We start from the raw sequence: 144,179 nt of genomic DNA on the forward strand, positions 1-144,179 counted from the left end.
AGATCTCGAAATGAATCTAAACTGGTTATTATACACACTATCTCTATCCAATATAACCAATAATACAATAATTAAATATATACACTATTCCTATCCAATATAAGCAATTATACAATAATTAAAGATATACACACCCATTAAACGAATAAAAAATATATAGTGTAACAATAAGAAAACACTAACCAAATAATTTTTAATTAAATGTAACGATTCAAACATCTTGATTATCAATATAGTTGTTTATAATGTTATCATCCCTAAATAATGTGACTATTTTGGATTTTCATGAAGAGGTTTACCGCTAGTTATGGTAGTGGAGAGGTATGTTAAATTTTTGTCATGAAAAAGTGTGAAAACTTATATTAACATTGACATACTTATAAATTAACGGTCAGATCTCAGAACTAAAAACTGAAAATAGATTTAACTCTTTAAATTTTATATGAATTCGAATTCTAGAAAATTTAGACAAACTGATACAAATGGTCGAATATTTAGACCACTCTTCACATTGAATGAATAAAAATTAAACAAAACGAATAAACCTGATCAGAGATCAGCAAAGGCATGGTATGTTTTGGAATCAATAACAATGGAGCGGAGAGCAGCCACAGCTGCTGCTGGTGCCAGGACGCCGAAAAACAATACATTCGCCCAATGCCATGTCTTGCTTAATACACTCAATTCCTTTCCCTTCACCTTAATGGACATATGGTTAGCGAACACAAATGTCAATGGAATCATGCTGACAGCACCTGTCAAATTTACAAAATCCCCCAGAAATGGAAGTAACGCTGCCAGAAATGTGGTTGCCGTCAGGTAAGTTCCTCTGGCCACCAACCTAACTATCCAATTACGTGCAGAATATGCGCTTTCATTTATTCTTCCAAACTTTGTATCCAAAAATTCGTACATAGGGCTTGCAAATACCTACAACCATCGTTACCATAACATTTGTTATAATGTATTCTAGATTTTTGGAAAATTTGATACAATTTTTTTTTTTGTAAAGCTTACATGAAATGATATCACACTTTGCAGAAAAGCAGCAACGTTTCCCAGAGTTTTCATCCACTTTGGGCCATCTACACTTTCGAGGAGATAAGATGAAGATGATGACCCATATGCCCAGTATCCTGCAAAGGTAACGGCGTATACGGGCACAAATCCCACACCGAATTGGAGGTATAGGGCTTTATGCATGTTCCTTACATATGGACGTTTTACTGTAGCCTGGAAAAAAACCATGTCAGTGGATTGCACGGAAAGAACAAGAGCAAACATTTCAGATAACAATTGAAATCAAGTTGGGCAATTACAGAATTCAAATTCATATTATCATGGTGCTTTGTTCCAAAAGACTATCGAGGCAGATTAACCAGCTAGATAATATAAGTTTTTTTTGGTCATGTGACTCTTTTAGAAAAGGGGGTTTTACTTTTTATTGAAATTTATGTGGTAGGATTGCCTTTAAATTAAATTTATAGGTGTTAGTTAACGAGGTCACAGATAAGAATTCACAAGAGGTAGTTAGTCTATATCACGAAATACATGAGATTTTTTCTAATGCTAGTGCGGTGTATATCAAATTTGTGACCTACACTCTGATACTATTTATTGGGAATCACTATTGACATTCGACCAAACTCACAAATATTAGTCAATAATCACATCGCAAGAGATAAAGATCCACAAAAAACAATTAGTCCATGTCACCAAACACATGAAAAACGTTGATTTATCTAATATCTAACCATCCAAATTTTGAATCTAAATTTTGAAAAAAAATAACTCCAAATTAGCTAATAGCCAAATAGCCAACTACTAGCCAAATTCAATCACTGGGACATGCACGCACTTAAGAAACTACTACGATTAAAAGTAGGAAAGTTTTAAATTTTTGTAATATCGGTGTAAATCAAAGGTCTCCCCATACACTTTTATAAATGAAGAGAAGGGTCAGATCACGAAGGGAGAAAGTGGAGTTCATGTAACATGGTATGCTTTACTTTTGTTGATATATGTCAATGATGTGGTCTTGCTCTCAAAGGATAAATCAAATGCTTAAAAACACCTTGATATAAGATGGTACTTTCCCAGTTTGTAGGAAATGAGGGCTTACAATGGCGATAGGTAATGGAGACCAGGCCATTAATATAAATATTACATACAATATTCATTGTTTCAGACGAAGACTTACAATGGCCATAGGTAATGGAGACAAGGCCATTAATATAAATATTACATACCATATTCATTGCTTGGACGTGATTATTTTGTGTAAGCACTAGGTATTATGGCCTTCGTTTTTTACATTATGATGAGCATTCTTGTGTTAAAAAAAATATTTTTAAATGTAAGAAAAAGTATCTCAATGAGTAGAATATATGAAAAATTACGTATAAATAATTAATTTATTTGATTGTCTAGCCTAAGGATTATAACTGTTAAAAGAATTTTGAAAATAAATAAACAGTACCAAAAAAGGCTATGAGAAAAATAAAAAGTAAAAAGTAAAGATGCAAATTGTAAAAGCCTTATGAAGTTAACAAAAACATGTAAGCTACCTTCAAAACACAACGTTTTTTTCAATTTATGACACATTTTTTTCAATTTAAGACACATCGGTGCAAAAAGATTACCTATGAAGCTATGATTGCGATGATTGTGAGTAAGGAAAAGCGATGGTAGGATAATAAAGTGGTTTAAAAATTAAGGTCTTGAAAAGACTATTATGTTTGATAAATTATTCAGTATTAAGGACTTGTGCAAATAAATGTAATAGAGAAATCTAAAAAGACATGATATTATATCAAAGTGAAATTAAATCCATGATTATAAATATATGTAAGATAATTTTTTCACAAGATGAATTATGTTTAAATTATATCATTTTTCATTAGGTATAGAATAGATAATGATGGAGGTTGGAAGTTAAACTCAAATAATTTGACAAACAAACAAAAAAATGTGACATAATTATGAAAAATAAAATTCTACAATAATAAAATAATAATCACAATAATTATACATAATGTGTAATCATAGAAAAATACAAAATGTGGCATAGTTTATGCTTTATTATCCAAAAAATGAACAAATAGTATCAACATACTTAATAAAGGGAAAAAACAAAATATACCACTGTTTATGCTCTATTAAAAATTATATATATATATATATATATATATATATATATATATATATATATATATATATATATATATAATATATCAAAGCACTTAATAAAGGGAGAAAAAACTAAAGAGTATATATAAATTGATGAGTTTGCTTGCTAAGCAATAGGTAACTATATTAAAGATGCTTTATAATATCAAAAAATGTATTTAGATAATTATATATGGTATAATTATTGGAATATTATAACTAGTGTAATCATATAAATGAGATGTTTGATAAACACTAATAGACATTTATCCATTATAAACATCAAAACACATATAATATGATACAATCATATTGTTAAAATTATAAAAATTAACTAAATTATAATTTTTTTTAAAATTATTAGTACTATTAATTATAAAAATGATTAATATATTAATTAAACACACATATATTTTAATTTATATATTAATTAATAATGATAATAATAATTTAAAATAAAAAGTTATAATTTAATTCTAGAGTTTCACACATGTTTTATTTTGAGATTCCTAAATTATAAATAGATTTTGTTAAAAAATTAAGGGTTAATATTATGGTTTATCAATATCACATGCTCGAAAAACCATAATTCATTTTTCCCTAAAATATTTTATTTTTCCATTATTCAATTCAATTAAAAAAACAATATAATTACTTTGAAAAATTATTCATATTAACTATAAATAATTATAAATATATTTAATATATATATATATATATATATATATATATATATATATATATATATATATATATATATATATATATATATATATATATATATATATGATTGACGGTGAAGCACTCCTTGTGATAGGTCACTAGTTCAAATCCCCTCTGGGTGTTTACCTACCAAAAAAAATAAAAAATCAAAATCATTTTAATATTTATTATAAAAACAGTAATATCTCAATTTTATGGAAGATCTCTTTTGAAAATAAATAAATAAATATTGTATATTTATATCACTCTTGTCGTCCAATTCAAGCACTATAATTTTGAAGTAGAAAACCAAAGTAAAGATGAAGTTATTTAAAAGGGAAAATAGAAAAAATATATAGAATATAAAATTTGGAGCAAAAGGAAGAAAAACACTTATAGAACAAAGAGAAATATTATAATTACTATGATTATCTACACATGTAAATAAATGTACTATATGCATATAGAGATTCTTGATTAATTTTAGAGAAGTGTATTTGTATGCATGTAAAAGATAAGCTAATCTCAATGTTTATTATTAAGAACCTAAGATCTAAAAATATATTTTCTAGATTTTTTTTTGATGTCTAGAAAAATTGTTATTTATTTAAATATGTTTTCTCAACCAATTTAAAAACTCAAATTTCAGGGAACATAATCCTCTTAGGTAAGTTGTGTGATTATTTGTGAATTTTATTTACATATTGTATTTCCATTATTCATAAATAATCATGATATATTAACTATATTTTAATAATTACATAAATTATAAATTTTAGTGTCTATATAATTATAATCAAAAAAAAAAAAAAAAAAACTTGGATCCGGGTGGGAAAGGAGCCTGGATCTGGACGGGGTCAATCTCATGATTAAAGGACGAAGGTGGGCTGCCCATCCAAGGATCCCACATGAATGAGGTAGAAGGAGTAGGTGGGTGAACATTCAAGGCAGACGGGTGTTGAGAAAGATTAATGAATGCATGCAAGGTGGGAGAAGAGAACCAGAGCTAGGCAACTAGGTTGGTAGTCGAGATGAGGTTGATAGTCGAGAGGAGAACCACACCAACAAGAGAAGGGGTTGTTGCTGGCACTTGGATTCCACCTTCATAGACCTGGAAAGAGACTAGTATGTCAACCGAGCTTTCCTAAGTCTAGATTTGGGATCAATGTTGCAAAATTGGAAGAGAGTTTGGCATAGATTGAGGGTGGTGTCAAAAGTTTCCGGAAAATGTTGGTCTTGTCATAAGTTGTTGATGTCTGGTTTCTTAATTGTTGTAAGAAATGAAAGAATACGAGAATTTTGGCTCAGTTGTCTCTTGTTAATGTATGGATATATATTGGTTGCATTTCATGGAAGGCTGGGGAAGAAGGATCTGTGGAGGGTTAGGAGGGACTCTCAGATCCTGAGGTAAGAAATTGGAAATTGCCATAGTGAAAATCAATAGCCTGGGATTGAGAAGAGGCCATGGCTTCTCTGACAGCCTGAGGGGGTCTGGTAGCTTCTAGAACTAGAGGGGGGAGTGAAGGGGGTATGTGAAATGGAAGACAGGCTCAGCCTGACCACTAATGGGGGGCATTCAAACCCCAAAGGGAAGGAAGAGATATTGTGAAATAGTAATGGGGCGAAGCTTGACCAACATGTCTCAATAGGTGCCAGGGTCAAGTGCTAAGGACCTGACACCTATTGAGTCTTTTGAGGATTGATGTAGAGTACTAGAAAGTAAATTTTGTTTTTATGACTAATAGTATTTACTTTACAAGTGAAAGGATTAAGCATATAGTAGATACAGTAGTCAACTTAGCATGTATGATAGTGCCCGAGTCAAGTGCCAAGGACCTGACACCTATTGAGTCTTATGAGGATTCATGTAGAGTAGTAGAAAGTAATTTTATTTATTTATTTATTTATTTTATTTCATTTTATTTTATTTATTTATTTATTTTATGACGAATACTTTACAAGTCAAAGGATTAAGCATATAGTAGATACAATAGCCAACTTAGTATGTATGATAATGATTAGACTATTTAAATTTTGGACAGCTTATGATGCTGATCGTGGCAAAGAAGTGGTTTCCCTCAGGCAAGTTGAGGCCACCAAACATATTTTTGTTACCTGCTTATAGATAATTAATTGAAAAAAAAAGTACTACCAAAAATAAAAAAACAAAATGTCTACATAAAAAATATTCAATTTAAAATACAATCTATTAATAAAAAATATTCAATTTAAAATATACTCTATTAAGAATTATTAACAAACAAACAAAAACCAAATAAAATCCATAGAATAGAGCATCCACTATTTTAATAATGACCAAATATTATACAGTTAAACTCACTTAACAATTTAGTTGATGCATTGCATCTCAACAAATAAATTGTTTATATTTTTGAATAATATAGATATTTTTACATAACATAAATAAATATGTGCCAGTAGAAAATAATAAATATATGTATTCAAATTTACATATTATTAGTGTATATATTTTTGAAGTTAAATAAATTTTATACATTAATTTAGTATCTAATTTAATTATAATTCTAAAATTTAATTTGAATGTTAATATTATTATTATGAAACTAATTTATAAAATAAATCATATATTTGAAATTAATATTTTTGAAAACTGTAAATAATATTTCTTAATTTTTTTTTAAATATACTACCATTAATTTTAATTTTTAACTACTTCATCACTCATAAATTTATACAAATTAGGTGTTTTTATATTGTCTATTCCGAACATCCACAAATCCATACATACATCAGAACATGAGAGCTTTTAGTACTAATAGGAGATGGAGGAATGAGTTGGGCCTTAATATGGTTTAAATACATATTGTTTATGTTCTCTAATTCTTAATAAGTAAAAACAATTTAATATGCATGTGTTAAAATTACTATGCACAACTATTTATATGTTACATTGAGGTTTCAATGTGTAATGAGAATTTAATATGAATAACTCACACAATTACCATGCACAATTAATTATTTATATGTTATATTGAGGTTATAATGTTGTGCAAGTTGTATAATTATTTCTTTTATTTTGAAATTATTATTTATTTTATTTTGAAATTATTATGGTAAAATTGATGTTTATTTTTTAATAAAGTTTTTGGAATTTTAATTTAATTATTAATAATTATTTTTTTAGATAAGTTTGACAGGATTACATTTTCATCATGTCCAATATATCACTTGGATTGGGGTGGAGAATCATTTTCATCATGTCCAATATATCACTTGGATTGGGGTGGAGAATTGAATCTGTGACTTCACTTCAAGCACTACTTTAAGAGAGCACCAGATCACCATCTAGCATCAGATCACCATCTATCCAAGACCTCGTAAACTAATTATCAATAAAATGATAACTTAAAAAATGTTATATAAACAAGTATCCTATAAAATAAATTATAATTTTTTTGAACATGTGATATTAATAAGCCATAATATTATTAGAAAGACAATTTACAAATTATAAATTTTCACCATTTATAATCATATTATATGATTTTTAAATATCATTATATTTAACTCATATATTATTTTTTATAATTTAATTAACCTTTATGAATATTTTAAAGTTTAGTAATATAAAATCATAAAACTTTAGTAATATAAAATGCCTTAGAAAATAGATATTTTGATACTAATAATAAAGTAACATATTATATTATATTATATTATATTATATGTAATGAAAAAATAAGCATTTGAATGACAAGTTAGTGATGTAGCCCGTAGGAAACAAATTCACGAAGATGGGTAGAATTCGTACAAATATAGATGTCTGTTCAGACTGCTTTAAAAATATGATCTGCAAAGGAAAGCCGTCATATGAATGGATAAGTTTAATTCTATACAAATATAGATGTCTGTTATACTGGTTTAAAAATATGATCTGAACAGGTAAGCAGGTCATATGAATGGATGACGTTTAATTCTATGGGATTGATCTTACAGCACAAACTTGGAAAGCATGATTGCCAAAAAAAAGTGGATACACATTCCAGGGAAGTGCAGGAACAAAAGCCAATATCTTCAGAGTGGAATTTAGTATAGGGTGCAAGTGACACTTGGATGATTTGGCTTACGTTAATTTAAATGTTGTTCAGAACTTTGCATTAACAAATCAGTCTGAACCTAAGCAGAGACCACCACCGTATTAATAACTTTGACATTCTAATTAAAACCGTCAAAACTTAAAAAAGAAGAAGAAATGAACTGGGGTTGTCATGCTGAATGTACGTACAGAAAGGTATCAGAAAAAAGTAACAAAGAACTGCAATGCTTATTATCAAGGGTGGAATTTTAAAATAGTTTTATTTATTAAATTCGACTGTTTTCACACCTTTTTAAATTTGTTAAAAACAATTTCAAAGAAATTAATGTTTTTACAATTTTTAAACTTTATTTTACAAATAAATCACTTCATAACAAATAATTTACTCATCAAATTCCATCCCTAGTAATCATATAATTCAAATAAAACCAAAGCCCGTTTTAAAAAGCAAAAACAAACCCTCATTATTACAGGAAGCAACCCATCCCCACTTACCTGAATTTCTGGAAGCATCCCGGTATTATATGAGAAAGCAAGATTGGCTACAGCACCAATTGTGTTAAAAACTTTGCTGGTCGTTGAACCTGAAATTCCGTAGTCCCTTGCCGGCTTATTTTGACCTGCACATCCAAAGTGACATAAATTTGTAGAAAACCAAACTTGTGCTTCATTGTTTCACTCTCTCACTCTCTAGCAGGTCATTCAGTAGGAGAAACGCAAACATTATGAGAACAATATTGTCAATACCCAACACATGCAAACATTATGAGGACAAGATTGTCAGTACCCAACACCCGCAATATGCAGGTGAAGTATAACAATTAGGCACACATTCATTGACAAAAAAAACTGCTATTTGGATAATTGAGGAGGGAGAAAAAATACCATCTTTTATGCATAACCCAATAGCAATAATGATATAGGTGAGACTAAAGATTGTTGAAACACCAAGCCAGAACCTCAAAGCCGACATGTGTGGGACGCCAAATGCAAAAATACTACAAATAATTCCTGTAATTAGAATGCAGTAAGGTAGCTTCAATATGCCCTGATTGCTGTATAATGTATATATTGCCTGTACACAAATCAACCCGATATATATAAGCACTCATGATCTGTTATTTGAAAATCATTTCAGTGCTGCCATTCACTCCACAGAGAATCTAATCTATGGAAATTTCTCTTTCTTATTTTCTACTTCCCTAGAATGCTTGTCATTAATCTTAGAACCTTTTCTTCATTTAATACGACGTGTAATCTTATTTTGAACCACGTAAAGGGAGTCTTTTAACCATAGGCAATACCCTTATAGCTTTTAATGGAATTCATACCGTCGGCATAATTAAGAATAAATCGAAAATTGAATGCCTTCTATTTGGGAAATTGCATGTTATTTCCCTCCTACCTTCAGAGCTTGTCCAGCCAGAATGATAAAGCCAGTGTTAACCATGAAAAGGTTGATATATTGTAGAGCCCATGTCGTATAATACATTTTTTGACCTGCAATCATAGCAAAGAGAATTTACTTACAGTATAATATTTCAAGCAGAAGTTGCCCATGTTATACATGTTGGGTCTTGAAGCAGAGGCATATATTTAGACGGTATCAAGGGGCAAGACTTTAGCCACACATCGGAAACGTGTCTTTTACTGTCATGCTTTAGAATTTCTTTTCATGATAAACCTTCCCTAGAATTTTAAATTTTATTTATAAGGAAAAGCAATATAAGACAATAATTCCAAGACTTTTGTGTTATCACTTGTAAATGGTGGAGAAGAGTACGTTTCGAGAGTTCAATCCAACTTCGCAGATCAGGAAATGGTTGTATGTTTTAAATTTTAAAATGGCTTTATATTTTAAATTTTAAAGTAACAAACAATATATTTAAAAAGAATTAAATTTTGCTTTCTCAAAATATAATATAATATATATAGAATTAAGATAGATTTATGTTGGTTTTTAAATGTAAGTGTTAATTTAATATTGGGCTTTTTAAAGAATTGCACATTTCCCTAACAATAAGCAACAAGATAAAATGTGAACATAATTGAAAAGAAGGAGATGTAGCGCACAGGTGTGCCCTGCACCTGGAGACTACACTCACAAAACAGAGAGATCACTCTCGTACACTCTATTACCATCAATGAAAAGATTACATCATTAATTACAACTCTGGAAATCAGGAAGTTGCAACCACATTCCTAAACTCTAGGAACAAATCCTAAACTAAGGAGATACATTACAACTATGTAACCATTTCTCCATTAATATAAAATAATATTAATTATTTTCAACTTCACCCCCTTAATGGAGAAAGGGTTGTCCTGAATTCCTAACATCCCTCTAAACAATTCAAATTTCACTCGTGCAAGAGGCTTTGTAAAAATATCAGCCACATTGTCACAAGTTTTACAATATTCAATAACAATTTCTTTTGACTGTACTTTCTCTCTGATAAAATGGAGCTGAGTGTCTATATGTTTGGTGTTTTTATTGAACACTGGATTGTGTGCCAATTTAATGGTGCTCTGGTTGTCGCTTTTGATGGAAGTAGAGTTTTTCTGTTCTTTTCCTGCATCATTAAGAAGCCTTCTCAACCAAATCGCTGCACACGTCGCTGCACACAATGCTTGATACTCAGCTTGACACGATGACAAGGCTACAGTACTTTGCTTCTTACTGCTCCATGCTATGACCCCGGATCCTATGTTGAATGCGTAACCTGTGATGGACCTCCGATCATCCAAGTTACCTGCCCAGTCTAAGTCTGAAAAACCTACTAGAGTAACATCAAATGCATTAGTGTATAAAATACCATAATTAACAGTACCACAAAGATACCTCAACACGCTTTTTGCTGCTACCCAGTGACTTTCAAGCGGTTTCGACATGAATTGGCTCAACACACTAACAGAGTATGCCAAGTCAGGTCTAGTTGTTGTAAAATATATCAAGCTGCCAACCAGTTGTCTGTACATTGTAGCATCAACCTCTTTAGTGCCATCGTCACTGCTCAACTTCAGATTCTGCTGCAAATGTGTCACTACTGATCTACACTGATCCATACCAAACTTTTCCAACAGATTTCTGGCATACTTCCCTTGGGTAAGAAAAGTTTGCCCAGTATCTCTGCATACTTCTAATCCCAGACAGTAATGAAGGCTTCCGAGATCTTTCATCTCAAAAACTTGTGCCATAAGCCTTTTGATTCCTTTGATTAAATCATCTGCATCTCCTGTTATAATCATGTCATCCACATACAAAGAAATCAAAATAATCCGCCCCTAATTATTGTACTTGGCATACAAATTTGGGTCATTTAAACTTCTATGAAAGCCATGCTCTAAAAAGAAAGAATCAACCTTTTTGTACCAAGACCTGGGTGCTTGCTTTAAACCATATAAAGCATTTTTCAATCTGCAAACAAGATGTTCCTGCCCCTGCTTTGCAAATCCTTCTGGTTGTACTAAGTAAATTTCCTCTTTTAAATCACCATTTAAAAATGCAGATTTAACATCAAGCTGGTGTAATTCCCAATTACATTTAGTAGCCAAAGCAATAACCATTCTGATTATATTTAACTTTGCTACAGGTGCAAAAGTATCATCAAAATCTATACCTTCCTGCTGTGAATATCCTTTTGCAACCAGCCTAGCTTTTAATTTCTCTATACTTTCGTCTGCATTCATTTTTTGTTTAAACATCCATTTACATCCTATGGGTGTTTTATTCTTAGGCAGCTCAACTAAATCCCAAGTATCATTTCTAAGAATTGATTCCATCTCTTCATTCATTGCAGCCCTCCACTCCTTAAATTGACTAGCTTCTTTGTAATTAGAGGGCTCTACAATGTTCAAAACATTTGACATCAAAGCATAGTCTCTCAATTTTAATGGTAATTGAGTCTTCCTACCTGATCTCCTTGGTAGGGGACTTACCTCAAATTTGTTTTCTTCTGCTATAACTGGGCTTGCATTATCACCTTCTTGTTGTTCTTCTTTTTGCTCTTCTTTCTGCTCCTACTCTCTTTCATCCTCGCAACTTTCCTCCAACAACAATGGAATGTGCCAATCATCACCAACATCATCTTTCCCTTCCTGTACCTATTCATGAAACACTACATCCCTGCTTGCAAATGTCTTACGAGACTCAGGATTGAATAATTTATATGCTTTAAATTCTGTGCCATAACCAACAAAGATGCATCTAACTGCTTTAGGGTCTAATTTCTTCTTATCAGCTTTAGGTATATGGGCAAATTCTTTTGACCCAAATATTCTTAGATGGTTTACTGCTAGTTTAAATCCATATAGAGCTTCAAAAGGGGTTTTGAAGCCAAGATACCTGGTAGGAATTTTGTTCTTCAAATATACAGCAGTGTTAATAGCCTCTGCCCAAAAACTATTAGACAGACCCTTACCTTGTAACATGCTCCTTGCGTACTCCACCAAGGTTCGGTTTTTGCGCTCTACAACTCCATTCTGCTGTGGTGTGTGTGCCACTGTATATTGCTGAACAATCCCTGAGATTTACAGAATTTCATGAATTCCCTTAGCTTGTATTCTCCCTCTTGATCAGATCGGAGAATTTTTATACTCTTACCAAACTGTTTTTCCACCAAGGTTTTAAATTCTATAAAGCACTGGAAAGTCTGACTTTTCTTATTCAAAAAATAAACCCATGAATATCTAGTGCAGTCATCAGTAAATAATAGAAAATAATATGCTCCTCCTAACGACCTTGTCTACATAGGTCCGCATACATCAGTGTGCACTAGTTCTAAAATATTTGTTTCCTTCCTCCTATCATGCACAGGAAACTGTTCTCTATGCATTTTTCCTAAGGCACAACCATCACAATTTAACTGAATATTACGAAAGATAGGGAGCCCCTCAACCATACCTTTCTTTTGCAATAACATGAGGTCCTGCAAATTCAAGTGACCGAACCTCTGATGCCAGAGTTGTTCGGCTGTTGATCCTCCTGCAACCATGGCTTGCTTTGGTATACTTTTTGCATCCAGTCTGTATAGGCTTCCAACTCGCATGCCTGTTGCAACTATTTCATTCCTGCAATCCTTTACCACACAATGAGTCTTGAAGAACTCGACTTGTATATCTTGATCAGCCATCATGGATACAGATATCAGATTTTTCTTAATTCCAGGTACATATAAAACATTTGTAAGGTGACTAATTTTTCCATTTGGTAACTTGACTGAAATCACCCCATAGCCTTTAATCTCGTATCCACTATCATCTCCTAGGTATATTTTTTATCCATTTATACTTTCTTCAAGACTATCAAAAAATTCCTTTTTACCTGTCATGTGAGAGGATGCTCCAGAATCGACATACCAAATATCGTCCTCATTAGATGCTGAAAGGGCACACTCGACTGTGAATAGTCAAAATTCATGACTGAAGTCTTTATCTTCTTCTTCAACAAAGTATCCTCTATGCTTTGCATTTGCCTGCTTCCTCTTTGCATCATCTGCCTGCTTCTTATAACATTCACTCTGTATATGACCCTTCTTTCCACAACAATAACATTTCTTTTCAGAATGATTTGCAAGCATACCTTTATGTGAATGTGAATTCTTATGTGATGTTCCTCTTTTATGCTTTGATTGCTACTATGATTTCTTTCCTCTGAATGATCGTCGTTTTGCTATCAGTGCAAGATCATCATTCTGGGGGTTCAGGTTCTACCACCGCTCCTCCTCTTGCAGCAAGATCCCTGTCAAATCTTCAAATGTGGATGCTTTCTCCCTTGCCGCCAATCCAGTAACAAAAATTTGAAATTCATCACGCATCCTGCTCAGTGTGATTGAGATGAGATCAGAGTTAGACACTGTCTCTCCGATGACCCCCAATCCATCTTTCACATCTTTAATTCGTGCAACAAATGCAGTAATAGTCTCCCTTTCGTCCATCCTCATTGAAAATAGCTTGCTTTTAAGCGCCATAATTCGACTGGTGTTCTGGGTCTGATACAGGGTTTTGATGGTCGTCCAGATCTCCGCGGACGTTTTACAATCTCTGATGTGGGGGATAACATTGTCCTTCAGGGAAATCTTCAACAAGACTTTGGCCTTGTTCTCTTGTTTTTCCCAATCTTGCTCCTGTGGCCCTGCGTTCGGCTTCTGCTCATCGCATGTAACTATGGACCAAGCATTTGCACCCTCAAGCAAGGTCTGGATCTTAAACTTCCAATTCGTGAAGTTAGATCCATCAAGTTTACCTGACTCGTGAAGGTAAGATTCCATTGTATTACTCATTCTGATCAGATCTACAAAATGAATCTACCCAACAACAAAAAACGATACCTGTCAAATCGATCTCACCTCTGCCACCAATCTACAGTGTCTGGCAATCCCGCTCCAATGAGAAAATTCGGCGTTTTCAATACAGTCGAAGAATTGATCTGATCAAAATTGATCCGATCTGCCTCTCCCGGATAGATCTGCAACTTCGCCGATCTGCACCCCTCGCAAATCACCAAACGAAGATGAGGCTTCCCGCAGATCCCCTTGAAGGTGAGTTGGCACTCTCTTGAGCGAAAATCCCGCGCCAAGATAAAATCGGTGCGAGTTAAAATGTTTGGCGCGATTTCCCCCTTAAATTCCGCGCCAATCCAGTATTCTGGCACGGTGGCACGCTTAATAACCGAACAGACGCGCCAATCTAGAATTCTGGCGCGCTCTCGAGCCAGAAACCCGCGCCAACCCCCTTCTACTCAGGAAAAAAAAAATCCGAGTCTGAGCCAGGTGTTCTGCAGTCCACCTGCTCAATTGAGCATAGAGCTCTTGTGTACACGTGGCCACAAAGGCACTTCAAGCCACACAGGCAATTCTACCACATAGGTAAGCTAGCTACAAAGGCACTTCAGCCACAAAGGTGATAAAAGATCAAGCTCACCCAATCTGAGCTCTGATACCAAGAAAAAATGTAAACAGAATTGAAAATAAGGAGATGTAGCTCACAGGTGTGGCTTGTTCCTAGAGACTACACTCACAAAATAGAGAGATCACTCTCGTACACTCTATTACCATCAATGAAAAGATTACATCATTAAATACAACTCTGGAAATCAGGAAGTTGCAACCACACTCCTAAACTCTAGGAACAAATCCTAAACTAAGGAGATATGTTACAACTATGTAACCATTTCTCCATTAATACAAAATAATATTAATTATTTTCAACTCAACATACTACTTAAATTGTTGAATTGAGGCTTCTGTGATCCATATCGGGTTTATGAGAGATTTTTCGGCGTAAATTACAAGATCTATCATTTGTTGACGCATTTCGAAACAACCAATGTGGTTCATCATCAGGACAAGTTGAAGAACCAGATCCAGCTTTGCATGTTAAATAGCATGAGCAGAGTCTCCAACAGCTAGCTAGGCCAACAGCTAGAATGGACTAGGGTCCTAACCTCCAAAATAAATATATAAATAATATAATTTAATATGAAGTTAGTTGAAATATGGGACTAAATAAATATACAAATAATTTAATTTAATTGATTGTTAAAAGGGATTAACAATTAAATAAATACATAGAAACTATAACTATAAGAATAGAATGTATAATTAACTATAAATAGAGTCATTAACAAAAATAAATAAGGAATAAAACCCATGAATAACTCTTTAAAGAGTTTAAAATTGGTTTTAAAAAAAAAAAATAGATAAAAATAAGCATTAAAATAAAATAAAATGCATTAGAATAAAATTATATAAATGCAAATAAATAAATAAAAACCTAACTTAAAAATAAATAAATAAATATTAGGTTAAAAATAATAATAATAAATAAATAAATATTTGGTTAAAAAAAAAATTAACTAATTATAAACAGAAGAGACCAGAAACGTGGAGAGGGGAGGATGAGGGGCGGAAAAGAAGGAAGCGACTAGGAAGAGAGAGCAGGGACCCAACATCTACTGATTTTCCAACCATCCTCTCTATTGAGATTGCTCGGCCTCTTTTCAATTTCCAGAGCTTCCCTAAATTTCCGATGATGGAACTGAGAAACCCTAGCAATGACACTAGCCTCTTCAATACAAACATGATGATTGGTTTTTTCTACATGCTCAGCTAAAGCCGAAGACTTTGATCTCCTATGCTTAAGGTCAGCTGCGTGTTCACTAATCCTTTGATTGATGGAGTGGCCCGTCTCACCAATATAGGGGGTCCCACAGGAACAAGGGATAATATATACCCCTTTCATATCTTTAGGGTCGATAGGATCCTTTGCTGATCTGAGGGACATATGAATGGTGTTAAGGGGCCTAAAGGTTACAGGGATACTACGCATCTTGAGAATCCTTGCAATCTTATTAGTGGTCCCTTGAACAAACGGAAGATGGACACCTAGAATACGCTCCTTCAGTTCCCTTTTAGTAAGAGAATTCTTGGCAACTTTTATGAAAGCCTTCTATCCCATGTATCTACTATAACCATTCTCAACAAAGACATCAAGGAGATGGGATTTTTCTTTCTCAAAGCTCTTTTTATTCGAGATCCTAAGGGCTCTGGTAACAAGGGTATTGAAAACCCCCATCTTCTGAGCAGGGAAATGGTGGGAATTTGCATGAAGATACTGCTCCGTATGCGTTTTCTTTCGAAAAACTTGGTGGGAGAGGGAACCATCACTATTCTTATAAATAAAAATATTAAGAAAAGGGAGGCATCCATCAACTTCTTGCTCTTTAGTGAACTTAATGGCCGAGGATTGACTGTTGAGATGATTGAATAAGAGATCTAATTCCTCTTGGCCATGAGACCAAATAACATTGGTGTCATCCACATACCTTTTCCAAAGCTTGGGCAGAAGGCAGGATGAGTTAAGAGCCTTGGACTCAAAATCTTCCATAAATAGATTAGCAACGACAGGGGATAGGGGTGAGCCCATTGCAACCCCACAGGTTTGCTCAAAGAACTCTCCCTCAAAACAGAAAAAGGTGGAAGTGAGGAAGATCTCAACTAACCGAGCCATGTCAGGATCTGTAAGGCGGTTGATAACCTCCAAGGCCTCACTAATAGGGATGCAAGTGTACAATGAAACAACATTGAAACTAACAAGAATGTCCCCACGGTCAAGCTTAATGTCCTTGAGTTCATTAATAAAGGAAGCAGAGTCTTTTACAAAGGACTCCGTACGACCAACTAAGGGCTTAAGCCTTAACGCAAGGAACTTAGCAAGAAGGTAGGTAGGACCTCCAATGGTGTTGACAATGGGCCTTAATGGAGCTCATTCCTTGTGAATTTTGGGGAGACCATAGATCCTGGGAGTGATAGGGTTGCCCTCAATGAGTTTGTAGTGCAGGGAACTCACTGAGCTAATGGACTTAATGGCAAGAGCCACATTCCTAGCAACCTTTTTTAAGGGGTTTTTGGGAAGCTTTTTATAGCTACCGCTATTATGAAGATGATCTAACATCTTATTGCGGTAATCGACCCTGTTAAGAATGACAGCAGCTCCACCATTGTCTGTCTTAAGAACAATGATATCTTTGTTCTGGTTTAAGGATCTGAGGGCTATAGATTCTTCCTTGCTCAGGTTGCTCTTGGGGGGCTTAGCATTTCTCAAGACAACAACACTATCTTGCCTAATAGTGTCTTTGATTTTATCAGGTAAACCTCTGATCCCAAACTCAATGTCACAAATGATATCATCAACAGGAATTTTCTTAGGAGCTAAGGCAAACTTTAATCCCTTACTTGAAACTTTAAAAACCGAAGAGGGAAAGGAGAGGCTAGAAAGATTAATACTCTTGTTATTAAAATGAAAAAGAGGGGGAAGATTATTTGAACTATGATTTAAATTATTATTATTAATACTCAATATCTTATTACATACTGTGATAGAATCATTAGTATTATTAAATAATGTCTCATTTTTATTAATATTAACATTAATATTATCATTATTGTCACTCTTATTATTATTAAGAAATAATATAATAATAATATTATTATTATATAAGAAGATTATTATTATTATAGTTATTAAATAAATAATTATTATTATTATTATCATCAAATAAATTATTACTGTTCATAAATAATAATTTAAATTATTACTGTTCATAAATAATTTATTATTATTAAGAATATTACTATTATTATTATTATTATCATTATTAAATAAATTATTATTAATAATAAATAAATTATTATTATTAAATGAATCATTATTAATAATATCACTATCATTACAACAGTTAAATAAATTATTAATATCATTGTTAATAATAATATTATTATTAATATTCTTAAACCAAACCCTTATTTGAATTAACGCGCTGAATCTTAATGAATGACGGGTTACCTCTGAAGGGCAAGGGCTAACCAGCCATATATTGAGTCTTAAATGCTGGCCCAGCTATGTATGTGGTGCACGTCAGTGGGATGGCATACATAACCATGGATCGGGACTCCGGCGGCCAGCTTGTGTTTCCGGTGGAGTATGCGGGACCCACCAACCGCGGCACATCATAAACTCCGGCGGGCGACCACGGAGACCTTTCTGGCAGCCGATGCGGGACCCACCATACAGCCCAAAACATAATAACATAATTCCAAAACTGCATTTCGTGCGCCAGAACGAAATCGTGACCCAGCCGAAACTCTGCAACCCAGAACCACTGTGCTCTGCAACCCACAACCCGCCGGACTGAAGCGCTGCAACCCGCAATCACTGTGCTCTGCAACCCGCAACCCGCCGGACTGAAGCGCTGCAACCCGCCGGACTGAAGCTCTGTTCAACCGAGGACATACATCTTCCCCTCAGCAGGCTGGTTCATACACATAAACTTTGGTAGGTATGTAATATAGGTTTACGGATTTACAGTTTCTTGCAGAGTAAATGCACAGGAATTAAAATGCTGCAGCCTCGGCGGCCAAATGCCTTTATTAACATGCCAAGGATTGCAATGCATGGTTTCTTTTCTTCTGGCAGTGTACAGAAATTCGAAAATTTAATTTCAGAATTCTCTTCGACTTCTGGCTTATATATTTTATCTACTGTGTTTTCTTGATTCAAAAGAAATGTTTAGCCAAAAATTTACAGCGTTAAATTATACTTGGTTTCAGCGTTAAATTATATTTTCCTGGAACTTGGTTTGTTCATGAGGATTGTTGCTAAGTTCTCTAAGTTCATTCTCAGTGGCTGCCCTGTTTCAGACTCCACATGCTGAAACCTGAGTCTGAAAATAATTTCATTCTCAAATGCCTTATTAATTATGGGACCGATGGTCGACTCTTGTTTGCTTTTTGCATGGCTCCTTGAGGACATTTGTATGCTGAAAGGACCAAAGAAGTCTAGCCTTGTCGCCAACAGCAAAGGACAGAATACATCCATCAAGATATATAGAAACTAAAGAAGCTCAGCATTTGAAGTGCCAGGAAGCTAAGGCACCAACTGGCAAGAAGGGAAATATCAATCAATAAAAGTTTGCAAAAGGAAGGGAAATGTTTCATTATAGTCCAAGAACTGCAATTGCACAGAGAGAGAGAAGGGGACTGCAAAAAGCTGAGGAAAGCTGAGGAAAGTCTTGTTGGTCTGTTTGGAAAAACAAGTGTTCTTTCAAATCACAAGTGATAGGGCAGATGATTAATCACCATCTGGAAATTAATCCTAAGATACATCAATCAGGGATAACATAGGGATTATGTGTAGTTTGTCATAAAAAAGGAAACTATCAAGCATACATTGCAATATAAAGTGTCTCAAGTCATCTAGAGGTTGATTAAATAAATAAATAAATCCACTCCTCTTCCTGGATTCTTTGAGGTGGAAGGCCGCTAGTGGCTATCCTTGGATATAGTATGATGATAACAAACCATGGCAAAATTTATGAAATATTATTTGTTAGATGAGCCTTTCATTTCTGTGGATAATGACAGTGATTTATGGATTACCATTTGTTGGACGAGCCTTTCCTTTGTATGGAGAAAGAGATGCAAAACTACTTACGGTAGCAGCATTTCCAAGTTCAGTATAGAATAATGTTGGCATTCAAAGCTAATTTAGCTGATCACAGGTCATCTAGACAAGTTGTTTTTCATACAAAGCCTGATATATTAGAGTACAGTGGTAGGCCTAGTATGGTAGTGCCTCTCCTTTAAGATGGTAAAGAAGGCCATGTAGACTTTTAGCCCAGGGATGTTCAGCTAGATGCATTTTTTATTCGTTTAATTAATAAGAAATGCATTTTTCTAAGTCTCAAGGGTTCCCAAGGCAACCAAACACCCAACACCCCAGTAGATAGATAAAAGCCTATCCAGGCACAGATACATGCTCGCAAAGAAGGCATGTCTTTCGATCTTAATGAATATGGGTGGAAATAGAGATTGGTGTAGTATTCAACCATCTGCCCAAGGTCACAGGTTCAAATGAGACCATACCATAGGTTAGAGGTTCAAATCCAATCAAGTCCTTTCAAGTTACCTGTCACTATTCTCTATCCAATTATTCTGAGGATGCATTTTCCTAGATAACTGGTTTTTTATTGCAAAAATACACCATATTTAAATGTAAATCCAACCATATCACAAATGAAAAATAATCTTAAAAATTAAAAATTAAAAACAAAGAAATTATAGGTTTTAATAAATACTGCAATTCAATAACCTGTCAAAATAACATAGAATACACAACCAGGCATATCAATCCAACGTTTTTGCAGTGTTTTTGTTATGGGTATAATACTTGTAAACTACTAAAAAGCCTACTACAAACAACAAGGAAATAACCCTATTTTCATTGTGCATATGACCAATAAGAAAATAAAGGTCTACTAGCATAGAAGTCAATACTCAACAAGGACTTAGTAGAAAATAGACAAACATCCACAAGAATTTTTCCAATGATAATAATAGAAAATTTAAAATGAATGTTCAAAAAAGAATATTGATTTTAATCTACATTACCTCAATTCAAAGGTGGTTTCTATTTTCCATTTCCCAACATTCCAACAATCACATGTTGCATCATAATAATGAGCAACCTCAAGTATGTAACCATAATAATAAGTAACTTTTTAAGTCTTTAATATTTGTAATTACTTCATCTTAGTTGAAAAGTTCTCAATGATCCACATTGGATTCAGCTCATATTTCCTCTCCCAATTCAAATGAAATGTGAACTTTATTATAAATGTTGCAATTTAGTTGTATGCCCAACTAAATTTCTGGTGAAAAAAAATATTATTTGAAAAAACACAACTGCTTTTCTCTCAGAATCCCTTGCAGAGTTGTTCACTGAGATCTCAAGACAGTTTACAGCAGATCGGTGAGCAGCGCTACTCTACCACCTCCTGGTAATGATTCACCTCAGCTAAACAGAGAGACATCCCCAGGGCCAGATCCAGCTCTTCTGGCCACTAATCTATGCAGATAGAATTTCCTTCGGCCTCAGATGGTAGGAGAATTACAGAGTATAACAACCCTCTCCTTTTGGATACAGGCATTTGAAGCCTTTGTGACTTATTTCCTTTTCTATCTACCACATTGCAGAGCATTGTATCTCCTTGGTGTCAAGATAGTTGAAGCTTGGATCTTATAGATTAACTTTGCCTTTCATAGCGGCGTTGACACTCCCACTTCGTATGACCACTTATGTACTGAGCAGTCCCATTGCCCTAAAACATTAGTTAACCTGAAATGGCTCCGGGTTACAAAGATTTACCCTCTTCCTCAGTCCCCTACATATTCTCTTTCTTCACATTACACTTCGGATGATAGAAGCAGCAGAGAATTTGTGTTGTAATGGAGAGACGCAAAATGGCATTGGTTTATCCCTATACATATTTTTTGGAATTTATATTGAAACCTACCATGCCTCAGCTAGCGGAGCAAAATGAAGGATATTTCTGTTATTTGAGAGGTAAATCCAACATCACCGAGGATTATTTGCTTTGGGGATTTTCACCTACCAAAGTTTCTATTTTGAAAAGTTTTGGGAGCCTTAAAAATATTTCAAGGATTTGAATATAGATGTAGATTGTGATTTCTTAGAAATCCATACTGTTGAATATAGATGTAGATTGTGATTTCTTAGAAATCCATACTGTTGATTATGGGCAAATCCTTGAATCTGGCCCTGGAAGGTTATGATTTCATATTACTATGGTTTCGAATTGCAGTACACATTTTGCTTCTTATTCTGTTTGGATTCTTTTTAACTGCAAAATCCCTTTTGGATCTGTAAATTTTTGGCTAAACATTTCTTTTGAATCAAGAAAACACAGTAGATAAAATATATAAGCCGGAAGTCGAAGAGAACTCTGAAATTAAATTTTCGAATTTCTGTACACTGCCAGAAGAAAAGAAACCATGCATTGCAATCCTCGGCATGTTAATAAAGGCATTTGGCCGCCGAGGCTGCAGCATTTTAATTCCTGTGCATTTTAATTCCTGTGCATTTACTCTGCAAGAAACTGTAAATCCGTAAACCTATACTGCATACCTACCAAAGTTTATGTGTATGAACCAGCCTGCTGAGGGGAAGATGTATGTCCTCGGTTGAACAGAGCTTCAGTCCGGCGGGTTGTGGGTTGCAGAGCACAGTGATTGCGGGTTGCAGCGCTTCAGTCCGGCGGGTTGTGGGTTGCAGAGCACAGTGGTTCTGGGTTGCAGAGTTTCGGCTGGGTCACGATTTCGTTCTGGCGCGCGAAATGCAGTTTTGGAATTATGTTATTATGTTTTGGGCCGTATGGTGGGTCCCACACTGGCTGCCGGAAAGGTCTCCATGGTCGCCCGCCGGAGTTTATGATGTGCCGCGGTTGGTGGGTCCCGCATACTCCACCGGAAACACAAGCTGGCCACCGGAGTCCCGATCCATGGTTATGTATGCCATCCCACTTACGTGCACCACATACATAGCTGGGCCAGCATTTAAAACTCAATATATGGCTGGTTAGCCCTTGCCCCTCTGAAGTGGCGTTCGCTGTCCTTCCAACTCCAGCCAGCGAACCCGTCAACCGTCCCACGCAGCTACTCGGTAGCAAAGACGAGGAACTCCGGCCAGCCAACCCGTCAATCGTCTCCACGTAGCTACTCGGCAGCAGAGATGAGGAGCATTCCCCTTGCGAAAACCGTGAGACCGCCACCGGACTTTGAACCGTTCGATGAAGGACTGGAATGCGAAAATTCCAAACTAATCTTCCGCCCAGAGAGAGAGCAACCCTCGGCACATTCTCTGTCACTCATCTTCACGCCGGGAACAGCAATGCCATCAGGAAACCTGGTAACCGCAGCAAGATCAGCGTTGACAGTCACAGGAAAAGAAACGCTCGACGAAGAATTTGAACGCGAAACTCCCAAACCGATCTCACGCCCAGAAAGAGAACTACCTTTGGCACTTTTTCTGTCACTCAACGTCACGCCGGGAGCAACGCTGCCAACTGGAACCTTGGAAACTGCATCGAGATCACCCTCAATGTCGGTATCAGGGCGAGCGAGTTCATGAACAGCGGGAGAGAATTTGGAAATGCAGGGCGTGAGGGCAGCGGGAACGCCTTCTGCGCAGAGATGCAGCGCGTGGAAGGGACGCTCGGGAAAGGAACCAACGGAGGGCGCGGGGGGAGCTGGGTTATAATATAAATAATATATTATTTATATATTTAATTTCGAGGTTAGGATACTAGTTCATTTCAGCAGTTGGCCTAGTTAGTCGTTGGAGACTCTGCTCATGCTATTTAACCTGCAAAGCTGGATCTGGTTCTTCAACTTGCCCTGACGATGAACCACATTGGCTGCTTCGAAACGCATCGACAAATGATAGATCTTGTGATTTACGCTGAAAAATCTCTCATACTACTTAAATGTTTTTACCTCCATGTACTAAGAGGGATGAAATGTCTAAAGGTGCAAACCATTTCTCAAATCTTAATCCCTTTTAACACATGATAGATCCCTAGTTAAAACAAATTTGCGTTGGTTCCTAATATGCCATGTGTCAACTTCATGTTGACCGCCATAAAAAAAATTACACATCACCCTTTAACAATTTTAATAACTAACCAAAATCCATCTCAATTCTAAATCTATCATATGCCAAGAAAGATCAAATCCATAAAAATACAAACTTTTCCCACATATCAACTCCATATTGAAAACAGTAAAAATTACACTAGAAGAACGTAGCCCCCGCCACTATAGTTCGGTCGTCACAAGGAAAACACCCCAGAACAACGTTAAGAAAGAGGATATTAAATTCTTGCAACCCGGATAGGGTACAAACTCAGTGCAAAACCTTCCCAATAAATTCTCCGTAACGTATTCTTCTCTTCATTAATTTATCTCTGTAGATCAAAAGGAGTTTTTCTCAGGTTATCAATCGTTGCGTTAATTTATGAATTGAATGTTTCTTTGCTTTTTCGATTTCTGTGTCCAATGAGCTCGTTTGCAAAGATTTTTGAAACTATGATCATGTTCCAGTAGTCCACCTTGGCATGGGATAAGGGTCCAATTCTCAACACAGGAATTCGTAGTTCTAGCAGTCTTTCTTCCCACACATGAAGGGAATTCGCAGTTCTAGCAGTCTTTCTTCCCACACATGAAGGGTCCTGCATGCCCTTCCCTTTCTATGAACCTAAATTGGTTTCACCCTCGCAGTGTTAAAAAGCAACATACAGTTCTGAGTACCGCATTGATGTTTAAGAAATCTTAGGGTCAAATGAGAAAGGCAACTTACTCTGTTACTGTTTTATCTAGCATGAACTGCATATGCCAATGGTTCTGCCCTGTTCCGGGCATTCATTTATATCAGGTCTAGGAGACTGATTTCCTGTTACAACTATTGTATTAACAATACTTGGTTGTAGTGCCTGTTATGTTGGTAATACAACTGCTGCTGCCTGTTTATGGCCATTCTCACATGGTTAACTGATTAAGTTATTGTTGTTAATCTCTGTATCTGGGCAGGAATTCCCAAAATAGGTCACCTCATTGCTACAAGTCTCGACAATAAATCCTGCTGGAGTTGAAAGAACAATGTTTCAGTTGCCTATACATATCAACTTGGTATCAGAGCAGTTATTTCATTGGTGGTAGAGCTGACGTCTTTTATTTGTGTTTTTGTCTTCATTCTTTGTTTCAATGGAAAGAAAGTACGGCTCCACAGTTAGTGTACAAAGGTCGTGGGAAACGAAAATAGAAAAAAACAACTTAAAGAGAAGAATTCAAGATCTAAAAGTGTTGGAGAAAGAGTGCAATTCCAAGAAATAGTGAAATTGAAGAAAAAGCACGAAAACCTGCAGTCCAGGGTCCAATCTCAAAGCGAGTTCCCTTCCATTAGGATGGGAAAACTTGCAGCGATACACAGCCAGTTTGCTCAAGTCATAATGAAAAAGATCTGCTACAAAGGCCAAGGTCTTGACAAGGACTGCCAGGGAAGAAACCGCCCCATTGAAGTTGAATTAAGGCCCGCCTCAATAAGCTAGACTTGGGTAGCTTGGTGGAGTTTAAGGATAAAGCGAGACTTCTACAAGGAAATGACTTTATGAAGTCCATTTCCCCAAAGCATGCAGAAAGGAGGAAGTGAGAAAATCAAGCCGAGGAGAAAAGATGAGTGTAAGTAACGTCTGCAGAGTTGGCAGCACTTTCAGAAAAGACTTCACAATCCCAAGTAAGAAAGGAGCTTAAGGAAAGTGCAACGAAGCAGCTCAATATAGAGAGGACTCATCCAAAGAGGAGTTGTAGAAGATACACCATCCTTTAAACAATTTCGTAATGTTTAAGATGATAACGCTGTAAAGGAAGGTTTGTGTTAAAGTCTGAGTTAATTTATGTTGAAGTCTGGGTTAATGAATTGTTCCTAGTTAAGGACTGGTTAATTCCAGAACAAATGTTAACAAGTATGCAGACATTGCAGAAGCCCTAAACCTCAGGTCGTGAATTGCAGTTTTAGCAGTTCAAATGTAAACAGGGCATGGAAATATAGGTTCAGCACCGTGCACCACCATAACATAAGCTGTCCATATACCTTCAATTGAGGCATGTGAGGGTTGTTTGGGAATTATATCAGAAATCAGTGCAGAGGATGCTCAGACCATGAATTGCAGTTTTATAGGTCAAATATAGAGATGGGATGGAAATATAGGTTGGGTATCATGCACCACCAATGGCATAACACGAGCTTTCCATACACTTTCAATTCAGGCATGTGAGAGTTCTTTGCAAAGTCTAGCAGAAATCAGAGCACACGAAGGAGGTGGTCTCCAACGTACCTTTGCAACAACCAAGTTCGACCGCATTGGGAAAGCTAGGGTCAAACCCTGTGCGAAAGCCAAAGTCAGTAGAAGAGCAAGAGACAGTTTGAATCACAGCTGGAGTTACAGCTAAAGCACCAAGGTCCAATACCAACAGGTCCCGAGCTAAAGCCTGTGGAGGATGAAGATAGAAACTGTTGATACTTTCCATTAACCTAAAGGGGAAGGTCTGATCTGCAATTACAATATAGCCATATAGGCATTGAGGCCATGATGGCAAAATGAGTTATGGGAAGAAAACATTTATGAAGGAAACAACAATTATGAAGGAGTCTGTTGGAAGTTTTCGCTTTTGTGAGTTTACTCTTGGTTCTTTTCCATCAGTCACTGGGAAGGAGAAGTGCAGAAAGAAAGGAGAGGTGTCCGTCAAGACAGGATGTAGACTAGTTGAAGGGGAAGAAACTGGCAGAGAGAGGAAATAGGAGGCTGCGATTAGAAAAAGGTATCCCAAACTGAAAGAGGTTGGTTGTCATATCAAGACACCGACAGAATGGTGATAAGAACAGAGGATGTTAAACCCTTGCAGCTGAGTTAGGGCGCAAGCTGAGTGCAAATCCTTGCTGCTCAACTGTGTAATCTATTCTTCTTCCCGTTAATTTAGTAGTAGTTCAACCATTAGATGTTTTTATCCTTTTGGCTGGAATCCAGCATTATTGTTAGTTTTCACTATTTAAAATGTGTGAGTGTATAAGTGGATTCAGCATCTTCGACAATTTTTGGGTATTCAGATTGTACAAATTACAGAGTTCAAACCTACCCTTCCAAAAATGGACAATATCTACAAGAAAATATATCCAAAAAAAAATGTCAAAAATGTCTAATAATTAGATTACAAGGCTAATTTATCCCTGTAGTTTTTACTAAAAGGGGTTTTTCTTCGGCGATCAATCATTGCAATGATTTATGGTATGAATGTTTGTTTGCTCTTTTAATTCGAGTGTATCGTTGGGATTGTTTGCATGGATTTTTGAAACAATGATTATATTCCAGTAGTAGAACTTGGTGACAGGAATTCCTAGTTTTACCAAATGACTTTTCAGATAGATGAAGGGTCCAGCATGCCCTTTATATAGACATGTATTGGTTTTCCCCAGCAGCGAAAGGAAGTTGGCTGCAGTTTTGAGTACCGCATTGATGTTTGCAAAACTGTTGGGATCAGCTGAGAATCAAGATATTCTGTAACTTATCTGAATGGTTCTGCCAAATTCTGGGCTTCTTTGAATGCAAGTTTAGCAGACCGAATTCCTGTTACAACTATTGGAATGGCAAAACATGGTTGTATTGCCTGGTGTGTCAGTGACACAACTGCAGCTCCCTGCTTGTGGCCATTGTCACAATGTTGGTTAGCTGTTTGAGTTATTGTTCTTAATGTCTGCATCTCGCAGGTATTCCCAATATAGCTCCAGATTCAGTAATAAACCCTACTGGAGTTGAAAAAAGAGTGCTTCAATTGCCTAAACGGATCATGTCCTATCCTCGCTAGGAAGAGATAGGTTCCGGAGACATGGAAACCAAAAAAGGGCGTTGCTAATGAAACTGAATTGTTTACGACAACGATACCTAATTGTCTATATTATCAGGGATACCTGGTCTTAAAGAACCTTTTGTGAAGTGGGTACTCTCATGGACTATGTTTAGCGCTTCCCACTCAGCTGGGCCTTTGCTGGTAATGCTAAATCACCTCCAGCTAACATGAACTCAAGCGACCAGTCCAAACACATAAGGATGTATATGTATATGAAAAATTGAAAATAAACATGTACTATAAATTGGTTTTTTAGGAAATTTGAGGAAATGATTTATATTTATAGATATATATGAATTTATTTATTTTTATTTTTTATTAGAGAAATTGAAGAAACAGTAAATGGTGAAGAGTGATGCATCTTTAGAGTGCAAAGTAGTGTTTTTCATAAATTTTATTTAAATATTATTTTTTTTTACCGGTGAGAAAATCTATCATAATTTGGTTGTCAAACTAGTAGTGAGGACAACCATCTTTGCTAACCATGAATGCACGCTGACTCATCACCATTATCACCGTTATTCAAAGAAAACCACGCCACCAGGAATATCCATCTATCATAATTTGGTTGTCAAACAAGTAGTGAGGACAACCATCTTTGCTAACCATGAATGCAAGCTGACTCATCACTGTTATTCAAAGAAAAGCACGCCACCAGGAATATCCCGCCTGTGGATGATCTGTAAGGGGGCTTTCGCTCCTGCCAGATGCCTCTGAATCTTGGGTTGTTAACTTGTTTTCTTACTTCATAAGAAGACTAACTTTTAACCAAACAAAAACAACTTTAGAACATACTCTAATTGACTTTAATTACTCTAATATTGATATTTCAAACATTTAACTATTAATATTAATAATAAAATAAACCATAATAATAAAGTAAACAAAATCAACGTTATTGTTATCTTGATGGTAGATTTTAAAATATTTAAAAATTAAAGTAAACAAAATCAACGTTATTGTTATCTTGATGGTAGATTTTAAAATATTTAAAAATTTCAGCTACCAATACTAAAGTAAACAAAATCAACTGTTTGACTCAAAACCAACCATTCAACTTCATTATTGTCGGACAAATTTCTGACTGTGAATTACTCTCAAGTCTCATCCACTGGTCTACAAATAGTCAAATGCTTTAGGATTAATCAAATTCTAATAATAACATATCACAATGGAATTAGTCAAATAGTCCATAACATTAACGTTCAACAATATCGACAACAACAGAAACCAATCGAAGTGACCTGTACTGTAAGCCAATTTTATAAGATTCTAACTGGAACAAATTAGCAACAGCAACCAATCTAAGAGACCTGTACCGTAACACAATTTTATAATGTTCTAACTGGTATAAATTGTTCTAAAATAACAGTGACTGCAAGTACTGATGGGAGAGCTGGTGAATACATACCGTAAATATGACCAGTAATGTCTCGGTATCGAATATGCCGCACTCCATCAATTTGGTTGAGGCGCGCAAGGAGGAGATTTGCATAAAGAGATAACAAGCCTATTGCCACAAACCCTAAAATACCCGCTACCCATCCCAAGGGAACCATGATGATTCCGGAATAGCCTAATATATACGCGCTGTTCGTCGTCGTTATCAGAACGAAACTTACCTGATACCATGGATCTGCAAAAATTTCACCAATAATAAATTTTCAGTGCAAGTTTAGAGAGTTGTGATGGAGATTTCCGCAATTAAACTGTGTAATGATTTTGACTGGCCTAATTTGTCTGATAGTTACTCCATTCATTATCAAAAATCTAATAACTTTGTGACGAATGGTATTTGTCTGATAGTTACTCCATTCATTATCAAAAATCTAATAACTTTGTGACGAATGGTTATTTCATTCATCATCAAGAACCAGAGAACCATTGAATAGTTACTTCATTCATCATAAGAAATTAAATAACTTTGTGACAAATGATTACTTCATCCATCATCAAAAACTAAATAGCTTTGTGAATTTAAAACATATAACATAAAGTTTAAAACAAAATTAGTTTAAAAGGAAAAAGATTATATACCCCGACTTATAAGATGAGCTGTGCTCTTGGATTCATGTGTGCTCTGTATGTCGTCTGTGAGATTCTCTTGAAGGAGTGATCTTTCAGCTGAATTCTCCATTGCGTCTACCAGAAGACCAATGGGATCTTCCCAAAATAGTGGAATTTGAGCAGGGTACCCTTATGGCCTGCTTCTATAATTGGTACACTTCAATTATACATGTTACCAGTAACCATGCACAGTAGCTGGACTTACCCACTTTAAAAATCCCCACATGATACAAACCCCAAAACGTTTTTTCAACATGTATTTAGTAGCCATAACGACAGTGATTTATATCTAAACGTTTTTCAGCATGTGTTTATCAACCATCTAACAACCGTTCCTCAATCATGGCACTTTCAATCTGTCATTCAAACCAGAATAACTAATAAAATATTTTCTTGTCACAGCTCCCAAAAAATTCATCTATAAACATGTGGAACGCACAGCGGAGACAACTGTGATCTTCATACCTGCACGTGTTTTAACAAATAGTTGTGAATCACCAGCACCAGCCAACCGCCATTCTTCAATCGTAGCACTATAACCTGTCATTCAAACCCTAATAAGGTGGAAGCTAATTATTCCCCAATCTCTCTACTTCAAAGTTCAAACAAAGTCTGAAACCACATGTGATGTGAAACTGACAACAGAATAAAATAATAAGAAGCAGCCAAGAACCGCTGTTCAATCATAGTATTGTAAATCTGTCCAACAAACCATAAGAAATATGCAGATACTTAGGCCCTACTCATACGACCAAATAAACGTGAATGCATCTTTCAAGAATCCAACCGATCATGCCATCTGTTTCTCTGCTTTTATTTATGATAACCTTTCCAAATTGGTAAAATTTTTGTTATTGGCTTCTGAACCCGTTCTTTCTATGCCTTTATTATACCGGACAAAAGGCAACTATATTATTCAATAATCCAACCTATCACTCAATCTGTTTCTTTGTTTTTATGTGTGGTGAAGTTTTCGAGGTTGATGCAAAATTAATAGAGGCCTTTGAATCCCTCACCTTTTGAGGCCTTTTGAGTTGTTTTTAATGAAATTTTTTCAAAGATTTTTTATTGGGTTTTTTCCGTTTAATTTATTTAAATTTATTGAAATCACAAATTTAATAAGTAATTTCCGCACAATTGAAAGGTTTTAAAAAATTTCAGAGTGCTGAATCTATATAGTCAAAAAATCAATTTAAATAACACAAATCAAAATTTAACCTCAAATTTTCCATTTGATTCTGACACTAAAAAGTCTAAAAATCACACTACAAACAACTCCCCTTCTATACATCATCATACCCGCCTAAAAAAACATCTTTTATTTCCAACTATAAGATAAAACTGCAAGTCAACTTTTCTTTCAATATTGATAAAGTTTGGGCATATTCTGAAATAGTTTGTGTTCTTTCCTCTTTAATTAGTTTGTTTGATGTTCAGCGTCCTTTTTTAATAAATGGTTTGAATTTCACACGGGATGGCAACAAAACTGGAAACAAACTAATTAATTTCATTTTAAATTTATTTTTTTTCAATTATTATTATTTTTTAAATTTTATATATATATATATATAATATATAATTAATTAAATAATAATTTTTTATTTTTAAATTATAAATTTTATTATATAATTAATTGATGAGTGATTGGAGATTTCCATAGTTTTTCATATTGATAGAGATTTCCTCAATAATATTATATAATGTATGTGATCCGTCCAAGGTTTCAGATGGGATCTTCATCTATCATCAAGGACCAAAGAGAACCTTGTGATGATGGATGGAGATCCCATACGAATCACATACTTTACATAGTGCTATTCCGGAAATCTCTATCAATAATTAATTGATTTTTATAAATCTATTGATTTACATGAAATTATTAAATTTTAAAAAATATAAATATTTTCATTAATCCACTCTTTAATATTATATTTGCATCTGTTTAATATTATATCTTATTCATCAAAGATCATGTCAATTCTTTGAATGTTAGCGCAATTGTCAACGCTTATGATATTATTCATCAAAGATTTTGTAAGTTCTTTCAATGTTAAGGACAATTCTTTCAATGTTAAGGACAATTCTTGATGTCGCAGTCTAATCAAATTGCTTTTTTGCCTTGAAAATCATGGAAATTATGGCAATATTTTGATATTCGGCAAGGTAAATTTAGGTTACAACTGTCAAACTTCAAAATTTTGGGTGCTCTAGAGGTTTTTGATGGCGTTGAATCCATTTCCACCATAAAAAACATGATTCAAACACAGCGAAATTTCTAGAATTTTTTTCCCCAAATTCAGGCCACTTTTGGGGCAATTCCTCCCTCTCTATAGACGACACCCTAGTCAAATTTGTGAATTGTGAAGGGTAGTAGATAAGGGAGCCCTTCTATTTATGAATATATTGTTTTGGGATTATGAACATTAAAACTAGCAATTGCCCCAAAAAGTGCAAAGAGAAGCAGATAGGTTTTTTAAATTGAAAAATAGTATGATAAACGCATTTTTAAATATGTATGCCATATACTATATATATTGACAAATTTAAATTTTATATAGATATTATAAAAGATGATATTTTAGTTTTATGGATCTTTATTATATATAATAAGTTGTACATATTTATATATAATTGTTTAAATTATATATATATATATATATATATATATATGTGTGTGTGTGTGTGTGTGTGTGTGTGTGTTCAAATTAAAAACACCAATTTGATATACTTGTAATAAAATATTTCAATTAAAATGATTAGATTATAAAATCTACTTTCTAAATTATATTATTAATTAATACTTTTTTTTTCTAAAAATTAATTAAAATTTATTTACAATGTATTTTAATTTACATATAAATGCTCATATATAATCCAAATAAAAATACAGAATAATGAAATTTTGTAAGGAAGATTAAGCCTTGGATGAACAAAGGCATAAAAAGGTCATAAAAAGGCAAGGTCGAGGAATAAATACATAGAGAGTGAGAAGTGGAGAGAGAGGGGAAGTGACAAGGGAGAGATGGAGAGAGTGTGTGTATGTTTGAGGGTGAGATAAAGAGACAAAGAAGGAGAGAAGGGGGGAGAAAATTAGAGAGAAGGAGAGAGGGAGGGATATAGTAACATAGTCGAAGGGTGAAGAGAGAGAGAGAGAGAGGTGGGAGAGAAAGGAAGAGAGAGGATGTGAGAGAGTGGAGAGAAGGACGGAAATAGAGATGATATTGGAGGGGGAGAGAGAGGGAGGTAAGAATAAATACATAGAGAGAGAGGGAGTGATAAGGAAGATGGAGAGAGAACAACAGGAGGAAATCGAGAGAAGCGGGGGAGAGGGAGGGAAGGTGAAGAAAGAGAGAGAGGGAGAGGAAGAGGGATGGATAGATAGATAGATTAGAAAAAGAGAGCGTATGTCTTGGGGGTGATATAGAGAGACAAAGGGAGATATATATATTGATGGAAGGTGAAGAGAGGGAAGAAGAGAGTGATGGAGAGAGGGAGGGAGGGACAAAGAGATTGATAAATATGGAGTGAGAGAGTGTGTGTGTTTGGGGGGGTGAGATAGAGAGACAAAGAAGGAGAGATGGAGGGAGATATAGATATATATGGAGGGCGGAGAGAGGGAATAAGATTGATTGCACTAAATGCATTGATTTCAATGTAGATGAAAATTTCTAATCTTATTTGATTGCTTGCACTAGATGCATTGATTTTAGTGTAGATGGTGATTTCTAATGATATTTGATTGTTTGCACTAGATGCATTTATTTCAATCTAGATGACTTCTAATCTTATTTAATTGCTTGCACTAAATGCATAGATAGCAGTGTAGATGGTGATTTCTAATCCTATTTGATTGCTTGCACTGGATGCATTGATTTCAATGTAGATGTTGATTTCTAATTATATTTGATTGTTTGCACGAGATGCATTTATTTCAATGTAAATGATTTCTAATCCTATTTGATTGCTTGCACTAAATGCATTTATTTCAGTGCAGATGGTGATTTCTAATCCTATTTGATTGCTTGCACTAAATGCATTAATTTCAGTGTAGAAGTTGGTTTCTAATTCTATTTTCTTACTTGCACTAGATGCATTTATTTGAGTGTAGATGTTGATTTCTAATCCTATTTGATTTTTTGCATTAGATGCATTGATTTCAGTGTAGAAGTTGTTTTCTAATCTTATTTGATTGTTTGCATTAGATACATTGATTTCAGTGTAGATGTTGATATATGATTTTATGTAATTGGATGTATGATGGTATATTAATTTTAAAGTGATTGGATTAACAATGTGCATTGATTTCAGTGTAAGCGCAATTTTTTTTTGGCATTGCACAATGATTTTTGTGTTATAATGATTCAACTTATTAATATTGGAGAGCAAGAGAGAGAAGGTATGATGTTTACTACAACAACTCGAGCTAAATATTTAAATGGTTTATGATTTTAATTGTCATTTTCATATAATGTCACGCCCCTACACCTACGATAGTCTTCCAACCGCTTGTAGCAAGGTGCGGCACCACCGAACGCTTTCTTTTTAACAATACTAACATTCGTGGACTACGCCTACTCCAACATTAACATACTTAGTTTGTGTTTCGCAACCAAGTAAAAGCATTATCCTTTATACTTTAATGAAGCCCATACTCATTCATTATCCATATGCAATTAACCGAGAACAACAATTGCAAACAAGTATAAAGGGAGGGGCAACTCCCGAAAAGTCTGCCCAACAATATATTATAACAGTTTCTTCAATAATACATCATCAAGTATACTTGGCAAAACTCCAAGTCTATACTTAGAATAATTACAACACAGGCTTAAACTGCCTTTACAACATCCATGCCAACCTTACACGGTAGGAGGGTGCTCACCCGAGACACCTAGAACTCCCCCTTAAGTCTTGCACGATTCTGCACTTATTCCGCACCTTGAACACACCTTGTCCACCCTACGACTGACTCACGGTAATCTGGAGCACACCTCACAAGTGGAGCGCATGAGATATGCGCACTCCTCTTTATTTCTGCGCACTTCCTTTACCCCTGCGTCCTTTGCGTAGAAGATGATGCGAAGTTCATTGTTTTCAAATGAGCTTTCATGCTCCCTTACTTATATGCATCCATCGTATGTTTTGGAGGGGGTGTGCCACCCCATGGCCGACCCCACAATCTACCACGCATGCCCACAAGCCACTCCATAAGTCGGCCTTGCAAGCATCGTTCACCATTGCTTATAAGTGTACGCTCAACACTTAGTCGTTTTAGTGTTATCCCATAACGTCGCATTATTTCCGCACACCGTCGCATTGTCGTTTCGTCCGCCGTTCAGCGCGCCCGCGCGCCCGTCCGCGCGCCTGCCCGCACCCGCGTGCACGACCTTGCCCGGCGCCCGTCGCACTTCAGCTCGGAGGCCTTACATCCTCCTCCACCTGAAATCGTTGTCGTCCTCGACAACATATCATCCCGGTAGCTCTCCACCAAGATCATCATCATCCAGGATGTCGACCTTTCTACACAAGGCAAACATCCTTGCAACATATGTAGAGACTCTTTCTCCACTATGTCTCGGCCTAGTGACCACTGCCACCAAGCTCACCATACCAAAGTATGTATCTCCATAATCCATGCTCAGGTCCATGGAAACTCCATCCATCTCATCTGCAACATGTTGTCCATGTGTGTGTCTCCTCCATATGAAGAGATCATCTCATCAACCAACTCTCGATGTGCCCCATTCAGGTCCATGAAGCCTCTTCATCATCTGCAATGTGCCATCCTCAAGTCTCCATAGAAACAAGTATGCACTTGTCTCATCTATCCATGTGTAAAAAGTAGTTGAGTCTCGGCTCAACCCATGCCCAAGTCAAGGCATCATCATCATCGTAACTTCATCACTTCAAAGTGCCTCATACTGATCCTCTACATCAAGTCACTCTTCCAAGCCATGCCCATACATGTACTTTGAAAGTATGCATCCCATACTGCATCAAAGTCACCTGACCTCAACTCCTCAATGCATTAGATCCTCTAAGTCCACCATGTATGAAGTCCCTAAAAGTCACAACAATCTCATGTCATCATGAGCTCCATGAGTCATCTCCAACCAACATCTCCATGTAGTAGGAATGCTCCATAATCTGCTCACAACTCCATCCAAGTCCATGGCCTCGTTGTACAAGAGTGTACAACCTCTCCATCACCTCATAAGTAATAAGTCTCCATGTCACACCAGCAAATCCATCTGCACAACATCCTTGTCTTGGCACTCCTCATTGGATGTCCATGACACCTCTACAAGTGCTCCCACATAATGTCCCTGCATAAGACTGCCATGCTCCATGCCTCCAACCTGATGTCCATGACTAAGTTGCCCATGTAGTCCAACCAAGTAGACTCATCACAACCATCAGCCATCCTCATCCAAGCTGCTACAATCTTCGGTTTAGTGAACTCGGTCACCCAACCATATCATCATCATCACGAGTCCCTTCCATCATAGCTCCTCCACCAAAGTGTCCACCAAGACTACCTCTTGGTCTCGGCCATGAGAAGTCCACCCAAGCATCATCACATGTGTGCCCTCCTCAACCGTCCATGAGTCATGCCGGGCACTTAGCCAAATCTCCATGTGGCTAAAGCATGACCCAATCCTCCACAACGATCATCAAGTTCCACCCTTGTCTCGAGTCCTTGCACCTTTCATCACAAGGTCACAAGCAACCCCAACAAGCCCTGCAACAATCGACAATCCCTGCTTCTCCATACAAGGTTCCATCATAGTCATCCATGGTAAGATGTCCTCTTGCCTTGGCAAACTGGCTTTGCCCTTCCCTGCACATGATCCATCTCTCAAATGCCCAAATGAAACACAAGTATCATCACTTACTTCATCATCATGAGGCTCCTCCATGTGAGTGACCTCATCCATACATGTTGACAAACTGCACGATCCTGGTTCAACTTGATTAGCCTCAAGTTCATCCTTCATCGTAGTCATGTCTGCAACATCTTCATCTACCACGGCTTCCTCTTCCTTGTTAGCACAATCTGCAACTTCATCTTGCTCTATTGTCCAACCAAGTTGAAGAAGTTCTTCCTCAGCTTCAGCCTTCCTCTTCAAGGCTAGGAGATGCCTCACTTCCTTTTGGTTCAATTTTCGTCTTATCTTGAGCTCCTTGAGTTCTGCTTCAATCAAGTCTGCTTCCTCTGCAAGTCGAAGAGCTTCCTTTCTATTCTCATCAGAAATCCCTTCCTTAACCAAGGCACGAAGGGCATCCCTTGTTTCAAACAACCTTTTGCCACATTCTACAAATCCTTGTTTTACTCTTTCTGACTCTTCAAGTAGACTCCCTTCGAATTCTTTGAAGGATGCATAACCCAATTTCTGCAAGATAGACATCTTTACCAAGTCACCTGCAACCTGAACCAGCCCTTGTTCCACTTCGTGTGAAACGGTTTCCTTCACCTGCAAGTACCCTTGTTACTGTCACGAGCAACCTTTGCTCACCAGCTCCAACCGAGCTCTGATACCAACTGTCACGCCCCTACACCTGCAGTAGTCTTCCAACCGCTTGTAGCGAGGTGCGGCACCACCAAACGCTTTCTTTTTAACAATATTAACATTCGTGGACTACGCCTACTCCAACATTAACATACTTAGTTTGTGTTTCGCAACCAAGTAAAAGCATTATCCTTTATACTTTAATGAAGCCCATACTCATTCATTATCCATATGCAATTAACCGAGAACAACAATTACAAACAAGTATAAAGGGAGGGGCAACTCCCGAAAAGTCTGCCCAACAATATATTATAATAGTTTCTTCAATAATACATCATCAAGTATACTTGGCAAAACTCCAAGTCTATACTTAGAATAATTACAACACAGGCTTAAACTGCCTTTACAACATCCATGCCAACCTTACACGGTAGGAGGGTGCTCACCCGAGACACCTAGAACTCCCCCTTAAGTCTTGCACGATTCTGCACTTATTCCGCACCTTGAACACACCTTGTCCACCCTACGACTGACTCACGGTAATCTGGAGCACACCTCACAAGTGGAGCGCATGAGATATGCGCACTCCTCTTTATTTCTGCGCACTTCCTTTACCCTGCGTCCTTCGCGTAGAAGATGATGCGAAGTTCGTTGTTTTCAAATGAGCTTTCATGCTCCCTTACTTATATGCATCCATCGTATGTTTTGGAGGCGGTGTGCCACCCCATGGCCGACCCCACAATCTACCATGCATGCCCACAAGCCACTCCATAAGTCGGCCTTGCAAGCATCGTTCACCATTGCTTATAAGTGTACGCTCAACACTTAGTCGTTTTAGTGTTATCCCATAACGTCGCATTATTTTGTCGCATTATTTCCGCACACCGTCGCATTGTCGTTTCGTCTGCCGTTCAGCGCGCCCGTGCGCCCGCCCGCGCCTGTGTGCACGACCTTGCCCGGCGCCCGTCGCACTTCAGCTCGGAGGCCTTACATAATCGATATGAAAAGATGACAAAACTAATAAGGGTGACAATAAGAATAGTAGAAAAAAATAGTTTGAGATTGATCACAATGAATGCTATTTGTAATTGACTACATTCTTATTATTCACATTTTGTATCACTCAATGCTTTGCATTGTCACTTAGCATTCAAAAATTTTATTTCATCATTAAAGTTATTAACAATATTTATCATCTCAACAAACTGAGATAACTATTAAAATTAAAATCACCATATTAATCTCAGACATTTTTAACATATGTAAAATGATTATATTAATATTAGATGTATTTACATATTGTTGATAAAATTAATCATATCTTCCATAGATTTTCCTTGGCCACACACATTGAAACCAACCTAGATCCATTTTAACTCCCGATATATCAAAGGCTGAGAAGGATCAAATCTCTCGAGGTGCAAACCTTTCCTCAAGTTTTTCAATAAAAAAAAAAGGTTACACTTGCGAGAGATTTGATCCTCTCGACGCTTAATAAATCTCAAAATAAATCTACACTGGTTATTATATACACTATCTCTATCCAATATAACCAATAATACAATAATTAAATATATACACTATTCCTATCCAATATAACCAATTTTACAATAATTAAACATATACACACCCATTAAAAGAATAAAAAATATACAGTGTAACAATAAGAAAACACCAACCAAATAATTTTTAATTAAATGTAACGATTCAAACATCTTGATTATCAATATAATTGTTTATAACGTTATCATCCCTAAATAATGTGAGTATTTTGGATTTTTCATGAAGAGGTTTACCGCCAATTATGGTAGTGGAGAGGTATGTTAAATTTTTGTCATGAAAAAGTGTGAAAACTTATATTAACATTGACATACTTATAAACTAACGGTCAGATCTCAGAACTAAAAACTGAAATTAGTTTCTAAATAATGCATGATTTCTACTTAGGATTTAACCCATTTAAATTTTATATGAATTCGAATTCTAGAAAATTTAGACAAACTGATATAAATGGTCGAACATTTAGACCACTCTTCACATTGAATGGGTAAAAATTAAATAAAACGAATAATCTTGATCAGAGATCAGCAAATGCATGGTATGTTTTGGAATCAATAACAATGGAGCGGAGAGCAGCCACAGCTGCTGCTGGTGCCAGGACGCCAAAAAACAATACATTCGCCCAATGCCATGTCTTCCTTAATGCACTCAATTCCTTTCCCCTCACCTTAATGTACATATGGTTAGCGAACACAAATGTCAATGGAATGATGCTGACAGCACCTGTCAAATTTACAAAATCCCCCAGAAATGGAAGTAACGCCGCCAGAAATGTGGTTGCAGTCAGGTAAGTTCCTCTGGCCATCAACCTAATTATCCAATTACGTGCAGAATATGCGCTTTCATTTATTCTTCCAAACTTTGTATCCAAAAATTCGTACATAGGGCTTGCATATACCTACAAACATCGTTACCATAACATTTGTTATAATGTATTCTGGATTTTTGGAAAATTTGATACAGATTTGTTTTTGGGTAAAGCTTACATGAAATGATATTACAGTTTGCAGAAAAGCAGCTGCGTTTCCTAGAGTTTTCATCCACTTTGGGCCATCTACACTTTTGAGAAGATAAGATGAAGATGATGACCCATATGCCCAGTATCCTGCAAAGGTAACGGCGTATACGGGCACAAATCCCACACCGAATTGGAGGTATAGGGCTTTATGCATGTTCCTTACATATGGACGTTTTACTGTAGCCTGGGACAAAAACCATGTCAGTTGGTTGCATGGAAAGAACAAGAGCAAACACTTCAGACAATAATTGAAATCAAGTTGGGCAATTACAGAATTCAAATTCATGTCATCATGGTGCTTTGTTCCAAAACACTATCCAGAGAATATTATATAAAAGTGAAATAAAATCAATGATTATAAATATAGGTAAGATAAATTAAAATAAAAATAAAAAATTAAATAAAAATTAAATCATATAATTGTCTAGTGGGCATAGAATAGATAAGGATGGAAGCTTGAAGTCTGGGCTTCAAACAATTTGACCAATAAAATAAAAAATATTTACCTCATATAATTATGAAAATAAGATTCTAAAATAATAAGATAACACTTACTATAATTGTACATAATGTGTCATTATAAAAAAAATACAAAATGTGCCATGTTTTATGTTTTATTATTTAAAATATAAACAAATAATATCAAAGCACTTTAAAGAAAAAAAAAAAATTGAAGAGTATATATAACTTGATGAGCGAGCTTGCTAAGCCATAGTTAACTATTAATTAAAGATGTTTTATAATACCAAAGAATGTGTTTAGATAATTAGACATGGTATAATTATTGGAATATTATATCTAGTGTAATTATATAAATTAGATGCTAACAAACACTAATAAGAATTTATCCATAATAAACATCAAAACACATACTATATAATACATTTCATATGGTTAAAGATTATAAAATTAACTAAATTATAATTTTGTTTTAAATTATTAGTATTATTAATTATAAAAAGAATTAATAAATGAATTAAACACACATATATTTTAATTTTTATATTAATTAATAATAATAATTTCAAAAATGTTATAATTTAGTTAATCTTTATAATTTTATTATAGAGATTCATACATGTTTTATTGTGAGATTCCTTATTTATAAATAGGTTTTGTTAAAAAATTATAGGTGAATATTATGGTTTATCAATATCACATACTCAAAAAACCATAATTCATTTTTCTCTAAAATATTTTATTTCTCCATTATTCAATTTAATTAAAAAAGAAAAAATGACATAATTACTTTGAAAATAAATCTCAATTTATTCTAAAATAGACATACCCATTAATATAATTATTCAAATTAACTATATATAAATATAGATGTATCTAGAAAATCTCAATATTTTTAGAAAATAATTTAAATATAAATATATAAAAAAAGAGAATCAAAATTATTTAAATATTTATTATAAAAACACTAATATCTTTAAATTTTAGAAAAAACTCCTCCAAAACAAATATTAAATAGTATTGTATATTTATATCACTTTTTATCAGACATTCTAATTTCCAAAATCACAACTTTTTTCCCTGATTTACAGATTTTTTATATAATTTATTTGTGTTTATTTACTATATCTTATTACTATGTTCAAGAATTTTGGATTTTCCTACTTTCCATTATAAAAAAAATATGTTTAATTTACTATGGAAAATTATAAACAATATTATATATTTATATCACTTTTATCAAGCATTCTAAAGTCGCAACTTTCTTCCCTAATCCGCAGATTGTTTATATAATTTGTTTGTGTATTTATTTACTATATCTTATTACTATGTTCATGAATTTTGGATTTTCCTACTTTCCATTATAAATAATAATTATGTTTAATTTACGATGGAAAATTATAAATAATATTATATATTTATATCACTTTTATTAAGCATTTTAATTTTCAGAGTTACAACTTTCTTCCCTTAATTTGTAGATTGTTTATATAATTTATTTATGTTTAGTTACTATATCTTCCTCGTAATGTGGGATAGAAAGAAGTCCCTTTTTGAAACTTTAGTCATTCCAGTTATCTTATATGGATGTGAGGTTTGGAGATCCAGAAGTGTTTTATAACGTATAACCTCAAAATTAAAAGCAACACACCCTATCCGATTCTCCTTATAGAAGTGGGTCTTTCCCCTATCGAGAGCCTAGCTATGACTAGGCTTATATTGTACAAGCACAAACTCAATAACATAGGAGACCATAGACTTCCTAAGTTAGCTTTAAATTCCAGCCAAAACCACCTAAGGCTCAAACGAGGTTGGTATAAAGACACCAGGGCCTAGTTAAACCATTGGGAGATCGACCAGAATGTTGCATTGTGAAACATTAATAACATTAAAAATATTGTTACTTCTAAGTTCAAAGAAAAAATGTGGTGTGAGAAAGATTTAACAGGTAAAAGAAAATTAAGATATTATAAGGAGGTCATCAACCCCACCCTAAAAGATCAAAAGTATATCTCTGTTTTAACTAGCTCAAAGAAGAAAATTAATATAGCCAAGATTAGAACTAACTCTCATGAGCTCCATAGTGAAACGAGTAGTTGGGCAGTTCCTAAAACACCATGGATGGAAAGGTTCTACCATCTTTGTGATAATACGAACATCGAAGATGAAAATCACTTCCTCTTAGAGTGCCCTGCATACAACCACATTAGATCTTAGTTTCAAAATCTTTGTTGCAATACTGACCGTCCTAGCCTTTTACGTTGTCAAAATTACAGTGAGCTTGGGAGGCTTCTCTCCAAGCTTTTTGAGCATAGGAATAAAATATTAAATCAAACTAAATAATTCGTTTCTTTAGGTCCGATAGAGCTCAATGGACATTAACCATCATCATCATCATCAGTATGTTCATGAATTTCGGATTTTCCTACTTTCTATTGTTAAAAAAAATTATATTTAATTTACGAAGGAAAATTAATGAGAAATAATATTTATTTTAAAAATTAGTTTTACAATGGAAAATTGATTAGGAATAATGTTTATTTTAAAAATTAATTTAAGAATCGTTGAAATTTGTTTAAATTTTTTATCGACAACATTCTTTTAAATCAGAATTTGTTACATTTCATATATACCATACTCTCTCTGTAATACTTTGAGTTTCTACAATAAAAAGACTACAACATATTTCCACAATCGAGTATCTCTGTAATTTAAAAAAAAAAAAAAATCTGCTGTGATAGTAGTTCTATTGAGCTTTCGTCCGAAGTTCGGAGGAATTTCGCCAAAGGATCGAAGGGACACCAAGGCTATTGTTAGGCGTGGAAGCCGTTGTGTAAGCCAGAAGAGTGTGAAAGATCTGAGTAGGTTCACCACTGGTTCATCAGGAGTTGGCCATCAACACTAACGAAGAGGCACAGCAAGTTGCAAGCTCGTGACAGGAGCCCCTGCATAAAATTGGTATCAGAGCCAGTAACGTCTGGTTCTTGAGGTTGGTACTCTAAAATCTAAAAGTACTCTTATTTCAGAATGGAATCGTTCAGGAAATCTGTTTCTTTCCGAGAACTTGAAGAGAGAGATTCTCAAGCTGAGGAAAATCCCCTTAGAGAAATGTTTGCTAGTAGTTCCAGTAGAACCCTCAACTCTGCTGAACTTACTTATGAAGAAACTCAGCCCTTTGACCGGTGGGAATTGCCCACAATAACCCCCTCAGAAGTTTATAGCGACTTAGCTCCTTTCCATTTAATTGCTGCTTCTAGAATAAGTATTAAAGAATCTGTCAGTCAAGTTCAAGAAAACTCTGATAGTATCTAGACTATACCTCTTCTTAATCCTAAAGCTTTACAAGACGAAGCAAAGAAGTTAAAGACAAATTATTTTCATTTAGGGTGCATTCGGGTTGGATCAATCCTTTAATCCATAAAGGATTTCATATTTTTGTACTTGCTACTGTAAGAGACATGACGCACAATAAGTATACGGATTCCATTATTGGCGGAATTGTGGCCCCACTGTCTGATGGTCTAGTCTATTTCGACTGCTTCCCAAATTTCTCTGTGTATGTCTATGATGAAACCATTGAGGAAATCCTACAATTGCAGATCCAAACAATGGGGTTTGATATGAAGAAGAAGAGAAATAATATAGCCATACAGACTAAAGCTTGTTTCCGATATACAATACTTTGTGGCCAGCCATCCGTCATACACCTAGTAGGGACTCCAAAGTCTAGTGTTGTGGTAAAAACAGATCCCAAGAACCAAAAGGTTGAACATCTGTTAATCAAATGGGAAGACTTGCAGTTTCTGGAACATTGGGTCGTAAACCATTATAGGCCTCATACTCCTAGAAATATCACCTCTGCAAATATTTCTGAAAATTCTTCCGGTGCAATCATTTCTTTTCCCCGAAGATCCACCATTGACCGCCGTAGAATTGATGCTACTTGTAAGTCTTCAAAATACTACAGAGATCCTTCCACTGTGGATACCGCCTGCTCATCTTCATCTTCTTGTAGACATAACCAATTATATGAATTAGCCCAGCTTGTAAATTACTCTTCTTTAGAAGTAAAATGCCCAGACTATGAAGATGCCATAAATTTGCTTACATTGGCCGAACAAAATGTTCATCTGCATCATAATCCACGAACTGGTATTGCTCCACCTTCTACTTCTATAAATTCATGTCCGAATCCCAAATGCTCTGACATTCCCTTCCCACATGAGCCAGAGCCAGATTCAGACCATGTCCTTATGATACATACAGTTGAAGAAGAAGATCCTAGACTTACTGAAATGATTTGCTTGATGAGACCATCAAAACCAAGATATGGGCTAGGAAAACTTGAGCAATCACAATTGATTCCAGAATGCAGATTTAAACAAATTCCTTCTGACTGTAAAAAGCCTGCAGTTATGGAAATGCATAAGTTCTTTTCACTCATGGAAGGATGCTTGAAGTCAGAAATTAGTGCCAAATGGATGAAAGATATGCTGAATTGGGATTTGTATACAAATCCTCAGGCAGAAGAGTTTGACCAAGCATACACCCCTGAACAAAAGAAATAGTTGGAAACTGTTTGGAAACATTATATGGAAGCAAATAACACTTGCATATCTTTCTATTCATGGAAGGATAAGGTTGCTCCTATAAATGTTTTCACTGGAACCACTTCTAGCAGTACAGTTGATAAACATGGATGGACTGCACTTGATGGATCAAAAGTAGAGACTCCTACTACATTTCCTCCTTATAAAGGAATTATTTTAGGAGAAAATACAAATGCAGCCAAAGCCATTCCTCTGGTCCAAAAAGATGACAATGCCTTGGGCATTGATGGAAGAATCCAAAAAGCCAGCGAACAATTGAATTGGACCAATACTGCTATCAAAGGCCTAGAGATGAATGTAGCAAAAACTGAAGATGTAAAAAAGCAGATAGATGTTGTACAGTCTTCATTGAATAGTGTGAATAGTTGCTTGAATAATTTGCAGTTTGATTCCAACATGACTCGCTCTTATACCAGAGAATCAATAAGCAAGATAGAAGAAGTAGGAGAAAGCTTAGTTGGACACATACGTGTAACTAAGACTCTCCTTACTGGCCTGACAGCAAAAGTTGAAAGGATGCAATTGTCAAAGATTGAAAAGCCAGTTCCAAATGCTTTTTTGGTAAAGAGAAATATTAAAATTGAAAATCCTGTGAGAAATATCCAGAAATTCCCTCTATTGTTTCCTAAAGAGATTGCCTCATCATCAAAAATTGATGAATCAGAACATATCAGTATTGCTTCCTTATTTAAGGAAACAGAGGCAGAAGCAGAAACAAAATAAATAGACCAAAAATCATCAGAGACACAGATTCTTCCAATCTATGAACCTCTGGAACATAGATTTTCTAGATATTCTGCTCCTGATATTGAGGGAAAAGGGAAAATGCCTGAAGCTCATACTTTCTTCCATGACTCTCACAGAGAATGGAACATTGATAACATGAGTATTGGCCAAATACGCCAAATGATAGATTTGTTGTACACTGAATATAAGCTCATGTGTCTCAGAGGCAAATATGAAATAGATGCTTGCAGAAATATCATTCAATGTTTTACAGGTACTCTCCTCAGGTGGTGGGAGACTGAATCCTCTCCTAAATTCATTGAAACCATGGAAGCAGAAGTTCTTAAAGATGAGAAAGGATATGTTATTCACAATCCAGATGGCACTGTCATTAGCAACATGATTGGCGCATTAACATCAATGATTCTGGAGCATTGGTGCGGAAGTGAGACAGAGATAGCCAATAAACATGAGGTTATTCTTATGAACCTCAAGTGCCATAAAATGTCACAGTTTGATGATTTCCATAGAGACTGGATGCAGCGGATCTATGAGGTCAAAGACTCCAAGAACTTGTTATGGAAATAGGTATACCTTGCTGCTCTACCTTCTAGGTTTGTTGATTATATCAAAATGCAAGAAATATTCCAGTTACCATTTGAATCTTACACATGGGGAGAGATATACTCTCATATTACAAAGACATTGGTGAGTCTTTGTACTAGTTCAAAGGTTAACAAGTCTTTGGAAAAATTATCAAGATTACCAGATAAAAAGTCCATCTGCAGCAAGTATGGACTCACAATAGATGATCCTTTGGTTAAAAAGAGAAAGTCCAGAAAGAGAGCCAAAAGAGAATTTAAAGAGACTTTCTACAGAAATAAAAGAAATTACCCAAAGGATAGAAGAAGATATCTCACAAAAGATAAAAATAAGAGATATAAGAAGAAGGGTTATTACAAATATGTCCCAAAGACTCATTATTACAATCCCTCTGATATTCATCTGCACTCTACCAAACAAGAAAAATGGAATAAAATCACTTGTTGGTTGTGCAGTCAGAATGGGCATACAACTTCCATATGTCCCCAAGGAGAAGAATCAAAACTCAATAAAGGAAAGAAAACAGTTGTTTATGCTCAGAAGTCCAAGCAAGTCAAGCAAGAACATTCAAGACATATTTTTTGTCTTAGATGCAAATCCAAGACACATGTTACAGAAATATGCCCAAATCTATCCATCAGAGATACAGCCCAACAGAATCAACTAGAAGAATCTTCTCTTGACTCTTTTCGTTCTACATCAGAAGAAGAATTGCAGGCTAATATGGGCCAATACTATGAATCAGACTCATCAGAATGTTCATGCTCAAATTCAGAAGAGTGTGCTTGTCATGCCTTATATGAAGATGATTCTGAATATTACACCAGCTCCATTGAAGAAGAAAAGCCTAAACCTCCAAAAGAAAAGGTTCTCATGGCATCTACTGAAGAAAAAGCAGAACTGAAGATTTTATCTCAAATAAGGGCAATGGAGGAAGGAGACATGAAGAATCGCCTGATTGAAGCATTCACTGACCAACTGAAAACCAAAGCTTCCAAAGAATCAGGTAAGAAGCCTTTATTCATTGATGCATCTTATGAAAGAAATACTAAATCGTTCCAAATGCACCATCAAAAGCCACGAAAAGTAAGGTCACTGACTCTGGGGGAAGTAAGTGGTGAAATACATCATCTCAAAGCAGAAATCTCTGCAATTAAAGTCCAAATTGCAGAAATACAAAAAGGAAAACAAATTACAATAAAGGAAAAAGAAAAAGATGAGTCCTAGAATCCTACTGCATATCACCAAGAAATACAAATTGCTAAAGGAATGCAAGACCCACATTTTGGATTTAAAGATATGAGGTTATTCACAATCACTTATCAGCAACACCATGTCAAGGTAAATATTTGCATCCAAGGGAAAATTGTTCAAATGATTGCATTATTAGATTCTGGTGCTGATATTAATATCCTTAACATCAAGAATGTTCCAGCCAAGTATTGGGTTTCAGCCGAAAGGGAGGTAGTAGGCCTAGGAAACAAAAAAATCCAACATGAAATTCCCAGAGCTTCATTATGTTTCAATACTCATTGTGTATATATGAAATTTGTTGTAGCCGACATTCCTGTGGATTGTATATTAGGAAATGTCTTTCTAGCTATAGTAGAACCCCATGGCTCAATCAGGCTAAAAGGAGGAAGAGCCGGCTATTTTATTTCTATTCCTACATCAAAAGGCAAAAGAAAGAAAATTGAACTTCCTTATGTTTCAAGCCCAAGGATTTCAACAATGGTCCAAGCCATGCAAAAATTGGATAAAGCAGAATCTTTATTGTCAGATCTCAAAGATTTGAAAGGCACATTAAGGATTGAAGAACAGCTAAAATTGCCCCAAATTAAAAGAAAGATCCAGGATCTGAAAGAAAAATTGGAAGAAACATGCTGTTCAGAAGAGCCAAATGCCTTCTGGCATAGGAAGCAACATACTATCAAGTTGCCTTACAAAGAAGGATATACTGGAAAACCCTGTAAAAGCAGAGCCATCCCAATGAGCAAAGAATATAGAGATATTTGCCAAAAAGAAATCCAGCAATTGATTGAAAGAAGACTGATCAGAGAATCCAATAGCCCCTGGAATTGCTACGGATTCTACATGAATAAAAGAGCTGAGCAAATTAGAGGAATTCCTAGACTTGTTATAAATTAAAAACCTCTAAATTCAGTTCTGGCTTATGACACTTACCCTATTCCGCACAAGGGAGATTTAATCAGAAGGATTGCAGGCGCCAAGGTATTTTCAAAGTTTGATCTAAAAGCAGGATTTTGGCAGGTTTCCATTGATGAAACAGATAAATTTAAGATTGCTTTTATTATTCCAGCAGGGCATTATGAATGGAATGTCATGCCATTCGGCCTCAAGAATGCTCCCTCAAAGTTTCAGAAAGTAATGGATGACATCTTCAAGCCATACTTTGATTGGCTTATTGTTTATATTGATGATGTTTTAATTTTCTCCAAGAATATAGATGACCATTTCAAACATGTAAATATTTTCTTGAAATTGGTTCAAAAGAATGGGTTGGTACTGAGCAAGAAAAAGATAGAAGTGTTCCAAACTTCTATAAAATTTTTGGGACACACAATTTGCAATGGGCAAATTTCTCTGCAACAGCATGCCATAGAATTTGCAGATAAGTTCCCAGATGTGCTTAAAGACAAAACACAACGACAAAGGTTTTTGGGGTGCCTAAATTATGTCAGTAATTTCTACCAATATTGTGCCAGTGACAGGAACGTGCTTAATAAATGACTTGGTAAGAACCCCCCTGAATGATCAGATCTCCACACCAGAGCAGTCCAAGAAATTAAAGCCAAGGTAAAATCTTTACCTATATTATATGTAGCAGATGACCTTAAGATAGTTGAATCTGATGCAAGCAATGTTGGGTGGGGGGGAATCTTGAAACAAAAAATTGGAAAAGAAGAACAGGTTGTTCAATTTGCTTCAGGGGTCTGGAATTCAGCAAAACAGAACTACTCTGTCATTGAAAAGGAGGTGAAAGCAGCATGGAGTTGTATTAGCAAATTTGAAGTCTATTTGATAAACAAGCCTTTTCATCTTTGGACAGACGCCTCAGCTATGCAGAAAGTTTTATCTAAAGATATTAAGAAGGCTGGAGAAGCAAAGTTTGCTAGATGGCAAGCACTCTTTGCAAATTTTGATTTCTCAGTGGAGCATATCAAAGGAAAAGACAATAGTCTTCCCGACTTCCTTAGCCAGGAATAGATTGAACAAAAAGAAGCTCATGTTATGATTATTATCACTGAATGGGATAATAACCAGAAACAAGAAGTTTTGAAGACGGTACCAGATGAATTAGAATGGGAGACTTATAGGAGAAACTGGAAACCGACATGGCAGCTCTGTAATACCAAAGTATTGGATGCTAATCTACAGCCTCATACAGATCTCCAGTATTATGTACAAGAAAGAAAAGTCTACCCAAAAGGAAGAAAATGGATACACGACATGGTCTATGATAAAGCAAAAAGAAATGCTGAAATAGCAAGAGTGGCATTAGAACAAAATTTTCATGATATTGCTACTATCTGGTATCATGGAGGGAAAAACACAAGATTATATGAAAGACATGTCTGTATTTATAGAACCAGAGATTTATGGAGAGAGCCCGGTCATGGCAAAGTTCACCGTGCAGCTCGTTGGCCCAGAAATGATCCACATATCATGTTTCCTGATACTGTTTATGATTTTGCAGATTACAAGAAACTCTGGTGGCAATTTTTAAATATTGATGATCAAACAAAGATGCATTATACCAGGATCAAGTTCAGCACAGTTGGCCACTACCAAGTTTACCAGCAATGTCAATGGTTCAGGGATTGGTGGAAAGACTATGGGATGAACATGACAGCCATGGATCCTGTAGAACATGAAAAATATTGTAAAAATATGGGTAAAACCTGTATTATGCAATGTAACAAATAATGTAATCACCCAATCTATCATACTGTAAAAGAGATGGCTAGTACTGAATGGACAACTTATCAAACTGCCCAATATAATAATTCCCTTGAAGAATACATGAGAGAGCACATGGAATGGCTTGTCCTTACTAAAGTACAACATCAAATCGTGCTAGGGAAGCCCATCATTATTCGGAGGATCTACACCAAAGCATGGGACACTATGCAATACAAGCGGGACCGATTTCTGGATCTCAAAATCTTTTAATGTGAACCAGTCACAAGGGCTAAATTGTGACCAGTTTTCCCATGAAAGATCCAAGTAGGTTCACCACTGGTTCATCAGGAGTTGGCCATCAACACTAACGAAGAGGCAGAGCAAGTTGCAAGCTCGTGACAGGAGCCCCTGCATAAAATTGGTATCAGAGGCAGTAACGTCTGGTTCTTGAGGTTGGTACTCTAAAATCTAAAAGTACTCTTATTTAAGAATGGAATCGTTCAGGAAATCTGTTTCCTTCTGAGAACTTGAAGAGAGAGATTCTCAAGCTGAGGAAAATCCACTTAGAGATATGTTTGCTAGTAGTTCCAGTAGAACCCTCAACTTTGTTGAACTTACTTATGAAGAAACTCAGCCCTCTGCCCAGTGGGAATTGCCTGCAATAACCCCCTTAGAATTTTATAGCGACTTAGCTCCTTTCCATTTAATTGCTGCTTCTAGAATAAGTAGTAAAGAATCTGTCAGTCAATTTCAAGAAAACTCTGATAGTATCCAGACTATACCTCTTCTTAATCCTAAAGTTTTACAAGCAGAAGCAAAGAAGTTAAAGACAAATTATTTGCATTTAGGGTGCATTCGGGTTGGAATCAATCCTTTAATCCATAAAGGATTACACACTTTTGTGCTTGCTACTGTAAGAGACATGACGCACAATAAGTATACAGATTCCATTATTGGCGGAATTGTGGCCCCACTGTCTGATGGTCTAGTCTATTTCGACTGCTTCCCAAATTCCTCTGTGTATGTCTATGATGAAACCATTGAGGAAATCCTGCAATTGCAGATCCAAACAATGGGGTTTGATATGAAGAAGAAGAGAAATAATATAGCCATACAGACTAAAGCTTGTTTCCAATATACAAATACTTTGTGGCCAGCCATCCGTCACACACCTAGTAGGCACTCCAAGTCTAGTGTTGTGGTAAAAACAGATCCCAAGAACTAAAAGGTTGAACATTCATTAATCAAATGGGAAGACTTGCAGTTTCCGAAACATTGGGTCGTAAACCATTCTAGGCTTCATACTCCTAGAAATATCACCTCTGCAAATATTTCTGAAAATTCTTCCGGTGCAATCATTTCTTTTCCCCGAAGATCCACCATTAACCGTCGTAGAATTGATATTGCTTGTAAGTCTTCAAAATACTACAGAGATCCTTCCACTGTGGATACCGCCTACTCATCTTCATCTTCTTGTAGATATAACCAATTATATGAACTAGCCCAGCTTGTAAATTAGTCTTCTTTAGAAGTAAAATGCCCAGACTGTGAAGATACCATAAATATGCTTACATTGGCCGAACAAAATGTTCACCTGCATCATAATCCACGAACCGGTATTGCTCCACCTTCTACTTCTATAAATTCATGTCTGAATCCCAAATGCTCTAACATTCCCTTCCCACATGAGCCAGAGCCAGATTCAGACCATGTCCTTATGATACATATAGTTGAGGAAGAAGATCCTAGACTTACTGAAATGATTTTCTTGATGAGACCATCAAAACCAAGATATGGGCTAGGAAAACTTGAGCAATCACAATTGATTCCAGAATGCAGATTTAAACAAATTCCTCCTGGCTGTAAAAAGCCTGCAGTTATGGAAATGCATAAGTTCTTTTCACACATGGAAGGATGCTTGAAGTTAGAAATTAGTGCCAAATGCATGAAAGATATGCTGAAATGGGATTTGTATACAAATCCTCAGGCAGAAGAGTTTGACCAAGCATACACCCCTGAACAAAAGAAATAGTTGGCAACTGATTGGAAACATTATATGGAAGCATAAAACACTTGGATATCTTTCTATTCATGGAAGGATAAGGTTGCTCCTATAAATGTTTTCACTGGAACCACTTCTAGCAGTACAGTTGATAAACATGGATGGACTGCACTTGATGGATCAAAAGTAGAGACTCCTACTACATTTCCTCCTTATAAAAGAATTATTTTAGGAGAAAATATAAATGTAGCCAAAGCCATTCCTCTGGTCCAAAAAGATGACAATGCCTTGGGCATTGATGGAAGAATCCAAAAAGCCAGCGAACAATTGAATTGGACCAATACTGCTATCAAAGGCCTAGAGATGAATGTAGCAAAAACTAAAGATGTAAAAAAGCAGATAGATGTTGTATAGTCTTCATTGAATAGTGTGAATAGTTGCTTGAATAATTTGCAGTTTGATTCCAACATGACTCGCTCTTATACCAGAGAATCAATAAGCAAGATAGAAGAAGTAGGAGAAAGCTTAGTTGGACACATTGGTGTACCTAAGACTCTCCTTACTGGCCTGACAGCAAAAATTGAAAGGATGCAATTGTCAAAGATTGAAAAGCCAGTTCCAAATTCTTTTCTGGTAAAGAGAAATATTAAAATTGAAAATCCTGTGAGAAATATCCAGAAATTCCCTCTATTGTTTCCTAAAGAGATTGCCTCATCATCAAAAATTGATGAATCAGAACATATGAGTATTGCTTCCTTATTTAAGGAAACAGAGGCAGAAGCAGAAACAAAAGAAATAGAGCAGAAATCATCAGAGACACAGATTCTTCCAATCTATGAACCTCTGGAACATAGATTTTCTAGATATTATGCTCCTGATATTGAGGGAAAATGGAAAATGCCTGAAGCTCATACTTTCTTCCCTGACTCTAACAGAGAATGGAACATTTATAACATGAGTATTGGCCAAATACGCCAAATTATAGATTTGATGTACACTGAATATAAGCTCATGTGTCTCAGAGGCAAATCTGAAATAGATGCTTGCAGAACTATCATTCAATGTTTTACAGGTACTCTCCTCATGTGGTGGGAGACTGAATCCTCTCCTAAACTCATTGAAACCATGGAAGCAGAAGTTCTTAAAGATGAGAAAGGAGATGTTATTCACAATCCAGATGGCACTGTCATTAGTAACATGATTGGCACATTAACATCAATGATTCTGGAGCATTGGTGTGGAAGTGAGACATAGATAGCCAATAAACATGAGGTTATTCTTATGAACCTCAAGTGCCATAAAATGTCACAGTTTGATTATTTCCATAGAGATTAGATGCAGCGGATCTATGAGGTCAAAAACTTCAAGAACTTGTTATGGAAACAGGTATACCTTGTTGCTCTACCTTCTAGGTTTGTTGATTATATCAGAATGCAAGAAATATTCCAGTTACCATTTGAATCTTACACATGGGGAGAGACATACTCTCATATTACAAAGACATTGGTGAGTCTTTGTACTAGTTCAAAGGTTAACAAGTCTTTGGAAAAATTATAAAGATTACCAGATAAAAAGTCCATAAAGAGATGACCCTTTGGTTAAAAAGAGAAAGTCCAGAAAGAGAGCAAAAAGAGAATTTAAAGATAATTTCTACAGAAATAAAAGAAATTACCCAAAGGATAGAAGAAGATATCTCACAAAAGATAAAAATCAGAGATATAAGAAGAAGGGTTATTACAAATATGTCCCAAAGACTCATTATTACAACCCCTCTGATATTCATCTGCACTCTACCAAACAAGAAAAATGGAATAAAATCACTTGTTGGTTGTGCGGTTAGAATGGGCATACAACTTCCAGATGTCCCCAAGGAGAAGAATCAAAGCTCAATAAAGGGAAGAAAACAATTGTTTATGCTTAGAAGTCCAAGCAAGTCAAGAAAGAACATTCAGGACCTATTTTTTGTCTTAGATGCAAATCCAAGACACATGTTACAGAAAGATGCCCAAATCTCTCCATCAGAGATACAGCCCAGCAGCATCAACTAGAAGAATCTTCTCTTTATTCTTTTAGTTATACATCAGAAGAAGAATTGCAGGCTAATATGGGCTCAAATTCAGAAGAGTGTGCTTGTCATGCCTTATATGAAGATGATTCTGAATATTACACCAGCTCCAGTGAAGAAGAAAGGCCTAAGCCTCCAAAAGAAAAGGTTCTCATGGCATCTATTGAAGAAGAAGCAGAATTGAAGATTTTATCTCAAATAAGGGCAATGGAGGAAGGAGACATGAAGAATCGCCTGATTGAAGCATTCACTGACCAGCTCAAAACCAAAGCTTCCAAAGAATCAGGTAAGAAGCCTTTATTCATTGATGCATCTTATGAAAGAAATACTAAATCGTTCCAAATGCACCATCAAAAGCCACGAAAAGTAAGGTCACTGACTCTGGGAGAAGTAAGTGGTGAAATACATCATCTCAAAGCAGAAATCTCTGCAATTAAAGTCCAAATTGCAGAAATACAAAAAGGAAAACAAATTACAATAAAGGAAAAAGAAGAAAATGAGTCCTAGAATCCTACTGCATATCACCAAGAAGTACAAATTGTTGAAGGAATTCAAGACCCACATTTTGGATTTAAAGATATGAGGTTATTCACAATCACTTATCAGCAACACCATGTCAAGGTAAATATTTGCATCCAAGGGCAAATTTTTCAAATGATTGCATTATTAGATTCTGGTGCTGATATTAATATCCTTAATATCAAGAATGTTCCAGCCAATTATTGGGTTTCAGCCGAAAGGGAGGTAGTAGGTCTAGGAAACAAAAAACTCCAATATGAAATTCCTAGAGCTTCATTATGTTTCAATACTCATTGTTTATATATGAAATTTGTTGTAGCCGACATTCCTGTGGATTGTATATTAGGAAATGTCTTTCTAGCTGCAGTAGAACCCCATGGCTCAATCAGGTTAAAAGGAGGAAGAGACAGCTATTTTATTTCTGTTCCTACATCAAAAGGCAAAAGAAAGAAAACTGAACTTCCTTATGTTTCAAGCCCAAGGATTTCAACAATGGTCCAAGCCATGGAAAAACTGAATAAGGAAGAATCTTTATTGTCAGATCTCAAAGACCTGAAAGGCACATTAAGGATTGAAGAACAGCAAAAATTGCCCCAAATTAAAAGAAAGATCCAGGATCTGAAAGAAAAATTGGAAGAAACATGCTGTTCAGAAGAGCCAAATGCCTTCTGGCACAGGAAGCAGCATACTATCAAGTTGCCTTACAAAGAAGGATATACTGGAAAACCCTGTAAAAGCAGAGCCATCCCAATGAGCAAAGAATATAGAGATCTTTGCCAAAAAGAAATCCAGCAATTGCTTGACAGAAGACTGATCAGAGAATCCAATAGCCCCTGGAATTGCTACGGATTCTATGTGAATAAAAGAGCTGAACAAATTAGAGGAATTCCTAGACTTGTTATAAATTACAAACCTCTAAATTCAGTTCTGGCTGATGACACTTACCCGATTCCGCACAAGGGAGATTTAATCAGAAGGATTGCAGGTGCCAAGGTATTTTCAAAGTTTGATCTAAAAGCAGGATTTTGGCAGGTTGCCATTGATGAAACAGATAAATTTAAGACTACTTTTAGTATTCCAACAGGGCATTATGAATGGAACGTCATGCCATTCGGCCTCAAGAATGCTCCCTCAAAGTTTCAGAAAGTAATGGATGACATCTTCAGGCCATACTTTGATTGGCTTATTGTTTATATTGATGATGTTTTAATTTTCTCCAAGAATATTGATGACCATTTAAAACATGTAAATATTTTCTTGAAATTGGTTCAAAAGAATGGGTTGGTACTGAGCAAGAAAAAGATAGAAGTGTTCCAGACTTCTATAAAATTTTTGGGACACACAATTTGCAATGGGCAAATTTCTCTGCAACAGCATGCCATAGAATTTACAGATAAGTTCCCAGATGTGGTTAAAGACAAAACAAAGCTACAAAGGTTTTTGGGGTGCCTAAATTATGTCAGTAATTTCTACCAAGATTGTGCCAGTGACAGGAATGTGCTTAATAAACGACTTGGTAAGAACCCCCCTGAATGATCAGATCTCCACACCAGAGCAGTCCAAGAAATTAAAGCCAAGGTAAAATCTTTACCTATATTATATGTAGTAGATGACCAAGCTTTTAAGATAGTTGAATCTGATGCAAGCAATGTTGGGTGGGGAGGAATCTTGAAACAAAAAATTGGAAAAGAAGAACAGGTTGTTCAATTTGCTGTAGGGGTCTGGAATTCAGCAGAACAGAACTACTTTGTCATTGAAAAGGAGGTGGAAGCAGCATGGAGTTGTATTAGCAAATTTGAAGTCTATTTGATAAACAAGCCTTTTCTTCTTAGGACAGACGCCTCAGCTATGCAGAAAGTTTTATCTAAATATATTAAGAAGGCTGGAGAAGCAAAGTTTGCTAGATGGCAAGCACTCTTTGCAAATTTTGATTTCTCAGTGGAGCACATCAAAGGAAAAGACACCAGCCTTCTTGACTTCCTTAGCCAGGAATATATTGAACAAAAAGAAGCTCATGTTATGATTATTATCACTGAATGGGATAATAACCAGAAACAAGAAGTTTTGAAGATGGTGCCAGATGAATTAGAATGGGAGACTTATAAGAGAAACTGGAAACCGACATGGCAGCTCCATAATACCAAAGTATTGGATGCTAATCTACAGCCTCATACAGATCTCCAGTATTATGTACAAGAAAGAAAAGTCTACCCAAAAGGAAGAAAATGGATACACGACATGGTTTATGATAAAGCAAAACGAAATGTTGAAATAACAAGAGTGGCATTAGAACAAAATTTTCATGATATTGCTACTATCTGGTATCATGGAGGGAAAAACACAGGAATATATGAAAGACATGTCTGTATTTATAGAACCAGAGATTTATGGAGAGAGCTTGGTTATGGCAAAGTTCACCCTGCAGCTCGTTGGCCCAGAAATGATCCACATATCATGTTTCCTGATACTGTTTATGGTTTTGCAGATTACAAGAAACTCTGGTGGCAATTTTTAAATATTGATGATCAAACAGAGACGCATTATACCAGGATCAAGTTCAGCACAGTTGGTCACTACCAAGGTTACCAGCAATGTAAATGGTTCAGGGATTGGTGGAAAGACTATGGGATGAACATGACAGTCATGGATCCTGTAGAACATGAAAAATATTGTAAAAATATGGGTAAAACCTGTATTATGTAATGTAACTAAGAATGTAGTCACCCAGTCTATCATACTGTAAAAGAGATGGCTAGTACTAAATGGACAACTTATCAAACTGCCCAATATAATAATTCCCTTGAAGAATACATGAGAGAGCACATGGAATGGCTCATCCTTACTAAAGTACAACATCAAATCGTGCTGGGGAAGCCCATCATTGTTCGGAGGATCTTCACCAAAGCATGGGACACTATGCAATAAAAGCGGGACCGATTTCCGGATCTCAAAATCTTTTAATGTGAAGGGGCTCCTGTCATGAGCTTGCAACTTGCTGTGCCTCTTCGTTAGTGTTGATGGCCAACTCCTGATGAACCGGTGGTGAACCTACTCAAATCTTTCACACTCTTCTAGCTTACAAAATGGCTTCCATGCCTAACAACAGCCTTGGTGTCCCTTCGATCCTTTGGCGAAGTTCCTGCGAACTTCGGACGAAAGCTCAACAGAACTACTATCACAACAGATTTTTTTTTAAATCACAGAGATACTCGATTGTGGAAATATGGTGTACTCTTTTTATTGCAGAAACTGAAAGTATTACAAAGAGAGACTTTCTTTACAGAGATTGACTATCGTCGCTTTTACCAGACTGTATACCGTTCATGAAGAATAAGTAATACCGGAGGCTACCTGGCGATAGATAGACTCTGCCTCAGAAATTTATGACAGAAATCTATAAACTGAAAGACTTTTACTAATGGTTTAGCCACTTTAGGTTCTCACCAGTGCCGAGCACACTGATGCGCAGGCTTCCAAACCACCTAAGGGACTGAAGTGAATCTTTCGTGGTGCAAGCAGATCAGACCCTTGTGTCCGCAGATGCAGAGTAGGAAATACACTTGACTCAAAATTCACAAGACTCAAGACTCCTAAACACTCAAAACTCCGATGCCAAACAAATAAGCCTTACCCTCCTTTTATAGGAAGAGAGGGGGGACAAAAATTATTGCCGGTCGGATCAAAGAAAAGACATAAAGTAAAAGGAATCATTGCTTTTCAGCTTTTACCAAAGCGACATACGCACAAAAATTTGTGTCTAAAAGATGGACCGAATAATTGCTTTCGGGTAACGCTAAGATATTATCTGTAAAGTAGATTCTTGTACTTAAAGTAAATCTGATAGAAATCATGACTTACTACACAGTGAATACTTTTGTACTAAAGCCCACGAGAAAAGACTTGATGGAGAATATTACACTGTGGAGGCTTTTGAACAGTGAACCCCCGGGAAAACTGGTCACATTTAGTCTTTGTGACTAGTTCACATTAAAAGATTTTGAGATCCGGAAATCGATCCCGCTTGTATTGCATAGTGTCCCATGCTTTGGTGTAGATCCTCCGAACAATGATGGGCTTCCCCAGCACGATTTGATGTTGTACTTTAGTAAGGACGAGCCATTCCATGTGCTCTCTCATGTATTCTTCAAGGGAATTATTATATTGGGCAGTTTGATAAGTTGTCCATTCAGTACTGGCCATTTCTTTTACAGTATGATAGACTGGGTGATTACATTATTTGTTACATTGCATAATACAGGTTTTACCCATATTTTTACAATATTTTTCATGTTCTACAGGATCCATGGTTGTCATGTTCATCCCATAGTCTTTCCACCAATCCCTGAACCATTGACATTGTTGGTAACCTTGGTAGTGGCAAACTGTGCTGAACTTGATCCTGGTATAATGCGTCTCTGTTTGATCATCAATATTTAAAAATTGCCACCAGAGTTTCTTGTAATCTGCAAAATCATAAACAGTATCAGGAAACATGATATGTGGATCATTTCTGGGCCAACGAGCTGTAGGGTGAACTTTGCCATGACCGGGATCTCTCCATAAATCTCTGGTTCTATAAATACAGACATGTCTTTCATATATTCCTATGTTTTTCCCTCCATGATACCAGATAGTAGCAATATCGTGAAAATTTTGTTCTAATGCCACTCTTGCTATTTCAGCATTTCTTTTTTCTTTATCATAGACCATGTCGTGTATCCATTTTCTTCCTTTTGGGTAGACTTTTATTTCTAGTACATAATATTGGAGATCTGTATGAGGCTGTAGATTAGCATCCAATACTTTGGTATTATGGAGCTGCCATGTTGGTTTCCAGTTTCTCTTATAAGTTTCCCATTCTAATTCATCTGGCACCGTCTTCAAAACTTCTTGTTTCTGGTTATTATCCCATTCAGTGATAATAATCATAACATGAGCTTATTTTTGTTCAATATATTCCTGGCTAAGGAAGTCAGGAAGACTATTGTCTTTTCCTTTGATGTTCTCCACTAAGAAATCAAAATTTGCAAAGAGTGCTTGCCATCTAGCAAACTTTGCTTCTCCAGCCTTCTAAATATCTTTAGATAAAACTTTCTGCATAGCTGAGGCGTCTGTCCTAAGAAGAAAAGGCTTGTTTATCACATAGACTTCAAATTTGCTAATACAACTCCATGCTGCTTTCACCTCCTTTTCAATGACAGAGTAGTTCTGTTTTGCTAAATTCCAGACCCCTGAAGCAAATTGAACAACATGTTCTTCTTTTCCAATTTTTTGTTTCAAGATTCCTCCCCACCCAACATTGCTTGCATCAGATTCAACTATCTTAAAAGCTTGGTCATCTGCTACATATAATATAGGTAAAGATTTTACCTTGGCTTTAATTTCTTGGACTGCTCTGGTGTGGAGATTTGACCATTCAGGGGGGTTCTTACCATGTCGTTTATTAAGCACGTTCCTGTCACTGGCACAATCTTGGTAGAAATTACTAACATAATTTAGGCACCCCAAAAACCTTTGTAGCTGTAATTTGTCTTTAAGCACATCTGGGAACTTATCTGCAAATTCTATGGCATGCTGTTGCAGAGAAATTTGCCCATTGCAAATTGTGTGTCCCAAAATTTTTATAGAAGTCTGGAACACTTCTATCTTTTTCTTGCTCAGTACCAGCCCATTCTTTTGAACCAATTTCAAGAAAATATTTACATGTTTGAAATGGTCATCAATATTCTTGGAGAAAATTAAAACATCATCAATATAAACAATAATCCAATCAAAGTATGGCTTGAAGATGTCATCCATTACATTCTGAAACTTTGAGGGAGCATTCTTGAGGCCGAATGGCATGACGTTCCATTCATAATGCCCTGCTGGAATACTAAAAGCAGTCTTAAATTTATCTGTTTCATCAATGGAAACCTTCCAAAATCCCGCTTTTAGATCAAACTTTCAAAATACCTTGGCACCTGCAATCCTTCTAATTAAATCTCCCTTGTGCAGAATATGGTAAGTGTCATCAGCCAGAACTGAATTTAGAGGTTTGTAATTTATAACAAGTCTAGGAATTCCTCTAATTTGCTCAGCTCTTTTATTCATGTAGAATCCGTAGCAATTCCAGGAGCTATTGGATTCTCTGATCAGTCTTCTGTCAAGCAATTGCTGGATTTCGTTTTGGCAAAGATCTCTATATTCTTTGCTCATTGGGATGGCTCTGCTTTTACAGGGTTTTCCAGTATACCCTTCTTTGTAAGGCAACTTGATAGTATGCTGCTTCCTGTGCCAGAAAGCATTTGGCTCTTCTGAACAGCATGTTACTTCCAATTTTTCTTTCAGATCCTGGATCTTTCTTTTAATTTGGGGAAATTTTAGCTGTTCTTCAATCCTTAATGTGCCTTTCAGGTCTTTGAGATCTAACAATAAAGATTCTACTTTATTCAATTTTTCCATGGCTTGGACCATTGTTGAAATCCTTGGGCTTGAAACATAAGGAAGTTCAATTTTCTTTCTTTTGCCTTTTGATGTAGGACCAGAAATAAAATAGCTGGCTCTTCCTCCTTTTAGCCTGATTGATCCATGGGGTTCTACTGTAGCTAGAAAGACATTTCCTAATATACAATCCACAGGAATGTCGGCTACAACAAATTTCATATATACACAATGAGTATTGAAACATAATGAAGCTCTGGGAATTTCATATTGGAGTTTTTTGTTTCCTAGGCCTACTACCTCCCTTTCGGCTGAAACCCAATACTTGGCTGGAACATTCTTGATATTAAGGATATTAATATTAGCACCAGAATCTAATAATGCAATCATTTGAAAATTTTCCCTTGGATGCAAATATTTACCTTGACATGGTGTTGCTGATAAGTGATTGTGAATAACCTCATATCTTTAAATCCAAAATGTGGGTTTTGCATTCCTTCAGCAATTTGTACTTCTTGGTGATATGAAGTAGGATTCCAGGACTCATCTTCTTCTTTTTCCTTTATTTTAATTTGTTTTCCTTTTTGTATTTCTGCAATTTGGACTTCAATTGCAGAGATTTCTGCTTTGAGATGATGTATTTCACCACTTACTTCCCCCAGAGTCAGTGACCTTACTTTTCCTGGCTTTTGATGGTGCATTTGGAACGATTTAGTATTTCTTTCATAAGATGCATCAATGAATAAAGGCTTCTTACCTGATTCTTTGGAAGCTTTGGTTTTGAGCTGGTCAGTGAATGCTTCAATTAGGCGATTCTTTGTGTCTCCTTCCTCCATTGCCCTTATTTGAGATAAAATCTTCAATTCTGCTTCTTCTTCAGTAGATGCCATGAGAACCTTTTCTTTTGGAGGCTTAGGCCTTTCTTCTTCACTGGAGCTGGTGTAATATTCAGAATCATCTTCATATAAGGCATGACAAGCACACTCTTCTGAATTTGAGCATGAACATTCTGATGAGTCTAATTCATAGTATTGGCCCATATTAGCCTGCAATTCTTCTTCTGATGTAGAACTAAAAGAATCAAGAGAAGATTCTTCTAGTTGATGTTGCTGGGTTGTATCTCTGATGGAAAGATTTGGGCATCTTTCTGTAACATGTGTCTTGGATTTGCATCTAAGACAAAAAATAGGTCCTGAATGTTCTTGCTTGACTTGCTTGGACTTCTAAGCATAAACAACTATTTTCTTTCCTTTATTGAGCTTTGATTCTTCTCCTTGGGACATCTGGAAGCTGTATGCCCATTCTAACCGCACAACCAACAAGTGATTTTATTCCATTTTTCTTGTTTGGTAGAGTGCAGATGAATATCAGAGGGGTTGTAATAATGAGTCTTTGGGACATATTTGTAATAACCCTTCTTCTTATATCTCTGATTTTTATCTTTTGCGAGATATCTTCTTTTATCCTTTGGGTAATTTCTTTTATTTCTGTAGAAAGTCTCTTTAAATTCTCTTTTGGCTCTCTTTCTGGACTTTCTTTTCTTAACCAAAGGATCATCTATTGTGAGTCCATACTTGCTGCAGATGGACTTTTTATCTGGTAATCTTGATAATTTTTCCAGAGACTTGTTAACCTTTGAACTAGTACAAAGACTCACCAATGTCTTTGTAATATGAGAGTATATCTCTCCCCATGTGTAAGATTCAAATGGTAACAGGAATATTTCTTGCATTCTGATATAATCAACAAATCTAGAAGGTAGAGCAGCAAGGTATACCTGTTTCCATAACAAGTTCTTGGAGTCTTTGACCTCATAGATCCGCTGCATCCAGTCTCTATGGAAATCATCAAACTGTGACATTTTATGGCACTTGAGGTTCATAAGAATAACCTCATGTTTATTGGCTATCTCTGTCTCACTTCCGCACCAATGCTCCAGAATCATTGATGTTAATGCGCCAATCATGTTGCTAATGACAGTGCCATCTGGATTGTGAATAACATCTCCGTTCTCATCTTTAAGAACTTTTGCTTCCATGGTTTAAATGAGTCTAGGAGAGGATTCAGTCTCCCACCACCTAAGGAGAGTACCTGTAAAACATTGAATGATAGTTCTGCAAGCATCTATTTCAGATTTGCCTCTAAGACACATGAGCTTATATTCAGTGTACATCAAATCTATCATTTGGCGTCTTTGGCCAATACTCATGTTATCAATGTTCCATTCTCTGTGAGAGTCAGGGAAGAAAGTATGAGCTTCAGGCATTTTCCCTTTTCCTTCAATATCAGGAGCAGAATATCTAGAAAATCTATGTTCCAAAGGTTCATAGATTGGAAGAATCTGTGTCTCTGATGATTTCTGTTCTATTTCTTTTGTTTCTGCTTCTGCCTCTATTTCCTTAAATAAGGAAGCAATACTGATATGTTCTGATTCATCAATTTTTGATGATGAGGCAATCTCTTTAGGAAATAATAGAGGGAATTTCTGGATATTTCTCACAGGATTTTCAATTTTAATATTTCTCTTTACCAGAAAAGAATTTGGAACTGGCTTTTCAATCTTTGACAATTACATCCTTTTAACTTTTGATGTCATGCCAGTAAGGAGAGTCTTAGTTACACCTATGTGTCCAACTAAGCTTTCTCCTACTTCTTCTATCTTGCTTATTGATTCTCTGGTATAAGAGCGAGTCATGCTGTAATCAAACTGCAAATTATTCAAGCAACTATTCACACTATTCAATGAAGTCTGTACAACATCTATCTTCTTTTTTACATCTTCACCTTTTGCTACATTCATCTCTAGGCCTTTGATAGCAGTATTGGTCCAATTCAATTGTTCGCTGGCTTTTTGGATTCTTCCATCAATGCCCAAGGCATTGTCATCTTTTTGGACCAGAGGAATGGCTTTGGCTGCATTTGTATTTTCTCCTAAAATAATTCCTTTATAAGGAGGAAATGTAGTAGGAGTTTCTACTTTTGATCCATCAAGTGCAGTCCATCCATGTTTATCAACTGTACTGCTAGAGGTGGTTCCAGTGAAAACATTTATAGGAGCAACCTTATCCTTCCATGAATAGAAAGATATCCAAGTGTTATTTTCTTCCATATAATGTTTCCAATCAGTTGCCAACTGTTTCTTTTGTTCAGGGGTGTATGCTTGGTCAAACTCTTCTGCCTGAGGATTTGTATACAAATCCCAATTCAGCATATCTTTCATCCATTTGGCACTAATTTCTGACTTCAAGCATCCTTCCATGAGTGAAAAGAACTTATGCATTTCCATAACTGCAGGCTTTTTATAGTCAGGAGGAATTTGTTTAAATCTGCCTTCTGGAATCAATTGTGATTTCTCAAGTTTTCCTAGCCCATATCTTGGTTTTGATGGTCTCATCAAGCAAATCATTTCAGTAAGTCTAGGATCTTCTTCTTCAATTGTATGTGTCATAAAGACATGGTCTGAATCTGGCTCTGGCTCATGTGGGAAGTGAATGTCAGAGAATTTGGGATTCGGACATGAATTTATAGAAGTAGAAGGTGGATAAATACCGGTTCGTGGATTATGATGCAGATGAACATTTTGTTCGGCCAATGTAAGCAGATTTATGGTATCTTCACAGTCTGGGCATTTTACTTCTAAAGAAGAGTAAATTACAAGCTGGGCTAATTCATATAATTGGTTATGTCTACAAGAAGATGAAGATGAGCAGGCGGTATCCACAGTGGATGGATCTCTGTGATATTTTGAAGACTTACAAGCAGCATCAATTCTATGACGGTCAATGGTGGATCTTCAGGGAAAAGAAATGATTGCACCGGAAGAATTTTCAGAAATATTTGCAGAGGTGATATTTCTAGGAGTATGAGGCCTAGAATGGTTTACGACCCAATGTTCCGGAAACTGCAAATCTTCCCATTTGATTAATAGATGTTCAACCTTTTGGTTCTTGGGATCTGTTTTTACCACAACACTAGACTTGGAGTCCCTACTAGGTGTATGACGGATGGTTGGCCACAAAGTATTTGTATGTCAGAAACAAGCTTTAGTCTATATGGCTATATTATTTCTCTTCTTCTTCATATGAAACCCCATTGTTTGGATCTGCAATTGCAGGATTTCCTCAATGGTTTCATCACAGACATACACAGAGAAATTTGGGAAGTAGTCGAAATAGACTGGACCATCAGACAGTGGGGCCACAATTCTGCCAATAATGGAATCTGTATACTTATTGTGCGTCATGTCTCTTACAGTAGCAAGCACAAAAGTGTGTAATCCTTTATGGATTAAAGGATTGATTCCAACCCAAATGCACCTAAATGCAAATAATTTGTCATTAACTTCTTTGCTTCTGCTTGTAAAGCTTTAGGATTAAGCAGAGGTATAGTCTGGATACTATCGGAGTTTTCTTGAAATTGACTGACAGATTCTTTAATACTTATTCTAGAAGCAACAATTAAATGGAAAGGAGCTAAGTCGCTATAAACTTCTGAGGGTGTTATTGCGGGCAATTCCCACCAGGCAGAGGGCTGAGTTTCTTCATAGGTAAGTTCAGCAAAGTTGAGGGTTCTACTGGAACTACTAGCAAACATATCTCTAAGCGGATTTTCCTCAGCTTGATAATCTCTCTCTTCAAGTTCTCAGAAGGAAACATATTTCCTGAACGATTCCATTCTGAAATAAGAGTACTTTTAGATTTTAGAGTACCAACCTCAAGAACCAGATGTTACCGGCTCTGATACCAATTTTATGCAGGGGCTCCTGTCACAAGCTTGCAACTTGTTGTGCCTCTTCGTTAGTGTTGATGGCCAACTCTTGATGAACTAGTGGTGAACCTACTCAGATCTTTCACACTCTTCTGGGCACTGGTGAGAACCTAAAGTGGCTGAACCATTAGTAAAAGTCTTTCAGTTTATAGATTTCTGTCATAAATTTCTGAGCCAGAGTCTGTCTATCGCCAGGTGGCCTCCGATATTACTTATTCTTCATGAATGGTATATAGTCCGGTAAAAGCGACGATAGTCAATCTCTGTAAAGAAAGTCTCTCTCTGTAATACTTTGAGTTTCTGCAATAAAAAGAGTACACCATATTTCCACAATCGAGTATCTCTGTGATTTAAAAAAAAAAAAAACTGCTGTGATAGTAGTTCTATTGAGCTTTCGTCTGAAGTTCGCAGGAAGTTCGCCAAAGGATTGAAGGGACACCAAGGCTGTTGTTAGGCGTGGAAGCCGTTGTGTAAGCCAGAAGAGTGTGAAAGATCTGAGTAGGTTCACCACTGGTTCATCAAGAGTTGGCCATCAACACTAATGAAGAGGCACAACAAGTTGCAAGCTCGTGACAGGAGCCCCTGCATAAAATTGGTATCAGAGCCAGTAACGTCTGGTTCTTGAGGTTGGTACTCTAAAATCTAAAAGTATTCTTATTTCAGAATGGAATCATTCTGGAAATCTGTTTCCTTCCGAGAACTTGAAGAGAGAGATTCTCAAGCTGAGGAAAATCCCCTTAGAGATATGTTTGCTAGTAGTTCCAATAGAACCCTCAACTCTGCTAAACTTACTTATGAAGAAACTCAGCACTCTTCCCGGTGGGAATTGCCCGCAATAACCCCCTTAGAAGTTTATAGTGACTTAGCTCCTTTCCATTTAATTGCTGCTTCTAGAAAAAGTATTAAAGAATCTGTCAATCAAGTTCAAGAAAACTCTGATAGTATCCAGACTATATCTCTGCTTAATCCTAAAGCTTTACAAGCAAAAGCAAAGAAGTTAAAGACAAATTATTTGCATTTAGGGTGCATTCGGGTTGGAATCAATCCTTTAATCCATAAAGGATTACACACATTTGTGCTTGCTAATGTAAGAGACATGACGCACAATAAGTATACAGATTCCATTATTGGCAGAATTGTGGCCCCACTATCTGATGGTCTAGTCTATTTCGACTGCTTCCCAAATTTCTCTGTGTATGTCTATGATGAAACCATTGAGGAAATCCTGCAATTGCAGATCCAAACAATGGGGTTTGATATGAAGAAGAAGAGAAATAATATAGCCATACAGACTAAAGCTTGTTTCCGACATACAAATACTTCGTGGCCAGCCATCCCTCATACACCTAGTAGGGACTCCAAGTCTAGTGTTGTGGTAAAAACAGATCCCAATAACCAAAAGGTTGAACATCTGTTAATCAAATGGGACGACTTTCAGTTTCCGGAACATTGGGTAGTAAACCATTCTAGGCCTCATACTCCTAGAAATATCACCTCTGCAAATATTTCTGAAAATTCTTCCGGTGCAATCATTTCTTTTCCCCGAAGATCCGCCATTGACCGCCGTATAATTGATGCTGCTTGTAAGTCTTCAAAATACTACAGAGATCCTTCCACTGTTGATACCGCCTGCTCATCTTCATCTTCTAGTAGACATAACCAATTATATGAATTAGCCCAGCTTGTAAATTACTCTTCTTTAGAAGTAAAATGCCCAGACTGTGAAGATACCATAAATCTGCTTACATTGGCCGAACAAAATGTTCATCTGCATCATAATCCACGAACCGGTATTGCTCCACCTTCTACTTCTATAAATTCATGTCCGAATCCCAAATGCTCTGACATTCCCTTCCCACATGAGCCAGAGCCAAATTTAGACCATGTCCTTATGATACATACAGTTGAAGAAGAAGATCCTAGACTTACTGAAATGATTTGCTTGATGAGACCATCAAAACCAAGAGATGGGCTAGGAAAACTTGAGCAATCACAATTGATTCCAGAATGCAGATTTAAACAAATTCCTCCTGACTGTAAAAATCCTGCAGTTATGGAAATTCATAAGTTCTTTTCACTCATGGAAGAATGCTTGAAGTCAGAAATTAGTGCCAAATGGATGAAAGATATGCTGAAATGGGATTTGTATACAAATCCTTAGGCATAAGAGTTTGACCAAGCATACACCCCTGAACAAAAGAAACAGTTGGCAACTAATTGGAAACATTATATGGAAGCAAATAACACTTGGATATCTTTCTATTCATGGAAGGATAAGGTTTCTCCTATAAATGTTTTCACTGGAACCACTTCTAGCAGTACAGTTGATAAACATGGATGGACTGCACTTGATGGATCAAAAGTAGAGACTCCTACTACATTTCCTCCTTATAAAGGAATTATTTTAGGAGAAAATACAAATGCAACCAAAGCCATTCCTCTGGTCGAAAAAGATGACAATGCCTTGGGCATTGATGGAAGAATCCAAAAAGCCAGCGAACAATTGAATTGGACCAATACTGCTATCAAAGGCCTAGAGATGAATGTAGCAAAAACTGAAGATGTAAAAAAGCAGATAGATGTTGTACAGTCTTCATTGAATAGTGTGAATAGTTGCTTGAATAATTTGCAGTTTGATTCCAGCATGACTCGCTCTTATACCATAGAATCAATAAGCAAGATAGAAGAAGTAGGAGAAAGCTTAGTTGGACACATAGGTGTAACTAAGACTCTCCTTACTGGCCTGACAGCAAAAGTTGAAAGGATGCAATTGTCAAAGATTGAAAAGCCAGTTCCAAATTCTTTTCTGGTAAAGAGAAATATTAAAATTGAAAATCCTGTGAGAAATATCCAGAAATTCCCTCTATTGTTTCCTAAAGAGATTGCCTCATCATCAAAAATTGATGAATCAGAACATATCAGTATTGTTTCCTTATTTAAGGAAAGAGAGGTAGAAGCAGAAACAAAAGAAATAGAACAGAAATCATCAAAGACACAGATTCTTCCAATCTATGAACCTCTGGAACATAGATTTTCTAGATATTCTGCTCTTGATATTGAGGGAAAAGGGAAAATGCCTGAGGCTCATACTTTCTTCCATGACTCTCACAGAGAATGGAACATTGATAACATGAGTACTGGCCAAATATGCCAAATGATAGATTTGATGTACACTGAATATAAGCTCATGTGTCTCAGAGGCAAATCTGAAATAGATGCTTGCAGAACTATCATTCAATGTTTTACAGGTACTCTCCTCAAGTGGTGGGAGACTGAATCCTCTCCTAAACTCATTGAAACCATGGAAGCAAAAGTTCTTAAAGATGAGAAAGGAGATGTTATTCACAATCCAGATGGCACTGTCATTAGCAACATGATTGGCGCATTAACATTAATGATTCTGGAGCATTGGTGTGGAAATGAGACAAAGATAGCCAATAAACATGAGGTTATTCTTATGAACCTCAAGCGCCATAAAATGTCACAGTTTGATGATTTCCATAGAGACTGGATGCAGCGGATCTACGAGGTCAAAGACTCCAAGAACTTGTTATGGAAATAGGTATACCTTGCTGCTCTACCTTCTAGGTTTGTTGATTATATCAGAATGCAAGAAATATTCCAGTTACCATTTGACTCTTACACATGGGGAGAGATATACTCTCATATTACAAAGACATTGGTGAGTCTTTGTACTAGTTCAAAGATTAACAAGTCTCTGGAAAAATTATCAAGATTACCAGATAAAAAGTCCATCTGTAGCAAGTATGGACTCACAATAGATGATCCTTTGGTTAAAAAGAGAAAGTCCAGAAAGAGAGCCAAAAGAGAATTTAAAGAGACTTTCTACAGAAATAAAAGAAATTACCCAAAGGATAAAAGAAGATATCTCGCAAAAGATAAAAATCAGAGATATAAGAAGAAGGGTTATTACAAATATGTCCCAAAGACTCATTATTACAACCCCTCTGATATTCATTTGCACTCAACCAAACAAGAAAAATGGAATAAAATCACTTGTTGGTTGTGCGGTCAGAATGGGCATACAGCTTCCAGATGTCCCCAAGGAGAAGAATCAAAGCTCAATAAAGGAAAGAAAACAGTTGTTTATGCTCAGAAGTCCAAGCAAGTCAAGCAAGAACATTCAGGACCTATTTTTTGTCTTAGATGCAAATCCAAGACACATGTTACAGAAAGATGCCCAAATCTTTCCATCAGAGATACAGCCCAGCAGCATCAACTAGAAGAATCTTCTCTTGATTCTTTTAGTTCTACATCAGAAGAAGAATTGCAGGCTAATATGGGCCAATACTATGAATCAGACTCATCAGAATGTTCAAGCTAAAATTCAGAAGAGTGTTCTTGTCATGCCTTATATGCAGATGATTTTGAATATTACACCAGCTCCAGTGAAGAAGAAAGGCTTAAGCCTCCAAAAGAAAAGGTTCTCATGGCATCTACTGAAGAAGAAGCAGAACTGAAGATTTTATCTCAAATAAGGGCAATGGAGGAAGGAGACATGAAGAATCGCCTGATTGAAGCATTCACTGACCAGCTCAAAACCAAAGCTTCCAAAGAATCAGGTAAGAAGCCTTTATTTATTGATGCATCTTATGAAAGAAATACTAAATCATTCCAAATGCATCATCAAAAGCCAGGAAAAGTAAGGTCACTTACTCTGGGAGAAGTAAGTGGTGAAATTCACCATCTCAAAGCAGAAATCTCTGCAATTAAAGTCCAAATTGCAGAAATACAAAAAGGAAAACAAATAACAATAAAGGAAAAAGAAGAAGATGATTCCTGGAATCCTACTGCATATCACCAAGAAGTACAAATTGCTAAAGGAATGCAAGACCCACATTTTGGATTTAAAGATATGAGGTTATTCACAATCACCTATCAGCAACACCATGTCAAGGTAAATATTTGCATCCAAGGGAAAATTTTTCAAATGATTGCATTATTAGATTCTGGTGCTGATATTAATATCCTTAATATCAAGAATGTTCCAGCCAAATATTGGGTTTCAGCTGAAAGGGAGGTAGTAGGCCTAGGAAACAAGAAACTCCAATATGAAATTCCCAGAGCTTCATTATGTTTCAATACTCATTGTGTATATATGAAATTTGTTGTAGCCGACATTCCTGTGGATTGTATATTAAGAAATGTCTTTCTAGCTATAGTAGAACCCCATGGCTCAATCAGGCTAAAAGGAGGAAGAGACGGCTATTTTATTTTTGTTCCTACATCAAAAGGCAAAAGAAAGAAAATTGAACTTCCTTATGTTTCAAGCCCAAGCATTTCAACAATGGTCCAAGCCATGGAAAAATTGAATAAAGCAGAATCTTTATTGTCAGATCTCAAAGACCTGAAAGGAACATTAAGGATTGAAGAACAGCTAAAATTTCCCCAAATTAAAAGAATGATCCAGGATCTGAAAGAAAAATTGGAAGAAACATGTTGTTCAGAAGAGCCAAATGCCTTCTGGCACGGGAAGCAGCATACTATCAAGTTGCCTTACAAAGAAGGGTATACTGGAAAACCCTGTAAAAGCAGAGCCATCCCAATGAGCAAAGAATATAGAGATCTTTGCCAAAAAGAAATCCAGCAATTGCTTGACAGAAGACTGATCAGAGAATCCAATAGCCCCTGGAATTGCTATAGATTCTACGTGAATAAAAGAGCTGAGAAAACTAGAGGAATTCCTAGACTTGTTATAAATTACAAACCTCTAAATTCAGTTATGGCTTATGACACTTACCCTATTCCGCACAAGGGAGATTTAATCAGAAGGATTGCAGGCACCAAGGTATTTTCAAAGTTTGATCTAAAAGCAGGATTTTGGCAGGTTGCCATTGATGAAACAGATAAATTTAAGACTACTTTTAGTATTCCAACAGGGCATTATGAATGGAACGTCATGGAACTCAGCCTCAAGAATGCTCCCTCAAAGTTTCAAAAAGTAATGGATGACATCTTCAAGCCATACTTTGATTGGCTTATTGTTTATATTGATGATGTTTTAATTTTCTCCAAGAATATTGATGACCATTTCAAACATGTAAATATTTTCTTGAAATTGGTTCAAAAGTATGGGCTGGTACTGAGCAAGAAAAAGATAGAAGTGTTTCAAACTTCTATAAAATTTTTGGGACACACAATTTGCAATGGGAAAATTTCTCTGCAATAGCATGCCATAGAATTTGTAGATAAGTTCCCAGATGTGCTTAAAGACAAAACACAACTACAAAGGTTTTTGGGGTGCCTAAATTACGTCAGTAATTTCTACCAAGATTGTGCCAGTGACAGGAACGTGATTAATAAACAACTTGGTAAGAACCCCCCTGAATGGTCAGATCTCCATACCAGAGCAGTCCAAGAAATTGAAGCCAAGGTAAAATCTTTACCTATAGTATATGTAGCAGATGACCAAGCTTTTAAGATAGTTGAATCTGATGCAAGCAATGTTGGGTGGGGAGGAATCTTGAAACAAAAAATTGGAAAAGAAGAACAGGTTGTTCAATTTGCTTCATGGGTCTGGAATTCAGTAGAACAGAACTATCTGTCATTGAAAAGGAGGTGAAAGCAGCATGGAATTGTATTAGCAAATTTGAAGTCTATTTGATAAACAAGCCTTTTCTTCTTAGGACAGACGCCTCAGCTATACAAAAAGTTTTATCTAAAGATATTAAGAAGGCTGGAGAAGCAAAGTTTGCTAGATGGCAAGCACTCTTTGCAAATTTTGATTTCTCAGTGGAGCACATCAAAGGAAAAGACAACAATCTTCCTGACTTCCTTAGCCGAGAATATATTGAACAAAAGGAAGCTCATGTTATGATTATTATCACTGAATGGGATAATAACCAGAAACAAGAAGTTTTGAAGACTGTGCCAGATGAACTAGAATGGGAGACTTATAAGAGAAACTGGAAACCGACATGGCAGCTCCGTAATACCAAAGTATTGGATGCTAATCTACAGCCTCATACAGATCTCCAGTATTATGTACCAGAAAGAAAAGTCTACCCAAAAGGAAGAAAATGGATACACGACATGGTCTATGATAAAGCAAGAAGAAATGCTGAAATAGCAAGAGTAGCATTAGAACAAAATTTTCATGATATTGCTACTATCTGGTATCATGGAGGGAAAAACACAGGAATATATGAAAGACATGTTTGTATTTATAGAACCAGAGATTTATGGAGAGAGCCCGGTCATGGCAAAGTTCACCCTGCAGCTCGTTGGCCCAAAAATGATCCACATATCATGTTTCCTGATACTGTTTATGATTTTGCAGATTACAAGAAACTCTGGTGGCAATTTTTAAATATTGATGATCAAACAGAAACGCATTATACCAGGATCAAGTTCAGCACAGTTGGCCACTACCAAGGTTACCAGCAATGTGAATGGTTCAGGGATTGGTGGAAAGACTATGGGATGAACATGACAACCATGGATCCTGTAGAACATGAAAAATATTTTAAAAATATGGGTAAAACCTGTATTATGCAATGTAACAAAGAATGTAATCACCCAGTCTATCATACTGTAAAAGACATGGCCAGTACTGAATGGACAACTTATCAAACCGCCCAATATAATAATTCCCTTGAAGAATACATGAGAGAGCACATGGAATGGCTCGTCCTTACTAAAGTACAACATCAAATCGTGCTAGGGAAGCCCATCATTGTTCGGCGGATCTACACCAAAGCATGGGACACTATGCAATATAAGCGGGACCGATTTCCGGATCTCAAGATATTTTAATGTGAACCAGTCACAAGGGCTAAATTGTGACCAGTTTTCCCATGGGCTTCACTGTTCAAAAGCCTCCACAGTGTAATATTCTCCATCAAGTCTTTTCTCGTGGGCTTTAGTACAAAAGTATCCACTGTGTAGTAAGTCATGATTTCTATCAGATTTACTTTAAGTACAAGAATCTACTTTACAGATAATATCTTAGCATTACCTGAAAGCAATTATTCGGTCCATCTTTTAGACCCGAATTTTTGTGCGGATGTCGCTTTGGTAAAAGCTGAAAAGCAATGATTCCTTTTGCTTTAAGTCTTTTCTTTGATCCGACCAACAATAATGTTTGTCCCCCCTCTCTTCCTATATAAGGAGGGTAAGGCTCATTTGTTTGGCATCGGAGTTTTGAGTGTTTGAGAGTCTTGAGTCTTGTGAGTTTTGAGTCGAGTGTATTTCCTGCTTTGCATCTGCGGACCCAAGGGTCTGATCTGCTTGCACCACGAAAGATTCACTCAAGTCCTTAGGTGGTTTGGAAGCCTGCGCATCAGTGTGCTCGGCACTGGTGAGAACCTAAAGTGGCTAAACCATTAGTAAAAGTCTTTCAGTTTATAGATTTCTGTCATAAATTTCTGAGGCAGAGTCTCTCTATCTCCAGGTAGCCTCCGGTATTACTTGTTCTTCATGAACGGTATACAGTCTGGTAAAAGCGACAACAGTCAATCTCTGTAAAGAAAGTATCTCTCTTTAATAATTTGAGTTTCTGCAATAAAAAGAGTACACCATATTTCCGCAATCGAGTATCTCTGTGATTTAAAAAAAAAAAAATCTGCTGTGATAGTAATTCTATTGAGCTTTCGTCCGAAGTTCGCAAGAAGTTCGCCAAAGGATCGAAGGGACACCAAGGCTGTTGTTAGGCGTGGAAGCCGTTGTGTAAGCCAGAAGAGTGTGAAAGATCTGAGTAGGTTCACCACTGGTTCATCAGGAGTTGGCCATCAACACTATATATTTTGGTGGTGTGCAATTTTGTTTGCTTTGTAAATACCCCAAGAGGGATGTTGTCGTAGTGAGCCAGTATTATTATAAGCAACCACCCTCGGTCATAATCGAGTAGCCTAAACCACCATTTCAAGGAGCCGAAGAACCATCTTATGCATAATGCATGCTGTGTAGAAATTCCAATTGTTTCACTTAAGATAATGGATTTTCATAAAAATGATTTTTCAAGGATTCTATTGGGTATTGTGAGCTTTTTAAAAAGTTAAGATAAAGGATTTAACTTCGCGATGAGTTATGAGTTATTATCGTTATTATTTATTATTATTTTATTTATTTATTTTTGGTAAAATTATGATTTTAATGTTATTGGCGTGGAATGGATTTGAAGAATTTTTAAATCAAGTAAATTATTAAATTATGATTAATTTATAGAAAATAAGAAGAAATATGTAATAATGTTGTTTCACATTTAATAAGGTTTTGATAATAACATTTTTCTCAAAATTGTAATAACAACTAATCCAAAGAAGCTTAAGATATTTTACACGTGATATGTAATGAAAAAAGGGGCAACACCAACTAACATCAAGTTGAGTCACAAAGGTTTGATAAAGTGATTGTTGCAATAGAAGAAGCATAAGATTTTGATATTGTAAAAATAATTGGAGAAACTATGGAAAAAATTATTGAAGGAGAAGAAGGTAAACAAGTTAGTAAGATTGTAGTTGTCTTGAACACTATAGAGAAGTCTATTAAAGAATTTGCAGAAGAAAATTTAAGATGTAGAGCATGGGCATGGGGAATAAAGTGAAGCCCACTTGCAGATAGACATGAGTATGAGAAATTGAAAGTGCCTTTACAATGGTAGAAAAATGTGAGGAAAAGCTAGCAATGAATGTTGAATTTGATTATAATGTTGAACTAGCATGTATTGAGGAGTGATTTGCAAATCCCAAGTATGATGGAAGATGGTATGGAAAAGTTTTTATAACTACAACATAAGAGAATAGAAAAGATGAAGGAAACCATCAAAGTTGTAAAATTTGTTACATCAATTTTGTAGGAGATGAAAGAAACAAAGATGTTGTTCAATCAACAAACATAAAGGAATAATATAATTACTCTGATTATCTACACATGTAAATAAACGTACAATATGCATATAGAGATTCTCCATTAGTTTTAAAGAAGTGTCTTAGTATGCATGTAAAATATAATATTATCTCAATGTTTATTATTAGGAAACTAGGATATCAAAATATCTTTTCTAAACTTTTTTGAAGATGTCCAGGAAAATTCTTATCTATTTAAATATATTTTCTTAACCAATTTAAAAATTCAAATTTCATGAAACATAGCTCTCTTATGTTGTGTTTTATTTGCATATTGTATCTCTAGTATTCATAAATAATCATAATATATTAACCATATTTTAGTAATTCCATAAATTATAAATTTTACTATCTATACAAATCATAATGAAAGTTATTAAAAAGAAAACTAAAATTTTTAACAAAAAATTATTCAATTTAAAATACGTATATTAATAAAAATAATATTCAATTTAAAATACACTCTATTAAGCATTATTAACCTTAAAAACACCCAAGAACATTTAAGTATGGATTTCAATTTTCAAAAATACGAGGATCAGAAGAAGAAGTGAACTAGGATGGTGCTGAGAGGGCGACGATTTTTGGGGAACGAAGCAAGAATATAACCAGGGTTTCGAATTGTCACAGAGGCAGTCCTCCATGAAAGGTCGCATAGGAGGGAGCTCCACTCCCTCCTACAAGCAGGTTGTGGCCAGTAGGGGCAAAAAACCAATGGAAAATGACAAAGAACCTTCAGAAGGAAAGGACAGAAGCAATGAAGAAGAGCAGAAGGGAACTAAGTCAAGGGAGCACAATGATGCTTTGGAAAATGAGGAAGAAATCAAGGAACAAAGCACTAAAGACAAAGCACACATGGGACCATGCAAACCCAAGGCAGCGGTAACTCCAAGAGTCATTTTAAATGATCCAGCGCTGCAGGTGCACAGGGATCACATGCAAACATATGCAATCATTTGTAAATTCATGGGGTTGTGGCCCACTGAAAAAGCATTACAAATGTGGATTAAATACAACTGGAAACCAAAAGGCAGCATTGACCTACATCTTGGGTCCAAGGGATTTTTCACTATTGTATTTGCAAATATTGAAGATAAGGATAGAGTGTTTGAAGGAGGGCCATACTTTTATGCTGCAGCAAGCCTCTATATGCGACCTTGGATCATGAACTTTGTTCCAGAACGTGAAACTTTTACCTCAGTCCCAGTCTGGGTAAGGCTCTATTCTCTACCTCTAGATTACTGGCAAACGGAATCTCTATCAGCCATAGGGAATAAGTTAGGGCATTTTGTCAAAGTTTTTGAAGCTACTAGAAGGGGAAAGTATACTTCCTTCACTAGAATATGTGTGGAGATGGATCTCTCTGGAGCTTTACCGGATGAGGTTATTCTGGAAGTTTTTGATGAGGAATGGATACAAACGGTAGATTATGAACATATTCCTTTCAGATGTCGCAAATGTCATGAGCATGGACATCTGTACAGAGATTTCCCTCTTAGTAAGATAGAGAACAAAAATAATGCTGATACTATAAAGGATCTAGAAAGCTTCTTCAAGGTGGAACATAAAGGAAAAGGGGGCAAAAAAGGACTAAGAACACGCAAAATTTCAGGGCAACAAGCTAACCAGAACATGTTCCAAGTCCTTGAAGTAGACGAAGGTATAATAGACACTGCTAAAGCAAAGGAAGGAAGCCCAGTAGAGGAGGAGATAGAAGGAGAAGGTGAAAAAATACAAGAAAACGACAAACAAAAAGAATTTATGCCAAGTACTACAGAACAGATGATGGATCTTGAAATGACCCAAAGTGAGATGGATATGGAGGACCATGAACTCCAGGAAATTCTTGAGAAAGAGAACCTAGATTTAGAAGGTTTCTTGAATCAAGGAACCAAAGAAGGGTTAGACTCGTTACCTACAGAGGAGTTCAATAGGGTTCAACAGCTGTTTCTATGGAAAACCCAAACTACAGGGTTGGATAGACTAAAACACAAAGATAGACAAGGCAACGAAGGAGTGAAAACGATGAAAAATACAACAGGACTAGCTCCCAAAATCCCAGGAAAGAAGAGGGGCAGAAAAAAGCAGAACAAGCTGTTGATGGAATGCGGGAAGCTAATGATAGATTCAGGTAAGATGAAAGACCTATCCAATTACTCCTTTACTAATCTTTAATTATGAAGTTCACTTCTTGGAATATCAGGGGTCTAGGTAGTAAAAGGAAACAAAGATTATTGAGTAATAGAATGAAACAAGCATCTCCGGATGTGATTTTCATTCAGGAAACTAAGTGTTCCATTCAGAAGATAAGAGATATCCACAATAAATGGCTCAATAGATTTGAGTTTCTGGAAGTCAAAGCAGAGAATGCAGCAGGAGGTATTCTCACTTTTTGGAATCCACAAAAAATCAACTTAATAGATGCGGAGGCATCTAGGGAATACCTATCTGTAGTAATTCAACCAGTAGGAGAAAAGGAAATCTACCTGGTCACAAATGTCTATGGTCCACAAAGAATGGATGACAAACTTAGGCTTCTAAACTCTCTGGAGACTCTCAGAAACAGACATGTAGGAATACCTTGGATCTTAGGGGGTGATTTCAACATGATTAAATCACTCACGAAAAAAAAGGGGGAACTAGGGTTCTTGGCAAAGACTCTTTGGCTTTTCAAACCTTTATTGATAAGATGAAGTTGGTGGATATTGAAATGAATAATGGAATCTTCACCTGGAATAATAAAAGAGGAGGAGAGTCTCAAGTAGCTTCCAAATTAGACAGATTCATAATCTCAGAGGATCTCATGCTCAAGGACAAGGAAATAGTAGCAAGAGTGCTACCCTTTGGGGGTTCAGATCACTGGCCGGTACAACTGGAGGTTCAAGGCATGGATAACCCTAGGAACAGACCTTTTAGATTTGAGAATATCTGGCTTTCCCACCCAGATTTCATCAGCAACATATCCAAATGGTGGGCAGAGGATTTAAACATTCAAGGAACCAGAATGTTCCTCCTACAGAAAAGATTAAAACACATCAAGCTCCGGCTTAAAGATTGGAACAAGAATGAATTTGGTAATATCTTTGAAGAGAAAAAAATGATTGAAGGCAGACTGCAGGAACTTAACCAAACCCTTATCAAAGAGGGCCATGACAAAGTCCGAAGTGATCAAGCCACCAAATATCAGCAACAATGGGAGAATATATGCAAACAAGAGGAAATATTTTGGAGACAAAAATCTAGAGTCCAATGGCTAAAAGAAGGTGAGAGGAATACCATATTTTTTCACAAATCCACCATGGAAAACAGAGCTCATAATAGAATTTCTTTGATTAAGGATAAAAGAGGACATAATCTCAAATCTCATGAAGAAATAGAAGCAGTTCTAGTCTAGTACTTTAGAAACATAGCATAGGAAACCTGTTATGAAAGAGATCACCACATCCGGGACTTCACTAAGCACATTCCCAGGTTAGTTTCTAGAAAGGATAATGTTAACCTTTACAGGCCTGTGATCGAAGAGGAGGTAAGTGAAGTTCTCAAAGAAATGCAAAATGGTAAGGTGCCAGGCCCAGATGGTTTCAATGTTGACTTCTTCAAAGCTTGCTGGAATATTGTCAAATATGACATTCTGCAGGTTGTGGAAGATTCCAGGAAGCGTAGAACTATTTTGAAAGCTCTGAACTCCTCTTTTATAGAACTTATCCCTAAACAGGAGCTAGCTCAAACCCCGGATAGATTCAGACCTATAGCTCTATGCAATGTGATTTACAAGATAATATCAAAGGTGATTGCAAACAGACTCATTGCCCTCTTGCCCTCTCTAGTTTCAGGGGAACAATCTGGATATGTGGAAGGAAGGCAAATTCTTAATAACATCATACAAGCTCATGAAGTGGTGCACTCTCTTACTAGTAAGAGAAACGCTGGAATGATCATGCAACTGGACATAGCCAAAGCTTATGATAAACTGAATTGGAACTATATCAAGAAAGTTCTTCTTGCTTTTGGGTTTGATCACAACTGGGTAAGATGGATCCTAGCTTTTATTACTTCCTCTAGTTTTTCAATTCTAATCAATGGTTCTCCTTCGGAAACTTTTACCCCTTCCAGGGGCATTAGGCAGGGTGGCCCTCTTTCTCCCTTTCTCTTCGTCCTCATGATGGAAGGACTGGGCAGAGCTATCAAGCATGCTAAAGTAGCTAGTAACATCAGGGGGATTCAATTCTCCGACAATGGACAAGACTTAACTCATCAACAATTTGTGGATGACACCATGTTGCAGGGAATGCCCACAGTCAAAGAAGCTCTTGCTTACAAACAAATCCTCAATGACTTTGCCATGGCTTCAAGTATGGAAGTTAATCTTTCCAAATCTAAGATCTTTTTCTTTAATACTAATATTGCTATTCAGAGGAACATATCTAGAATTCTGGGCTTCCAAAGAGACTCTCTTCCCTCGAAATACCTGGGGGTTCCATTAACTGCAAAACCGCTACACAAGAGTATTTGGGAGCCGATGATTAGTAAGCTGCAAGACAAAACTAGGAAATGGACAATCAGATCTTTAAACTTGGCTAGCAGGTTGGTCCTCACAAAGGCTGTGCTTCAAGCAATCCCAATCTTTATGCTTTCAACTATCCCTACACCTAAAGGAATTCTGCATCAAATTAGAAACATTCAAAGAGACTTTCTTTGGGGCAAGGGGGAAGAAAAGAAAAAATGGGCCTTAGTTGCATGGGAAAAAATATGCAAACCCAAGAACCATGGGGGTCTTGGTTTGGATGATCCTAAGATTCTGTGTAAAGTTTAAAGGGAAAAACTTTGGTGGCGATGGATAAAGGAACCAGAAGCACAATGGGCCATCACTTGGAAAGAAAAATATGCAAGTTCTTGGCTAGATAATGACCACATAAGGATGGAGGGGGAGATAAGAGGATCTCATATATGGAACAAAGCATGGGATAACAGAAGCTTAATTCAAGACCATAGCTTCTGGGAGATTAGAGAGGGAGACTTAGCCTTATTCTGGGAGGATAGATGGCAACAAGAACCTATTCTGTTACAGGAGGACTTTGAGAACCTCAAAGTAGAGACAGACACCAAGGAGCTCACCCAGGTAAAGGATTTTTGGGATCAAACTCATAGTTCAGGGAAATGGAGAAAATGGAGGAAACTTGATCTCCGAGATGACAGTCCTCTACAAACTAAGGCGGAAAGACTAATGAAAATGTTAGAGCAAAGGAAAATTCTAGTTTCAAGGGGGCATGACCAGGTGAGATGGGGCAACAACAATGAGGGGAGCTTTAATCTCAAAGAAGCTAAACTTATACTCCTTGAACTTGATTCCCAAGCTCCTAACAGGATTTGGCAAAACCTTTGGAAGTGTCAGGGTTGGATGAAAATTAAACTTTTTCTGTGGCTGGTTCTACACAGGAAAATCCTAACCTGGGATAATATCAGGAAAAGGGGTTTCCTAGGGCCTTCTAGATGCCATCTTTGTGAGGCTCAAGAGGAGACTATGGAACACCTTCTCAACAATTGCATCTTCACATCCAGATTATGGGATTCTTTTGCAGCTATCTTCCAACAATCTGATAGAGATATTGGAAGTCTTTTTAATACTCTCACCAAATGGAGAAAGAACTTTTTGGATAATGAAGTTCTTAATTCAGCATGGGCTCTTACACCAAGCTTCATTCTTTGGAATGTTTGGAAAGAAAGGAACAATACAATCTTCAAGAATGTGAAGAAATCTTCCCAGTATATTTATGATCTGATCCTAAAATAGATTAGGGAAACAGTTAGCACCACCATTCGAAATCTTCCCTCAAATCCCCCTTCTACTACAAACTGGAGGATTCTCTGTAGACTAGAGTTGCAGAGTCTCGTTCCTCAGGGCTTAGTCAAGAAAGTTTCCATTATGGATCCTGAACTAGACTTCTGGCATCCTCCACCCAAGGGCTTTCTAAAATTCAATATTGATGGGGCTTCCAAAGGTAATCCGGGCAAGGCAGGCCATGGTGGGGTGTTAAGGGATGACAGAGGAGACATTCTGTTTATCTTCCATGGCCACTTGGGAAAGGAAACCAACAACATGGCGGAGTTAATGGCCATGGAATACTATCTTGAATTCCTGGTTCAGGAAAATCGCCTAAATATGATCATTGACACTGACTCCAGCTGGTCATTAAGTCAGTCAAAATAATAAGCTGGGGAACAAAACCAGAACAATCCTCTACAAACTGGAGGCTAATTTAGGTCTACCAACGGATTCAAAGTCATCTTCAGAGACTGAGAACAGTCAGTTTCACACATGTGTGAAGAAAGGCCAATAAACTAGTAGATTTGCTAGCCAATCACGGAGTGATCTGCACAGATTATAGGGCAGTAAGGAATTGGTGAGAGTTCCCTAGAAACAGATTAAAGATGGAGTGTCAAAACCAAGCTAATGAAGACTACACAGTATTTCTTAAGAGAGACATGGAGGCGGGTACAGTTAACCAGCATGCCCACAACGGGGTCTTTTGAAAGTGGTCTAGAGAGGTTAACCGGTGTTTCTCAGATTAATTGGTTCACTAAAGTATCCAGTTGTACGGATGAGGACGAAAGGGCTTCAGGAGTTGCAGGAAGGCAGGCACCGTAGGCTTCACGCAGGAGGGTTGATGATGCAGACAATCGGGAGCAGATGACACCTAAAGACCGCGATACCAGAGATTTCCTTTTTTGCCCTTTTTACCACGACCTGAGCGGTTTTCAGGTGATCGGGGCCCTCAAAAGTGGGAAGCGGTTTTCTCCCTTTCGGGAGCGATCCCACTCGGTGAGCTCCACGTGGCAGTGGGGTCGGGAGAAAAACAACCCTTATTGCGAGCTAACTTCCATGAAGGTTGGCGGTCGCGATATTTATATCCACCGTTGGATCTCTCAAGGCGATTCAACGGTTCAGATCGATCGTGTAGGTTTGCGAATCCTTGAGGTAAATGCTGAGCAGCTTTTCATTGCGATTTGGTCTACAGCCGTTAAATCAATTGGCAAAGTTCAACGGTCAAGATTAAAGAGGAAGGCTAGGCTTGGCGGGAAAAGAGAGTCCCGGGGGAAAAAAGACTTACCCAGTGGACAACTGTACCAAAGTTTAAGTAATTGGGCGGACTTATGGCCTTCGTATGTAAACAACCACATGAACTTTTCGGGTCCGAATCCATGTGTATGTTCCATTTGAGAAATGTAAAGGTTAGCGATAGAGTCTAGGGAATAGCTTTGATGGGGTTTTCTCCCATTCAGCGACCTTGAGGGTTCTGATGTAATCTATGTACTTTATTTTTTGATTAATGAATTGGAAGGTTCGACTCTTGCATTAGCAACAAAAACCTTAAAAACATCCAAATAAAATCCATAAAATATAGCATTTATCCACTACTTTAACAAGGACAAAATATTATATAGTTGAAGTCGCTTAGCAATTTAGTTAATGAATGCACTACATAACAGCCAATAAATTACTCTCAAAATTTATTTAAATGAAAGCATTGTAAATTAACTAATAAATTACTTATATTTTTACATAAAAATATAGATATATTAGTAGAAAATAAGAAATATATCTATTTGAATTTACATGTATATAATTTTAAAGATTTTAAAAATTAAATGATTTTAAGAAGTTTTAGTGTTTTATATAGAAAGAAATCTTATACACTGTCTAATTTAATTATAATCCTAAAATTTGAATGTCAGTACTATTATTATGAAACTAGCCTATAAAATAAATTACATGTTTTAAATCCATTGGAAATTAATATTTTAAAATAAATAATATTTCTTAAAAAAATTTCCTTTATATAAATAAACCACCATCAATCATAATTTTTAAATGCAAACTCGATTTTTTTATTAGCTCTTCCCCACATTCACAAGTCCATACATATGTCAGATGTTTTAGTACTCCTGTTTTAGGAATGAGTTGTGCCTTAATATTGTTTAAATATATATTGTCTACATTTTCTATAAGTAAAAAGAATTTAATCGATATGCATAACTCACACAATTACTATGTATATAACTATTTATCTGTTACAATGTCGCGGCTATGCATAATTAGTTATCTGCCATTAAATTATGATATTGGGTTGTTTTTATTTTTTAATAAGGGTTTTGAATTTTAATTTAATTATTAAAAATCCATATGGTTACTAATTATACACCTTAAGTATAAATATTTTTTTTCATGTTTAATCTGAATAATCTAGTTTAAATTATATAACAATAATTATTATTATTTTAATTATTATTAAATTTCTCACTAATATCCCTGGATCTATTAACACTTATTCCCATTAGATAGGCTTTACTGTTAAATTTATATTAATTAGTTACACAAGCCATTAATAAGAAGATTAATACTATAACGTTATTATAATAATAATATATCATTAATTATTATTAGTTTAGTTAATATTAAATCCTTTCAATTACTAATAGTTATTATATGTTAACATTTCAATCAAAATTATGGTAAATATTCCCTAAATGTAATATTGTTAACCCAAAATCCGTTTAACTTTTTACTTAAAATAACACTTGATAAATATTAAAATAATATTCGTTTTAACATAATAATATTATTATAGTTAAACAATTTGAATAGTCAAATCTAGCCGTTTCTTGGTCAATTATAGCCGTTTGTCCAGTCTGACGTTCAGTCAAACCTAGCCGTTGGACGATCTGCTCTCCCTATTTAATTTGTAGCCATGATATGATTCTTCAACTTGTTCTGACGATGAACCACACTAGTTGGTTTGAAACGCGTCGACAAATGTATTATCATGTGATTTACACTGAAAAGCTTTTTCTCATAAATCTGATATGGATGACACAAACCTCAATTCAATAACTATTAAATAGATAGTAAAGTTTATTTAAATTTGATGAACTATTCTAAAATATTTTTAGTAAAAATTATATATGGAAGGTTGAGATTTATCTGAATTATGTTTTTTTTATTTTTTAATTAAAATTAACACTTAAAAAATGTTATATAAACAGGTTTACTATAAAATAATGAGTTATAATTTTTTTGGACATGTAATATTGATAAGCCATAATATTATTGTAATATTGATAAGCCATAATATTATTACAACTATAGTTATTACAAAAACTATTTACAAGTTGTAAATTTTCATCATTAGATTACATGATTTTTCAAATACAGTTATATTTAACTTATATATTATTTTTTATAATTAAAAAAATAATAATAATTTAAAATAAACTTATAATTTAATAATAATAATTTAAAATAAACTTATAATTTAATTAATTTTTATAATTATTTTAAATTTTATTAATATAAAATGCATTATAAAATAAATATTTTGATATTAATAATGAATTAATGTTATTGACTTTTATCATATTATGATTTCTCAAATACAGTTATATTTAACTTATATATTAATTTTTATAATTAAAAAAAATAATAATAATTTAAAATAAATTAATAATTTAATTAATTTTTATAATTATTTTAAATTTTATTAATATAAAATGCGTTATAAAATAGATATTTTGATATTAATAACGAGTTAATGTTATTGACTTTTATCATATTTTATATATATATATCTAACGTAATGAAAAAATAAACATTTATAACTAGTGATATAGCCCAGAGAAAACAAATTCAGGAAGATAAGTAGAATTCGTACAAATATAGATGTCATTCAGACTGGTTTAAAAATATGATCTGCACAGGTAAGCGGTCATATGAATGGATATCCTGCACCACAAACTTGGATATCATGATTGCCAAAAAATGAATACACGTTCCAGGGAAGTATATGAACAAAAGCCAATATCTTCAGAGTGGAATTTAGTAGAGGGTGCTAGTGACACTGGGATGATTTGGCTTACATTAATTTAAGTGCTGTTCAGAACTTTGCATTAACAAATCAGTCTGAACCTAAGCAGAGACCACCCCAGTATTAATAACTTTGACATTCTAATTAAAACTGCCAAAACGAAAGAAAAAAAGAGGAGAAATGATCTGGGGTTACAACGGTCATGCTGAATGTACTTACAGAAAGTTATCAGAAAAAGTATCAAAGAACTGCAATAAGTTATCAGAAAAAAGTATCAAAGAACTGCAATGTTTGTTAATTAATTATCAAGGTTGGAATTTTAAAATAAATTTCATTTATCAAATTTGCTGGTTTTCACATTTCTTAACTCGTTTTTATAATTTCAAAAAAGAAATTAACGTTTTTATAATTTTTTAAATTGTATTTGAAAAACAAGTCATCCCATAATAAACAATTTGCCCATTAAATTCCATCCCTACTAATCATATAATTCAAATAAAACCAAACCTTATTTTAAGAAACAAAAACCCCACATTAATAAACAAAAACAAACCCTCTCTATTATTACAGGAAGCATCCAATCCCCACTTACCTGTATTTCAGGAAGCATCCCGCTATTATATGAGAAAACAAGATTGGCTGCAGCACCAATTGTGTTAAAAACTTTGCTGGTCGTTGAACCTGAAATTCCGTAGTGTCTTGCCGGCCTATTCTGACCTGCACATCCAAAGTGACATAAACTTTAGAAAACCAAACTTGTGCTTCATTCTTTCACACTCTAGCAGATCATTCAGTAGGAGAAATGCAAACATTATGAGAACAAGATTGTCAGTACCCAACACTCCCAATATGCAGGTGAAGTATAACAACTAGGCACACATTCATTGACAAAAAAAACTGCTATTTGGATAATTGAGGAGGGAGAAAAAATACCATCTTTTATGCATAACCCGATAGTAATAATGATATAGGTGAGACTAAAGATTGTTGAAACACCAAGCCACAACCTCAAAGCCGACATGTGTGGGACACCAAATGCAAAAATACTACAAATAATTCCTGTAATTAGAATGCAGTAAGGTAGCTTCAATATGCCCTGATTGCTGTATAATGTATATATTGCCTGTACACAAATCAACCCGATATATATAAGCACTCATAATCTGTTATTTGCAAATCATTTCAATGCTGCCATTCTCTTTACAGAGAATCTAATCTATGGAAATTTCTCTTTCTTATTTTCCACTTCCCTAGCATGTTCGTCATTAATCCTAGAACATTTTCTTCATTTAATATGACGTGTAATTTTAAGTTGAACCACGTAAAGGACAGAAGTGACAGTCTTTTAACCATAAGCAATACCCTTATAGCTTCCAATGGAATTCATACCCTCGACATAATTAAGAATAAATCGAAAATTAAATGCCTTCTATTTGGGGTGTATTTGGGAAATTGCATGCTATTTCCCTCTTACCTTCAGAGCTTGTCCAGCCACAATTATAAGGCCAGTGTTAACCATGAAAAGGTTGATATATTGTAGAGCCCATGTCGTGTAATACATTTTTTGACCTGCAATCATAACAAAGAGAGTTTACTTGCAGTAGAATACCATGCATAGAGAGATGTTGGTTTGCTAAAAGAATGAATGGAATTCTTTAAACTATATTTTCTGTGACTGCAAGTAAACAATAATATTTCAAGCAGAAGTTGTCATGTTATGCTTGTTGGTGACATCGAGGTGTAAGACTTTAACTACACATGGTAACATGGTAAAGGTGTCTGTGACTTTCATGCTTTAGATTTTTTTTTCACGAGAAACCTTCCCTATTTTTTTTTGAATTTTAAATTTTATTTATAAGGAAAATCACTATAAGACAATAACTCTGAAATTTTTGTGTTATCACTTATAAATGGTGGAGAATAGCATGTTTCGAGACTTCAATCTAACTTTTACTCATAAGGAGAAGGTTATATATTTTAAATTACAGAGTAACAATATATTTGAAAAGAATTTTGATTTTTGATTGTTTAAAATATGATATATATATAATTAATATGGATTTATGTTGGTTTTTAATATGTAAGTGTGAATTTAATATTAAGTTTCCTAAAAATTTACACATTTTTCTGGTAGTAAGTTACATATTATTAAAATATTTTTATTAAAAAGGATGAAGCATTTAGAGGTACAAACCATTCCTTAATCTTCATCAATTTTAACACAGGATAGATCTCTAGTTAAAATAAATCTACATTGGCTCTTAATATACCATGTGTCAACTCCATGTTTGACCATCAGAAAAAAATTACACATCTCCCTTTAAAAATTTTAACAATTAGCCCAAAGCCATCTCAATTCTAAATCAGCCATATACCAAGAGAGATCAAATCCTTAAAAGTTTGCACGTATACTCCATATTAAACACAGAAAAAATTATACATCTGACTTATAAACACACTACTAAAATATTTTAACAATAAATTTTTCCCACATGTATGCACACCTCTTTTAAAAAAAAGACATTTAAAAAAAAAGACATGTCTTAATGCAGGGGCTATTGATGGGGTGCATATCTTTCAAAAGGCATTAGGTTTATTGCGTGGCATGTAATGTTTTCAATGGAGTGGTGGAATGGACGACTTGCCACAGGAAATCGCAATCACGGGTTTAATTTAGAGTTAGAAGAACGTAGCCCCTTCTATTATAAGTCGGTTGTCACAAGGAAAACACCCCAGAATAACGTTAAGAACAGAGGATATTAAATTCTTGCAACCCAGACCGGGCACAACCTCAGTGCAAAACCTTCTCAATAAATTCTCTGTAACGTATTCTTCTCTCCGTTAATTTATCTCTGTAGACCCAAAAGGAGTTTTTCTCATGTTGTCAATCGTTGCGTCAATTTATGGATTAAATGTTTCTTTGCTTTTTCGATTTCTGTGTCCAATGAGCTCGTTTGCAAGGATTTTTGAAACTATGATCATGTTCCAGTAGTCCACCTTGGCATGGGATAAGGGGCCAATTCTCAACACAGGAATTCGTAGTTCTAGCAGTCTTTCTTCCCACACATGAAGCGTCCTGCATGCCCTTCCCTTTCTATGAACCTAAATTGGTTTCACCCTCGCAGTGTTAAAAGGCAACATGCAGTTCTGAGTACCACATTTGATGTTTAAGAAATCTTAGGGTCAAATGAGAAAGGCAATTTACTCTCTAACTGTTTTATCTAGCATGAACTGCATATGCCAATGGTTCTGCCCTGTTCCGGGCATTCATTTATATCAGGTCTAGGAGACTGATCTCCTGTTACGGCTATTGTATTAACAATACTTGGTTGTAGTGCCTGTTATGTTGGTAATACAACTGCTGCTCAGTGCTGCCTGTTTATGGCCATTCTCTCATGGTTAACTGATTAAGTTATTGTTGTTAATCTCTGTATCTGGGCAGGAATTCCCAAAATAGGTCACCTCATTGCTACAAGTCTCGATAATAAATCCTGCTGGAGTTGAAAGAACAATGTTTCAGTTGCCTATACAGATCAACTTGCTATCAGAGCAGTTATTTCGTTGGTGGTAGAGGTAAATTCTTTTATTTGTGTTTTTGTCTTCATTCTTTCCTTCTTTGGCAGCAAAGTGCAACTCCACAGTTGAGTGCAGAATAGTCGTGGGAAAGGAAAATAGAAAGAAGCAGCTCAAGGAGAAGAATCCAAGATCTTAAAGTGTTCGAGAAAAAGGAAAGCAAGTCCAAGAAATTGTGAAAATGAAGAAAGAGCATGAAAACGTGCAGTAAGGGCTTCATTCACAAGGCTAATTTCTTTCCATTATGATGGAAACACTTGCAGCGATACACAGCCAGTTTGCTCAACTCGATCATTTCACTCGTGAAGATACGAAGCAAGTTGAAGAGAAGTACATACAGGTCATGGATAAATTGGAGGAAAATTCGATCTATGTTACCAGAAACGAGAAACGGAAACGGTACGAGAAACGGAGTTTGGAGGTTTCGCACTCAAGAAACGAGGAGAGAAAATGAAAATAAAAATAAAAAATACAGCGTTAGTTTCAATTTTCAATATAGTTTCAACTAAATTTCCAGCCCAAATTTTATTAAAAACCTAAATAATTTAAATAAGAAACTGATGCTTAGCAAATTGACTATTAAATATATACATTCTTATGCCTCCTAATCAATTAAATGTATACATTTTTATGTATTTTGGGCATTTAGCTAATTATTGTTTCCTTAAATTTTTTTCCAAATAATTATATATATATATATATAAACAATAAATAGAATTTGCAATTAAATGTGAATTTCTTGAGCCACATATAGAATAGTGTTTAAACTATGAATTTTAACAATATATATGTTAAAGGAAAACAAATCAACTAAAAAAGGGACAATAGTACAGAAATGATCAACTTTCTATATACTTGACATAAGCCTCTAGGTTATTGAATGAATACATGAGTGAAATCTACAATAAAGTGTGAAAATACAGGGCTGAGACTACCACCGATAAAAGATTTCCCATAAAATATATGCACCCGTTAACTAAAATAACCGTAGAAAACGGTGTTTCCGTCTGGTTTTCGTTTCTTACGCGTTTTTTACGGGGAACGGTGGCAACCGTCCCGTTTCTGGTAACATAGAATTCGATCTCTGAAGAGTTGCTGGGTAAGCTTCAAGCTAAGTTGGAAGACCTGCAAGATGAAAGAAAAGGTCTCCTCTCGCAGGAAGCCGGAGAATGACAGAACAAAGTGAGGCAAATTCTTCTAATCCCAATCTTGAATCTATTGGGCAGTCCAATGAAGGCCTTGGAAGTTCTGAAATGCACAAAAAGGGCTTTGGCCCTGACATAATGAAAAAGATCTGCTACAAAGGCCAAGGTCTTGGCAAGGACTGCCAGGGAAGAAACCACCCCGTTGAAGTTGAATTAAGGCCTCGATAAGCTAGACTTGGGTAGCTTGGTGGAGTTTAAGGATAAAGCGAGACTTCTGAAAGAAAATGAGTCTCTGAAATCCATTTCCCCAAAGCATGCAGAAAGGAGGAAGTGAGAAAATCAAGCTGAGGAGAAAAGAGGAGTGTAAGTAACGTCTGCAGAGTTGGCAGCATTTTCAGAAAATGCTTCACAATCCCAATAAGAAAGGAGCTGAAGGAAAGTGCAAGGAAGCAACTCAATACAGAGAGGACTCATCCATAGAGGAGGTGTCGAAGATACATCATCCTTTAAACAATTTTGTGCAAGTCTCAAGGACGAGACAGGAGAGCTCGAGAAACTGCAAAATGTCCAACCACTTGGGAAACGATGTAAGAAATCACATAAGCAAGAAAGATAGTAATTCTTTCCTTAGTTCTTATTGTGGAAAAGGGAAATCATGATAGAACTTTTGGGACATCGATCCTTGCGTGCATTGTACAAGGGGAACTATAGTTCCACTGTTTGTTGGAGCTAAAATATGGCCAATGATCAGTCAATGCCCTCTAAAGAGAGTGCAGACGCACGGAACCCAAACCAATATACTGTTTCCCAACCTATGAAGATCGAGCATCGTTGGACACCACCTGAACAATGGAGCAAGTTCGGAAGTGATTGAAAGGTATGCATGTCTTTAGACTTCTTAAGAAAATAAGCGGGCAGACTGTTATTTCCCAAATCCTAGCTAGGAAAAGGGCAAGACATATACTTCAACATGCAGTTGTATTGATTGGTGCATCACAGCTGGAGAAGTATGTGAATCCAACGATGGCTCCAGCATGGCATCAGATGTAACATGTAATTCCAAAGATCAGTCGGACAAGGCAGTAGTTGTAACACATATTGCCATGATGGAATTAATGAACATAGCAGCGCGTGAGTCATAGTAGGAAGTTATTTCACCTCACCATGGAGAAGCAAAGTTGCAATGTTTAAGATGATAACGCTGTAAAGGAAGGTTTGTGTTAAAGTCTGGGTTAATTTGTGTTGAAGTCTGGGTTAATGAATTGTTCCTAGTTAAGGACTCGTTAATTCCAGAACAAATGTTAACAAGTATGCAGACATTGCAGAAGCCTTACACCTCAGGCCATGAATTGCAGTTTTAGCAGTTCAAATGTAAACAGGGCATGGAAATATAGGTTGAGCACCGTGCACCACCATAACATAAGCTGTCAATATACCTTCAATTGAGGCATGTGAGTGTTGATTGGGAATTATATCAGAAATCAGTGCAGAGGATGCTCAGACCATGAATTGCAGTTTTATAGGTCAAATATAGAGATGGGATGGAAATATAGGTTGGGTATCATGCACCACCAAGGGCATAACACGAGCTTTCCCTACACTTTCAATTGAGGCATGTGAGAGTTGTTTGCAAATCAAAGCACACGAAGGAGGTGGTCTCCAACGTACCTTTGCAACAACCAAGTTCGACCGCATTGGGAAAGCTAGGGTCAAACCCTGTGCGAAAGCCAAAGTCAGTAGAAGAGCAAGAGACAGAGTTTGAGTCACAGCTGGAGTTATAGCCAAAGCACCAAGGTCCAATACCAACAGGTCCCGAGCTAAAGCCTGTGAAGGATGAAGATAGAAACTGTTGATAATTTCCATTAACCTAAAGGGGAAGGTCTGATCTACAATTACAATATAGCCATATAGGCATTGAGGCCATGATGGCAAAATGAGTTATGGGAAGAAAACATTTATGAAGGAAACAACAGTTATGAAGGAGACTGTTGGAAGTTTTCCCTTTTGTGAGTTTACTCTTGGTTCTTTTCCATCAGTCACTGGGAAGGAGAAGTGCAGAAGCAAAGGAGAGGTGTCCGTCAAGACAGGATGTAGACTAGTTGAAGGGGAAGAAACCGGCAGAGAGAGGAAATAGGAGGCTGCGATTAGAAAAAGGTATCCCAAACTGAAAGAGGTTGGTTGTCATAGCAAGACACCGACAGAATGGTGATAAGAACAGAGGATGTTAAACCCTTGCAGCTGAGTTAGGGCGCAAGCTGAGTGCAAATCCTTGCTGGTCAACTGTGTAATCTAATTCTTCTTCCCGTTAATTCAGGAGTAGTTCAACCATTTGATGCTTTTATCCTTTTGGCTGGAATCCAGCATTATTGTTGGTTTTCACTATTTAAAATGAGTGAGTGTATAAGTGGATTCAGCATCTTCGACAATTTTTGGGGCATTCAAATTGTACAAATTAAGGAGTTCAAACTTACCATTCCAAAAATAAAATACGATTTACAGAGTTCAAACTTACCATTCCAAAAGTGAACAAGATCTACAGGAAAATATATCAAAAAAATGTCAAAAATGTCTAATAATTAGATTAGAAGGTTAATTTATCCCTGTAGTTTTTACTCAAAAGGGGTTTTTCTTCTGTGATCAATCAATGTATGGTATGAATGCTTGTTTTCTCTTTTAATTCGAGTGTATCGTTGGGGTTGTTTGCATGGATTTTTGAAACAACGATTATATTCCAGTAGTAGAACTTGGTGACAGGAATTCCTAGTTTTACCAAATGATTTTTCAGATAGATGAACGGTCCAGCATGCCCTTTCTATAAACATGTATTGGTTTTTCCCCAGCAGTGAATGGAAGTTGGCTGCAGTTTTGAGTACCGCATTGATGTTTGAAAAACTGTTGGGATCAGCTGAGAATCAAGATACTCTCCAACTTCTCTAAATGGTTCTGCCAAATTCTGGGCTTCTTTGAATGCATGTTTAGCAGACCGAATTCCTGTTACAACTATTGGATTGGCAAAACATGGTTGTATTGCCTGGTGTGTTAGTGACACAACTGCAGCTCCCTGCTTGTGGCCATTGTCACAATGTTGGTTAGCTGTTTGAGTTATTGTTCCTAATGTCTGCATCTCGCAGGTATTCCCAATATAGCTCACCAGATTCAGTAATAAACCCTACTGGAGTTGAAAAAAGAGTGCTTCAATTGCCTAAACGGATCATGTCCTATCCTCGCTAGGAAGAGATAGGTTCCGGAGTCATGGAAACCAAAAAAGGGCATTGCTATTGAAACTGAATTGGTTATGACAACGATACCTAATTGTCTATATTATCAGGGATACCTGGTCTTAAAGAACCTTCTGTGAAGTGGGTACTCTTATGGACTATGTTTAGCGGTTCCCACTCAGCTGGGCCTTTGCTGGTAATGCTAAATCACCTCCAGCTAACATGAACTCAAGCAATCCAGATTCCAAACACGTAAGGATGTATACGTATATGAAAAATTGAAAATAAACATAGACCATAATTAATTATTATTAATTTTTTTTTTTAAGGAAATTTGAGGAAATGATTTATATTTATAGATATATATGAATTTTATGAATTTTTTGTTCGGAGAAATTGAAGAAATAGTAAATGGTAAAGAATGATGCATCTTCAGAGTGTAAAATAGTGTTTTTTATAAATTTTATTTAAATATTGAATTTTTATTTTTATTTTTTATTTTTTTTAGCGGGGAGAATTTATTATAATTCGGTTCTAAATCAGCAGTGAAGACATCTATCTCTAGCCACTAACCATACATGCATGCTGATTCATCACCGTTATTGAAGGAAAATCACACCACTTGGAATAACCCGTGGGTGGTCTGTAAGGGGCAGGCTTTCACCCCTGCCAAATGCTTCTAGGTCTTGGGTCGTTAACCTGTTTCCGGAGCAGGCTTTCACTCCTTCCAAATGCTTCTAGATCTTGGGTTGTTAACCTGTTTCCCTACTTCCTAGGAAAACGAACTTTTAACCCAACAAACCAAAAAAACTTTGAAGGAATACTCCAATTAACTTTAATTACTTTAATCTTGATATTTCAAAAATTTAACTATTAATAATAAAATAAACATTATTCTCATCTTGATGATAGATTTTAAAATATTTAAAAAAAGTCAGCTATCAATAATAAAGTAAAGAAAATCAACTGTTTGACTCGGAGCCAACCATTCAACTTCATTATTGTCGTACAAATTTCTGACAGTGAACTACCCTCAAGTCTCATCCACTGGTCTACAAATAGTCAAATGCTTTAGGATTAATCAAATTCTGATAATAACACATAACAATGGAATTAGTCAAATATTCCATAACATTAACGTTCAACAATTTTGACAACAACAGCAACTGATCGAAGTGACCTGTACTGTAAGACAATTTCATAATCTTCTAGCTGGTAAAATTTAACAACAGCAACCAATCTAAGAGACCTGTACTGTAACACATTTTTATAATGTTCTAACTGGTACAAATTGTTCTAAAATAACAGTGACTGCAAGTACTGTTGGGAGAGCTGGTGAGTACATACCATAAATATGACCAGTAATGTCTCGGTATCGAATATGCCGCACTCCGTCGATTTGGTTGAGGCGCGCAAGGAGGAGATTTGCATAAAGAGATAACAAGCCTATTGCCATAAACCCCAAAATACCCGCTACCCATCCCAAGGGAACCATGATGATTCCGGAATAGCCTAATATATACGCGCTGTTCGCCGTCGTTATCAGAACGAAACTTACCTGATACCATGGGTCTGCAAAAATTTCACCAATAATAAATTTTCAGTGCAAGTTTAGAGAGTTGTGATGGAGATTTCCGCAATTAAACTGGCCTAATTTGTCTGATAGTTACTCCATTCATTATCAAAAATCTAATAACTCATTCATCATCAAAAACCATGGTAGCATTGTGACTAATAGTTATTTCATTTATTATTAAAAACTAAACTAAATAACTGTGTGACAAATGGTTACTCCATCCATCATCAAAACCAAATAACTTTATAAATTTAAAACATAGAACATAAAATTTTTGTTTCCATCCATCATCAAAAACCAAATAACTTTATAAATTTAAAACATAGAACATAAAATTTTAAAAAAATTATATACCCTGACTTATAAGATGAGCTGTGCTCTTGGATTCATGTGTGCTCTGTAGGTCGTCTGTGAGATTCTCTTGAAGGAGTGGTCTTTCAGCTGAAGTCTCCATTGCGTGTACCAGAAGACCAATGTGATCTTCCAAAACTATTGGAATTTGAGCAGGGTACCCTTATGGCCTGCTTCTATAATTGGTACACTTCAATTATGCATGTTAACAGTAACCATGCAAAGTAGGTGGACTTATACCCACTTTAAAAATCTCCACATGATACAAACCCCAAAACGTTTTTTCAACATGTATTTATTAGCCATAACGACAGTGATTTATATCTAAACGTTTTTCAGCATGTATTTATCAACCATAATAACCATCTAACAACCGTTCCTCAATCATGGCACTTTCAATCTGTCATTCAAACCAGAATAACTAATAAAATATTTTCCTGTCGCAACTCCCAGAAAAAATTATCTATAAACATGTGGAACGCACAACAGAGACAACTGTGATCTTCATACCTGCACGTGTTTTAACACAGTTGTGAACCACAAGAACCAGCCAACAACCATTCTTCAATCATAGCACTATAACCTGTCATTCAAACCCTAGTAAGGTGGAAGCTAATTATTCCCCAATCTCTCTACTTCAAAGTTCAAACAAAGTCTGAAACCACATGTGATGTTTCCCTGACAACAGAATAAAATAATAAGAAGCAGCCAAGAACCGCTGTTCAATCATAGTATTGTAAATCTGTCCAACAAACCATAAGAAATATGGAGACATTTAGGCCCTACTCATACGACCAAATAAACGTGAATGCATCTTTCAAGAATCCAACCGATCATGCCATCTGTTTCTCTGTTTTTATTTATGATAATCCAAATTGGTAAAATTTTTGCTATAGGCTTCTGAACCCGTTCTTTCCATGCCTTTATTATACCTGCCAAAAGGCAACTATATTATTCAATAATCCAACCTATCATTCAATCTGTTTCTCTGTTTTTATGTGTGGTTAACTTTTCCAGGTTGATGCAAAATTAATAGAGGACTTTGAATCTTTCACCTTTTGAGTTGTTTTTTTAAATTTTTTCGAAGTTTTTTTAGTCGGTTTTTTCGTTTAATTTCTCTAAATTTATTGAAATCACAAATTTAATGGGTAACTTCTGCACAATTGAAGGCTCCTAAAAGTTTTTCAGAGTGCTGAATCTATATAGTCAAAAAAATCAATTTAAATAACACAAATCAAAATTTCACCTCAAATTTTCCACTTAATTCTGACACTAGAAAGTTCAAAAATCCCACTAAAAACAACTCCCCTTCTCTACATCATCATACCGACCTAAAAAAACATCTTTTGTTTCCAACTATAAGATGAGACTGCAAGCCAACTTTTCTTTCAATATTGATGAAGTTTGGGCATATTCTGAAATAGTTTGTGTTCATTCCATCTTTAACTAGTTTGTTTGACGTTCAGTGTCCTTTTTTAAATAATTGGTTTGAATTTCACACGGGATGGCAGCAAAACTTGAAACAAACTAATTAATTTCATTTTAAGAACTTATATTTTCCCTCTTATTTTAATTTTAATTAATTTATTATTAGTTTTTAAATTTTAATAATATATTTATACAAAGTTATATATTTTAATAATTAAATAATAATTTTTAATTTTTAAATTATAAATTTTATTATGTAATTAATTGATGAGTGATTGGAGACTTTCACAATTTTTCATATTAATAGAGATTTCCGGAATAGCACTATGTAATGTATGTGATTCGTTCAAGGTTTTAGATGGGATCTTCATCCATCATCAGGGACCAAAGAGAGCCTTGTGATGATGGATGAAAATCCCATATGGATCACATACATTACATAGTGCTATTTCGGAAATTTCTACCATTAATTAATTGATTTTTATAAATTTAGGAAATCTCTATCAATAATTAATTGATTTTTATAAATTTACGGATTTACATGAAATTATTAAATTTTAAAAAATATAAATATTTCCATTAATCCACTCTTTAATATTGTTTTTGCATCTGTTTAATATTGTATCTTATCCATCAAAGATCATGTCAGTTCCTTAAATGTTAAGGGCAATTCTTGAAGCCATAGTCCAATCAAACTATTTTTTGCCCTGAAAATCATGGAAATTATGGCAATATTTTGATATTCGATGGGGTAAATCCACGTTACAATTGTCAAACTTCAAAAATTTTGGGTGCCCTTTGATGGTGCTGAATCCATTTCCACCATCAAAAACATGATTCAAATAGTGCTACGGCAAGATTTCTTGAATTTTTTTTGCTGGGATTCTGACCACTTTTTTGGGGCAATTCCTCCGCCTCGACACCTTAGTTACATTTGTTAATTGTGACAGGTAGTAAATAAGGAAGCCCTTCTATTTATGAATATATTTTCTTGGGATTATGAACATTAAAATTAGCAATTGCCCCAAAAGGTGCAAAGAGAGGACAATAAGTTTTTTAAATTGAAAAAATGGTATGAGAAAAGCATTTGTAGATATGTAAAAGATATTGTAAAATATGATATTTTAGTTTTATGGATCTTTATTATATATAATAAATTGTATATATATATATATATATATAATTGTTTGTTTTTATATATATATATATATATATATATATATATTAGAGTTCAAATTAAAAATACTAATTTGATATACTTGTAATAAAATACTAAAAATAGAGAATAATTGTAGTTGGAAATAGCTATTTAAATTCAATTAAAATGATTGGATTATAAAATATACCTTCTAAATTATATTATTAATTAATATTTTTTTTCTAAAAATTAATTAAAATTTATTTAAAATTTATTTTAATTTACATATAAATGATAAGTGGTGCTATTTTAATTTCATATATAATCCAAATTAAAATACAGAATAATGAAATTTTGTAAGAAACATTAAGCCTTGGATGAACAAAGGCATACAAAGGTCATACAAAAGGCTTTCCAAAAGGCAATTCTAAGTACATTTCCTCCAATGAAAGCATAGAGATCATCTTAAAGTCAAATGACAACAATAGAGTTTTTCAAAAACTGATAATTACCTGGAAAAATTGAAAACTAAGTCCTTGAGTAGTGTGCAAAAAGAATATCCAACCAATCCACAAAATTGAACAAGACTGGTAAAATCATAACAAAACTTTTCCACCAGTGCTTAGTCTAAAGAGCCCACAAATTAGCCAGGAAAATAATAGAAATTCTGAGATTATGACAAAATCCGGTTGAAATTTTTGAAAATCTTTTCCACCAACGTTTATTCTAAAGAGCCCACAAATTAAATCTGATTGAAATTTTTGAAAATATTTTCCACCAGCGTTTATTCTAAAGAGCCCACAAATTAGCCAGGAAAATAATAGAAATTCTGAGATTATGAAAAAATCCGGTTGAAATTTTTGAAAATTAGGGTTACAACTGTGAGGGTTTTGGGTGCCCCAGGGTTCTTGACGATGTTGAATCCATTTCCACCATCCAAACACTCCAACATTCTATTTTTTAAATTTTCGTCGAAGATGTTTCATGAATAGGTTCTCAATTTAACTCCTGCATATGTGTTTTAAACATTTCCCAAAATTTTAACACTACAAAAATGTTTTGTTACTAATTTCAACACTAATAAGCTTTGAACCAAACAAATCAGAGAGCAAGAGCAAGCCTTGATAACCTTCCTTTTGGTTGAAAAGCATCTATGTTAAGGATTTTTTAGTTTGAGTTGGTGAGACCAACATTCAAACATACAAGGATTTTTTAGTTTGAGTTGGAAGACAACAAGGTTTCAATTTGATATCCAATATACTTGAACAACATCACATCTGAATTTAAAGTACAGGGCCGCAAATTAAAGTTGCTAACCTTAAAACCTACTAAGGCATGTCCAAATAAAATCTTATGAGCATGAAATAAGGAGGAAGAGTTGGTTTGCTATAAATCCATTATTAGTAAATCAGTTAAGAACTGAAGTAGTGGGATGGATTAACTGATGCATGAGAAGCTCATTGTCTTTATGAGACACTACAAAACTACTTATTAAAAACAAGTGTGAACAAAACTACTTATTAAAAACAAATATGATGATTCCCTAAACTTATCATATCTACAATTAAGCTCCTTTATATTTAACTAATAAATCTATACTACATTGAAGGATCTATAGATAGCTACTTCTACGAGAATAAATTATTGTAGAGTTAAACTATATTTAACTAAAAAGTATTATTTATTAGTAGCTTTAATATATCTATTGTTTCAGAAACCATTACAAAGAAACAAGCATATCAACGTTTAGGAAAATGAAGAAATTGAAAGGAGCTAAACTAATATCAAAATTTAAAGAACGTGGCAACAACTCAAAATTTCCTCAAAAACTAAGGCATGTCCAAATAAAGTTTTATGAGCATGAAACAAGGAGGAAAAGTTGGTTTGCTATAAATCTATTATTAGTAAATCAGTTAAGAACAAATCAACTACCAATCACAAATCATTAACATCATACGCATTAAAAATAAATCAATATCATCCATAAATGAAAGTAAAATCATATTAATATCCAATAAAACAAATCAACCACCTATCACAACACTTCCTAAGCATCTCAAATTAAAAATAAATCCATATCAATGATCAATAAAATAGAACTAACACCAATCACAACAAAGAACAGTGTAACATGCACTATCACCAATCACAATAGAGAACAATGTAGCATCCTCTAGAACAAATCAACAACTTATCACAAGTCCTCTACATCACCCCACTAAAAATAAATTCATATCTAACAATAATAAAATAGATACATCACCTATAACAAAAAAAACATACTATAAAGAAAAATGGTGTTTCAACCCACCAAACCCTTCACATATATGCATGTGTACATTTCAAACACACTAAGATTTCACCATCAACAACCTCTCTCACCTCAACTGCTAAAATCTTCAACCATCAAATTAACAAAAAAACAAGCTCAATGCAATTAGCAACCTTACCATGTTAAAATTTCACTTTATCTACTTGAAATTCTTCAAATTTAACCTCTATAAACTTTTAACTTTAAACATTAATTAAAATATAAAATTAAAAAAATAATATGCCACTTTCTTTCGACCCAAATACCCTCACCCACCCCTCAACCAGCCAGAGAAATCTGCTCCTCTAGACTTTTAGACAACTGTTAAAATGCTTACAAACTCGGCAATATGTTATGTCAAATCATTATGGTCAAACACTAAAATCTAGTCAACTAGAAAGATAACATACTGAAAATATTTAGACATTGAAAACGTAATATATATATATATATATATTCACTATCAACAAACCTTAATATCGGCATTGAATGTTCCTCTTCACAAAATGCATGAAGCTTCTCCCTATGGCTTTATTACACCGGTTGTCGGTTGCGATGATTTTGTAACCACAAACAAATTAGAATCATTCACGTCTTTCGCCAATAGATCCTAATATCCTAACATGCAAAACACAATTTTATTGGGGTTTTCTAACAAATTCCAGGGCGTGGGACATGCTTGAGTGCACAATAATGATAGAATGATTTGTTCTCATGGTGAGGGTGACACTCAAAAATAAATTCTTAATTTTCCATGAAAACAATGAGGAATGAATAAATCCAAGTGCCTCGTACTGTTAGTATATTCATTAACATACTCAAGAAAATTTATATTTCTTCTTATTCGCTAACATACTAAAGAAGAAATAAGTTGTTTTTAGTGCGATTTTTTAGACTTTCCAGTGCCAGAATCTGGTGGACAAATTTGAGGTGAAATTTTGATTTGTGTTAATTAAACTAATTTTTTGACTCTATATATGGATTCAACACCATGAAAAACCCCTAAGGCACTTCAATTGTGTAGAGGTTACCCATCAAGCTTATGATTTCAATAAATTCCTGCCGAATTTTAGAGAAATTAGACCCAAAAAAACCCATCGGAAAAACTTCCAAAAAGTCCCACTAAAGACAACTCGCTAAAGAAAATTTATATTTACTCTCATTTCTCAGCAAATTCCAAAGGCATTAAAATGTGTTTTGTAATTTGTCCTTGAAAACAGTGAGGAACGAATAAATCCAAGTGCCTCATACTGTTAGTATATTCGCTAACATACTAAAGAAAATTTATATTTCCTCTCATTCTCAACAAATTCCAAAGGCATTAAAATGTGTTTTGTAATTTGAGGTTATAAAAGTCGAACATTTCTTTCCATCTTTTCTCAAAAGGGGCAAACATGTATATGCTACACTAAAGTTGCTCTCCATATCAATACCTAACTATAATCTTCTTGTAAGAGACAATTCTAAATTCTTGGAAGAGACATTTCCGAATTCTAGATAATTCCATAAGCACTACCCTCTTTATAAAATTGTGGACACTTATTATAAGGACAGATCAGACTTCCCACAACCATCCTACAAATAATTCAAAATACAGTCAATAATTAGAAGGCAAAAACATCCCATTTATACTCCATCCTACAAACAATTCAAAACCATAAGCTTGTTGTAAGACAATAATCAAAATCAAGCCATCTATGGTAAAAGTAAGTTTATTGCATAAGAGGAATTCTATTAAGAAGGGTTATGGGGAAACAAAGCCAACAATGTAAAAGTGGAGAAAAGGTTTCTAATTTTTATTCTATCAATGTCAATATTGAGCAGACCTTGAAAATATCAGGCCTCTTCAACTCCTTTCCCACACAATTTCCAAAAGACAGATAACGTTAAGTACTCTTGCATTTAGAAACTAAAGAGATGTACACAACACCAATAGATGAATGCACAATATAAACATTGTCAAAATAAGAATATCCAAATATGAAGTGTTTTTATGTCTTTGCAAAGAAATGTGTTCTCAAGTAGGCATAAAATTTTAAAACACTTACAGCGAATCAATGACATCTCTACTTCAACATACAGATGATATGTATGACATGTTACATGTAAAGATTTTTTTCCATGAAATTTTTTCGAAGTAATAACCGATATAACAAGGATCAACAAGATGCTAAACATAGCCAACCATCAATAATGAAACAAAAAAGCATATTGATTATTAAGAATATATGAAAAGCATACTGATTATTAAGAATATATGTCTCGTAGTATTAATATCCCTAGAAAAGCTAATAAAATAGAACTGAGAAATATTGTCAGTTTGGTTACAATTATTTTCATGAAAAGTAGTAGATGCATACAACCAGGGAAGCTTATCAACAAATCCTTAATCCAAAACTTGTGCTTGGGTTCAATGAAGCATTACTACTAGCACTCGTAATCCTAAGTGGAAGAAACCCAAGTACCAAATACTATGTTGAAGCATTTCTCTGGATCAAAATCCTTGTTATTAAAGCAAAACAGACAACAACAACATTTTAGCCCACAAAATTGGCTTCCTTCACAACCCCAAGTAGAATTGCGAGTCCATGTGTATACTGAAAGTAGTCCTCTTGATATTATCAAAAGACAATTGCATATATCCCTTGATTCTCACATCTGCAGTTCAAAATCTCCACTGTGATGATAGTATTCTTGATAATCTTTGAAACCAGTGGTGAAACAAGGAACAAGGACATTAACGAACCTTCTTACACTGCACCTTTTTCATTAATCTACCTAATGTGAATATCTCCAATTGAAAACTTACTGATCCACTTGAATAATTTTCTTGAGAATCTCCACTAGATTTTTCTAATCCTCTGCAGAATAAAATCACTTTAAAACCATTCAAGCCAGCAAATTCCAGGTGAAATTTCAGATACGACAAATCAAGCTTTATCTAGATATATATTGCATAATGGTCATGAGGTAGACAAAGTCAAGGAAAATCCCATTGATTGTGCCTAGTCTATAGGGCACTGATGGAAAATACTTATAGCTCGGACAAGGCCACAAAGCAAGCATAAGTTTTTGATAGAGAACATGAGCCCAGGTCAAAGCTTTGATGCATAACCATGAGTAACCATTACTCCAACCAACAAGCATTTCTTGATGGTATCATGTTAAAACCAAAAAATGTTAAAAGGAAACCTCTTTAACTCTTGTCCAACACCCGAAGCATCTATGGTTTACCCTTTTACCAAGCAAGATATCTAAGGTACATGCATATACAATCTACGATGCAAGATATATAATCTAATGAGAAATAGCGATGCATTGTCTGACTGTAATTTCAACAAGAAAAATTAATCACTTTGCAAATTGCATTCTTTGCACACAAAAATGTAGATAAGGCAAACTGAAAGCAATATCATCATATCAATGCACATATTGTTTCATTCCTAGAATTGGCTTCATAGAACCTACGGATCTCAACCAAAGTACCTCGCAAACCAAAAAGACTATTGTTGTTGTTGTTTAGGCAAAAGCACTTGGCTTTGATGTTGTTGTTGTTGTTTAGGCAAAAGCACCTGGTTTTGATGTTGTTGTTGTTGTTGGGCCTTGTATTGAAGCTACTGCTACTTCACATGTAATTAATGATCTTGGAATATTGGCATGCTTCGAACCTGCTTGACTGGAAAAGGAAATTTCACTACAACACTTATTAGATTGTCACTAGTAGGAAAAAGAGGATAGCTTAGTTGAACTATACATGAATCATTTGTCTCTCCATCATTTGATGGATTGTATCCATCCAACCAACTGTAGTCATCCATTTGGGGTTGTCCATTGCTCTGAACCATCTGTTCACTTACACAAGTGACTCCAGGATTAGAATGCAATAAATCAGCCTTGGAACTATCTGGCAGTCTTGAAGGTAAAGGACCAAAGCTAGGTGGAGGTCCAAAATGGCGAACAAGTTTATTCACGTCCTTTTTTAATGCTTAGCTTAGGGGTGTTTGTTACATGAGGTTCACTGGATATTTTTGGTTGACCGGAGTTTTCTTGAACCATGGATGATGAAATATCATTGGAAATTGGCTTGTCTGACATGCTAGCAACAACAGTACTCACAGACACTCCAAGTGGAGTTGATGAATACAAACTTTGAGAAGGAATCCAACTTGAATGTGTAGAAACAAACTCAAATTTTCCTAGAGGTCCAGAAGGAAGCTCTGACTTTAAAAAAGATCCATTTTCTTGAAAATGATGACCAAGACGTTCCAATACTAGTTGACCAATGATTAGTAGAATTTGAAGAACTCTCAAATAATTGGGAAACTTCATGGGGAGTTGTATATGCCCCCAAAGAAAGGTTTGTGGGCTAGTGGTCAATGTTGAAGAATACCCAGAAATATGTATTGACAAGTCAGTTAGAGGGGGGAAATTGGAGAAGCTTTGTTGAGGTTCTTGAGGAAGACACAATGGAGTCATATTTTGAATACTTGAAGATGCAACATGGTTCAATAGTGAATTTGAAGCAATATTTAACTTTGAATGATTTTCTGCTGTATTAGGTTTAAAGACAATTACTTCATCTTTGTCTTCTTCTTTATCTGAATCTGCCTTCATAGTAGTAACCCCTGAATCACATAACACAAATTTTTCAAATGAAGAAGCTTCTTTCTTTACACAATTGGATGCAGTCTCTAGTAGAACATTATCAAATTTATTCAGGGCATTAGAGACTTTAGGCTTGACAACTTCTGACTGGTCTTCAATATTGCATTCAGGAACCTCTCCAGCAATACAAAACTTCATCAAGTCTGCATCAAAATATATTCCATACCTTCTATCTTCTACTAAATTTGCAACATCCTTTGCAGCTACTAGAATCCTTTGAACCTGAATGTTCTTTTCTTTCTTTCCAGCAAATCCACTGTAAGAATGTCACTTGGAAAAATCTAGAGCAAGTTGTGTTGGGGCCAATGGAAGAAATCCCCTCAGTTAAAAATCCTCCCACAACACCCCCTCCTCTCGCTTCCTCCTCATTATACCTCTTAGGAGTAGCAAATGAAATCTCACCTTCCACCCTACTTCCATTGGAATCTTGGTGAAGACATTCAAATACCAAAAGTTTGTTAAGTAATATGACACAATGACTCCAGAAAGATGATCTTGCTCTGGCTTGCTTCTCTTTAACATCATTACATGCTACAATATGTGGTATGCAAGCCAACCATTCCATAAAAAACTAGTGTTTCTAGCAAAAATGGACTAGAGGAAACATCATCTGACTTCTCACATTTGATAATTATGTGCCCCACAAAGTCAAAAGCAACAGTAAAAGCATTCTAAAGCAGAACAAATCGCTGCAAAATTTTTGCATAAGACAGACTTATGTTTTCAGTTTCACTAATATTATGAATTTTGAATATTAGAATTGACACAATCTGAAGAACCACTAGTCCACTAAAAGTTGAGCCATTGACCAATGTATCCAAACCAATCCCCATATCTGAAATGAGTTCAAGTTTGGTAAGCTCCTCAAATTCATTTACTGCATAGGAACAAACTTCATCAAATGTCTTGAGGCCGACAATTAAAAATATTTGAAATTTATAAGTAAAGAGGCATCTATGAACTAGGAAAACACCAAACACAATTCAAAACTGGCTTGAAAATTTGAAATCTTGAAATAGAGCATACCTTGTGCTTGTAAAGAGAATCCCATTAAGGCGAACGAGACAAATTCGAAAATCCTTGTTAACCTATGAAATATTAAGTTGTTTTCTCTTTGATATGGCTACCCCTTGTTTCTGATCCTTAAGGGAAAACCTCCCATCCCCTCTCCCTCTTCCTCTCCCACCAACACCTTTTGTAGGGGTCTTCTTGGTTATTGATACTTCCATCTCAGGAAGCAACTGAGAATAATGTTGATGATTCTATAGAAACAAAAATCAAACTAAATCCTCAATAGATGAAATAAATGAGCAAGAAAAATTCTCTTAGCATACACTATGGAAGAATAAAGCCCAAACTAAAATTGGAAATTCTCATAATATATCGATGGGCATGCACAGAATTGGCTCTAATAATAAAATGGTCAATGCAAGACAATCAACAATTTGTAAACCTGATGTACAGTAATGTACAATAATAAAATGTTTGATATGGAGAAAGATCCAACATCTCTGATTCATGCAACAAACTATTTTTCTTGCAAGTTAAATAGCAACAATAATCTTCAAGAGACTAAAAATATAACACACTAAACGAACATACCACTTCCTACCATCAACCCTTGCACACCTAGGTGAAGAGCCATACCAGATAAAATTTATATTCATTGTAATAAGATTTACTTCATAGAAAAAAAGATGAATACCTTGTCAAATATAATAATCAATTTGTTTCTTGCCACTGAGAATGGAATTTCAACTGCCAAGCTTCAAAAATACCGATAGACTGCAACAAGTTCATCTCCCATGTATGTTTCCAGTATTGCAAGCTGGAAACCACAAACCACAAAATGATACAATACAAGATGAAAATACTATAGCTCAATGTTGGCAAATAGTTTGATACCAATATGATTTAATAGTACAAAGATAAATTAATTTTAGAATAGGTGTTGTAGTAATATAACAATATTACATCCAGTTACTTCCCATGGAAAATTAATGCTTTAGTTTGCTCACTTTGGAGGCAGATTCAGATAAACTAAGACAGACTAACAAGAACAAACCCACAAATTGAGATCAAACTTGATGATGGGGATTTCCACTTGATGGCCAAAGTGAGGCAGCCTGCACATAGTAGCTTGTTGCAACTGAAAAATCACGGCTTGAAGATTCCCCTTCTCCATAAAGTTCCTTATAGCTCATTGTCTTTATGAGACACTAAAGAATGAGCTTAGCATGTGAGAGAACCCTACAAAGACAACTTTCCAAAAAATCCTGATTGATTATTGAGGTTTTATAAGGATTTTACAAGTGTCGGGGTCAATTTGAAGAGCTTGCTTGTGTTAGTCTAGCTTCTCACTGACTTGAAAATTTAGCAGGCAGAAAATGTAGTTAGAGTCAAAATCGCTGAAAGTTCCATGGAAATTAAAGTATTTCGCAAAATCAATACAATTCTTAGTAAAGGAAACTTCTTCCTTGGTTGGTGGCGCATGTAAGATATGAAATTTCACCCTATCCTAGTTGTCATTTTCACTTAGAAAAAAGAATCAAGCAATTCAAATTTCTCTTAAAAGGTGAAACTAAGACCAAATGGAACAATGGAATGGAAAAATGTTGGTATTTTGGGTTTTCATAACAACCGCAATGAAAAGTCTAGCTTCTGCTCATCTAATGGGAAAACCAATCTAGGCTCAGAAAGATGGGCATCTCTTTTTCTAGCCCTTTTCCAAGAAGAACATATTCCTCAGCAATCAAACATTTTAGAGACATCAGCAGGAAATCAACTTCCAACATTGAATTGGTTTGCAACAAGAGGGAAAACCCATCCACACTGTTATCACGAAGCCTCTTTTCAACCAAATCCATGTACTTTCCCTCCAGAGCCCTCAACATTGCCTAGGTCAGGAAATAACAGAGCTAGGGATCAGTCGTAAAGGGGTCGAAGTACTTTTGCTCGGACGCCAACTCCAAGAACACAATCCCGAAGTTATAGACACCATGTTTCTTGGTGGTGATGGAGTGTCGAAGCCACTCAGGCGCCAGGTAAGTGGGCGTCCCTCGCACCGCCATCACGACCTGTGTCATGTCGTCATTCAGGAGCTTCGACATGCCAAAGTCGGAGACCTTGGGATTAAATTTTGTGTCGAGCAGGATGTTCTGAGTCTTTATATCTAAATGCATCATGGATTCTCTGCACTGCTCGTGCAAATAGGCCAGACCTCGAGCAGTTCCTACTGCCACATTGTAGCAATGTTCCCATGTCAAACATCCTATGTCTCTGCCACTGCTGTCGTCACCCTATTCTGGATGCAAGAATAGCCATTTATCTAGAGAGTTATTATCCATGAGCTCGTAAACTAGGAGCCTTTGCAGGCATTGTTCCTCCCCCTCCTTGAAGAATTGCAGAGTGAGCTCTTATACGGAGAGACCTATTCAAAATGCTTGAAATTGGTGTAAAATCAGAGGATTGGAACAGGTGGTGGGGGTTCCAGGCTACAAAACCTCAGTTAAATGTTCATATGAGATTTTTGAGCTCTTCTCACAAAAAAAAAATTCTTTTTGTGAGCATTCTTGTGAGCATTCCGGTGTACTCTAGGTTCAATGCCATAAACTCCACGAAGAATTCAAATGGAATCTCCTAGAACTACGAGGTGCATACATATGTCAAGTGAATAGATAAAGAGTAGAAGGTAGCTTTAAAAATTTGTGCATAGATGTTAGACCTACATTAGAAGTGTAGACAAAAGCCAAAGTTCAGCTCATTCAAAAGAAAGGCCTTCAGCCTAATTAATCAGTAAGTCAACACGAGTTAACTTTGTTAATTATGATGGGTAGTAAATAAGTCAACATGAGTTAAATTTTCTAATTGTGACAAGTAGTAAATAAGGGAGATGATAGTGGAAAAATACATTAAATGGCACTTTAATGATTTAATTGTCTTTAAATTTTATTTTTTTTCACTTAGTTCGAGAGGTATTAAAGAATCAAATTTGAAGGATAAGGTTTTAGGGTTATGATTCATTAAACTCTTTAATGTTTACTAAATTAATATAAAAAACAATTTTCATTTGAAAAAATAATAATAAATTATTTTTTTTCATTTGAAAAATTTAATAATATATCAAAATTTCATATTGTATTAATAGGATTGTAATGAATATTTCTACTTAGTGATAAAATTGACTTTCTTCCAACATGTAACTGTTGGTAACCAATGTTTGATTTAATCTAAACCTGAATTTTTTTAATCAACTCATATTATGTTAAGATATGAATGTTAAAAGCTAACTAGAACTACAAGTTTAATAACCCCAATAATTTCTTTTTGTTAAGCTCGGTATATCCTTCTTTTTCATTATAAAATAGACAAGTTGTAACCACATAGAGCTAGGTTAGGTGGTCTCAACTTTCCCATCAGGAAACCAAGTCTGTTGACCACTTGATCGCATGATAAGCTATCCAATAACAAAAAATATTGAGTCTATCTATCCAAGCTAGATAAGTCTGATCGTCATGTCCACATCCATATTCTATTTGTGTGTGTATATATATATATATATATATATATATAGAGAGAGAGAGAGAGAGAGAGAGAGAGAGAGAGAGAGATGACTGCAAACTTGAAATTAAAATCTATCCGCATGAAAAACTTAATCAAAATTAACTGAAAGCCAACATTCTATCCATCCTTCTCGGTGGAGGCCGAAGCAACCAGGGACGGATCTTTTGCACTAGAGCCTGATAGCTCTGCCTGCATGAACATGCAGGGGAAATGTCTCTCCATGCGTCCAAGGCGACCGTCCTATTTCTGCAATTGAAATTGCAGCTTCTGAAATTCATGTTTATAATTTGGGAAATCCTGGATAGCAGTCATCCAGATTTTCTCCATGGCCTTGCCAAGGAGGCATTTCATCAGCCAGTAAAGATGCAGGGTCTATTTATACTGAGTCCCTCTTCCTCTGGTGTTGCCCAGATTTGAAACCAGGAGCTTCCAGTCCTCCAGATCAACTTCATCCACGCTCGCTTGTCGGTTGATGTCTTCCTCCCATTCTACTATCATTCGCTTTATCTCTTCCTAGGTGCCTTTCGCTTCACCTATCAAGTTGCCCATTGTTTTTTTACCTCAACGTTTACTTGAGGTGCTTGGTGCCACCTTGGTCTCAACCCCTACCCAGGCATCAGAAGACCCAGACATCAGAAGACCCCTACCTGTGACGGCCTCTCCACTACAAGATTTTCATAGGTACTTGGCGCTTACCCTCTGGAGCTAGCTCTGCCAGTTATCCTCAATGCCCTCATAACAAACTAAGAAACAAAATTTCACCTCGAAATATACATTAACTGACTCACAACCCTCGACCCCCGGGATTTCCATGCATACAAGATAGAGGTATTCCCCTGGACTGACCCCCTCCCCACCAATCTTGATAAGCCCCATGTGAGAGAGGTAAATTCCATAACAGATTGACACCAAGGAGGAATGCATGGAGCTGGGATTATTCCAGCAGACTTCCAACACCATGCATCTCTCCCAACCCAAATTACTCTCTCCCACAAACCCAATGCCTCCATACAGACTACAATTATCAAACCAGACACACGAAATCATGGTGTAATGGTGTAAAATCCAGTTAACATACCCGGTAGCCAACGTTTGGAGCTGAAGGAGCCCCTGTCCTTTTCAAAGCCTCCATTCTGGTCGCGCCTTTGGTACCTCTAATCTTTCCAGCCTAGTCCTTCTAACCTTCACCACTGTCGATAAAATTTCCCACTTACTTATTCCACCTTCCTTCATTCCTATAGTCTTAAGCATGCTGAAGGCCACTGTGCCCTGTGCTTCAAGTGTGTGAGGGGCGGTGGAAATATTCCACTGTGACCTTATCATGATGATAATGTTAATGGCCTTGTCCGACAGTGCACACCCCGATCGGGGGTCTATATGTCCTGGGAGTTATGTCTCTGGTCATACTCGAGGATCTCATTCAAGGGTCAGAACCGTTCGTATCCTAGTTGAACCAGACATATTTTCTCTAGAGGTGCATTCTGATGACTGCAACCCCAATTTGCAAGGAAGTATGTTTCTTTGTTACCATCCCTTCTTACGTGGTTAGTCATTATATAGTTGAAGTGGATGAGGAGGTTTCCTATCTCCTGGATTAACCTTGTTGTTCTCCAGTTGTGGCTGAGATTTTCCCATTTAGTTCCTTGATTTAATTTTTTCACCGTGTTGATTACAAGCCTAGAATTTCCCTCCACTACAATATTCTTGTACCTCATTTTGATTGCGATTTGTAGGCCTTGTCTAGTAGCCGCAAATTCTGATTCATTATTTCTATCATACCCACAATGGTCAATATAGATAAGAGTCGTGTTGGTGTTGGGGTCTTTAAACAATCCTCCCAGGCCTGCTAGGCCCAGGTTCCCCTTCAAAGCTCCATTGAATCTCAACTTCATAAATCCATCTGGGGGGAGGGGGCGGTGAAGTAGTTGAGATAATCTGCTCCCCTCAACGTGACCTTCCAGGAGGGCAGGGCTATCATTGATGGTCCTATGTTCAATCTCTACGTAATTATAGCCTCATTGGGGATACTTTCCAATCCTCCAGATGCCACTTCTCTGCCAAAATTATTTCCCTGATGTTCTATAATATCCCTTCCCATACAACCTCTTGGGGGAGAATATGATCCTTAAAGATTCGACAATTCCGCTCTTTCCAGATGGCCCAAAGTGTTATTCCCAGGGCTAGCCCCCATGCCCTGTTGATGACCGGGCTGGAGAAAATGCTTGTTCTCCATAGAAGGATGGTTTCTTGAATACTTTGTGTGTCTGATCCATTCTTCCGAAGAGATCCTCCATCTGTCTCCATTTTTGTTCAGCATATGGACAAGTGTTAAGTATGTGTTCTAGATCCTCACTATGCTTATTGCACAACTTGCAGAGCAACGACCCATAGAAACCCCGTCTTTGGAGTTGATCCCAGGTAAGAATGCAACCTATACATACGAGCCAAAGGAAATAGACTACCTTTGGCCACCATTCCCCTTTCCATATCTTCTTCCAAATCAGGTTCTAGCCTCCCAGCTCGTGGCCTACCCTTAGATCATAAGCCTCCTTGATTGTAAAGGTCCCTTTGGTATTGTAGCCCCATCTGAGGATATCTGGTCCGTTTAGGATAGTTATCTTTCTTGAGTCTAATTCCTTGTCTAGTTGACTCCATTGAACTGATTCCAGGGCTTGTGGTTGTGTTCGATTTCTCCTTCCATCTCCTCCAACCTTCCCGCGCTTGGTCTATTTTCCAGAATTGTTCCACCATATAAAAATTCCTCTCATTCGTGTATATAAAGAGATCCCTTAAGTCTTGTCTGCCTAGAAGCTTGTCCCATTGCTACTAGGAATCTTTCCAGAATAATGTTGTTTTACCATTCCTCATTTCCTAGAAGACGTGTTGTTGAATAAGGTCCCTATTTTGGACTGCCATATTCCAAATAGTCGATCCTTTTGGGGGATCCCAGTATCTTAAGATATCTTCTGTCCTGGCAGGCATGTTGTATTTGCATGTCCATATTTGTTTCCAGAGATCTAGCTCGCCTCCCATCCAACACCACCATATCTTAGCCCCCATTACTTGGTTTAGGATATATGGATCTCGTAGGCCAAGGCCTCCTTCCATCTTGTGCTTCGTTAAGTTGGGCCAAGATACCAGCGCCCATTTCTTAATTTGTCGAGCACCTCCCCATAAGAACTTCTTGAATGTTTCCACCATCTTTGCGCAAGATATTTTGGCACGACCATCCCTGAGAGATGATAGATTGGAATAGACTGAAGAACAACTTTAAGAAGGATTTTCCATCCTACCAGATTTAGCCACCAGAAAGCCTAGCTACTGAGTTTCCCAGTGATTTTTTGGAGCAAGGATTGCCAACACAAAGTCTTTAAAGAGTTCACCGTCAGGGGCATTCCCAGATACTTGGAAGGTAAAGATCTAATACCAAACCCAAGAACCCGAGCAAGATATGACTGAATGTTCCCAGGGGTGTTGAAAAAGAAAATGCATGATTTTTCATTGTTAATCATTGTCCTGGATGCCTCCATGAAAACAAGGAGTACCTCTTTGATGCGGTGGGCTTCGTGCAACAACACATGACAAAAGAGCATAATATCGTCTACGAACTGTTGGTGGGTAATGGGGAGGTCATTTCCCCATAGCCTCAAGCCTTTTATCTGGGATTTTCTAGCTTCATTCTTTAAGTATCAACCAAAACCTTCAGCAACAATAATAAAGAGGAACGGGGAGAGGGGATCTCCCTGGCACAGGCCATGCGAGGGGTTAAAAGTATGAGAGGGGGAGCCATTGAGAAAAATGGATCAGAACACAGGGGAGGACACCAAAGCATAAACCCAGTTAATCCACCTTTGATCGAACCCGAAAGCCTTGAGGACCTTGTTCAGGTATTCCCAGCTTAGATGGTCATAGGCCTTGGAGAGGTCTAATTTGATCATCATACCTGAGAGTTTCTGGGATTTGAGAGAGTGCACAATCTCTTGGGAGGTGACAAATCCATCAAGAATTTGTCGACCTTCCATGAAACCCATTTTCTCAGGGGAGATTAGAATAGGAAGCAAAGGTTTTAGGAGTTTGACAATCACTGTGGTTATGACCTTATAAATGACATTGAAAAGAGAGATGGGTCTAAAACCTTGAGGGTCTTCCGATTTAGAGGATTTCAGAATTAAAGAAATGAACGTCGCATTTAAGCTAGGACATACCTTTTGATTCTGACGTGATTCTTCCACCAGCTCCAATATATCAGGTCCTATAAAGTTCCATGCAACCTCTTATAACTCCGCTGTGAAGCCATTCAGTCTGAGTGCTTTGTTCTTCACCATTCCCTTCACTACCTCCTCCACTTCTTCTAGCATTACTGCGTGCATGAGGGCTAAGTTCTGGTCTCTAGAAATACTCTATGGAATGTTCCTTGTGATCCTCTATGTAGCCTCTGTGTGATCTTGGGGCGGTTCCGTTAGGATGGCTTTAAAGTGTTGAACCAGCAGATCCTCCATCTCCTCATGCTGGACTACCCAGTTTCCATCTTCATTCTTTAGAGAGTAAATTTGGTTATGCTGTCAGTACTGGATCATTACTTTGTGGAAGAATATGGTATTCCATTCTCCTTCCCACAACCAGATGAACTTTGATTTTTGCTTCCATAGAATCTCTTCTTGTTTTCTCTTTTCTTCTAACTAGTTGATTAACTTCCCTTCCTCCACCACCAGGCTATCGATTCAACCATGTTGGATGATTTGTTGTTGTAAATCCTGGATTTTGTTGTTCAACTAGTGTTGGTCTTTCATGATGTGTCCAAACTCTTCCTGATTCCATTTCTTGAGCTTGTGTTTGATCTCCTTTAACTTCAGTTGGAAGGTGTGCATGTAATTTCTTCCTTTCTCCTCACTGTTACTCCACCACTCCTTTATTTTCTTCATTATGTTGGGATCTCTTAGCCAAAAGGATTCGAATCTGAATGGTCGATTCCTTGGTCCAATTTTCAAATCCATTTCCAATCAGATGGTCCAGTGATCCAATCCCATGCATGGGAGAATTGAGCCTTTGAAGAAGATGTCCCTACTAATGACTTTCTTCGAGATCAGGAACATGTCCAACTGGGAGGCAATTTGATGAGTTCCTCCTCTGTGATTGTTCCATGTATAGACTCCATTATTTGTCTGTAGGTCTACTAGGTGAAAATCCACTATTAGATCCCCAAATGCTTCCATATCTGTGTCTGTGCGATGAATACCTCCTCTCTTTTCTTCCAACGATGTTATCATATTAAAATATCCACCTACTAGCCAAAGGTCTTCAGGGTATACCTTCCTCAGTTTGGTGAGGTTCTGAAGGAAGACCCCTTTTTCTCCTGGAATGTGAGGCCCATAAAACCCTGTTAGGAGGACCTAATCTTGGGATCCAATATGACAAAATTTACCTGATAGTATCCTCGATAGACTAACCCAATCCTCAAATGTTACCTCCGCTGGGTTCTAGAGGATAGTCAGGCCTCCAGCACTACCCCTAGCATCTTGAGTTATTACTTCATAATAGGGGTTATGACTCTTTAAGATTTCTTTAAGCTTGACTTCCACAATCTTTGTCTCTTGGAGTATCATGATGCTCGACTTATCTTTTCTCAGTCTGTCCTTTAGGTACAATTGTTTGCCTCTGTTGTTGAGGCCTCAAACATTCCAGGATGTAATTATCATTTCAAAGGCTTATTGAGTTGGTGGAACACCATTGACAGTGACACCACCTTTCTAGAATTTACCAACATTTCCCCTACCATTTGAATGGATTCACTAAGGATTTTCCTACCTTGTTTCTTTCTTCCTTTCCCTTGATGCCCTTTCTCCATCACTTGACTTGCTTGGGATCCCAGCTGCTTCGGTTGGCCCACCACTAGAATTCCTTGGTTGGCCTGATATTGTTGAAAAGTGTCTTTGTACAACTGTTTCTGGTCTTCTGGGATGAATCTCTCATCAAGATGCCTCCATTCTCTCAGAAGTCATTTCATCACTTATTCTTTTGTGCTGAGATCATCATTCTAGTTGTCGATCTCCATATTGGCTTGGTCCTCTGCTTACATAGTTACTTCTTTTTCATGAGGTTCCTCCTTTGCTTTTAGTTTGGTGTTGCTTCCTCCCCTCTGAGGGTTTGGATGGATTTCCAGGCCCGTCTTTTGTTGAGGGGTTTCGAAACTTTCATCATCCTCTTGTAGGACCTCATATTGATTGTGATTGCGGAGGCCCTTTCCACTTGGACCCTAGTTGGGGTTTGGCATATTTTTCTGATTCTTTTCCTTCTCTGGACTTCCTAGAATCCCTCTGCATCTTCTTTTGCTTTGTTTTCTCCATTGATAGTAGATTCTTCTGGCGCTTCTTGCTTGTTCAGAGGGCATGCCCGAAATAGGTGCCCATACTCGTGGCATCAGAGGCATCTAAAGGGTATGTGTTCGTAATCCAAAGGTTGTTGCCAAACCTCATCATGGTATTCTAGCTCTATATATTTTGGTAATGGATTTGTTATGTTCGGGTAAAAACAGATCCGGGTGTATGAAGTGTACCTTCCCTTCCTCATTGAGCTTGCAACCTTTAAAAAGTTTTGATGGAATTGCCAATCCCCTCCAGGATCTCTGGATCCAAAAAATTGATCGACATAGAAAATAAACAAACCCAAACTAGTGTTGCTACGAGTTTTTCCTGATCAAGGTTGTAACATTCCTCCCAATGTCTCATAAAGAGGCCTGCATTGTTGAAAAAGTAGGGGCCCTCTTCAAAGACTCGTTCCTTGTCTTCCAGATTGGAGAAGATTATTGTAAAGAAGCCTTTGGCTCCCAGCTTTAGCTCAATGTGGCCCTTTGGCTGCCATTTATAGTGGATCCATTTGACCAGCTTCTTTTTTGCAGGCCAAACCCCAATAAACTTGCATATTAGGGTGTGGTATTTCATGTATTTCCTGTACAATTCTAGTTTTTTGTTGGGTATGATAAATCATGACTTTTTTGTGGCCCTTGGAAAACACTGACCTCTCAGCCGTGCCTACCATTGGGCACTGAGAACCAGAGGTCCTTTGCTTCTACCTCTGCCAATCATCGTTGTTCCGTGATTACTCGCTTCTCCTGCCACTGCATTCCTGTAGGAGGGGATCTCTCTTCCCCCCCCGCTATTGTCGTACTCATCTTCTTGTCAACATGCTTGTTTGTGGTAGGTATGATCGGGTGATTCTTCTGGTTTTGAGATTTGCTGCAGGGGCGTCAGGTTTTCAATCTAAAACCCTAGTCATGACAGTCATTCCTACTCTCCCCCTCAGATCACCTCCCTCATTCACTTTTATATTCTTATAATCCAACTATTTACTCAGAATTACTATTGCATAATAATAAAACCCTCAGTTGCTGCATCAGTTTTCCCACATTGGGTTTTTTCGAGGATGTTTGTCCAAAAATAATTGTGTAAATGTGTGTGGGTTGTATCTCTTTCCTGTTCAGTTTCTTATTTCTTTCTATAATTTTAAATAGTGAATGTTGCAGTTGTATTTACTTCGATATTTACCGTAGAACATAGTAAATAACTTGTATGGATTAACAAGTAGGAGAAGTAACTTTAGTTTGCTGCAATAGGGACCAATTAAATTGGGTAAATGTGGGAGGAGGGTGTTATAGAGTGGTATCAGAGCATGGCTCACCCCTTGGACTAAATGGGCAATGTATTGGTCATGCATTCATGTCAGTTGCATATGTATTCTTTAAGCTTGTTGTGTATGCATGGTGTTGATCATGGTTGCATTTTTGTCGCAATGTGAAAGTGGATGGTGTGTTGTTGGATGTGTTTATCATGAGTATCTGTTAGTTATGCATTGGTTATGCATGTCAGTGTTTGTATGTATTGTCTATGCATGCATATCGTACATATGTTGATTATGCATACATTGACATAGTTAACAATGTAAACTTTGAAACAGGGATTATAAACTTAAAATGGGAAATCTGGCAAAAAAACCTCTAAAAACATCAAAAACAATGTTAAAAACGAAAATTGTTGATGCTGGAATAACATCCCTTTTTTTTTTTGCCTTGGGTAAAATTTCAACATGTTTTAAAAATGGCGGTGAAAACCAAATTTTTGGGCAAAAATTGTCCAAAAAACACCCTCAAAACGAAAAGTGTTAACGTTGGGAAAACACTTTTTTTTTTTTTTAATCAAAAGTAAAATTTCAACATTTCGAATAATGACGTAAAATATTTTATCATGACCCCGTAAAACATTAAAAAAAAAAAAAAGAACAAAACAACACTAAAGAATAAAAAGTTAAAAAAAAAAATAACAAAACATAAATTAAAATATATACTAAAAAAAAACATACATTATAAACAAATAGATAGTAAAAAAAAATATTTAAGAAAAATTGGAAAAAAAAAAAAAAAAAAAAAATCTTCTAAACCATAAAAAAAATTGGCAAAAGGAAAAGAAAAAACACAAAAATATGGAAAAGAAAAAATAACATTTAAAATAAACTAAAAATTAAGTAGGTAAAAATAGAAAAGTAGAAAAATTAAAAATAAAATTTAAAAACAAACTAGATTTAAAAAAAAAAATAGAAAATAAACCAAAAAAAATTAAAAACTACTAAAATTAAGATTAAAATGTTGATTACTTAAAAGAAAAATATAAAAATATATATAAAAAAGAGAAAAATGAAAATAAAAAATGTTAAAAAAAATTATGTCATAAACTGTAAAAGAATTTGGATATAAATATATATATATATATATATATATATATATATATAATTAAGTAAGTAAAAAATAGAGAAATTGAAAAAAGAAACATTAGCAAAAACTTGGAAAAAAAAATTAAAAACAAGCTAGTTGAAAAAAAAAATAAAAATAAAAAAATTAGTAAAATTAATATTAAAAAAACAAAAATTAACTCAAATTACTAAAAAAAAACCAAAAAAATATCAAAATTATTTTAAAAAAAACCAAAAAAATATTAAAATATAAAAAAACAAAAAGAAATTAACATTTAATTTTTTTTAAACAATATTATTATTATTAACTTTTTTCTTAAAACAATTTTTTTTTCTTATTTAAAAAAAATAAAAATTTAAAGGAATTAAAAATTATTTTGAAAAAATTTATATATATATATATATATATGGAGAACCACACTGGTTGGTTCGAAACGCGTCGACAAAAGATTGATTATGTGATTTTGCCGAAGATTTTCTAAGCATATATATATATTTTATTTTATTTAAAAAATAATTATTATATTAATTTTTTTTTAAAACATTTTTTTTAATTATAAATTTTAAAATATATAATTATTATTTAAAAAAAAAAAATACGAAATTTTTTAATTTTTAAATTTAAAATTTATATTTACTATTTTTTTTTTTAAATAATAAATATAAATTTTAAATTTAAAAATTAAAAAATTTCGTATGTTTAATTTTTTTTTTTTTAAATAATATTCATATATTTTATGATTTTAAATTAAAAATTTTTAAACTTAATTTTTTTAAGAATAATAATTATATATTTTAAAATTTATAATTAAAAAAAATGTTTTAGAAAAAAATTTAATATAATAATTATTTTTAAATAAAAAAAAGATGTTTTTAAAAAAATACATATTTTTTTTTTAATTTTTATTTTTTTTTTAAATAATTTTTTAAATTTTAAATTTTAAATTTTAAGTCGTTTAAAAAAATTTAAATTTTTTTTAATGAATTTTTTTCTTAATAATAAGAAAAAAATTTTGTTTTAGAAAAAAAGTTAATAATAATATTTTTTTTTTAATAAAAAAAAATTGTTTAAAAAAAAAAAATTTAATGTTAAATTTTTTTTGGTTTTTTTATATTTTAATATTTTTTTGGTTTTTTTAAAATAATTTTCATATTCTTTTAGTTTGTTTGTTTGTTTTTTTTTAAATTTGAGTTATTTTTTTTTTTTTAAATATTAGTTTTACAATTTTTTATTTTTTATTTTTATTTTATATATATATATATATATATATATATATATTTCCTAGTTTTTGCTAATGTTTTTTTTCAATTTCTCTATTTTTTACTTTTATATATATATATTTCCAAATTCTTTTATGGTTTATGAGATAATTTTTTTTAACATTTTTTTATTTTTTATTTTTGTCCTTTTTATATATAACTTTATATATGTCTTTTATACAATTATTTCATGTGGATTGAAAATTTAATTAACGATGTATAAATATGTAGAATATCAAAAATGCAAAATATCGACCTTCTTTAAATATGCAAAACAATAAAAACCTTACTAAAAAAAAAATAAAAATAAAAACGAGAAAATATGAAGAAGAATACCACTTCCAGAGTTATTAAATTTACAAAATAATTATTTACATTTCATACATTATAAATTAAAAGTAAAAAAAAAGAAAAAGCCTCTTAGAAAAAGGGCATGGTGTAGAATTACCACTTTTTTAAATCAACATCAAAATCACTGCCATTTTAAAATGCAATGTACAGAAAAATATTTATAGTGCCAAAAACTATGCTCTAAAAAAAACATGTGTGCTTTGCATCACCCCTTTTCAAAATCGGGTCACTTTTTTGCTATCTCTACAAAATGGGTAATAGTATCAGTTCCTGTTTCAAAGTTTACGTTGTTAGTTATAGTTGTCGTGAATGAGGCCATGATATGTGGTCAGTATGCTCATGCATTAATAATGGTTGAAATGATGTTTATACATTGTTATGATTATGTTTATACATGTATTGCACTAATCTGGTTGATCTTGCAGATGAGATATGCTCCCCAGAACTATACTGAGGTTTGTTGATTATATTATGTTCTGGTTTAACTGACATGCTATACTTGCAAGAAGAATATCAAATATGACTAGCAAGATGGTAGACTACATTTCTCAAGACTCTCCCTATGGATCAAATGAGCAACATGGTGTTATGCACTCTTCTGACGTAGGAGACACATTGAGAAGCTTGAAGGAAGAAATAAGGAGTTGCAAAGAAGATAATGACAAAATCATGCAGGCATAGGAGAAACAAGAAGAATTCAATGCAATAATCCTTCAAAGTTTTTCAGAATTGCAAAGACAAAGACCACTTCATATCAACCATGGAAAAGAGGATAGGATTAATGGGGCATATGGAAGTAGATCTCATGATGGGCATAGGTCGGATAGGGATGACACGATCAGAGATGGGAGATTATTGGACACTCCGGATAGGAGAGGTGATGGACATAGGTTATATTCTAGTTCTAGTTCTGAAAGGCACTATGATCGTCATCGTTATCATCCTTACAGGAGGAGTGAAAGGGAATATTTACCAGATGATTTTAAGAATTATAATCCACCTACTTTTGATGGAGATTTGAAGAAGCCAGAGGAAGAAAAGGCTTGGTTACTTAGGATGAAGAAGTTATTTGAACTACATGAGTACATAGATAATATGAAGGCCATAATAGCTATCTTCAGCCTCAAAGAGAATGAAGACATTTGGTGGGAAGATGTGAAGCAGGTCAGAGACACCCAGACAAAAGAGTTAAGTTGGCATGAATTCAAAAGACTTTTTAGGAAGAAGTACCTTTCAGAAAGGTACCACGACTAAAAGGCCAAATAATTTTATGAGCTAAAGATGGGATCGATGATAGATGAGCTATATACAACTAAGTTCCTGGAGCTATTAAGGTATGTACTGTATCTTAAGGGTGAAAAAGATAAAGTTCATAGATTTGTTAGTGGATTTCCACTAGCTTTTAGAGATCAGATTGAGTATGATGAGCCTTGGTCACATGAGGAAGTTATTGGGAAATTGAAACACTGTTGCGAGCAGTCAATGCGTAAGAATGAATCTCAGCAAGGATGGAAAGGGAAGGATAAAGGTAAAGGTAAATGGAAGCTGAAAAGAACAAGGCCTCAGAATGAAGAAGAAAAAGAGAATGTTGCGCCATAAAAGAAGTTTAACATAGCTAGATAGGGACATGGGTCACAATAGTAGAATAGAGGTGATGGTACAAGACAGTTGGAGTGTTGGACATGTGGTAAGGAACATCTTAAGAGAGATTGTCCATAGAATCAGGGTGGTAGGCCTTAGATTTACAATGCACAGGAGGCATAGATAGTTGGGGATGTTGGGCAGAGAATTCCATGGATTTATGCAGAATTGGATAACAAGAAGGTAGAGCACCAGGGAACTATTATCGAGATGGACAGTAAGCTTTGTGACCAAGTTGTTTCCATTTTGATTGACCCTAGATCTAACCTGGTGGATAAGTGTGGTTTGAATAAATAAGTGCTTGCAAAATCCTAGTTAGTGCAGTTGGCTACAGGTGCGAAGAAAAGAGTGCATCATTGGGTAAGAGATTGTGCATCTGAGTTGAATGCCATGCGTACATCAACACAATTGAATGTATTTTCATTGGGATCATATAGTGTGCTCTTAGGTATGGATTGGTTGTATCTTCACAGGACTAAGGTTAATTGTTATGACAAAGCCATGGAGTGCTTGTATGACAATAGAGAACAAAGAACCTTTTAGGGTAAGAAGAAGAAAACATTAGTTAGAATGGTGACAACTATGCAGGCAAAGTGCAGTCGCAGAAAATGGTGTGTTATTTGCAATGCATATTTATAGTGACAAAGGTAAGGATGTTGAGGACACAAAGGTATTGATCAGGTACCCGATCTTGAAGTAGTTTCAGGATGTGTTTCTAGCAAAGATTTCAGATTTTCTACCTCATAGAGAAGTGGAATTTTCCATTGAGTTGGTACCAGGGGCAACACCAGCATCAAAGGCACCATACAGGATGAGCACTCCAGAGTTAGTAGAGTTAAAGTTGTAGTTGAAGGAAATTCTTGACAAGGGATACAATAGGCCAAGTGTATCACCTTGGGGTGCACTGGTATTGTTTGTAAATAAGAAAGATGGTACTCTTAGGCTATACATTGATTATAGGAAGTTGAACAAGGTGACCATTAAGAACAAATATTCGTTGTCGAGGATTGATGACTTGTTCGATCAGTTGAAGGGAGCAACAATGTTCTCAAAGATTGACTTGAGATCTGGATATTACCAGGTATGCATTAAATAAGAGGACATTTACAAGACAACGTTCCGGACTAGGTATGGGCATTATGAGTTTTTTGTATTTCCTTTCGGTATGACTAATGCTGCAACTACTTTTATGTGCTTGATGAATAGTGTGTTGCGTCCTTATCTGGACAATTTTGTTATTGTATTCATTGATGACAACTTGATATATTCTAAAAATGAGGAAGAGCATGCGTGAGAACTTAGCAGCAGTGTTGATATTACTAAGAAAGCATCAGTTGTATTCTAAGCTTAGCAAATGTAGTTTCTTTCAGACAAAGGTACATTATTTGAGACATGTTTCTAAGGAAGATAATAGTGGATCCAGAGAAGATAAGGGTTATCATGGAGTGGGAAGCTCCTAGAAATGTGTATGAGGTAAGATTATTCATGGGGCTAGCATGTTAATATAGGAGGTTCATCAAGAACTTCTCTCGTATTGTGTATCCTATTATGTCAATTCACAGGAAAGGTAAGAAATTTTAATGGACAGAGGAATGTGCAGCATGTATTGATCAATTGAAGTAGTTGTTGATGAATGCTCCAGCGTTAAAGATTGCAAACCCAGAAAAATAATTTGTGGTGTGCACAGATGCTTGCAAGAGAGGACTTGGTGGAGTCCTTATGCAGGAAGGACATGTAGTGTGCTATGAGTCATGGAAACTGAATGAGTATGAGCATAATTATCTGACACATGATCTTGAGTTGGTAGAAATCATTCATGCTTTGAATATGTGGAGACATTATCTTCTTGGAAAGTGGTTCATCTTGGTGAGTGATCACAGTGGATTGAGGTATCTATTTGACCAACTGAATCTGAAGGCCAGAAAAGCTAGATGGTTGGCTACAAGCAGTGAGTTCGACTTTGAGATCAAGTACATCAAGGGTAAGGAGAATAGGGTTACATATGCTCTTAGTAGGAGAATACAGGTGAGTCATATATCAGTTATGAGTTATTATAAGACAAATTTATAGGATCAGATCTTGCAGGTCAGCGGGATGATAGGTACATGGAGCTTATGCATAGATTACAGTAGGGTACTGATGATTAGGATGTGGACTATCATCTTACAGAAGATGGTTTGATCAGATTTAGGGACAGGAGATATGTGTCATACAATAGTGAGCTCAAGAAGACTATCTTGAGAGAGTTTCATGCAAAACCATATTCAAGTCACCCAGGATATCAGAAGACATTGACAACAATGAAGAATTTTTATCATTGGCTGAATCTAAAGAAGGATGTAGTAGAGTTTGTGGCTAGATGTTTGGACTGTTAGTAGGTAAAGAAAGAGTGTAATCATCCACGTGGATTACTACAGCCAATTCTGATTCCATAGTGGAAGTGGGAGGTCATTTCCATGGATTTCATTACAGGTTTTCCAAGGACATCTAGACAACATGATTCCATCATGGTTGTGGTGGATAGATTGAAAAAGGTAACGCACTTCATTCTAGTGAAGTCTATGTATTCAGTTGATGTGGCATAGGTATTCATTAGAGATGTAGTGAGCTTGCATGGTGTTCTAAAGAAGATTGTGTCAGACAAGGATGCTAAGTTCACTTCCAAATTTTGGAAGGAGCTATTTGTAGCATTGGGGACATAGTTGGCCTTCAATACAACTTATCATCTGTAGATAGATGGACAGACAAAGAAGGTCAACATGATTTTTGAGGACATGTTGAGGATGTTTGTGATGCATCAACAGAGGAGATGGGAGGAGTACCTTCCATTGGTTGAGTTCACTTACAACAATGGGTATCAGGAATATTTGAGGATGAGAGTGTTTGAGGTATTCTATGGGCGGAGTTGTAATATTCCCATCAATTGGAGTGATCTAGTGAATAGGGTGTTGATAGGATTGGACACGTTGGAAGAAATGGAACAGGAAATGAAGGTTATCAAGAAGAATCTAAAGGAAGCATAGGACAAGCAGAAAATTTATGTATATCGGAACAATTTGTTTAAGGGGTTTCAGGTTGGGGAACAAGTGTACTTGCACATCAAGCCCAAGAAGATATCCTTGCGGATTAGATCGTGTGCCAAGCAGGCACCTTGGGTTTGTAGACCTTTCAAGATTCTTGAAAGGATTGGACTAGTAGTCTATCGACTTTTACTGCCTCCAACAGTGAAAGTCCATGATATTTTCCATGTTTCATTACGTAACAAGTATGTTAAAGATGTTGATCACGTGATTGATTGGTCTGTATTGCGAGTGGAGCCAAATGGAGAATTCTAGCTGGAACCTCGGTGTATATTGAAAAGAAATATTCACATGCTCCGGATCTGAGCAATTGAGCATGTTAAAGTGTAGTGGAAACACTTTGGTCCTGATGAAGCTACATGGGAGATGACAAATCAGATGTGCCTTGTGTATCCTTCTTTATTCACTGTTTGAGTGAATCTTTTTAGTATATATTTTGGTGTGAAATTTTTGGTATATGTACATATGTATATGGATGTAAATACCATCTTGAGTTGTGTTATAAATATCCAATAAGTGGTATGGGTTCCATGTTGTTATGGATGTTATGTTGTTATGTGTCATGGGTGTTTGCTTCTCAGCAAATTGATCATTGTAAATATTGCATTGAGCTAAGTTATAAATCTCCATGGGAAGTATGTTTTTCCTTCAAAAATCTTGTTGGTTGTAGGTATCATTAAACACTGAGGACGGTGTTCCCCCAAGGGGGAGGGTTCTATAACATCGCTAGTGAAAATTCCATGTAAATAAAAGCTAATAAAGGAAAAATAATAACCACTATTATGGGATACCTATTCCAAGTTGAATGTTGGGAAAAACATCTTAATGTGGGTGTTCATTTGGTTTATTATGGCTAAGGAAATTAGGAGAAAAGTAAGGTGAAAGGTCACAAGTTGCATGTGAGGAGGAAAATGAAGGAAAATAATGGAAAATTGAAGAAAATAGAGTCCTCATTAATAAAAAGGCTTCTGAGGATGAGTTGGTACCTTTTGTCAATTTAGCTTTGGACCTTTCTCTCTATTCTCTCTCTCTCTCTCTCTCACTCTTGGACACTTAAGATTTTTATTGGAGCACTTCAACATTGGGTCAAGAAAAGAAAAGAAGGCAAGAGGAAGCAAATATCAAGCAAGGAAAAGTAGGATCAAGTGGCTACAACAAGATTATTTGAAAGTATCGAGTTGCATGTATGATTTTCTTGGTAGTTTTTGCATGCATGATTATGAATGTGTGTTATTGGTTCTCTTGTTGTCATTGGCATGGGTTTTCCCAGGTGTGATAGTGTTCTTCAACCTTGCCTTGCAATTTCTAGATAGCCATGGTGTGATGGGGTTCTCATGTTTTTGTTGAGCTATATTTCCGGATATATTCGAAACTGAGTGAGGTGGTGTCTGAAAGAAAGAACACATGGCCTAGTGATCTAGTGTGGATGGCAGTAAAGCCTTGGCTAAGTATGCCTTGAATTGGACTGTGGGTTGCGATCATACCAGATTTTGTGTTAACTCGGTGGGCCTAGGAATCCTCAATCAATGAATGGTGGGATATAGGGTAAAGCCTAGAGGTGGGCACCCTTAATTAGGCCTAGGAATCATTGGTTGGTGTTTGACAAGATATATGGTAAAGCCTAGAGGTTGGAGTCTTGATTAGGCCTAGGAATCCAGATCGGTGAATGGTGGTATATACAGTAAATCCTAGAGACTAGGAGACAAGAAAATTCCTCATGGTGTAGGTGGAGAAATCTGGTGGCATCCATGCTTTTTTAAGGCCTAGTGATTTGGTAGGGGTTTTGGTAAAGCCTGGTTCTATCAATGAGGGTGATTTGGTTTAGCCTCGAGAATCCCTAGTTTATTTTGGCTATGAGTCCCACATTCATAATTAGAATATGGAATGGGGGTGATTGGATGAAAGAAAGATTTGGTTAAGCCAATCTATGGTTGGGTGGTTCATGAAAGTCCCATACTTGGTTGGCTTATACATTCATTAAAAAGAGTTCATTCTCCTTGGTATTTCATGTGTAAATGTGTTGTTTATATGTGGATTTTATGGTTGTTGTATCCTTTTTATTTATGTTGGTTATATGTTGGTTATGAGTATATTTTATGACAATCTTGATGTATGGATCTCATCATATCTTTATTTTCAAATGAATGTACAATGATTTTATCACCTAATAGATGATAATGTAGCTAATGTGATAAGGCATCAATGCTTCTTAGTGATTCTTAGATAAGTATGATACCCCTATGCTGAGATCTGTTGTTAGGACCTGTAGAATTCATATTTGTGACATGTTTGACGAAATGTTTGTCATGTCTAGTAGGGGTCTAGTCAATTATTTGCATTAGTATCATTGTTTCATTGTTAATTTTCATTTCTAGAAGTTTCATGAAGTTCTGGGCAGTGGCCTAAGTCCTAGCTCTGAAAATGTGGCACAGAATCCAAGGTAGTGGGCTCAAAACTAGCTGAAAAAGTCCCCAAATGCTAGCATGCCCTTAATTTTGGGGTAGAATAGAGGTTTTGAGTCGCATGCATGCCCATGTCATGGGAGCGAATGAGGCTCTAGGTCAGTAAAATGTCAAGTTACCTCATGGGTTAGTGACTTGAAAGGCTTGGTTGGCTCGTGAAGGTTCTGTAACATGTGTAGAAGGTTAGATTGGTTGTGTTTTGTCGGTTCCACTTCCTTCATTATACATGGGGAGTTGAATCAGATCATAGTAGCCTCTTGTCACATGTTTACCCTAGAGGATTGGTTAACTTGGGTAAATGTGGGAGGAGGGTGTTACATATTTAATTTGCTCCCATGTCAAGGGTAGGAGGAAAAATTACCATTGGAAAAGGGCCATGGAGTATCCGCGTTGCTTTCAGTCACACCCACTTGGAACGATTCTAGGGATGTTGTTAAGGAACAATATAACCATGTTGGAAGCTATGAATACTAGTACATGAGATGGACCACACTATGGTAGGAAAGGGACCAAATAGTGCCAGAGTTCATAAACATATTTCATACCTCACACATCAAGCAAGGTATCAAGGAATCTTAGTGACATTTGGTGCTCAAGTACCGTGGTTATTGCATAGATACATCTAGAAAAAAAATTTCTTCCTTGCAATCAACTCATTTAGTGGAACATACCCATATGCTACCAAAATCGAACAAAATTTAAATAGAAGAAGCAAGACCTTGGATCTACGAATCATTCACAACAGAACCATGGCATTGGCATCCCTAAACTATAGAACAGAGGGAGTCGAGATGGACCACCCTAAGACAACCCATCAAAGCCACAAAAAAAATAATGGTAATGAGAAGATGAAGAAAGACACAATAAAGTAGTGTGAGTTACACAAGAGCCTGACTCATAACACAAATGAATGTCACACAAAGTAGTCATAGTTTGTCGAGCTAAAAGCATCAAATCATATGTAACTTCTGACTCTGAAATAGACCTATATAAGGGGAAACATATCATTGATTTCAAACCCAATGACACCATTTCCACCACCAAGATCCAACAAAGTGAGCCTGAAGATCTACAGGAAGGTTGTAGGCTTTAACCCCGTACAAAAATTACCTACATACAAAATCTAAAACAAAGAAAATAAATAATGTGAGAGCATAACACATAAAACACATATACATAGAGATTTTCCCCTGGATCCCAAAACTAGGACTACTAGCTTGATTTTTCATTGTGTTCCTTTCAATGTTACAATACATATTTATACATGCTGAAGCATCCAATACCATGGACCGAAAACCATGCATAAAACCATAGGTGGGTTCGCCCAACCTAACATAGGGTCCAAAACCAAAATTTTTTGGGGCACTGCCACGGACCCCATAAAGTGGGGTTACCTGCACCTGTCAAACCCCCTGTGAGCCCCCCGCTATTCAATTGCCGCAATGAAGGGGGGGATCTGCCCCCCTCTAACCCCTTGGTTAACTACGTGGGCTAGTCGTGGAAAGAATATAACACAACCCAACATTCTCCCACTTGTTGTTTTCTTTCCACAGGGGGCCACAAGAGAGCTTAGTCATTTATCCAGCCCTGCAATGCCCATTGTTTCTCTACACCAAGAGAACTTCTCAGAGCTCACAGATTTTTTCAATGCATATGCAGTATTCTTCAAAGTGTCCACCTTTACCAGCAACACCTTTTTGTCTTCTATCATATCCCTCACAAAGTGATACTGAACATTAATGTGCTTTGTCTTTGAATGATATGCAGGGTTCTTTGCCAAGAAAATTGCACTTTGATTGTCACAGTGTATCCGTATAGCTCCCTGTACTAACCCCATACTTGAACACAATCTCTGCAACCAAACTGCTTCCTTGCATGCATGAGTGGCTACCATGTATTCTACCTCTGTAGTTGATAATGCCACTACAGATTGTTTCTTACTCATCCAACTGACTACACCTCCAAATAGGTTAAACACATACCCACTTGTAGATCTTCTCTGATCTAGATCTCCAGCCCAGTCTGCATCAAGAAAGACACGAATATCCAACACTCTGTCCAATCCTAGTCTTCCTTGGTAGCACAAACCATAATCACTAGTGCCACGCAAATACTTGAAAACCCGCTTCACTGCTGTCCGATGCTCCTTTCCTGGTTTTGACATAATCCTGCTCAATACTCCCACTGCATGTGCAATGTCTGGTCTAGTACAAACCATTGCATACATCAAGATACCGACTGCACTTGCATATGGAACACGGGACATGTCCTCTTCCTCTTCTTGTGTCTTGGGACACTGTTCAGTAGATAACTTTACACCTATAAGAATAGGAACCTTCACCAGTTTACTATCCTGCATATTAAATCTATGCAATATTGTCTCGAGATACTTCCTCTGGTTTAACCAGAGTTTCCTATTTTCCCAATCTCTTTTGATTTCCATGCCCAAAATGTAGTTTGCAGCACCCAGATCTTTCATGTTAAATTTGGAGGACAATTAGGTCTTCAAATCCTGGATAATTTCTTTGTCATTTCCAACCAGCAACATATCATCCACATACAAGACCAAATAAATAACACGATCACCAATTAATTTAAAATACACACAGTGGTCTGCTTTGTTTTTGGTGAAGCCAAGTCCCCATATAAATGTATCAAATTTCTGATACCACATCCTTGGTGACTATTTTAACCCATACAGAGTCTTCTTTAACTTGCATACTAGTTCTTTCTTACCCTTCACCGCAAAGCCTTTAGGTTGCTTCATGTAGATTTCTAGATCCCCGTGAAGAAACGTTGTCTTCACATCCATCTGTTCTACCTCAAAATCAAAAGTAGCAACAACAAATAAAAGTAATCAAATAGAAGTTACCTTGGCAACAGGAGAAAAAATATCACCAAAATCAATTCCTGACACCTGGGAATAACCTTTTGCTACCAATTGAGCTTTGTATTTCTCCACCTTTCCTTCTGCATTTGTCTTCTTCTTGAACACCCATTTGCTGCCAATGGGTTTCCTTCTAGCCAGCAACTCCACCAGATCCCAAGCCTCATTATTGTGAAAATATGCCATTTCATCAACCATGGCCTCTTTCCAGAGTTTTCCATCCTCTGAATCTACTGCTTCCTTCACAGTTTTGGAATCATCATCAGTAATAGATAAAGCAAAAGTTGAACAGAAAGCAGATGGACTATACCTTTCTGGCTACCTTCTTTCTCGAACTGATTTTCTCACACTCGGAGTTTGTGGCTCTTCATCTTCTGATTCCTCCTCTGCTGTAGAGTCTGATTCTTCCTCCCTTAGCTCAAACTCTATCTTCTCAAGTTCCTTTGGTTGGACTTCATGTTTAATAACATCTTTCACCTCTATGAACACCACATCTCGGCTATACACAACCTTCCTTGTTACTAGGTTCCAAAGCTTATAACCCTTTAAACCATCCTTATACCCAATAAAGATGCACTTTTCAGATTTACTATCCAACTTGGTTCGTTTCTCCTTTGGAACATGTACATATGCATCATATCCAAATACCCTCAGATGTGAAAGAGAGGGTTTCTTACTAGTCCATACCTCTTGTGGAGTTTTATCCTCTAACACTGATGAAGGTGATCTATTGACCAAGTAACATGTTGTTTCCACTGCCTCTTCCCAGAATTCCTGTCCTAACTCGGCACCACTGAGCATGCTTCTTGCCCTTTCCATCAACGTCTTTTAATTCTTTCTACAACTCCATTTTTTTGAGGTGTATATGGAGTAGTCTTCTTCTGTCCTATACCACACGTCTTACAAAATTCTTCAAATTCCTTACTGCAGAACTCTCCACAGTTATCTGTCCTCAGCTCCTTTATCTTCTTCTCTGTTTGGTTTTTCACCAGAGCCTTAAATTCTTTAAACTTGTCAAAGACTTTAGATTTCTTCTTAAGGAAATATATCTATGTATTCCTTGAGAAGTCATCTATAAATGATACATAGTACATAGACTTACCCAATGATGGAACCTTCACAGGTCCAAACACATCAATGTGCACAAGCTCTAATATTTGTTTCGCCCTCTTACCACCAGAGGGGAAACTCACTTGATTTTGCTTCCCATATACACAATTTTCACATAAATCAAAATCCAGAGAGCTATTACTCATACCTTCTGCCATACCTTTACCATGAAGTATTCGAAGGGCCTTCTCTCCAATATGTCCAAGCCTTTGATGCCACAACATGGTCTTCTCTCTAGAGACCACTAGATTTTCTACTCCACTTTCAGGAACCATAGAACTGTTGCACCCATCAACAACCATGCTACCTTGCAGCTTGTACAGAGTTCCAATCCGAAATCCCTGCATCAATACCAGTGCTCCCCGAACCATCTTGCAGGTATCCTTCTCGAACATTGTTTTTACCCTTGCATCATCCAACTTGCTTATAGAAATCAAATTTTTGTCCAATGCAGGAATATGTAGAACACCCGAAAGTGTTCTAACCCTTCCACCTTGCAACTTCAACTTTACTTTTTCGCGACCAATGATTCTAGCCTTCCTATCATCCCCTAATGTGAAAACACCACCATCGTATTTCTCATACTTGTAGAACCACTCTCTATGGGGAGTGAAGTGAAAGGATGCACTTGAGTCAATCAACCATGCCTCATGATCTACATGTGTACTTGAAGAAGCCAAGTACACATCCCCACCTTCATCTGAGGTGGTTTTCACCTCTACAGAAGGAGCATCATCAGATCCCTCTCCTTTGTCAGGAGCTTTAGATTTACAGTCCCTTTTGTAGTGCCCTTCCTTTCCACATTTCCAGTACACCACCTTTACAGGTTTTCTTGGAGATTTAGATCTCCCTCTAGATTTAGATCTCCCACTCGATGACTTATTTTTGTTTCTGTTCTAGGACCGTCCTCGTACAAACAAGGCATCACCATTTTGGCTCTCCATATTTTTCCATCTCATCTCCTCTGTCAGCAAGGATGAGACTATTTCATCAAACTGCAAGGCAGTTGCATTTCTACCTATTGCAATAACCAGACTATCCCACGAATCTAGTAGAGAACACAACAAACTGATGCACTTATCTTCAACTGACATTTTAATATGAACAAACGATAATTGACTTACCACAATATTAAACGCATTCAGATGCTCTGTCACTAAGTCTCCATCTTTCATCCTCAGGTTATACATCTTTTTCCATAGGAAAAATTTATTCACCAGAGACTTAGATTGGTATAAAGTCCCTAACTTATCCCACAAAGCCTTTGCCATAGCTTCCCTTGATACATTCAACAATACTGAATCTAAGACACACAATCATATTGTGCTCTTTGCCTTCTGATCCAACTTCTTCCATTCTTCATCATACACTCCCGTTGGTTTAGTACCCGGATCTACCGCGATCCACTAATCTTTATCCACCAACAGATCCTCCATCTTGAGTTTCCACAACTCAAAACTCTGACCATTAAATTTCTCAATCTCTATCTTTCCACTGCTCGCCATCTTCTTTCACCACCAGAATCGATCTCACAGATCCCCCACTGAACACGGTCTACCATAGGCCCGAGTGAAACCCCTCAGCAACAAAGCCATCCCCTTGAAGCCAAAACAGCTCTGATACCAAATGTAGGTTTTAACCCCATACAAAAATTACTTGCATCCGAATTCTAAATCACAGAAAAGTAACAATGCGAGAGCATAACACATAAAACACATATACACAGAGATTTTCCCCTGGATCCCAAAACCGGGACTACCAGCTTGATTTTTCATTATGTTCCTTTCAATGTTACAATACATATTTATACATGCCGAAGCATCCAATACCATGGACCGAAAACCATCGTGTCCAAAACCATGGACCGAAAACCATGCACAAAACCATAGGTGGGTCCGCCCATAAAGTGGGGTAACCTGGACCCGTCAAACCCCCTGTGACCCCCCTTGCTACGTAATCAGCGCAATGAAGGGGGGCCCGCCCCCCCTCTAACCCCCTAGTTAACTATGTGGGCTAGTCATGGAAAGAATATAACATAACCCAACAAAGGTGAGTGCCTCTTTTACTCACAAGTGTGGGTGAAGGGTAGTCCATTGTGTTTCATTATCGATAGTAGGAGTCAAAAGAAAGTCATCTTAGTAGAGTTCATTAAGTGACCGGGCTTACTGGAAACACCACACTCGTATCCATACACCATCGGGTGGCTCCACCAAGGGCGAGATCTCAGCGTTGGCCAAGAGTGTCGTCTGTCATTCAAATATCAAGGCTTTCATGAACAAGGCACTGTGTGATGTTACTCCCTTTGAAGTTTGTGATGTTCTGTTAGGCCAACCATACTTGTGGAAGCATCATGTTGTGTATGAGTCTAGGCCTCATAGTGTTATTATTACTTTGGCAAGAAAACTATACAGGATAAGAAACATTTCCCTGCATACTACCATTTTTTTTATATTTGCTAAGTAATGCATTAATATCATTTCCCAGACTAGGAAATTTGTCTTCTTCTTGATTCACTCTCGGACTAAGGAGAAGACTATGGCCACATCCATGGCCTCAACACAGGGATCCTCCACACAACATAAGCAAGTAGATAAGGTCATGGAAGAATACAAAGACGTCTTCTCCTCACCCACGAACGTACCTTTGCACTATCAGGTCAAGCTTTCAATTGATCTTACCCCCAACACACCTTTACCTAATGGGCCAATATAATTTTTCGCTCTTCTCAAAAATGAGGAAATAAAGCGATATATCCAAGAGATGCTACAAAAAGGGCACATCCGACCAATTTCCTCACCCTATGGGAGAAAAATTGTACTTGTGAAGAAGAAGGATGGGACCTGGAGACTCTCCATTGAATATGGGGATATAAACAAAATCACAGTTAGGAACAGGTACCTGATTCCCCAAATTGATGACCTTCTTAACCAAGTCAAGAGGGCCAAGTACTTTGCCAATATTGATTTGAAGTTTGTTTATCACCAAGTTCAAATAGAACCAACTAATGTGTGGAAGACCACTTTCAAGTCCAAGGAGGGTCTTTTAGAAACGATTGTCATGCCCTTTGGTTTGATGAATTCCCCAACAAATTTCATGAGGTTCATGGATGACATATTGTGGCCTTCCACAAACTCTTTCATGGTTGTATATTTGGATGATATCCTCATCTCCAACAAGAGTTAGGAAAAGCACTTGCAACATATTCAACAAATCCTTCACACTTTGTGGCAACACAAGCTATCTACTGACTTAGAGAAATGCTCCTTTGGAATGGACACAGTCCAATAACTAGGTTACACTATTGATGAGAAAGGTGTGCATGTGGATCCAACTAAGATCCATGTTATTCATGATTGACCCACCCCAAAAACTCCAAAAGAGATTTGTATCTTCTTAGGACTTACTATTTTTTACTGAAGATTCATCTTGGGGTTCTCTTATATTGCTTGGCCCTTAAGTCAAGTTACCAAGGGTGGAGGAAACACAATTTTTTTTGGTCAAAGTCACAATAGGAGCCACTCGATGAATCGAAAAATCACCTTTTCTCTCAACCATTCCTCACCTTACTATACTTGCAATAACCATTTGAGATTGAGACATATGCCTCTGACTATGCTATTGGTGTAGTCCTCTTCAACAAGGAAATATTGTGGCCTATCACAGTGAGACGCTCTCTTATATTTTCGAGAGATACCCCACCTATGATAAGGATATGCATTCCATTGTGTAGGCCTACTAGAAATGGAAACATTATGCTATGGGGAAGGAGATGATCATCCACATGGATCACTAGCCTCTTAAATTTATGCATGCATAAGGGAAGATTCAAAAAGTCTTCCACCATAAATGGTCCACATATCTACAACAATTCCATTTGAAAATTAAATATAAGAAGGGTAGCACCAATAATGTCACATGTTGCCTAAATTGTCCCCTAGTTGTGGCACTAATTACTGTTCTCAACTCTTGTGGGTATGATACCTTTAGATAGCCACAACTATACAACAATGATTCAAAATTTTCTACCACATACTAGATATTGATGGTAGGCAAGCAAGTTCCATATTCCACCTCCAATATGCACTGTTGTGATACTTGGGACACCTTATTGTTCCTTCAAATGAGTGTGCCAAGTTGATCTGGAAGGCTCATTACAGTTGGGTAGCAAGTCACTTTGGTGTGGAGAAGATAATGGAAATACTCCAAAATCATTTTTATTAGCTGAAACTTTGACATGATGTTTGCAAGTATATTAGGCCCTACACCACCTACCTCATTTCCAAACTGTTAGGTCCCTATACTACTAATGTAGCCCCTTATTGTTATTAGTGAAACCCCCTTATTGTATTTTTGTGCCCATGTAGTCCCCATGTTGTTATTATTGTGCCCCAAAGAAACCCACTATTGTTATTGTTGTGCCCCTACAATATTATTGTTATGTAGGCTCTGATTATATTGGGGTCACTTAGACTCCTATATATAGAAAGGAGGTATGGTCATTTGTATCAACCAAGAATTGTTCATTTATGTAATGTAAAGGAGGTTTCCCCTTGAAGAGGCTGATTTTTAAGTTATTGATCTATAGTTTCTATCTTTTTGTGAGATGGCTTCATAACATTTGGTATTAGAACTTTGGATTCTATGGTTTCACTGCTCCAAACAAGTCATCGTGGAATTTTCGCTATAACATTTTCTCTATGATGCTGCAAAATCTAAAACAAAAACCCATTTGAGAAAATATTTCTGAACCTTGGGTCCGAATTTCAGATCTTATCTTGCTATATTTTCGTTGATATGATCTGAGGAAGTTAGGGTTTTTGAAAGATCCTGAAATTCCATCTCAAACAGGTGATCGTGAAATTTTTGCTATAATATTTTTTATGCGAAGGTTCAGACTCTGAATTAAAACCTATTTGACCCAAAATCTTAGTGAATCTCAGTACCTAATTTTAGATCTTGTTTTGCTATATTTTCGGAGATACAGTCCAAGACACTTATGGTTTTTGTAGTCTCTTGAATTACATTCCAAACAGGTGACCTTGGGAAAATCGTCATAAATTTCTCTCTGAGCATCAAATTGAAATTTAGTAAGAAGTTACAAAAAGAGTACGGACTGCAATGTTATGTATATTTTTTTCAAGTCTGAAGGTCAAAACAGTGAGATGTGGCAGGTCGTACAAATTTGCTCTACTGAACTAGTCTATAATCAAGTCATCATAGGTGATTTCACATAACTCTTTATTGAAGAATCCAATATTGATTAGACTGGTGGGGTTAGAAAGAGGACTCAGAGGGCTACCATGGGCAGAAATTTCAGAACTTTAAGATCTGAAATTACAGAGTTACAGTCGTTTAAATATCGAGCTCATAAAAGTAAGACAAATAATGACTTGAATTAAGAAAATAAAAACACCTAGTAAAAAAATTGGATGGATGATTTGAAGAATGTGATCGAAGCTAAGATAAATAGTTTTATATGTGCCATGGAAGCTAATATTGATGGTAGGAAATCATATTTGAGGAAATGCATGGAAGATTTGAAAAAATACATGGAAGGTTTGAAGGAAGGTGGGACAAAGCTGCTACAAGAAAGGCCTCCTAATGATGAAAAGGTAGTAGAGGAAACTCATTGGAAGAAAAAGGAGAAAACAACCTTTGTTATACTTGTGATAGAAAATACACTAAAGGTTATAAGTGTGCTGAGAAGAAATTATTTTACGTTGATTGTGAAGAGAAGGAAGAAAAGGATCAAGAAACGTCAAAAGAAGAGGAAATACACCAGGAACCAACCCCACAAAAAAAAGAAATGAATCCCACCATATATTGTAATGCATTGGCAGGAATTACCACTCCTCAAACTCTCAAGATAGAAGGACATATCAAGAAGAAAAAGGATAACCTCACTTTTACACAGAATCAAATGAAACAATAGGCAGATTAACATCACACCGAAAGACGTTTTGATACAGGCAACTGGGTATTTTTACAACTACAACCATACACACAAATTTCCCTCAAGAAAGCTAAGAAGGATAATAAATTATCACCAAAGCACTATGGTCCTTACAAAGTGCTGCAAAAGATTGGTACTATGGCATACAAATTGGAGCTTCCTGCATCTTCCCGAGTGCCCCCATTTTTCCATGTTTCATGCTTAAAGAAGGTTATAGGTGACAAGCTCCGAGTTCAAAAAATATTGTCTGAACCTGATGAGGAAGGGAAAATCATATTGGAACCTGAAGCAGTCACGGAAAGAAGAACGCAACAGCTACAAAATCGATCAATTTAAGAGTATCTCATCAAGTGGATTAACTTACCCGCTAAAGATTCCACATGGGAGGATGAGAAATTTATACAGAAGCATCAAGAACTACTCAGGCATTGAGGAAAACACTTTTCAAAGGAGAGGGGTATGTTAGGTCCCTATACTACTAGTGTAGCCCTTATTGTTATTAGTGCAACCCCCTTATTATATTGTTGTGCCCATTTAGTCCCCATGTTGTAGGCTCTGATTATATTGGGATAACTTAGACTCCTATATATAGAAAGGATGTATTGTCATTTGTATCATCCAAGAATTGTTCATTTGTGTAATGTATAAGAGGTTTCCCTCTCAAAGAGGCTCATTTTTAAGTCGTTGATCTATCTTTTCTATCCTTTTGTGAGCTAGTTTCATAACACAAACCAATTATCAAGAAGCAAAGCTTGTACACACCTATTCCTACTACTAACCTGCCCTAGGAATCCATCTCAATGGACTATATCTCTAACCTTCCTTCCACTAAGCATAGTAATGAATCTGTGTTTGTGGTTATAGATATATTTCTAAGATGACCATTCTAACTACCCGCAAAAAGAGTATCACAATAGAAGCCACTACCAAGCTCTTCTTTGAATGAGTGTGGGTACTGGCGAGTCTTGGTATTGCACCGAGAATGTTGCAACTCCCAAGGGATCCTCAACTTAAATTATCAACCCGTGGTTCGTACAAAGTTAGAGGTGACAGTGTTATTTGCATAGTAGGTTAAATTATATTCATGCCACCCTTAGTCATCAAATCGTATCAAGGTGTTCAGAGACCATTCCTCCAACTTAACTATAGTAAAATCTCCTAATGGAACTAATTTTAACTGTGAAAGTGAAAATTCCTTTCATTCAACTTGTAGAAGCTAATTAACATTACATGAGAGGGAAAGGGCTAGTCTACTTGTAGAAGTGAACCTACTCTATTTTTCACATTTCATCAAACCAATAACCTACTTGCATGTATCATTGATCTGCTTTAAATTTGCTTGAAAATCAGAAATCTAACTTGTAACATGCTTGTGAATAAAAACACTAATTCTACTTTGTTTTGCAATGAGAAGAAGAGGAGGTTGGAGTGGTGTAAGAGCTTCTCTTAACCATCAAATCAAAGGTTGGGGGTCATTATACATCTTAACCAAGCTAAGGTTGAAGTGTGGAACAAAATAGGTGGAGGAAAATGGTGCTACAGGAGGTCCTGTATTGCTACAGTGTTGGGTGTGTGTTATATTCTTTCCACGACTAGCCCACGCGCGGTGGGGGGGGGGTAGCTCCCTTAGTACGTTGCACCATGCACAGCAGGGGGGTCATAGGGGGCGGTAGCCCCCCTGCACGATGTTTGGGGTAGCGCCCTTGGAGTTTTTTTTTTGGACCCTATATTAGGTGGGTGGACCTACCTATGGTTTTGTGCATGGATTTCACACATGGTTTTGGGTGTGATGATTTTTTGTCGATGGTATTTTGTAGATTCGGTTAAGGGAACTACGATTATGTTCTAATCTAGGGTTAATGGATTGGGGTTTATGGATGCTTCGACATGTATATATATGTATTGTAACATTGAAAGTAATATAATGAAAAATCCATCTGGTAGCCCCAGTTTTGGGATCCAGGAGAAAAACTATGTGTATATTTGTTTTATGTTTTATGCTCTCGCCATTGTTTATTTACTATTTTTAGAATTTGTATGCAGGTAAACTCTATACGAGGTTAAAACCTACATATAAGAGGCCTGGTACTACTACAAGAGGGGTTTTGAGAGACTTTTGTGGGTGGAGATCGTAGTTTGAGGGCAAGAGAATATGGATGAAGGTAGGAGGGAAGTCAATAAAGGTTGTGGAAGCTTCCTAGCCAAGCCCAGGACCTCTTAGAGGTCTGTCTTGCACCAAGGTGGATGCCCATGGTGTCCTTAATTGCCTAAACAAAATGACTGTGGAAAAAAAGTATGAGAACAATGTGAAGGGTAAAGGTTGGAGATGGAGAAGTCCAAGTGGAGATGAAAAGATGTGTCCACCCCTATAGATCAATCACAACCTTGCAACTAGCCAAAAGCATGCATCAAATGATCAATAACATAGTGAGATAAACTGTTGTACAAAAGATGAGTTCAATTTGATTAACATATATTCTATTTCACAACACTACTATGATCACTAAACTAACTCCGAAGTTTCATTAAGTAATCATGAAAAAGGATAACTAACATCTATCTATTTCCAAAAAATCATAAACAATTTTTTTTGGATTAAGATTGTAAATCCTTCCAATCACTCTTCCCACAAGAGAGGTGATAGGGACACCTGCAATCAAAAGTATTTATAGATTAACATCTACTTCAACAAAAGAAAGACATGAAATGCTTGGAAACAAGGGAAAGGAAAAAATACAAAAGAGGGGCTAAATCCTCTGGGTTGGGCCCAAACCCAAAGGTTGGAGCCCTCTAGGATTAGCTCAGATGTACTTCAATAAAAAACTTCTCATTAGAAGAAAATAATAGTCTCATACATCACATGAAAGTTAAAAATGACAAATTTAAGACCTGGGTTGAATAGCTACTCTTAGCTGAATCAAAAATTCGAATCCTACTAAGCCTTTCAGAAGGTTTATTTATACAAAAAGGTAGTCGATGGAAGCTCCCTTGAAAATAGGAGTGATTCTCTCCAATAGCTCGAAAATTTTGGATCCGGTTATCCTTGAGATTCACTTGCACTTGGAGTTACTCGGTTGTCAGTGAATTCAAGCTTGTGAGTAAGGCTTTGGTGATCTCAAGCTGATTTAGAGAGTTAAGGCAGTGGACAAGCCTCCCTAGATTCTCTCTTGGTTGTCTCCATTAAGTCCCTACATAGTAAATGCCTCAAAAATGCTTGTTTTCCCTACAATTTAATCACATTAGGACACATACTATGACAAAAACCTTTTACTCTTCATGTTAAGCATATTATGACTAAAAATGTGAATTAATGTGAGACAAGGACAATTTCAAAGATTGGAGGATAGCATAATGAACCTCAAAATATACCTATTAATGGGACCCATCATCACCCCTCTGTTGAAGGTGTTGCTCATCCTCTGAGAAACTTAGTCATCCATATGAAGCTCATTCATGGCCCTGGTGGCCTCTCTAACATCCCAAGGCACCTCAGATGGTGTGCCCTCCTGTGGATAAAAACCTGCATTTGCCTCTATCTTTATCCATACCTTTTGTTCCTCTACCTAGTTTCTTTATTCTTGTAAGCCCAAAATCAAATGTGGACTGAGTTTGAGTCCTATCCATTTGAATTTTAGTCTTTGCATGATTCTTTTGTATAATGGGGTTATTTCCAAGATATGCCTTAGCCTTTCAAGAGAGAGATACTCTTTGATTTGTAGAATGTGGGGTAAGGAATGCCACCTTCTCTGACAAGCTTGTAGACTCTATGTTCCTAACATCCTAAAAGTGTCCTCAAATGTAGAATGGGTTTCTCTTGGGTTGCTATGTACTTAGGTGCTAAATCAGAATTAGAGGAGATGAGGTTGTGATTACTAATGACAACTGTAATGATCTAGGTGGATATTGGTGGCCATCCACCAAGTCCACTTGGACCCCCACCATTGTTTCTTTCAGCTTTTCAGTTTCCTTAATTGTATCACAATTTACTATTTTTAGCAGTTTTTTTGGGTCCTGAACTTCCAGAGCCATTTTGAGGCCCTAAACGACGTTTTTTGGGAAAACTAGGAGCAACATGGGTCCATGGACTGATGTTTCTCTTCCCAAAGTTGTATTTCTCAGATAGATCTTTATAATGAGATATTGTGCACGTCAAATGGAGATCGTATGCCAAAGTTACGACCCAGGGAAATTTATGTACCAATTTACTCAAATGGGGCCCACAGTGGTGTTTCATCTTCTAGGGTTAGGTTTTTGGATGTTTAGGGTTTTCCATTGTTTCTCAACAATAAATAGGCCTTCGAGCCTTATTGTAACATAGTTCAGAGGCATGTAGCCACCACATCTCTTCTTAGAGATAAGCTACCATTGCCCTAGCTGGTTCATTTCCATTTCTATTTGTAAGCATATTTCAGTATTTTACATTAATGAAATGAAGTATTATTTCCGCTACATCTTTGTGTATATGGTTATCTCTGTATTTTTTTGTGTTCCTATTTAAATCCAGATCAGTGGTATCAGAGCAATATGCTTTTTTCTCTGTTTTTCTTTGCATGTCCCCAACGAGGTCGGGATATAAGGAGTTAGGACTTGAATTGGTCGAACCTTTGCAAGACTAGCCTCACAAATTCTGACGTCCTTCCATGGTGGATGAAAATAAAGACGAGGGGGCAGGAGATCCTATCAAAATCTTGCTTGAAGAAGCCCTCAAGCGACAAAGGAACGCAATGATGGGAAACTTTGCCCAGATCCTTCAACGACGACCTAGAGGCGACGCATTGGCTTCCAACAGCTACTCTAGAAACACCACATCGTTTAAGGTACAAGTTAATTTTGAAATCCCCATATTCAAGGGTTAGATAGACGCAGATGTTGTTGATAAATGGTTAAATCTGCTAGAGGGTTATTTTTATGTTCATGATTTTTCCAGTCAGGAAAAGATTATTTTCACTCTTCTCAAAGCAGCCCCCCACGTCAAGGAGTGGTGGGAAACCTACTGCGAGTAGAAGGATGAAAGTACAGGCTCACTATTTTTGGCCGCACCCACTTGAAATTCATTCTGGGATGCCATCAAGGAGCAGTACTACTTTGTCAGAAGCTATGAGGATCAATACATAATGTGGACCACACTGCGTCAGGGAAGGGACCAAGACATGCCAGATTTTACCAATATTTTCCATACCCTTCACACAAAGTTGGGTATCAAGGATTCAGAGCAACATTTGGTACTCAAATACTGCGGCTGCCTGCACAAGTACACCCAGGAAGAAATAGAATTCCTAAACATCTCCTTGCTCAGCACTGCATACCAATATGCCATCAGGGTCGACCAAAAGTTTAAACAGAAGAAGCGAGACTTTGGATCTGCGAATCCAAAGCAAGGGAAAGGTGCCCCCAAACCGCAGAACAAAGGACAAAGCCAAGGTAGGGCGACCCAAGCCAACCCGCTAAAGTTGCAAGCAAATAATAGTGTCGTGAAGCCGAAAAAGGACATAGGAAAGTGGTGTGAGTTCCATAAGAGCTCCACTCACAACACAAGTGAGTGTCGGGCCAAGAAGTCACTGGTGGCTGAGCTAAAGGTTTCAGAATCAAATGTAGGTTTTGACTGTGAGTCAAAACCTGACAAGGGAATGACAAAGGGAAGCAGATTATTAATGTGGAGCCTAATGCCACCGTTGCCACCACAAAGATCTAGGAGGAATCAAAAGATCCAAAGGAGGAGGAGCGTCTCTTCCACTCCCAGATGTGGGTAAAGGGCTCCCCACTACAGTTCATTGTCGATAGCGGGAGCCAAAATAACGTCATTTCGGTAGAGGTTGTGAAGCGGCTGGGCTTACCGACCACAACACATACACAACCGTACACCATCGGGTTGCTTCACCAAGGACGGGATCTTTGCTTGAGCCAATAGTGTCACCTTCCATACAACATTAAGCCCTTCACGTATGAGGTGTTGTGTGACATTTCTCCCCTTGAAGTGTGTGATGTATTACTAGGACAACAATACTTGTGGAAGTGACATGCTGTGTATGAATCAAGGCCCCATGCTGTTATTCTTACTTTGGGAAATAAGTTGTACAAGATACCAGAGGTAGCACCGCCTACCGCCATCTCTTTGGTTACTGCAAAACAATGCAGTAAGCACATTTCCAAAACCGGGAAATTTGTTTTCTTGATCATACGCCCTCAAGGAAAGAAGAAGACAATGGCCATGACCTCCAGACAGGGCCCCTCCGCATGACAACTATAGATGGACAAGGTCATGAAGGAGTACGAGGACATCGTCACCTCCCCTACAGGGGTTCCTCTACACTGTCAGGTCAAGCACTCCATCGATATGACCCTAGGTGCACCGCTGCCTAATGGGATAATCTATCTACGTTCTGTGCTGGAGAATGATGAAATCAAGAGGCAGATTCAGGAGTTGCTGCAAAAAGGTCACATTCATTCGAGTTCATCGCCCTGTGGGAGCATGATCGTGTTGGTATAGAAGAAGGATGGGACTTGAAGACTCTGTATTGACTATCAGGCATTGACCAAGATCATTGTGCATAATAGGTACCCGATCCCATGGATCGATGATCTCCTAGACCAACCAAAGGGGGTGAAATATTTCAGCAAGATCGATTTGAAGTCAGGATATCACTAGGTACCAATGGAACCCTCCGATGTGTGGAAGATTGCCTTCAAAGCCAAGGAGGGCCTTTTCGAATGGTTGGTTATGCCTTTCGAATTGACGAATGCTCCTACAACCTTCATGAGGCTAATGGATGACATCTTGTAGCCATTCACCAACTCATTTGTAGTGGTATACTTGGATGACATCCTGATCTTCAACCAAAGTTGGGAAGAGAACCTCCACCACATCCGACAAGTTCTCCAGACACTGTGGCAACACAAGTTATGTGCCAATTTGGAGAAATGCACTTTTGGCATGACCCAGGTTTGTTGGGTTGTGTTATATTCTTTCCATGACTAACCTACATAGT

At 36.2% G+C, this 144,179-nt stretch overlaps 2 protein-coding genes across 2 annotated transcripts; both read right to left on the bottom strand.

Moving 5' to 3' along the window:
- Positions 1-405: 405 nt before the first annotated feature.
- LOC149151369 (putative proline transporter 2) lies at positions 406-30,511 on the bottom strand. Its single transcript, XM_089439419.1, has 8 exons — positions 30,295-30,511; positions 29,800-30,185; positions 29,174-29,398; positions 9,354-9,448; positions 8,834-9,023; positions 8,444-8,568; positions 1,018-1,233; positions 406-930 (listed from the first exon to the last, which is right to left on the bottom strand). The coding sequence occupies exons 2-8, from the start codon at positions 29,897-29,899 to the stop codon at positions 550-552; spliced, it is 1,332 nt and encodes a 443-aa protein (XP_089295545.1). The 5' UTR covers positions 29,900-30,185; positions 30,295-30,511; the 3' UTR covers positions 406-549.
- An 8,862-nt stretch (positions 30,512-39,373) lies between these two features.
- LOC149151370 (putative proline transporter 2) lies at positions 39,374-96,025 on the bottom strand. The gene is made up of 7 exons (XM_089438461.1): positions 95,609-96,025; positions 95,026-95,250; positions 87,217-87,311; positions 86,676-86,865; positions 86,335-86,459; positions 39,887-40,102; positions 39,374-39,798 (listed from the first exon to the last, which is right to left on the bottom strand). Exons 1-7 carry the CDS (start codon positions 95,706-95,708, stop codon positions 39,418-39,420), a joined length of 1,332 nt encoding a protein of 443 aa, XP_089294587.1. The 5' UTR covers positions 95,709-96,025; the 3' UTR covers positions 39,374-39,417.
- Between the last annotated feature and the right edge of the window lie 48,154 nt (positions 96,026-144,179).

This window comes from Pinus tabuliformis, chromosome 9, assembly GCF_031772625.1.
Source record: "Pinus tabuliformis cultivar Carrire ecotype Pingquan chromosome 9, CPIR1, whole genome shotgun sequence".
Lineage (NCBI taxonomy): Eukaryota > Viridiplantae > Streptophyta > Pinopsida > Pinales > Pinaceae > Pinus > Pinus tabuliformis.

Bases quoted from the DNA above. Each gene is read 5' to 3' on its own strand.
- LOC149151370 (XM_089438461.1), bottom strand. From the start codon at position 95,708: ATGGAGACTTCAGCTGAAAGACCACTCCTTCAAGAGAATCTCACAGAC. The intron at 87,312-95,025 runs GTATGTACTCAC...TTATGATTGCAG, and splicing joins CATTACTGGTCATATTTATG to GTCAAAAAATGTATTACACG. The intron at 40,103-86,334 runs GTAAGTGGGGAT...TTTTTGTCCCAG, and splicing joins GGATGCTTCCTGAAATACAG to GCTACAGTAAAACGTCCATA.
- LOC149151369 (XM_089439419.1), bottom strand. From the start codon at position 29,899: ATGGAGAATTCAGCTGAAAGATCACTCCTTCAAGAGAATCTCACAGAC. The intron at 9,449-29,173 runs GTATGTATTCAC...CTATGATTGCAG, and splicing joins CATTACTGGTCATATTTACG to GTCAAAAAATGTATTATACG. The intron at 9,024-9,353 runs GTAGGAGGGAAA...ATTTGTGTACAG, and splicing joins TGGCTGGACAAGCTCTGAAG to GCAATATATACATTATACAG.